This window comes from Chlorocebus sabaeus, chromosome 26 (genome assembly GCF_047675955.1).
Source record: "Chlorocebus sabaeus isolate Y175 chromosome 26, mChlSab1.0.hap1, whole genome shotgun sequence".
Lineage (NCBI taxonomy): Eukaryota > Metazoa > Chordata > Mammalia > Primates > Cercopithecidae > Chlorocebus > Chlorocebus sabaeus.
This window is the reverse complement of record NC_132929.1, coordinates 16,380,387-16,491,353: the sequence shown is the minus strand read 5'-3', so window position 1 is coordinate 16,491,353 and position 110,967 is coordinate 16,380,387. Positions and strand designations below refer to the sequence as shown.

Here is a 110,967-nt window from a genome sequence, read left to right as displayed (position 1 = left end):
CAAAAAGTTGTTTTTTTGGAAAAGATAAAACTGACAAACCTTTAGCCAGACTAAGAAAAAAAGAGAGAACCAAGTAAGTAAAATCAGAGATGAAAAAGGAGACATTACAACTGATATGGAAGCAATTCAAAGGATTGTTAGTGGCTTCTATGAACAACTATATGCCAATATATTGGAAAATCTGGAAGAAACAAGTACATTCCTAGGCACATACCACTTATCAAGATTGAACCATGAAGAAACTTAAAACCTGAACAAACCAATCACAAGTAATGAGATCAAAGCCATAATAAAAATTCTCCCAGCAAAGAAATGCCTGGGGCCCAATGGCTTCACTGCTGAGTTTTACCAAACATTTAAAGAAGAATTAATACCAACTATTCCAAAAAATAGAGCAGTAGGGAATACTTCCAAACTCATCCTACTGCTGGGCACGGTGACTCATGCCTATAATCCCAGCACTTTGGGAGGCTGAGGTGGGTGCGTCACCTGAGGTCAGGAGTTCAAGACCAGCCTGGCCAACATGGGGAAACCCCATCTCTAATAAAAATACAAAAATTAGCCAGGTGTGGTGGCACATGCCTGTAATCTCAGCTACTCAAGTCATCTACCCACCTCAGCTCCCCAAAGTGCTGGGATTATAGGCTAACCCCTGGTGTTTTGATAACACCTTTTCTCTAAGATCTAGAACAAGATAAGCATGCCCACTTTCAGCACTGTCATTCAACATAGTACTGGAAGTCCTAGCTATAGCAATCAGACAAAAGAAAGAAATAAAGGGAACCCAAAATTGAAAGAAGTCAAATTATTCTTTTTACAGATGATAGGCTTTTACATTTAGAAAAATCTAAAGACTCCACCAAAAAACTCAAATTCAGTAAAGATAAACAAATTCAGTAAAGTTGCAGGATTCAAAATCAACACACAAAAGCAGCAGCATTTCTTTCCTTTTTTTTGAGGCAGAGTCTTGCTCTGTTGCCCAAGCTGGAGTGCAGTGGCATGATCTCGGCTCACTGCAACCTCCACCTCCTGGGTTCAAGTGATTTTCCAGCCTCAGCCTCCCAAGTAGCTGGGATTACATGTATGCGCCACTACACCCAACTAATTTATTTATTTATTTATCTATCTATCTATTTATTTATTTATTTCTGAGACGGAGTCTCGCTCTGTCACCCGGGCTGGAGTGCAGTTGTGCAATCTTGGCTTACTGCAACCTCTGCCTCCTGGGTTCAAGTGATTCTGCTGCCTCAGCCTCCCGAGTAGCTGGGACTACAGGCGTGTGCCACCATGCCTGGCTAATTTTTTTGCATTTTTAGTAGAGACAGGGTTTCACCATGTTGGTCAGTCTGGTCTCGAACTCCTGACCTCGTGATCTGTCCGCCTCGGTCTCCCAAAGTGCTGGGATTACAGGCACGAGCCATTGTGCCCGGCCAAGCAGCAGCATTTCTATATGCCAACAGTGAACATCTGAAAAGGAAATCAAGAAAGTAATCCCATTTACCACAGCTATAATTAAAATAAAATACCTAGGAATAAACTTAACCAAAGAAGTGAAAACTCTCTGCAATGAAAACTATAAAACACTGATATGGCCGGGTGCGGTGGCTCATGCCTGTAATCCCAGGGAGGCCAATTTGGGAGGCCGAGGCGGGTGGATCCTGAGGTCAGGAGATTAAGACCATCCTGGCCAACATGTTGAAACCCCATCTCTACTAAAAATACAAAAATTAGCTGGATATGGTAGTGTGCACCTGTAGTCCCAGCTACTGGGGAAGCTGAGGCAGGGAAATTGCTTGAGGCCAGGAGGTGGAGATTGCAGTGAGCCAAGATCATGCCACTGCACTCCAGTCTGGGCGACAGAGCAAGAATCTGTCTCAAATAATAATAATAACAACAACAATAACAACCACCACCAGGCTGGGCATGGTGGCTCACGCCTGTAATCCCAGCACTTTGGGAAGCCAAGGCAGGTCGATCACAAGGTCAGGAGATCAACACTATCCTGGCTAACACAGTGAAACCCTGTCTCTACTAAAAATACAAACAATTAGCTGGGTGTGGTGGCACGTGCCTATAGTCCCAGCTACCTGGGAGGCTGAGGTAGAAGAATCACTTGAACTCGGGAGGTGGAGGTTGCAGTGAGCCGAGATTGTGCCACTGCACTCAATCCTGGGCAACAGAGCAAGACTCCATTTCAAAAATAATAATAATAATAACCAGAATATATAAGGAGCTGAAACAACTCAATAGACAAGAAATCCAATAATCCAATTAAAAATGGGCAAAAAATCTGAATAGGTATTTCTCAAAAGACATACAAATGGCAAACAAGTATATGAAAAAGTACTCAACATCATTGATTCTCAGAGAAATGCAAATCAAAACTGCAATGAGAATCATATCACCTCAGTTAAAACGGCTTTTATCTAAAAGACAGGGAATAATGAAGGCTGGCAAGGACCTGGAGAAAAGGGAACCCTTGTACAATGTTGGTGGGAATGGAAGTTTGTATAACTACTATGTACAACACTCCGGAGGTTCCTTAAAAAACTAAAAATAGACCGGGCGCAGTGGCTCACGCCTGTAATCCCAGCACTTTGGGAGGTCCAGTGAGGCGGATCACGAGGTCAGGAGATCGAGAACATCCTGGCCAACATGGTGAAACTCCATCTCTACTAAAAATACAAAAATTAGCTGGGCGTGGTGGTTTGCACCCTTAGTCCTAGCTACTCGGGAGGCTGAAGCAGAAGAATCTGCTTCATGGGATTCATGGGAGGCAGAGGGAACATGGGAGGCAGAGGTTGCAGTGAGCCGAGATCGCATTCCTGCACTCCAGCCTGGTGACAGACCAAGACTCCATCTCAAAAAAAAAAAAAAAGAAAAAAAATAAGCCGGGCGCAGTGGCTCATGCCTATAATCCCAGCACTTTAGGAGGCCGAGGAGGGCGGATTACAAGGTCAGGAGATGGAGACAACGGTGAAACCCCGTCTCTACTAAAAATACAAAAAATAAACTAGCCAAGCGTGGTGGCGGGCGCCTGTAGTCCCAGCTACTCGGGAGGCTGAGGCAGGAAAATGGCGTGAACCCAGGAGGCGGAGTTTGCAGTGAGCCGAGATTGCGCCACTGCACTCCAGCCTGGGCGACAGAGCGAGACTCCGTTTCCAAAAAAAAAAAAAACAACTAAAAATAGAGCTACCATATGATCGAGCAATTCCACTGCTAGGGGTATATCCAATAGAAAAAAAAATAAGTATATCAAAGAGATATCGGCACTTCCATGTTTATTGCAGCACTATTCACAATAGACAAGATTTGGAAGGAACCTAAGTGCCCATCAACAGACGAATGGATAAAGAAAATGTACCCACACACAGTGGAGTACTATTCGGCCAAAAGAAAGAATGAGATCCTGTCATTTGCAACAACATAGATGGAACTGGAGGTCATTACAGTAAATGAAATATGCCAGACACAGAAGGGCAAACTTTACATTTCTCACTTATTTGTGGGAGCTAAAAATTTAAATAATTGAGGCCCAGAGCAGTGGCTCATGCCTGTAATCCCAGTACTTTGGGAGGCTGAGGCAGGCAGATCACGAGGTCAAGAAATCAAGACCAACCTGACCAATATGGTGAAACCCCGTTTCCACTAAAAGTACAAAAATTTAGCTGGGCGTGGTGGCAGGCACCTGTAGTCTCAGCTACTTGGGAGGCTGAGACAGGAGAATCACTTGAACCTGGGAGGCGGAGGTTGCAGTGAGCCGAGATCACACCACTGCACTCCAGCGTGGCAACAGAGCAAGCCTCCATCTCAAAAAATAAAAAAATAATTAATTAATTAAATAAAATTTAAATAATTGAACTCATGGAGAAAGACAATACAATGATGGTTACCAGTGACTGGGAGGGTAATGGGGATAGAGGCGAGTGTGGATGGTGAATGAGCACAAAAATACAGTTAGATAGAATGAATAAAATCTAGTATATGATAACACAAGGTGATTAAAAATGTAAAAAAAAAATTGTATGTGATACTAAGTTTAGCATAAAAACAGGTTTTAGACAGAATCAGCTTATATGTCATGAAGTCTCTATACTTAGCCATGGACAACAATATTTTCCATCTTAGTCAATTTTCTGTTGCTTGTAACAGAGTACCTAAAACTCAGTCATTTATAAAGAAACAAAAATGTATTTCTTACAGTTCTGGAGGCTGAGAAGTCCAAGGTTGATGAAACACATCTGATGAGGGCCTTCTTGCTGATAGGGACTCTGATGGGGATGCCTGTTGGCAGAGGGCATCACAGGTTGAGGCGGTTGAGAGTGTTAGCTCAAGTCTCTTTCCCTGTTTTTTTTTTTTTCTTTTTTTTGTGGGGGACAGGATTTCACTCTCATCTAGACTGGAGTGCAGTGGCATGATCTTGGCTCACTGCAACCTCTGCCTCCTGGGCTCAAGTGATATTCCCACTTCAGCCTCCTAAGAAGCTGGGACCACAGGCATGCACCACCACACCCTTCTAATTTTTGTATTTTTTGTGCAGATGGGGTTTTGCCATGTTGCCCAAGCTAGTCTCAAACTCCTGAGCTCAAGCGACCCCCCAACTCGTTCCTCGGCCTCTCACAATGGTGGGATTACAGGTGTGAACTACCGTACCTGGCCCTCTCACCCTTTTTTTTTTTTTGAAACGGAGTCTTGCTCTTGTTGTTCAGGCTGGAGTGCAGTGGTGTGATCTCAGCTCACTGCAACCTCCAACTCCCGGGATCAAGCGATTCTTCTCCCTCAGCCTCCCAAATAGCTGGTACTGCGGGTGGGTGACACCACATGCAGCTAATTTTTGTATTTTTAGTAGAGACAGGGTTTCACCATGTTGTCCAGGCTGATCTTGAACTCCTGACCTCATGTGATCTGCCCACCTCAGCCTCCCAAAGTGCTGGGATTACAGGTGTGAGGCACTGCACCTGGCCAGCCTCTCTTCCTCTTCTAAAATAGCCACCAGTCCGACTCCCATAGTAACACATTAATCCATTCATGAGGGCACAGCCCTCAAGACTGAATCACCTCTTAACGGCCCCACATTTCAATACTGGCACATTGGGGATTAAGTCTTAAGCGTTTTGGAGGGGAAAAACATTCAAATCATAGCAGTTGCTTTCTCATAACATTGATTCCTGCAATAATGCTGTTCTGATAATGTGAATGTCAGTTGTGTTTACAATAAAGTATATGAATAAATGTGTTAAGGTTTCATTAATAACAATTAATAAAATGTGTTTATGTTACACTATATAAGAGCTGCTATGTAGAAGTCTCTTGTGTTTGGTTAGTGCAAGTCTGAATACCTTACAGAGCTCCAGTAAAGGTTTGACCCAGGAAAAGATTTTAGACAGAATCTGCTTATGCATTGTGAAATCTATGTATTTACCCATAGACAACTGTGGTGGCAAACCTGAGGGATCTCAGCTCACTGCAACCTCTGCCTCCCGAGTTCAAGAGATTCTCCTGCCTCAGCCTCCTGAGCAGGTGGGACAGAGGCATGCGCCACCATGCCCGGCTAATTTTTGTATTTTTAGTAGATGGGGTTTTACCATGTTGGTCAGGCTGGTCTCGAATACCTGACCTCGTGATCCGCCCACCTTGGCTTCCCAAAGTGCTGGGATTACAGGCGTGAGCCACTGCGCCCAGCCATATCCTGGGGATTAAAATCTCTTACATCATTATTATTATTATTATTATTATTTTTTTTTTTTTGAGACGGAGTCTCTCTGTCGCCCCAGGCTGGAGTGCAGTGGCCGGATCTCAGCTCACTGCAAGCTCCGCCTCCCGGGTTCACGCCATTCTCCTGCCTCAGCCTCCCAAGTAGCTGGGACTACAGGTGCCTGCCACCTCGCCCGGCTAGTTTTTTGTATTTTTTAGTAGAGACGGGGTTTCACCGTGTTAGCCACGATGGTCTCGATCTCCTGACCTCGTGATCCGCCCGTCTCGGCCTCCCAAAGTGCTGGGATTACAGGCTTGAGCCACCGCGCCCGGCCACATCATTATTTTTTTCCCTAAATATTTCTGGTGAAATATTTTTAAAGGAGTGAAATGTGTATTTTTGCCTCTTGGGATTTATTCTGTCATTCAGTCTAAAGACCTTCTTCAGCTAAGTGTAATTATTCTCAGCTATAGGTCCTACCAGGCTCAGTCTGATTTGTTATTTATGTTCCTTTTCTTTTCTTTTTTTCTGGAGACAGAGTCTCACTCTGTCACCCAAGCTGGAGTGCAGCGGTGCCATCTCAGCTCACGGCAACCTCCGCCCCCCAGGTTCAAGCAATTCTCCTGCCTCAGCCTCCCGAGTAGCTGAGACTACAGGCAAGCACCACCACACCCAGCTGATTTTTTGTATTTTTAGTAGAGATGGGGTTTCACCATGTTAGCCAGCATGATCTCAATCTCCTGACCTCATGATCCGCCCGCCTTTGCCTCCCAAAGTGCTGGGATTACAGGCGTAAGCCACCGCGCCCAGCCTTACTGTTCCTTTTCACAAACTGTAGAACTGAAGAAAATTTTAGGTCAGGTGTGGTGGCTCACGCCTCTAATCCCAGCACTTTAGGAGGCCAGTGTGGGTGGGTTACTTGAGCCCAAGAGTTTGAGACCATCTTGGGCAACATGTTGAAATCACATCTCCACAAAAATTAGCTGGGGGTGGTAGTGTGCATCTGTAGTCCCAGCTATTTGAAAAGCTGATGTGGTAGGATTGCCTGAGCCCAGGGAGGTCAAGGCTGCAGTAAGCCATGATCGTGATACTGCACTTCAGCATGAGTGACAGAGACCCTGTCTAGAAAAAAAAACAAAAAGAAAAAAATTTTAGAAGCAAACATATTAGTGCCAGGAATCAATCTCTTGCCCCACAAGTATTTTTTATTTGTGGAGCAATCACCTTCAAACTCTTGTTCTTCAAGTCTGATCTGGATCTTTGGGGCTGAGCTCTGTTATGAAGTCATGTTCTAAGAAACAGTATTAATCTCATTTTCTTATTGACCAAAAAAGACATACATATTTAAGACTGGGCACAATGACTCAGGCCTGTAATTCCAGCCCTTTCGGAGGTTGAGGCGAGAGGATCATTTGAGCTCAGGAGTTTGAGACCAGCCTGGGCAACATAGTGAGACTTGGTCTCTCTCTCAAACAAAAACAAAAACAACATAAATATTAAAAAACAAACAAACAAACAAACAGATTAGAAGAATGAGTGATAAAAAACATTACTTAGAATCAAATATATTGGGCCGGGCACAGTGGCTCACGCCTGTAATCCCAGCACTTTGGGATGCTGAGGCAGATGTATTACCTAAAAAAAATAAAAGTATCATCTTAAGTACTTGTTAAAAGAATGAAAATAGGCTGGGCAGTGGCTTATGTCTGTAATCCCAGCTCTCTGGGAGGCTGAGGTGGATGGATCAACTGAGGTCAGGAGTTCGAGACCAGCCTGGCCAACATGGTGAAACCATCTCTACCAAAAATACACAAATTAGGTGGGTGTGGTGGCGCACACCTGTAATCCTAGCTACTTGGGAGGCTGAGGAAAGAGAATCGCTTGAACCTGGGAGGTGAAGGTTTTGGTGAGCCGAGAGCAGCCACTGCACTCCAGCCTGGGTGACACAGCAAGACTTTGTCTCAAAAAAAAAAAGAATGAAAATGAGCTAGGTACTTACTATCATAAGAAGTTAGAAAAAGAATAGCAAACTGGGAGCAGTGACTGACACCTGTAATCCCAGCAATTTGGGAAGCTGAGATGGGAGGATCTCTTGAGTCCAGCAGTCCGAGACCAGCCTGGGAAACATAGTGAGACGACATCTCAAAAACAATATATATATATATATTTTTTAGATGGAGTTTCGCTCTTGTTGCCCAGGCTGGAGTGCAATGGTGCAATCTCAGCTCCCTGCAACCTGTCTCCCATGTTGAAGCGATTCTCCTGCCTCAGCCTCCCAAGTAGCTGGGATTACAGGCATGCACCACCACGACAGGCTAATTTTGTATTTTTACTAAAGACAGGGTTTCTCCATGTTGGTCAGGTTGGTCTCAAACTTTCGACCTCAGGTGATCTGCCCACCTCAGCCTCCCAAAGGGTTGGCATTACAGGCATGAGCCACTGTACCCACTTAGGTAAAAAATTTTACCCAAGAAAAAAATTTTTTTAGAGACAGGGTCTTGCTATGTTGTGCAGGCTGGATTTGAATTCCTGGCCTCAAGCAACCTGCTTGAACTTGGCCTCCCAAACTGCTGGTATTACAGGTGTGAGCCATTGCACTTGGCCTAATCTCAGTTTTGAATAGGTAGGTGTCTCCAGAAGAAGGTTTCTTTGGTATATCTTCAAAGGTCTACTGGATAAATGCTAAAATACTCTTTATAAAGAAATACTACTCACAAAAGATTTCAAGTAATACACTTATTTTAATAGTACAAAATGTAATCTGCTTTCCAATCAAAGAAAAACTTTCAAAAAATTTATGAAACCAGTCAATACCTTGAACAAAGAAAAACGCAAATAACTAAGTAAATATTACAATTATGTACTCCAAACCCCAAAAAACAGAGACCATCATTACAAGCCAAATCTTTTTTAGAGTTGGTTGTTGCAGGTTACTAAAATGCATAAAACAAAATCTCTACTTTTCAGACTTACAGAAAAGAAATAAAACAACTCCAATAAGAAAGCTAACTTAAGTTTCATGGGAAGCAGATCATATTGATGACTTTAAAATGTTTTTCAAGGAGTTTATGGAACAGAACATCTATATCTTGATTTTTATGGCAAATGAGATTTGTGTTGACTTTTGAAGTTTATGTGTCTTTTGACGTATCGCTCAGAAGTAAAAACCAATCAAGAGGGACAATAACATTCAGGGGACCCACAGGACTTTAACCTGATCTGAAAACATAAAGCAAAATTTTGAGACAAATTAGTTTAAAAATGCAAATGTATTTTGGTTTAGAATTAAACATTAAACAAAAATTATCACAATTAGGATGTGACTGAAGTTTGAGTAAATTTTTGTCTACTTCATACATCGTATTGGTCATTTAATAATGTGTATGACAAGGGTATGACATCAGAAAATACTTACAGCAAGTCTATTATTACTGCTAGAAATTGATAAAACTAGTGTTTTGGATGTGACATTGTTTGACGTGTCATTATTTAATAAAATAAAATAGAAAATTTTGCTGCAAAACATTCTTCAGAAAGACAGAAACTGCCTAGGCAAGTGAGTATCTATATATCTCAATGAAGTTCTATATACATCTCCTTACTACATCACAAGCACAAAAACATTAATATATTTACATGTATGTACTAGACAAAAATGAATTAACTTTCCCTAGAAAAACTATACTTATAAAGAAAACATTGCTGGGCGTGGTGGCTCACATCTGTAATCCCAGCACTTTGAGAGGCCGAGGCAGGCAGATCACAAGGTCAGGAGATTGAGACCATCCTGGCTAACACAGTGAAACCCCATCTCTACTAAAAATACAAAAAATTAGCCAGGCGTGGTGGCGGGCACCTATAGTCCCAGCTACTCAGGAGGCTGAGGCAGGAGAATGGCGTGAACCTGGGAGGCGGAGCTTGCAGTGAGCTGAGATCATGCCACTGCACTCCAACTTGGGCGACAGAGCAAGACTCCATCTCAAAAAAAAAAAAAAAAAAGAAAACATTAATAGACACCATAGAATAAAAAGCAAGGCCCTCAACAAAAAAAAAAGGCAACCATTTCAACAGCTGAATGCTATTGCTTTTTCTCTTTTTGTTTTTTTGAGACAGGGTCTTGCTCTGTTGCTTAGGCTGGAGTGCAGTGGCACGGTCTCGGCTCACTGCAACCTCTGCCTCCTAAGCTCAAGTGATCCTCCTGCCTTAAGCTCCTGAGTAGCTGGGACCACAGGCGCAAGCCACCATGCCTGGCTAATTATTTTTTGTAGAGGTGGGGTTTCGCATGTTTCCCAGGCTGGTCTTGAATTCCTGGACTCAGGCTATTCGCCCACTTTGGCCTCCCAAACTGCTGGTATTACAGGTGTGAGCCACCGCACCCAGTCCTACTTTCTCTTAATAGCATTTTAGTAATGGAGAAAAAGGATAAAAGTTTGTAGACAGATACATCTCTACTCCAGAAATATCTGCTAGGCAGAAGCCAGGCAACCTAAAAATCATAGCTCTATCTATTTATGGGAAAATGGCTCATGTTTTTGTCAGTGGTAACACTTCTTCTTATACTTAAAAGTTAATCCTTAGGGCTTGTACTAAAGCAGAAAGCACTAGTTTAGTTAGGGGACATTTTTCCTAAGTGTCCTATTACTTAAACCTTTGGTACAAAGATGAGTAAGTTGATAGTAGGCTATGAGGCCTACTATCCAGACTTCATCACCATCATTCTGCAGAGATCTAAAAAACATACAGATTAACTATAACATCATCAGAAGGAATTTTACTCAGCTTGTAATGACCTAAAAACAAAGGCTAAACAGCAATGGGACCCTGAAATAATATCAAGTACATTCTGCTTGGTTGTTCCAATGGTGGTCAAAGGGTCTAGTGGTAGAAATGGCAGTCCTGAAACAGATCTTGGTAAATTTGCTTGACCACATTCTTCAGGTAGTTGTTCTCCAGTGGCACTTTAGATAGAATGGCAGCAATATCATCTTGGCTGGAAAGAACAAAGGTTAATCAATTTTTTTTTTTTTTTTGCAACAGAGTCTTGCTCTGTTGCCCAGGCTGGAGTGCAGTGGAACAATCTCAGTTCACTGCAAGTTCCACCTCCTGGGTTCATGTCATTCTCCTGCCTCAGCCTCCCGATTAGCTGGGACTACAGGTGCCTGCCACTATGCCCGGCTAATTTCTGTATTTTTAGTAGAGACGGGGTTTCACTGTGTTAGCCAGGATGGTCTCCTGACCTTGTGATCCGCCCGCCTTGACCTCCCAAAGTGCTAGGATTACAGGCATGAGCCACCGCACCTGGCCAGGTTAATCAATTTTTAAAAAATCTTACACTTGTCACCAACTGAGTGGAATTTATGTTCTTGGTCTCTCAGTTTCCTAGGAAGCACAAATGAGCATTTCTGGAAATAACCAGATGTCCAGTTTGAAATGGGATTCCAAAACAGGGCCTAAGAACCAATTCTATATGTAATTGTGAAGTATCTTAACCTAGGTCATGAAAAATGTTAGTCTTGGTGTTTGCTGACAAATATAAGGTGAGCACATTTTATTTTATTTTTTTGGGAGGACGGAGTCTTGCTCTGTCGCCCAGGTTGGAGTGCAGTTAGTGGCACGATCTAGGCTCAAGGCAACTTCCATCTCCCGGGTGCAAGCAATTCTCCTGCCTCAGCCTCCCAAGTAGCTGGGATTACAGGCGCCTGCCACCACGCCTGGCTATTTTTTCTATTTTTAGTAGAGACAGGGTTTCACCATGTTGGCTAGGCTGGTCTCAAACTCCTGACCTTGTGATCTGCCCACCTCGGCCTCCCAAAGTGCTGGGATTACAGGTGTGAGTTACCACGCCTGGCCAAAAACAAAGGGTTTCATCATGTTGGCCAGGCTGGTCTCAAACTCCTGGCCTCAAGCGATCTGCCCAACTTGGCCACCCAAAGTACTGGGATTACAGGCATGAACCACCATGCCCGGCCTAGGTGAGCACATTTTTAACATCTGTTATCTTCCAATCTGTCAGCAGTGTATCTAAAAAGTCACAGAATACATCACAGTCTAGGAGGAATGAGACATTTTTAGGTCTGGTTCCACAGACTCTGTTTTGAGACAGCCTGGTTCTGTCACCCAGGCTGGAGGCCAGTGGCATGATCCTGGCTCATCGCAACCTCCGCCTCCCAGGCTCAAGCAATCCTCCCACCTCAGCCTCAAGATTAGCTGGGACTACTCACCACCACACCCAGCTAAATTACGTATATTTAGTAGAGGCGGGGATTCGCCATGTTGGCCAGGCTGGTCTCGAACTCTTGAGCTCAACTGATCCGCCCACCTTGGCCTCCCAAAGTGCTGGGCTTACAGACATGAGCCATCATGTCTGGCCCTAACTTTTTTTTTTTTGAGACGGGGTTTCGCTTTGTCTCCCAGGCTAGAGTGCAGTGGTGTGATGTTGGCTCACTGCAACCTCTGCCTCCCAGGTTCAAGCAATTCTCTGCTTCAGCCTCCCCAGTAGCTAGGATTAAAGGCACCCACCACCATGCCTGGCTAATTTTTTGTATTTTTAGTAGAAGTGGGGTTTCACCGCTTTGGCCAGGCTGATCTTGAACTCCTGACCTCGTGATCGACCCACCTCAGTCTCCCAAAGTGCTGGGATTACAGGTGTGAACAACCGTGCCCAGTCAACTCTGTTTTTAAGGTCATAAAAGTTGTTTACATATTATCTGTACTAAGCTAATGGTGAGTTTTTTCCTTCTTGATTCATGTTTTAGGTTGAAGTATTCAAAAAGTGAAGCAGGTACAAAAGAATAGACCAGTGGTCTCCAGCATCCACTGGAGATAGCAATGAAGGTCACTGACTTTAAGAAAAAATTCTTTGCCTGTAATCCTAGCACTTTGGAAGGCTGAGGTGGGCAGATCACTAGGTCAAGAGATCGAGACCACCCAGGCCAACATGGTGAAACCCCGTATCTACTAAAAATGCAAAAATTAGCTGGGTGGGTGTGGTGGTGTGTGCCTGTAAATCCGTTACTCGGGAGGCCGAGGCAGGAGAATCACTTGAACTCGGGAGGAGGAGGTTGCAGTGAGCCGAGATTGTGCCACTGCACTCCAGCCTGGTGACAGAGTGAGACTCCATCTCAAACACACACACACACATACACACAATCTTCAAAATGAACTCAAGAGAACTGACATTTAGCTCTCACTATGGTCCACTGATTTGCTGACCACTTTGAGGAATCCTTCAAATAAAATGAACATTAAAAAGTAGTCCAGAGTCTTACCCTGTTGGCCCTTTACTCACCTAGTGTTCCCAACATGATTCTGAATGGTGGAAGGTAATGGTACAGATGGATAATAGGCTGAGAGAGACAAAGTTATTTCAAACTTTGCAAATGCTGCAGAGCTAGAGAACAAAAGTCTCAATCTGTAAAAGACAAGATCCACAATTAAAAATGCAACACAATAACAGCATGAAACACAATTTTTTTTTTTTTGAGATGGAGTCTAGATCTGTCTCCCAGGCTGGAATGCAGTGCACCATTTTGGCACACTGCAACCTCCACCTCCCAGGTTCTATCGATTCTCCCAAGTATTTGGGATTACAGGCGCCTGTCACCACATCCAGCTAAGTTTTGTATTTTTAGTAGAGACAGGCTTTCGCCAATGTGGCCTCAAACTCCTGACCTCAAGTGATCCGCCTGCCTCACCTCCCAAAGTGTTGGGATTACAGGCGTGAGCCACTGTCCCAGCCCAATTTCATTCAATTTTTAACTGGCATGTCCAAGTTAGGTATACATTATTTCTTTTCCTTTTTTTCTCTTTTTTTGAAATGGAGTCTCACTCTGTTGCCCAGGCTGGAGTGCAGTGGCGTGATCTCGGCTCACTGCAACCTCCGCCTCCCAGGTTCAAGCGATTCTCCTGCCTCAGCCTCCTGATTAGCTGGGACTACACGTGTGCACCACCACACCCAGTTAATTTTTGTATTTTCAGTAGAGATGGGGTTTCACCTCGTTGGTCACATTGGTCTTAAATTTCTGACCTCAAGTGATCTACCTGTCTCACCTCCCAAAGTGTTGGGATTACAGGTGTGAGCCACCGTCCCAGCCCAATTTCATTTTCTTTTCACACTGGCATGTCCAACCAAGTTAGGTATATATTCTTTCTTTTCTTTCTTTTTTTTATTTTGAGACGGAGTCTCACTCTATCACCCAGGCTGGAGTGCAGTGGCGCGATCTCGGCTCACTGCAACCTCCACCCTCCGAGTTCAAGCGATTCTCCTGCCTCAGCCTTCCAAGTAGCCGGGATTACAGGTGCCTGCCACTGTGCCCAGCTCATTTTTTGTATTTTTAATAGAGACGGGGTTTCACCATCTTGCCCAGGCTGCTCTTGAACTCCTGACCTCGTGATCCACCCACCTTGGCCTCCCAAAGTGCTGGGATTACAGGCGTGAGGAGATGGAGCCTTTCTGTGCCCAGGTTGGAGTGCAGTGGCGAAATCTCAGCTCACTGCAAACTCCGCCTCCTGAGTTCAAGTGATTCTCCTGCCTCAGCCTCCTGAGTAGCTGGGACTACAGGCGCCCACCACCACGCCTGGCTAATTTTTGTATTTTTAGTAGAGACAGGGTTTTACCATATTGGCCAGGCTGGTCTTGAAGTCCTGACCTTGTGATTCGCCCACCTCAGCCTCCCAAAGTGCTGGGATTACAGGAGTGAGCCACTGTGTCAGTTGTTGACCAAGGTGACCAAGTACTTACTGTATATATACATATTCTTTTTTTTTTTTTGAGACGGAGTCTTGCTCTGTGCCCCAGGCTGGAGTGCAGTGGCGCGATCTCGGCTCACTGCAAGCTCCGCCTCCCGGGTTTACGCCATTCTCCTGCCTCAGCCTCCCGAGTAGCTGGGACTACAGGCGCCTGCCACCACGCCCGGCTAATTTTCTTGTATTTTTAGTAGAGACGGGGTTTCACTGTGTTAGCCAGGATGGTCTCGATCTCCTGACCTCGTGATCCGCCCGTCTCGGCCTCCCAAAGTGCTGGGATTACAGGCTTGAGCCACCGCGCCCGGCTACATATTCATTTAATAAATTGTTGACCAAGTACTTACTGTTGGGTTGAACTGGATTCCCCCAAATTCGTATGTTGAATTACAAACCCCTAATACCTCAGAAAGTGACCTTATTTGGAAACCTGGTCGCTACACAAATAGTATGTTAAGATGAAGTCCTTCTAGAGTAAGGTGGGCCCCTAATCCACTATGACCAGAGTCCTTATAAAAAGGGGAAATGTGGATGCAGACATGCACAATGAAAGAACACCACGTGAACATGAAGGGAGGTTATGCATTTACAAGCCAAGGAATGCCAAAGATTGCCAGCAAACTACCAGACATTGGGAGAAGGCATGGACAGATTCTAATAGCCCTCAGAAAGAACAACACCGCTTACACCTTAATCTCAGACTTCCAGCCTCCAGAACCTGTTGTTTAAGGTACCCAATTTGTAGCACTCTGTCATGGCAGTCCTTGGGAACTAATACACTTACTCAGTATTATTAACATCTATGTTCATTAGGTTATAATTTGGTCCCCATCTCTTTAAATACTCAATCTCCTCTCCGAGGAGTCTGCAATGGTGCACTACCAGTGAGAATTCTTCAAGCATCTAGAAAAAGTGGGAAAAAAAATCCAATGAAATTATGAAAACATTTCAATGCTTAGTGGCTCACTTATAACTAACTCAAAAAAGTTAAACAATTGAATACATTTATCATTTCAGGATCCACTATCATTTATGTAAAGTTTCAGTTCTGCTTTTTTTGGAAAGATATCACAAATTTTCCTTTAAATACTTCAATCAGGCTTTACCTTGGGTACCTGATGTTGGGTTCTACATGTCTTCTTCCAGGATTCCTTTTCCTCAATGTACTGGAAAATAAGCTTATGAACTAAAAGGGAGGAAGGAGGAGCTTGATCCTCTGGGGAAGGAAAAAAAAGCAAAAGCAGGTTAATATTTATGATACATGTATTTTATATAAGCAAAAAATACTATATTATATAAGCTAGAAATACTCTAAACACTACCAGGTACATAAGTATTGTGTTCCTTTTTTTTTCTGGAGTCTCCCTTCTCCCTCTGTCGCCCAGGTTGGAATGCAACGGCATGATCTTGGCTCACTGTAACCTCTGCCTTCCCGGTTCAAGCAATTCTCCTGCCTCAGCCTCCTGAGTAGCTGGGATGACAGGCATCTGCCACCATGCCCAGCTAACTTTTTTTTTTTTTTTTTTTTTGAGGCGAGTCTTGCTCTGTCGCCCAGGCTGGAGTGCAGTGGCACTATCTCGGCTCACTGCAAGCTCCGCCTCCTGGGTTCACGCCATTCTCCTGCCTCAGCCTCCCGAGTAGCTGGGACTACAGGCGCCCGCCACCACGCCCGGCTAGTTTTTTGCATTTTTAGTAGAGATGGGGTTTCACCGTGTTAGCCAGGATGGTCTCAATCTCCTGACCTCGTGATCTACCCATCTCGGCCTCCCAAAGTGCTGGGATTACAGGCTTGAGCCACCATGCCCGGCCGCCCGGCTAATTTTTGTATTTTTAGTAGAGACAGGGCTTCACCACGTTGGCCAGACCGGTCTTGAACTCCTGACCTCAGATAATCCACCCGCCTTGGCCTCCCAAAGTGCTGGGATTACAGGCATGAGCTACGGCACCCAGCAATCCTGGCTTTCTTTAATACCTAAGTGATCCTAGACACAACACTTAAGTTTTTTGATCTGTAGTTTCCTAATTTGTAAAATGGGGAACAAATTGCGTGGACTTCATAGTGTTAAGTAATACACGTGCCTGATACAGACTAAGTGCTCATAATAGTAATTTTTAAATTATGAAAATAGCTACTATTAATCATTGCTCAAGACCTAGTAATCATTTTTTTTGGTTTTTTTTTGAGACTGAGTCTTGCTCTGTCGCCCAGGCTGCAGTGCAGTGGAGCGATCTCGGCTCACTGCAAGCTCTGCCTCCTGGGTTCACACCATTCTCCTGCCTCAGCCTCCTGAGTAGCTGGGACTACAGGCGCTTGTCACCATGCCTGGCTAATTTTTTTTGTATTTTTAGTAGAGACGGGGTTTCACCGTGTTAGCCAGGGTGGTCTTGATTTCCTGACCTTGTAATCCACCTGCCTTGGCCTCTCAAAGTGCTGGGATTACAGGCATGAGCTGCCGTGCCCTGGCCTGTAATAATTTATTTATTTATTTATTTATTTATTTATTTTTTGAGACGGAGTCTCGCTCTGTCGCCCAGGCTGGAGTGCAGTGGCCAGATCTTGGCTCACTGGAAGCTCCGCCTCCCGGGTTTATGCCATTCTCCTCCTGCCTCAGCCTGCCGAGTAGCTGGGACTACAGGCGCCGGCCACCTCGCCTGGCTAGTTTTTTTGTATTTTTTAGTAGAGACGGGGTTTCACCATGTTAGCCAGGATGGTCTCAATCTCCTGACCTTGTGATCTGCCTGTCTCGGCCTCCCAAAGTGCTGGGATTACAGGCTTGAGCCACCGCACCCAGCCAATAATCTTTTTTAAATCATTTTTTTTTTTTTTTGAGACGGAGTCTTGCTCTGTCACCCAGGTTGGAGTGCAGTGGCACAATCTCAGCTCACTGCAACCTCCACCTCCCGGGTTCAAGCGATTCTGCCTCAGTCTCCTGAGTAGCTGGGATTACAGGCACCCGTCACCGTGCTCAACTAATTTTTGTATTTTTAGTAGAGATGGGGTTTCAACATATTGGCCAGGCTGGTCTCAAACTCCTGACCTTGTGATCTGCCTTCCTTGTCCTCCCAAAGTGCTGGGATTACAGGCGTGATCCACTGTGCCTGGCCAAAAAAAGATCATTTCTTTTAAAAGCTACCAAAAATTTGGAACATTACCCAAGCAGTTTTATGTCTAATACACATTTCTAAGAAAACATTATTAATGTTGTCATTGCTTATATTTAACGTAGTTTGTGAAAGAGTTCTCAAGGAGCAATTTATACCTGTAAAGCACCAACAAATATTTATTTATTTGTTTATTTATTTAGAGATGGAGTTTTGCTCTGTGGCCCAGGCTGGAATGCAGCGGTAGAATCTCGGCTAACTGCAACCTCCACCTCCTGGGTTCAAGCGATTCTCTCACCTGAGCCTCTTGAGTAGCTGGGACTATAGGCATGCACCACCACGCCTGGTTAATTTTTGTATTTTTAGTAGAGATAGGGTGTTTCACCATGTTGGCCAGGCTGGTCTCGAACTCCTGACCTCAGGTGATCTGCCTGCCTCAGCCTCCCAAAGTGATGGGATTACAGGTATGACCCACTGTGCCTGGCCAATTTTTTTTTTTAATTAAAAAATTTTTATTTTTATTTTTGTAGAAACAGGGTCTTGCTATGTTACCCAGGCTGGTCTCAAGGTCCTGAGCTCAAATGATCTGCCCACCTCGGCCTCCCAGAGTGCTGCAATTACAGGCATGAGCCACACTGCACCTGGCCCAACAAATTTTTATTTTTATTTATTTATTTATGATTTATTTATTTTGAGACGGAGTCTCGCTCTGTTGCCCCAGGCTGGAGAGCAGTGTCGGGATCTCAGCTCACTGCAAGCTCTGCCTGCTGGGTTCACGCCATTCTCCTGTCTCAGCCTCTCCAGTAGGTGGGACTACAGGCACCTGCCACCACACCTGGGTAATTTTTTTTGTATTTTTAGTAGGGATAGGGTTTCACCGTGTTCACCAGGATGGTCTTGATCTCCTGATCTCATGATCCGCCCACCTCGGCCTCCCAAAGTGCTGGGATTACAGGCATGAGCCACCGCGCCTGGCCTTATTTTTATTTTTATTTATCTTTGAGACAAGGTCTCACTCTGTCACCTGGCTGGAGTGCAGTGGCGTGATCTTGGCTCACTGCAACCTGCACCTCCCAGGTTCAAGTGATTCTTCTGCCTCAGCCTCCTGAGCAGCTGGGGCTACATGAGGGCGCCACCACACCTGGCTAGTTTTTGTATTTTTAGCAGAGATGGGGTTTCACCATGTTAGTCAGGCTGGTCTCAAACTCCTGACCCCTGGTGATCCACCCGCCTCAGCCTCCCAAAGTGCTGGGATTAAAGGCATGAGTCATAGTGCCCAGCCCCAACAAATTTTTAGAGGCTTAAATGTTTTCAACTTACCGTCTAACAGAGATTGAAAATTCACATCAACAATCTTCCTATAACGCTTGTCCAGGAAAGGGAGACCAACTAGAAAGAACCAGAATAATGATTTAAAAAAAATTTTTTAGACAGAGTCTCACTTTGTCTCCCAGGCTGGAGTGCAATGGCGTGGTCTTGGCTCACTGCAAGCTCCACCTCCCAGGTTCAAACAATTCTTCTGCCTCAGCCTCCCAAGTAGCTGGGACTACAGGCACGTGCCACCACACCTGGCTAATTTTTTGTATTTTTAGTAGAGATGGGGTTTCACCATGTTAGCCAGGATGGTCTCGATCTCCTGACCTCGTGATCCGCCCATCTTGGCCTCCCAAAGTGTTGGGATTAAAGGCATGAGCCACCATGCTCGGCCTTTTTTTGTTTTGTTTTAACTACCTGATTAGAAGTCACATAAAACTCAGTACTTTAGAATCCTACTCCTTCTGCGTAGCAGAGTTTTTTCCACAGGAAGTTGAAGGGTTATCCTTGAATCATTATTCTCTGTATCTAGTAAAGGCTCCCCTGAGACTGTTCAACTACACTGATTGGTACGTCTTTGAAGGACATTTAAAAGGTAGTACACAGCTATAGTTGTTAAGGCCTCCTCTTTTAACCCCTAACTTCTGTGCAAAGATAATTTTATTTTCAGCAATCATATAAGGAAAATGGCTATGATCTCCCTACAACTACTATCCTTGTATAAATACAGTAAAAACGAGTTATGCTTTTAGCATTGTTATAATACGTTTTAGGTAGCTGAGATAGCTGCTAGCTCCTCCAGACTCTAGGGTTATCTCTGTCTCCTAAATTGATTATTTTCTCTTTGTTGAATGCTGTTATATATTTTCTATGTGTTAGGTACTGTGGATACCATGAGAAAAACAGCATACTCAACCTGTGCCCTTAAGAAGCTTACAACTCAGGGAGATGCACAGATAACTGCACTAATAAACACAGCAAGAACTACAAACTATGATAAGCACTATTGAGGAAAACCACAGGAAGCAAGAACATACAACAGAAGGGCAAGAAACTGATCACTGAGAGCTGAGCTCTTACAATTATCAGTAGGAGTTCATTAGTGAAGTGGGGGAAAAGAGCGTTCGGGCATAGGAAACATCAGCATGAAGGTGTTGAGACAGGATAAATTCAGCTGAGCAGGAAAGACCATGATCATTTAAGGAAATAAAAGAAGTCCACTGTGGCCAGCGTGCAGAGGTAGGAAGGTAGTATGAGACAGGAAAAGGAGAAAAGTTCAATTCAGGCAATGAATTGAATTTTTCAATGAATTGAATGATCAAATACTTTGATCGTTAGCCTAAGAGTAATAGGTGCATAGTCAGATTTTCAATAATCACTGTAGCTTCAGGGAGAAGATCCATAAAGTCCAGTTGGAATAAAGTCCTTAAAGTCCTGTAGTCATCTAGGTTAGAGATGATTATTGACAGAACAGATGAAAAACAATGGATGAATATTAAGAAACTAAAACCAGTAGGTTGGGCGCTGTGGCTTATGCCTGTAATCCAGCATTTTGGGAGGCCAAGGTGGGCAAATCGCTTGAGGTCAGGAGTTGAGACCAGCCTGGACAACATGGTGAAACCCCATCTCCACAGAAAATAAAAAAATTAGCTGGGTGTGGCGGCACAAGCCTGTAATCCCAGCTACTTGGAAGGCTGAGGCAGGAGAATCACTTGAACCTGGGAGGCAGAGGTTGCAGTGAGCAGAGACTGCACTACTGCACTTCAGCCTGGGTGGCAGAGTGAGACTGTCTCAAAAACATAAATACATAAATAAAAATAAAAACAAAAACAGCATGTCGTACTGATGATTTGAATTATGTACAGCGAGGGAGACAGAGGTATACAGTGATTTCTAAGTTTTAATTTTGGACCTGGACAGAAGGTAATACTATTCATGGAGAAAAGAAACTTTCAAGGAGAATCAGGTTTAGAGGCCCAGAGATTGTGAAGATCCTAAGTTCCAATACGGCCATGTTTGCCCATGGTTGGCCATGTTGACACTGATTGGTTAAAGAGAAAAGACCTAAAAGAGACTGACAATTAGTAAACTCCAACAAAACAGCTGGGCCTCTGTCCAGTTACCATATAGTGATTTCCACCCTATACAGTGATTTCATCCTTTTAGATGATAAACCCACCTATACACACAGAACTTCCAATTAGCTTGTTAGGGCCTCACTCTTTTTTTTTGAGACAGAGTTTCGCTCTGTTGCCCATGCTGGAGTGCAGTGGCGCGATCTTGGCTCACTGCAAGCTCCACCTCCCGGGTTCAAGTGATTCTCCTGTCTCAGCTTCCCAAGTAGCTGTGATTACAGGTGCATGCCCAGCTAATTTTTTGTAGCTTTAGTAGAGACGGGGGTCTCACCATGTTAGCCAGGCTGGTTTCAAACTCCTGACCTCAGGTGATCACCCTGCCTCAGCCTCCCAAAGTGCTGGGATTATAGGTGTGCAGGGCCTCACTCTTAAGTAAAAAAAGAAAAAAAAAAAAAAAAAAAAAAAGAAGAAGAATCACCAGTCTTCTTTCTATCACGAAATATGGAGATGAAAAGAAATTCAGTAAATAGACATGAGTCTATTTTATCCATTATTTTGATAGCAAAATTTTTATTTATGATTGACTCTTCTAAGACTTTCAGCAGTGCTCTCATCATGTCAACAGTTATCAGTATATTAAAATAAAGATTTGAATCTTTAGTGAGTGTAGCTATTTACTTTTTTGTAAAGGAATTCTCTCACTTTGGCTCCTTACCAACTGACTCTTCAAAGGTGATGGTGAGTTGTACTGTGTCATAAACAAAGGTGAATACAGCTTGATCATCACTCCATTCAACAACATCCCACTCAGACAAGCTGAAGAGAGATAAACAAGATTTTTAAAAAGCATTTTTAAAATTAAGATAAAAGAGAACTTCTGATACCACCCAAACAGTACCAACAGCAGCTGATAATGTTTTTCCACTGGACTGGGAGACAATATTTCAATTCAAATATTGTGAATGTACAAACTTAAGCTTTTGAAATAACTAAGAACTCAATCTTGAGTTGTATATCGGAGAAACACCAAGTCTAGACAATGAAAAGTATAAAATATTGAGAAATTATAATTCCATAGTTCTTCTACTCTATTTTCAACTTACTGCTGAGTACACTGACTCTTTTTGAAACAGCACTGTATAGGTTAAGAACAGCAACACATTAAAATTACATCAATTGCTCCAGTCGCTTCAGACACCACAAGGTACAGAATAAAACACAAACAAATGACACCTGCATTTCCTTACCTCAACTGATCCAGCAGCTCTTCAGTTCTATTTCTTTGTTTTTGCATAAAGTCTATTTGAGCAAGGGTCTGCTCTTTTTGTACCTCCAGTTCTAAGAGATTTCTGCAAATAAAAGCAGGTATTCAGAGAGAGATAAGGCTTTTGTTAGAGAATTCAGACTCTATCAATATAAAAGGTTTATAATAAGAAGTCACATGCTACATGACTCCCCATTGAGGTAATAATGTTAGGTGTATGGCATCCATTTCTGCATTCTTAGTTTGTTTTTTTTTTTTTTAAATAAGCATTAATTTAAAAGTGCGTCTACCTGGGAAAGGCATAAATCATTGTTTTTCAAATTAGGATCCATGAAGATACCCTTGGGATTCACATGTTAAGATAATGTTTAGGCCGGGCGTGGTGGCTCAAGCCTGTAATCCCAGCGCTTTGGGAGGCCGAGACGGGCGGATCACGAGGTCAGGAGATCAAGACCATCCTGGCTAACCCGGTGAAACCCCGTCTCTAGTAAAAAATACAAAAAAATAGCCGGGCGAGGTGGCGAGCGTCTGTAGTCCCAGCTACTCGGGAGGCTGAGGCAGGAGAATGGCGTAAACCCGGGAGGCGGAGCTTGCAGTGAGCCGAGATCCGGCCACTGCACTCCAGCCTGGGCGACAGAGCGAGACTCCGTCTCAAAAAAAAAAAAAAAAAAAAAAAAAGATAATGTTTAAATATTACATTTATATTTTTGATAAAAAGCAAAAATATAAAAATATAAGCATAATGTAGATAAGATCTACTTTAAAACTGAGACTTGTCACAGTTTTGCTTTTTTTGGCCTGTATTTGGTTTTGTTTAGTTGTTATAGCTAAACAGAACATATCTTTGTTAATCATTTTGCTAGCATCAATTTAATTTCAGCCAAACACTATCACCTGTCAAATTAATGTTGTCAACTAGAGTTTTAGTGGTTTTGTCATTATTTCTATTTACTTTCTTTTAGACTTAGAGTTGAATGAGATTCATAGGCCTAAGAAATATATAGTTCATTTTATACTTGTTTATATTTATATTTATTAAATAAAAAGGATACTGGTAGTATTCAAGCTTGAGAAACACTGTGGTGGATAAATGCCCTGTAAACAGTAAGTGCTTTAAAACTACTGTTGACTAAGATGGACTCTAGGTTTCCATTCAAAGTGGCGAAGCCCTGAGTCAGCCTAAGTCAAGACTCATGTCCCCAATTTTGTCAGTCTCTGGAGGCAGGAAGTCATCCAGCCTTCTGTAGTTTAGCATTATATTTTCTAACACTTGGATTAAAGGCTGACCTTTGAAGCTCCTCTTCTTCAGTTTTCAGCTGTTCCAATTCTTTGGAAAAAGAAAAAAGAAAAAAAAAAAAAAGAACAAACATATTAGAATGTTGCCACAAAAATCATCTGTTTTATTGAAAATTCTACCTAACTTAATCTCACCTAAGTATACAAACAAACTCAGAACAGAAGGGCTTCTCCCACACCCATTTATCTCCTTAACTAATTCAATTACCTTTCTCTGCAGCTCTCATTTCAGAATCCCATTTGTCCACAGGATTGTCTTTCTCTTCATCCTCCAAATTCTTAGTTTCTAAAATAGACAATATGTGTTAGAATAACTCATTGAAAAATAAGTAAAAAAGAAAACAAAATAAGGAAGAAAAAAAGAATAATCCAGTCAAAAACAATTTATTAAACAACGAGAGATTGTTTCTTTGGTAGTAGAAAGTTTAGAAGTTCTAGTCTGATGGCTTATATATTTTTTTTCTGTGAAAGAGAAAGTAAGGTAGTCAACAAAGGGGTGAAGTTTAGACTATGGAATTCATGTACTCGCGGTCAATTCAGTGCAAAAAACATGTACTAGGCACTTACTCTGAACGAAACATAGTCCTAGGGACTCTGAAGGATATGGAGAAAAAGAAGAGCTGATTCTTACCTCCACCGAGCTTATAATTTAATCAGGAAGATAAACTATACAAAATAACTATAATACAAGTATTAAAATAAGAAGTACTAGCAAAAGAGCCGTGGGAGCTCAAGGAATATAGACTACTTTCTCTGGTGAAAACCAGGAGAATGTAGTATGTAGCAGCAAAGACAAAAGTAGAAATGATCAGGCTAGTGGCATGTGTCTGTAGTGTCCAAACACTCAGGAGGCTGAAGAGGGAGGATTCCTTGAGCCCAGGAGTTTGAAGCTGCAGTAAGACTCTGTCTCTCTCTCTCTCTTTTTTTTTTTTTTTTAAAAAAAGGCAGGTGTAGTGGTTCACGCCTGTAATCCTAGCACTTTAGGAGGCCGAGATGGGCAGATCACTTGCAGCCAGGAGTTTTGAGACCAGCCTGGCCAAGATGGTGAAACACCATCTCTACTAAAAATACAAAAATTACATGGGGGTGGTGGTGCATGCCCGTAATCCTAGCTACTTGGGAGGCTGAGGCACAGGAATTTCTTGAATCCAGGAGGCAGGTTACAGTGAGCGAAGATCATGCCACTGCACTCCAGCCTGGGTGACAGAGCGAGACTTTGTCTCAAAAAGTGGCCGAACTGCATAAAAATAGCAATGTTTGGTTGGAATTTAAGACGTGTATGGGAGTAGTAACAAATCATGTAAATCTGAATACAACTGTAGAGGATATGAAATGTCAAGCTCAGAAGTTTGGACCTTTTTTTTTTTTTTCCTTTAAGCCAACCACAGAGAAAGTTAAGTTTGGGTCGGGTGTTGTGGCTCACGCCTGTAATCTCGGCACTTTGGGAGGCCAAGGCGGGCGGGCTACCTGAGGTCGGGAGTTGGAGATCAGCCTGACTAACATGGAGAAACCCCATCTCTACTAAAAATGCAAAAAAACAACAACAAAAAAATTAGCCGGGCCTGGTGGTGCATGCCTGTAATCCCAGCTACTCAGGAGGCTTAGGCAGGAAAATCACTTGAAACCGGGAGGCAGAGGTTGCGGTGAGCTGAGATCACGCCATTGACTCCAGCCTGGGCAATGAGAGTGAGACTCCATCTCAAAAAAAAAAGAGGCCGGGCGCGGTGGCTCAAGCCTGTAATCCCAGCACTTTGGGAGGCTGAGACGGGTGGATCACTAGGTCAGGAGATAGAGACCATCCTGGCTAACACGGTGAAACCCCGTCTCTACTAAAAAATACAAAAAACTAGCCGGGCAAGGTGGCGGGCGCCTGTAGTCCCAGCTACTGGGGAGGCTGAGGCAGGAGAATGGCGTGAACCCAGGAGGTGGAGCTTGCAGTGAGCTGAGATCCAACCACTGCACTCCAGCCTGGGCGACAGAGCCAGACTCAATCTCAAAAAAAAAAAAAAAAAAAAAAAAAAGAAAGTTAAGTTTGGACTTTACTTTGTAATAAATGGAAAGACAGAAGTTTTTCAGAGGAGTAACATTAATGAAAACTATCTTTCATAATTATTAATCTGGCAGCAATGTGCAGTTTGGACTGGAAGGAGGCAGAATAATGGTAAGAATGTATAAAGGTTAGAGAGAAGACTGAAATAGCACATTTCAGAATTAAGATGAGCCTTAATGGGAAAGGGAAATAAACACATGAGATACTGAAGCTGCGGATGACAGGACTTGAAGACAATGAAAGTATTGAGCCTTTTACAATTTATAAGAATTGTGACTGCTATAAATAAATATGAGAAACATCATAAGAGAGAACAAGTTTTTGGATTTTATTTTGGAGCTGGGAGAATGTATTTAAATTTATTTATTTATTTAGTTCACTCTGTCGCACAGGCTGGAGTGCAGTGGTATGATCTTGCCTCACTGTAGCCTTGACCTCCTGGGCTCAAGAGATCTTCCTGCCTCAGCCTCCCAAGTAGCTAGGACTACAGGCATGTGCCACCACACTGAACTAAACTTTTGTTTTTTGTAGAGATAGTGTGACTGTATTCAGAGTTTAAGGTGTTTAAGGATATTTTTGCATACAGGTTCAGAAGGAAGCTAGAAATTAAGTCTGGAACTCAAGAGACAGAGGCTAAAGATGCCCTCACCTGAAATGATTACAAGCTACTTTAGGGCAAAATCTGTGTCTTAAATATTTTTATTTCCTTTCTGATACTAAGCACAGTATCTGGCATGCCGTACATGCTCAAAAAATGCTTGAGGAATTTAAATTTGGGAATCAGTCACATAATTATTAAGGCAGACGAAAGCACTGGGGAGAGAATATAGTAAAGAATAGGTGATAAAATATAAATCCCCACAAGGGATCAGTTAGAGAAAGAGAGGCCAACAGAGAAGCTGGATGGAGCAGCCAGGAGAAAACAACTGGGTCAAGGTAGTGCATTATCATAGAGATTAAGGGAGATGAACATTTCAGGAAGAAAAGAACAGTCATCAGTGTCAAATGCTGAAAGAGGTCAAAATGGCTAAGGACTGAGAAGAACAAAATTTGATGACTATGCAGAATTATGTGATCTTTGAGAAAGCAGTTTCAGGAGAGTAACTAAAAAGTTGGGATTATGAAAGGCCAAACTGAAAAGACAGACAGTTTTCAAACTGAGATAAATTCATCTATTAAAAAACACAAAATTACAATCTAGGTTATCTTGAGAAGCTCTTGATTGTATTATGGATGACTATAGTAAAGGAACTTTAATTTGCTCTAATTTACTTATTTATGTATTTGTTTTATTATTATTATTTTTGAGATGGAGTCTCACTCTGTCACCCAGGCTGGAGTGTAGTAGCGCAACCTTGGCTCACTGCAACCTCCGCATCCTGGGTTCAAGCGATTCTCCTGCCTCAGCCTCCTGAGTAGCTGGGACTACATGCGCCTGCTACCACGCCCAGCTAATTTTTAAATTTTTAGTAGAGATAGGGTTTCACCATGTTGGTCAGGCTAGTCTCAAACTCCTGACCTCAAGTGATCTGCCCGGCTCAGCCTCCCAAAGTGATGGGATTACAGGTGTGAGCCACTGTGTCCAGCCAATTTACTCTAATTTAATATCTCAAGTTGCTAAAAAAGGCTTCAATATTGTGGTATCAACATTCTCTACTGTAGGAGAGCATTTAGATACAATTAAATTTTTTTTTTGAAAAGTATTTAAAATACTTTACCTGTTTCCATCTCACTAAGGCAGTTATCGATCTTCTTAAGTATTTTATCCATCTCATCTATCTTTATTTGAAGTTTCTCCCTCTCGTTCTAAATACAAAAGATTATAGACTGTCAGGTTAAACCTCTAAAGAAAATATTATAAATGGTTCAGATTGCTCACATAATTGCTCTATCATGATCACAAACAGTCAAATCTTTTTTTTTTTTTTTTTTTTTTTTTGAGGCGGAGTCTCGCTCTGTTGCCCAGGCTGGAGCACGGTGGCTCCATCTTGGCTCACTGCAAGCTCCGCCTCCTGGGTTCACACCATTCTCCTGCCTCAGCCTCCCGAGTAGCTGGGACTACAGGCGCCCGCCACCACGCCCGGCTAATTTTTTGTATTTTCAGTAGAGATGAGGTTTCACCGTGCTAGCCAGGATGGTCTCGATCTCCCGACCTCGTGATCTGCCTGCCTTGGCCTCCCAATGTGCTGGGATTACGGGTGTGAGCCACCACGCCTAGGCCACAAACAGGTAAAACTTAAAATGAAGGTGAAAGCTTTAAGTTGGAACTTAAAAAATAAAAGATAATTTTATTAAAATAAGTTTTAGCCAAAAGAACTCCGGAAAATAAGTTTATTTTATAAATTTAATAAAATATTTTCTTAAAAGAAAATGAAATAATTTAAAAAGTATATTGACATAAAACTAATTTTGGTACTTTATTTTAGCATTTCTATAAGTGTTCCATGGAATACAATATATTAATATTTATTACTTAAAAACATTTCTATGATGAACTACACATGGGAAACAGTGGTCAAAAAGAATTATAGCATTTATGCTTAGACTTTAAAAAATTGTATTTCTCTGAAAGGGCATATTGCTTGCAACATTTCCCATACTTGCCAATGGAAAGTTTTTTAATGCAGAGCCTTTTAAAAAAGCTAATCATTTTGGGAAATGCTGCTTTAAACACATGTACATACATATACAGTTTAGTATGGACAAAGAAGAAGATAATACTATGGTATAGTCCTTAGCAATGGGAGACTAGAATCCTATATATTTCAGTACGTATGATGGATAATAGTATTTGAGATTAGACATAGGTCCACATTAGTAATTATATTCCAGTATTACTCAAGATGCCAGGATTTGCCACTTTTGACAAATTGAACCTTACCTCTTAATTGTAAGTTTTTGCCCAAATCTTATTCACATGTCTTCTAAGGAAGATTCTTCATATTCTATAACCACTATAAAGTAATTTTAATATCTCTTTCTATGATATTAACTGTCTCAAATTACCTGAGCTGACTGCACCAGCTTGCCATACAGAGCCACTTTTCCTTGGTGAGTGAAGACTTTAGTCATCTTGGTAAAACGTGATTTTATTTTGTTAAGGTAAATTCCAAAGGCCTTCAGCTGGAAGGGAAAGTTATAGAGTACATTGTACTAAAACAAATGAGTCAGAAGAGGTAAATGGATTTGCCTATCCTAAGGCACGACATTTGTCATTGGCAAATTTAATTCCATATAATTGTTGTCTAAGACCAGAAAAAATATTTCAGTTTTGAATCCTGCCTTTAATTCACTTATTCATATTATGAATTAGAAAATGACAGGCTCCTAGTTAAGGAAACTTTTTAATATATTAGGGCACATTTATAAAATGGGTCGCTTGCTATTTAATTAATTAAAGTAAATCTTCTCTTCGTCTAAATCTAAGTGAAAGGCAAATAGCAAGGAGGGAACTCTAAACTTCAACTATAGTTCATATATTAAATTGATCATCTCAGGTTTGAAATGATTACATATTAACAATTGTGTGTAATTAAATAAGACCTTGGTACCACATTACACCTAAAAAATAAGTTAAATAACTCATCACTGATGACCAAGTAACAGTTACTTATTTCACAATAAACATTGTTCAGAATATCTTTACTGATCCCCATTCAGAAAATGAGACAAAAGTACCTTGTCGTCAGAGCAGTGCCTCATTTTTTCCCACAGGTTCTTATTTATATCAGCCAACAGCTTATCTTGGTTCAATGCAGAAAGCTTTAATCTAAAATACAGAAAAGTTAATTAGCACAGGGTTCAGAAGCCAGCTTGAATGAAACAGCCCAGATCTACAGTCAGGCTTAATTTAATTCTTCCTAGTTTCTTTCTACATAATAAGAGGGGAATTCATTCAAGAAAAGCTTGATTATTCAATCTGATTATTCACTTGAATAACAGTTCAAGAATGTCATAAATCAAAAAAACTTCTGTCACTAACAGAATTCTCATCTCAACATACCAACTTGTTCCAATGTGAAGCATTTTGCTTATAAAGAATCCTAAGGTCTGTCAATGATCGCTGCTATAAAGTTGTAGCTACTGTTGTTATTATTATTATTATTATTTTTGAGATGAAGTCTCACCCTGTTGCCAGGCTGCCAGGCTGGAGTGCAGTGGCGCAATCTTGGCTCACTGCAGTCTCCGCCTTCTGGGTTCAAGCAATTATCTTGCTTCAGCCTTTGCCTCAGCCTCCCGGTTAGCTGGGAATACAAGTGCGCGCTACCACGCCCAGCTAATTTTTTTGTATATTATTTTAATAAAAGTTCCTGGCCAGGTGCGGTAGCTCACGTCTGTAATCCCAGGACTTTGGGAGGCCGAGGCGGGCAGATCACGGGGTCAGGAGATAGAGATCATCCTGGCTAATACGGTGAAAACCCGCCTCTACTAAAAATAAAAGATTAGCTGGGTGTGGTGGCAGGCGCCTGTAGTCCCAGCTACTCGGGAGGCCGAGGCAGGAGAATGGCATGAACCCAGGAGGTGGATTTCTCAGTGAGCCAAGATCGCGCCTGGGTGACAGAGTGAGGCTCTGTCTCAAATAAATAAATAAATAAATAAATAAATAAATAAATAAAAGTTTCCAATTCAGTTCAAAGTCATGTTTCACATTTTTAGAATAGCATTTATAAAAGCAGAAAAGCTATTATAGTCTCAATATATATTAGTATTTTGTTAATAAATGGAGAAAATAAATTTCTTTTTTTTTTTTTTTTTTTTGAGACGGAGTCTTGCTCTGTATCCCGGGCTGGACTGCAGTGGCCGGATCTCAGCTCACTGCAAGCTCCGCCTCCCGGGTTTACGCCATTCTCCTGCCTCAGCCTCCCGAGTAGCTGGGACTACAGGCGCCCGCCACCTCGCCCGGCTAGTTTTTTGTATTTTTAGTAGAGACGGGGTTTCACCGTTTTAGCCAGGATGGTCTCGATCTCCTGACCTCGTGATCCGCCCGTCTCGGCCTCCCAAAGTGCTGGGATTACAGGCTTGAGCCACCGCGCCCGGCCAAAAATAAATTTCTAACAGAGATAAAAGATCTCTTGTAGAGGATATATGCAGGCACACAGATGCAAAATCAAACAGTAAAGCACACCTAAACCGACTGCTCATTGAGTATAAGATCCTCTTTCATTCAAAATAAACATTCTCAGCTGGTGCGGTGGTTCATGCCTGTAATCCCAGCACTTTGGGAAGCTGAGGTGGGTGGATCACTTGAGGTCAGGAGTTCAAGACCAGCCTGGCCAACATGGCGAAACCCCGTCTCTACTAAAAATACAAAAATTAGCCCGGCCTGTTGGCGGGCACCTGTAATCCCAGCTACCTGGGAGGCTGAGGCAGGTGAATTGCTCGAATCCAGGATGAGGCAGTTGCAGTGAGCTGAGATGGCACCACTACACTCCAGCCTGGGCAACATCGCAAGACTCTTGTCTCAATTAAAACAAACAAAGAAACAAACAAACAAACAAACATTCTCAGGGAAATCCTGACCCAGCCAACTCTTTCCAACAACATGAAGATATAAAATTTGCCAGTTTTGTTCAGTGACGAACCCCAGTGCATCGTATAGTACCTGGCAGATATAGGTGCTCAATAAATATTTGTTAAATGAACAGAATCAGGCAAATCTGAAATATCTTACATTTCTGATTTTAAAACTATGTAATTCTTTTAAAAATTTTTTAATATTCTTTTTCTTCTACTTCTAAAACACAGAGAATTCTTAAAGATTATTTTATTTCTTTTCTGTTAGATTGGTTCAAATTTAGTCGGATAGTCCCAGATGAGTATGACATAAACATTATTCTGAGTTTTAAAGTCTGATTTACCTAAGGGAATCTAGATATATCTAATTTGTAAATCAGTCTGCAGTATTTATGTATACCATAGCAATGAGCTATCTTCTAAGTAAAACCATGTTCTTTCATATACGTAAACAAGCGTAAATGTGGTAAAATTATACACTCAAAGGCAATCTGATTTCAGGCACTATACACGGATTGAGTACCCCTTATCTGAAATGCTTGGGACAAGTATTTTGGATTTTGGACTATTTGGATATATGAGAAATCTTGCGGGTGAAACCCAAGCCTAAATGTAAAATTCATTTATGTTTCATATATACCTTGTACACATAGTTTGAAGGTAATTTTTTTTTTTTTTTTTTTTTTTTTTTGAGACGGAGTCTCGCTCTGTCGCCCAGGCTGGAGTGCAGTGGCGCAATCTCGGCTCACTGCAAGCTCCGCCTCCCGGGTTCGCGCCATTCTCCTGCCTCAGCCTCCCGAGTAACTGGGACTACAGGCGCCCGCCACCGCGCCCGGCTAATTTTTTCTATTTTTAGTAGAGACGGGGTTTCACCATGGTCTCGATCTCCTGACCTCGTGATCCGCCAGCCTCGGCCTCCCAAAGTGCTGGGATTACAGGCGTGAGCCACCGCGCCCGGCCTGAAGGTAATTTTATACAATATTTTATTTTATTTTTTTATTTTTTGTTTTATTTATTTATTTATTTATTTATTTATTTATTTATTTATTTATTTATTTATTTTGAGACGGAGTCTTGCTCTGTTGCCCAGGCTGGAGTGCAGTGGCCAGATCTCGGCTCACTGCAAGCTCCGCCTCCCGGGTTCATGCCATTCTCCTGCCTCAGCCTCCCGAGTAGCTGGGACTACAGGCACCCGCCACCTCGCCCGGCTAGTTTTTTGTAATATTTAGTAGAGACGGGGTTTCACCGTGTTAGCCAGGATGGTCTCGATCTCCTGACCTCGTGATCCACCCGTCTCCGCCTCCCAAAGTGCTGGGATTACAGGCTTGAGCCACCGCGCCCGGCCTTATTTTTTTTTTTTTGAGACGGAGTCTGACTCTGTCGCCCAGGCTGGAGTGTAGTGGCCGGATCTCAGCTCACTGCAAGCTCCGCCTCCCGGGTTCACGCCATTCTCCTGCCTCAGCCTCCCGAGTAGCTGGGACTACAGGCACCCGCCACCTCGCCCAGCTAGTTTTTTTGTATTTTTTTAAGTAGAGATGGGGTTTCACCGTGTTAGCCAGGATGGTCTCGATCTCCTGACCTCGTGATCCGCCCGTCTCGGCCTCCCAAAGTGCTGGGATTACAGGCTTGAGCCACCGCGCCCGGCCTATACAATATTTTAAACAATTTTGTGCATGAAACAAAGTTTGTGTAAAGTCCTTAAGTATTTATGTGTGGAATATTCCATTTGCATCATGTTGGTGGCTAAAACGTTTTGGATTTTGGAGCATTTCAGATTTCCAATTTCCATATTAGGGTTACTCAACTTCCATAAATCTCGAAAGGGTATTTTCTTTTGAAGATGTTCTCTAGCAATCAACTTATGATATCATGATCTAATAATTACTGTTCTTATTAAGGACCTACTTTTTCCTAAGAACTGTATGAAAACAATTTATATACGCCATTTCTATTGTTCATATCTATGGGCTGAGTAGGTTTTATTAACCCCACTTGATGGATTTGGAAATGAAGGTTAAATGACTTACCCAAGGCTACACAGTTAGTGTTGAAGCCAAGATTGAGCTTCAATCTGACCACAAGGCCAAAGCTCTTTCTCCCACATCACACTGCCAATTAATGCCATCAACTTACCCCATGCCAGTGTTATTCTAATCAAAACGTTACCACACAAACTATTCACTGATCCCTCCCCTCCCCTCAAAAAAACACACATAAAAATTAAAGCTTTCATACTCTTCAATCTTTTGGCGACGAGCCTCACAATCTTCTCTATAAATCTGTATCTTGGGTCGGTAAACATATTGACTTAACATCAGGTCTTCTGGAGTAGGTGGTGTGTTTATAGTAAACTGGAAAAAAAAAATTCAGTCCCTGAGAACTGGTATCTTGCAGACAAAACCATATATAAGAATTAACTCAAATTTCAGAGTGCCTATTTTAAAACGTTCTATAAAGAAAAATTTGAATACTCCATCAAGTTCATAATGCCAGTAAGCAAAAAACTGGAATCTGAATTCAAGTCTCTGACTTCTAAGTCCCTTTCCCCATAGATGTTTACTGGAATTGTGTTTTTTCTTACTCACATGGGAACGACAGTAGTTTGAATATGACTATGTGTTAAGAAAATAAATATTACCTAAAAATTCAAACTTATCAGGAACGCTTTTTAATTTTTTTTTTTTTTTAAAGCCAGTTTCCTAGTAACTATTCCTATTCTCTAGCCATAATCCTTACTCTATTCCAGGCTGAACTCAAACTTTTCTGGCATATCCTCCAATTATAAAATAAGGCAGGGAAAATTTGGTTATTTAAAAATGTTTTCATAGCACTAATCCAATGGCTTTGATGTCCTTGATGCAGTATTGAAAAAATCAAGTCAGGGCCGGGTTTGGTGGATCACACCTGTAATCCCAGCACTTTGGGAGGTGGCAGGCAGTTCACTTTAGGTCAGGAGTTTGAGACCAGCCTGGCCAAATGGTGAAACCCTGTCTCTTCTAAAAATACAAAAATTAGCTGGGCGTGGTGGCACACACCTATAGTCCCAGATACTCTGGAAGCTGAAGCAGGAGAACTGCTTGAGCCCGGGAGGTGCAGGTTGCAGTGAGCCAAGATTCCACCACTGCACTCCAGCCTGGGCAACAGAGCAAGATTCCATCTAAAAAAAAAAAAAAAAAAAGAAAAGAAAGGAAAGAAAGAAAAGATAAAAATCAAGTCAGCTCCTTATTTACAAAAATCAAACAAAACCCCACAAATGAACCGCCAACTCCAAGGCTCAAGCGCTCTTCCTGCCTCATCCTCTCCAGTAGCTAGGAGTACAGGTGTGTCGCCATGCCTGGCTAATTTTAAAATTTTTTGTAGAGATGGGGTCTTGCTACGTTGCCCAGCAATTCGTTGTTTCGAATTCCTGGCCTCAAGTGATTCTCCTGCCTCGACCTCCCAAAGCACTAGGATTACAGATGTTAGCCACTGTCTTCAGCTATGACTAGACTTTTTTTTTTTTTTTGAGATGGGGTCTGGCTGTCACCTAGGCTGCAGTGTAATGGTGTGATCACGGCTCACTGCAGCCTCAGCCTCCCGGGATCAAGTAATTCCCCAACCTCAGTCTGCCAAGAAGCTAGGACTACAGGTGCATGCCAGCCACCACGCTTGGCTAATTAAAACAAAATTTTTTTCCTTTTTTTTTTTTTGAGATTAAGTTTTGCTCTTGTTGCTCAGGCTAGAGTGCAGTGGAGTGATTTCAGATCATTGTAACCTCCACCTCGTGGCTTCAAGCGATTCTCCTGCCTCAGCCTCCACAGTAGCTGGGATTACAGGTGTGTGCCACCATACCTGGCTACTTTTGTATTTTTAGTAGATATGGGGTTTCACCATGTTGGCCAGGCTGGTCTCGAACCCCTGGCCTCAGGTGATCTGCTCACCTCGGCTTCCCAAAGTGCTGGGATTACAGACATGAGCCATCGTGCCCGGCCAAATTTTTTTTTTTTAGGTATGGGGTTTTGCTGCGTTGCCCAGGATGGTCTCAAACTCCTAGACTCAAGTGATCCTCTTGCTCTGGTCTCCCAAAGTGCTGGGATTACGAGCATGAGCCACTGCACCCAGCCAAAAAAAAAAAAAAAAAAAGATTTTTAAGGCTAGACTTAAACATAAAAATCAAAACTATATGTACTGGTTAAAAAAGAAATGGAAGGCTGGGCACAGTGGCTCATGCCTTTAATCCCAGCACTTTAGGAGGCCAGGGTAGGCGGATCACCCGAGTTTGGGAGATCATAACCAGTCTGACTAACAATAGAGAAACCCTGTCTCTACTAAAAATACAAAATGAGCCGGGTGTGGTGGCGCATCCTGTAATCCCACCTACTCGGGAAGCTGAGGCAGGAGAAGCGCTTGAACCCGGGAGGTGGAGGTTGCAGTGAACCAAGATAGCGCCATTGCACTCCAGCCTGGGCAACAAGAGCAAAACTCTGTCTCAAAAAAAAAAAAAAAAAAGAAAAAGAAAAAAAAAAAAAAAGAAATGGCAGACGGGCATGGTGGCTCACACCTGTAATCCCAACACTTTGGGAGGCCAAGGCAGGCAGATTGCCTGAGCTCAGGAGTTCGAGACCAGCCTGGGCAACACAGTGAAACCCTGTCTCTACTAAAAATACAAAAAAAGTAGCCAGGCATGGCAGCATGCACCTGTAGTCCCAGCTACTCGGGAGACTGAGGCAGGAGAATTGCCTGAACCTTGAACCCAGGAGGCAGAAGTTACAGTGAGCCAAGATCACGCCACTGCACTCCAGCCTGGGTGACAGAGTGAGACTCCATCTCCAAAAAGAAAAGAAGAGAAGAGGGAAGAGGGAAAAGGAAATACATACTGAAATGTATTCAGTATGTAGGGAAATGTATTCAGTATGTAGGGAATACATACTGAAATACTTATAGATTGATTGATGATGCTTGGGATTTGCATCACAATAACAGGGGGGCAGGGGAAATGGAGGGTTAGGTAGAGAGAAAACAAGAATTGATAATTTTGAGACAAGGTCTCACTCTGTTGCTCAGGCTGGAATGCAGTGGCGCGATCTCAGCTCACCGTAGCCTCCATCTCCCTGGTTCAAGTGATTCTCCCACTTCAGCCTTGCAAGTAGCTGGGACTACAGGCATGCATCACCACTTTGAGCTAATTTTAGAATTTTTTTGGTAGAGGGGGGTTTCACCATGTTGGCCAGGCTGGTCTCGAACTCCTGACCTCAAGTGATCCTCCTGCCTACGCCTCCCAAAGTACTGGGATTACAGGTATAACCCATAGCACCAAGACAAGAGGTGATAATTTCTGAAGTTGGGTGACAGACACACAGGGGGTTAATAAAACTATTCTCTATTTTCTGATATGTTTGAAATTTCCTATAATACTAAAATTTTTTTAAAAAGGAGGTTTCATCATAAACTTTCGTAACACATAAAGTGAAGCACAAGACCACGTTTCCAGAGATCTGCCAGGAACTCACGCCTGTAATCCCAGCACTTTGGCACTTTGGGAGGCCGAGGTGGGCAGATCACCTGAGGTCAGGAGTTCGAGACCAGCCTGGCCAACATGGCGAAATCCCATGTCTACTAAAAATAGAAAAATTAGCCAGGCATGGTGGTGGGCACCTGTAACCCCAGCTATTGGGGAGGCTGAGGCAGGAAGAATCACTTGAACCCGGGAAGTGGAGGTTGAAGTGAGCCGAGATCACGCCACTGCACTCCAGCCTGGGTGACAGAGTGAGACTCCAACTCAAAAAAAAAAAAAAAAAACCAAAAAAACACAACAGTTCCTCAACCTTATAGGAGATGTGAGTTATAGTGCTTTGACCTGAGTCACTACATGACCATGCAGGGGGTCATGGGCCTCTACAATAGCATCTTCTGCTCATGCTGCCAACTGAGTTCCTGCCACAGTACATATACATGGGAGCTGTGTACATGTCTATGAGGGCTGGTACACATCTCTCCCCCTGCCTCAAGAATACATTCCCCAGGTGGGTGCAGTGGCTCACGCCTATAATCTCAGCACTTTGGGAGGCCAAGGTGGGCAGATCATCTGAGGTTGGGAGTTTGAGACCAGCCTGATCAATATGTGGAAACCCCACCTCTACTAAATATACAAAATTAGCCAGGCGGTAGTACATGCCTGTAATCCTAGCTACTTGCAAGGCTGAGGCAGGAGAATCGCTTGAACCCAGGAAGCGGAGGTTGCAGTGAGCCGAGATCGTGCCACCGCACTCCAGCCTGGTCAAGAAGAGCGAAATTTCATCTCAAAAAAAAAAAAAAATTCCCAAATTCCTCTACCCTAAAAAAGCCACAGTCATTCAAATCCTGAAACAGATTCCCATAGCCATGAACCTCATTTTCCATGTTCCATATATAATCCATCTCTTTGGCCTTTTCCTATTTTGGGATTTTCAACTTCTTTCCTGAAGTACCCTGAACTCTCTTCCCATTTTGATAGACTTGTTCCCAGATGTATTTTCCTATCATTGCCCCTCCTGACTTCAGCAAGACCTGGGAGGAAAGGGGAAGATTCATAACATCAATTTCTCAAGGATCAATTCGTAAAGCATCCTCTCCCTCCTTCACCCTGCCAGCATCCTGTCTGTTCCTATCCTTCCCCTCTGCTCTCCTCTGTTTGGTCTTGGTCCCCTGATACTCTTTCTACTTTTCTTATAAAGGGAAAGTAGGCCGGGCGCGGTGGCTCAAGCCTGTAATCCCAGCACTTTGGGAGGCCGAAACGGGTGGATCACGAGGTCAGGAGACGGAGACCATCCTGGCCAACACGGTGAAACCCCGTCTCTACTAAAAATACAAAAAATTAGCCGGGCGTGGTGGCGGCGCCTGTAGTCCCAGTTACTCAGGAGGCTGAGGCAGGAGAATGGCGTGAACCTGGGAGGCGGAGATTGCAGTGAGCTGAAATCTGGCCACTGCACTCCAGCCCAGGCGACAGAGCCAGACTCCGTCTCAAAAAAAAATAAATAAATAAAATAAAGGGAAAGTAAAAAGAGTATTAGCCCCTGGATGCACACTTAAGCTCCTTTCTCCTCCCTATCTACAGCTGAGGCAAGAGGATTCTACTGGCAAGGGGTAGCTACCATGGCAATGAGGCTAAAGCCCAAAAGGGGTGTGCCCATCTTCCCAATTTCTATTCTTGATTTACCTTTCCCATTCAAATATATAATTTTCCAGGAATTGATTTGTTTCTAAACAGCTTTATGGAGATATAATTCATGTACAATGCAATCCATCCATTTAAGTATACAATTAAATGAATTTTAAAGTATATTCAAGTGCCAGGCGCGGTGGCTCATGCCTGTAATCCCAGCACTTTGGGAGGCCAAGGTGGGCAGATCACGAGGTCAAGAGTTCGAGACCAGCCTGGCCAAAAGGGTGAAACCCTGTCTTTCCTAAGAACACAAAAATTGGCCAGGTGTGGTGGCATGTGCCTGTAATCCCAGGTACTTGGGAGGCTGAGGCAGGAGAATCTCCTGAACCTGGAAGGCGGAGGTTGCAGTGAGCCGAGATCGTGCCACTGCACTTCAGCCTGGGCAACAAGAGTGAAACTCGGTCTCAAAAACAAACAAATAAACAACAACAATAACAAAAACCTAAGATACAAACACACACATTAGCCTAGGCCTACACAGGGTCAAGATCATTAATATCATTGTCTTCAACCTCCACTTCTTGTTCTACTGGAAGGTCTGGAGGAACAGTAACACCCATGGAGCTATCATCTCCTATGATAACAATGCCTTCTTTTGGAATAACTCCTGCAGGACTTGCCTGAGGCTGTTTTACAGTTAATTTGTTTTATTTATAAGTTGGAGCACACTCTAAAATAACAATAAGGGCCAGGCATGGTGTCTTGCACCTGCAATCCCAGCACTTTGAGGGGCAAGATAGGATTGCAAGATAGGAGGCCAGGAATTTGAGACCAGCCTGGTCGACATAGCGAGACCGCATCCCTACAAAATATTAAAAAATTAGCCAGCTGTGGTGGCTTGTGCATATAATCCTAGCTACTTGGGAGGCTGAGGCAAGAGAATCACTTGAACACCAGAGTTTCAGGCTGCAGTGAGACAAGGTCACTATACTCTGGCCTGGGTGACAAAGTGAGATTCTGGTTCAAAAAAATAAAGTAACGTAACAATAAAGAGTACAGTATAGTAAATACATAAAACAGCAACCTAATGGTTTGTTATCTTTATCAAGTACTATGTTACTGTACATAATTATAGGTACTGCCCTTTAATAGGAATGGCAGCGCAGGTTTGTTTACATGAGCATCACCACAAACATGTGAGTAATGTGTTGTGCTACAACATTACAATGTCACTAGACAATGGGAATTTTCCAGCTCCATTATATATATATATTTTTTTGAGACAGAGTTTTGCTCTGTTGCCCAGGCTGGAGTGCAGTGGCGTGACCTTGGCTTACTGCAGCCTCCACCTCCTGGGTTCGAGTGATTCAGTAGCTGGGACTCCAGGCATGTGCCATTATGCCTGGCTAACTTTTGTAGAGACAGGGTTTTGCCATGTTGGCCAGGCTGGTCTCAAACTCCTGGCCTCAAATGATCCACCTGCCTTGGCCTCCCAAATTGCTGGGATTATAGGTGTGAGTCACCATGCCTGGCCTCCATAAAAATCTTTTGGGACCACCTGTGTATATGTCGTCCACTATTGACCAAAATGTCCCTATGCAGCACATGACTGTTATTTGGAAAAATATCTTTTCAGATCCTTTGATCATTTTTAAATTGGGTTGTATTTTATTTATTTATTTAAATAGAGACAGGGTCTCACTATGTTTTATTTATTTATTTAAATAGAGATGGGGTCTCACTATGTTGCCCAGGCTGGTCTCAAACTCCTGAGCTCAAGCAGTCCTCTAGTCTAGGCCACTCAAAGTGCTAAGATTACAGGCATGAGCTACCAAGCCAGGCCTAAATTGGATTGTATTTTTATTATTGAGTTGTAAGAGTTCTTTATCTATTTTTGATAAAGCTTCTTATCAGATGTATGATTTCAACTGTTTTCTTGCATTCTGTCATTCTGTGGGTTGCCTTTTCACTTTCATTTTTTTTTTGTTTTTTTTTGTTTTGAGACAGGGTCCAGCTCTATCTTCAAGGTTGGAGTGCAGTGGTACAATCTTGGCTCCTTCCAAGTTTTGCCTCGTGGGCTCAAGTCATCCTCCCACTTCAGCCTCCCGAGTAGCTGGGACTATAGGCACGTGCAACCAGGCCTGGCTAATTATTTTATTTTGTACAGGATTTTACCTGTTGCCCAGTCTGGTCTCAAACTCCTAGGGTCAAGCAATCCTCCCACCTCAGCCTCCCAAAGTGTTGGGATTACAGATGTGAGCCATGGCGCCCAGCAAAAAATTATTTTGATCCCTTTTAATCTATGAGTATGTATTCTTTCTTAATCTTCTGTATTTCGGCTTTCTCTTTTTTCATTCATTCATTTAATTAAAAGATGTGGGAGGGGTCTCGCTATGTTGCCCAGGCTGATCATGAACTCTTGGTTTTAAGTGATCTCCCCTCCTCAGCCTCCCACGTAGCCAGAATTACAGGAACCAGCCACTGTGCGCAGCTGCTTGTTTCTTCTTAATTAGACTCCTCAGGAGTTTTCTAATTTTATCATCTTTTCAAAGTATAGCTTTTGGATTTATTCTTTTGTTGTTGTTGAGATGGGGTCTTGTTCTGTTGACCAGGCTGGAGGGCAGTGGTGCAATCATGGCTCACTGCAGCCTTGAACCCTGGGCTCAAGAGATCCTCCCATGACAGCCTCCTGAGTAGTTGGGACCACAGGCACAGGCCACTACACTTGGCCAATTTTAAAATTTTCTGTAGACACAGGGTCTCTCTATTTTCCCGAGGCTGGTCTCAAATTCCTGAGCTCAAGCATTCTTCTCGCCTTGGTCTCTCAAAGTGCTGAAATTATAGGTGTGAGCCACCACGCCTGGCCTGGATTTATCCTTTCCACCAATTTTTGTTTTCCATTTCATTAGCTCCACTTTTTACCTATATTAATTCTATCTTTCTATTTTTTTTGTGGATATTATGAGTATTAAAAATATCCTGGCTGGCCGGGCACGGTGGCTCAAGCCTGTAATCCCAGCACTTTGGGAGGCCGAGACAGGCGGATCACGAGGTCAGGAGATCGAGACCATCCTGGCGAACACGGTGAAATCCCGTCTCTACTAAAAAAGTACAAAAAAACTACCCGGGCGAGGTGGCAGGCGCCTGTAGTCCCAGCTACTCAGGAGGCTGAAGCAGGAGAATGGCGTAAACCCGGGAGGTGGAGCTTGCAGTGAGCTGAGATTCGGCCACTGCACTCCAGCCTGGGTGACAGAGTGAGACTCCGTCTCAAAAAAAAAAAAAAAAGTAAACAGAAAAAAATATCCTGGCTGGGCATGGTGGCTCATGCCTGTAATTATAGCACTTTAGGAGGCCAAGGTGGGTAGACTGCTTAAGCCCAGGAGATCAAGAACAGCCTGGGCAACACTGCAAGATCTCGTCTCTAAAAGTAAATAAATAAATAAAAATTTCTTTAGTTTTAGACTCCATGACAACAAAGATATCTAAGGCTTTTAATTCCTGCTAAGTATAGCTTTTGCTATATGTCCCACAGATCAGCCATTAAATATTCTCCTTTACTAAGAAATAGTTTCAACTTATTTGATCTAGGAATTATCTAGAAGTGTTTCCTGTTTTTTTACCCAACTATGTTGTCTACAACAGCAGTTCCCAATCTTTTTGGCACCAGGGACCAGTTTCATGGAAGACAATTTCTCCAAGGACCAGGAAGAGGGGATAGCCTCAGGATGATTCAAGCACACTACATTTATTCTGAACTTTCTTTTTTTTTTGTGAGACAGGATCCGGCTCTGTTGCCTAAGCTGGAGCGCAGTGGTGCAATACTGGCTCAATGCAACCTCTACTTCCTGGGCTCAAGCCATCCTCCCACCTCAACCTCCCGAGTAGCTGGGACTACAGGTGTGTGCCACCATGCTAATTTTTGTATTGTTTTAGAGACGGGTTTAGCCATGTTGGTCAGACTGGTCTTGAACTCCTAAGCTCGGGTGATCTGTCTGGCTGGGCCTCCCAAAGTGCTGGGATTACAGGTGTGAGCCACCATGCCTAGTCTAAACTTTATTTCTATTTTTACTACATTATAATATATAATGAAATAATTATATAACTCATCGTAATATAGAATCTGTGGGAGCCCTAAGATTATTTTCTTGCAACTAGACGGTCCCATCTGGGAGTGATAGGAGGCACTGACAGATAATCATGCATTAGATTCTCATAAGGGGTGCGCAACCTAGATCCTTCATGTGTGCAGTTCACAATAGGGTTCGCACTTCTATGAGAATCTAATGCCACTGCTGATCTGAAAGGAGGCAGAGCTCAGTTGGTAATGCAAGCAATGGGAAGTGGCTGTAAATACAGATGAAGCTTTGTTCGCTCCACCACCATTCACCTCCTGCTGTATGGCCCAGTTCCTAACCCCAGGGGTTAGGGACACTTTGTCTACAAGATACTGTGTTTCTTAACTTCTAAGAATCTCAGAATGTTTTGGTCCTTTTTTTTTTTTTTTTGAGACGGAGCCTCGCTCTGTTGCCCGGGCTGGAGTGCAGTGACCAGATCTCAGCTCACTGCAAGCTCCGCCTCCTGGGTTTACGCCATTCTCCTGCCTCAGCCTCCCCAGTAGCTGGGACTACAGGCGCCCGCCACTTCGCCCGGCTAGTTTTTTGTATTTTTTAGTAGAGAGGGGGTTTCACCGTGTTAGCCAGGATGGTCTCGATCTCCTGACCTCGTGATCAGAAGATTTGGGAGGCCCGTCTCGGCCTCCCAAAGTGCTGGGATTACAGGCTTGAGCCACCGCACCCAGCTGGTTCTTTTATTAGTTCTAAATTGTATTGGATCAAGATTAGATGATGTAGTCTCTATAAAACCTCCATTTAAAAAAATTTATTAATGTTTTCTTTGTGGCCAAGAGTATAACTAACTTTTGGAAATGTTTGATAGACTTAAGAGAAAAAATATTCCTATGTAAGGAATATAAGTTTTTCTATTAATCTTTTAAATTGAGTTTGTTGATTGTATTATTCAAATATTTATGATTTTTATCCAGTTTACGTAATTTTGATTTTGAAAACTATTCATTAAAAACCTCTGCTACCCTTAGATTTTTATAATGGAGGAAAAAGCACATTTAGTTTTGTAATCAGGAAAATGTATCAAAAAAAGAGATGGCAAGGAATGAAGGGAAAATTCAAATTTTATCTTATCAAAATCCATGATAAAAAAAATTCATGTGAAAATTTTTGTTTTTGTTTATGCTAATAACAAATCTCTCTACTATAAGAAAACTCTTGGCCGGGCATGGTGGCTCACACTTGTAATCCCAGCACTTTGGGAGGCTGAGGCGGGCGGATCACGAGGTCAGGAGTTCAAGACCAGGCTGGCCAATACAATGAAACCCTGTCTCTACAAAAATACAAAAATTAGCTGGGCGTGGTGGCACGTGCCTGTAGTCTCAGCTACTCAGGAGGCTGAGGCAAGAGAATCACTTGAACCCAGGAGGCCGAGGTTGCAGTGAGCCGAGATCATGCTGCTGCACTCCAGCCTGGGCAACAGAGCGAGACTCCCTATAGGAAAATTTGCTCTCTTCCATTCTTTTTGTGCTTTTAAATAAATGTTTGCTTTGATGCAGTTTAGTAAAAAGTGCAACATATTTTAACTGAGATAACCAATTTGCCAAAAACTGTACTTACATTGCCTGGGAGATTGCTCTGTCGGGGTTTCTGTATCAAGATGTGGACCTGGAGAAGTATAAAGAACTCCCTTATTGTTATTCTCCCATCTTGGAGCTTCTGAGAAAAGAAAAAAAAAAGTTCACACGACCATTCGATGTGATCTCACTTTGATATAACCACCTCATTTGTTTCTAAAAGCTTAAAGTATATTGTATACATTTATGGAAATATTATCCAGATATCTGCAGGCTATACATGAGCAGATTTTATCTAAGATTATTTCTTGGCTCGGCGCGGTGGCTGAAGCCTGTAATCCCAGCACTTGGGAGGCCGAGACGGGTGGATCACGAGGTCAGGAGATCGAGACCATCCTGGCTAACACAGTGAAACCGCGTCTCTACTAAAAAATACAAAAAACTAGCCGGGCAAGGTGGCGGGCGCCTGTAGTCCCAGCTACTGGGGAGGCTGAGGCAGGAGAATGGTGTGAACCCGGGAGGCGGAGCTTGCAGTGAGCTGAGATCCGGCCACTGCACTCCAGTCTGGGTGGCAGAGCGAGACTCCGTCTCAAAAAAAAAAAAAAAAAAAAAGGATTATTTCTTAAGGTTATTGAAAAACAATAGAGTTTTAAAAATCCCAAAACCCAAAACATACATCTTTTTTCCTCTTTTTTTGAGACAAGGTCTCTGTCACCCAGCCTGGGGTACAGTTGTGTGATCATGGCTCACTGCAGCCTTGAACTCCTGGGCTCAAGTGATTCTCTTGCCTCAGGCTCCCATGTTGCTGGGATTATAGGCATGCACCACCATGCCCAGCCAAAACAAATTACCTTTTAATCGTGACTTCTACTTCATTTAATTAATTGCTATGTTGGATCTTTAACTAAGAAAAGTAGTCTTCTGTATATTTGAAATATTTCGTAATTAAAACAAAATTTAAAACCAAGACTATTACATGTATTAGAAATGAGATGTTTAAACCTCTTTTCTTTATAAATTAAAAAAAAGAAAAATAATTTTAACATACCTCCCTCAAGCTCTCTTCACAAATAGTATCTCTGAGAAACTGTGATTCCATTTGACTACTGCGGTAAGCTAGAAGTAAAGCAAATTCTGGTGATGAACAAGTCAAAACTGAACTGTAAACTTAACTGTGGTTATCATTCAGATTGTTTCTGATCCTGAAGCCACCTACTGGGATCTTTCTGGGAAGACAGTCATGTAGCACAGCAAAGTATATTATAGCTTTAAGGCTCCAGGGTTTCTCCACTAATTATAAGCCCATGAAGGAAATCACTCTATTTCTCTGTAGTATGTCACTTCTCAGTGCATTACAATAACTAAGAATTAAAAATAAACTAAATATTATTTTACTGATCAACTTTTTATAATCCCAGAAAGGCATATATAACATTCAAATATTTTCTGAACTGAAAACTACTTATTATTAGTCAAGTAAGCAGAAGGCTGCTATTATTTAGCCTTCATGAAGCTCTTACTGCTGAAGTCCAGACAGGTCCCATCAGCCTTGACTGAATCCAGAGAGCTGCTGCAACTAGATGGGGTCCTGCTCAGGTTTTTTGTCAATACGCTGTTAGCACTTTTATCTATATCCTCTTCAGTATGGTGATCAAAAATCTGAAATTGTCAATTAAGGAATATCATCAAAATAAAACATACACTGTACACTTATGATGAACACTAACATAAATACTACTTCTAACATACAATATATCTATAATTCATATGAAATATCTTAGTAAAGAATTAGAACAAGTAACAAGCATCTTAAGCCTAATTAGAGTTAAAAGTAATTTTATTGAATATAGTTCTATGGATTATACTGTGTACGCAAACTATTTCTCATTATGTATCTAAGTTAAAACCAGATCCCGTAAGCTACCAAATGTTCACCTATCCAATTATTCAACTACTAGCCACCAATAGCAGGGCAACCACACTGCAGAAAACCAGACTAGAATATTGGCTGAATGTGGTGGCCCTGGCTAGAGGCCAGACAATAAACTTATTTCCAGGCTTTTCTACTTTCCTTTCCAGCTGATCAAGACTTCTTTAGCTAAAGAAGTTATGTGGTCCTGCTTTTACTATTTTAACCATTTGACTTCACAGCTTTAAATGCCACCTTCTTATATGCTTTTTGAAAACAACTTTTTTTTTTTTTTTTTGAGGAAGAGTCTCACTCTGTCACCCAGGCTGGAGTGCACTGGCACGATCTTGGCTCACTGCAAGCTCCACCTCCTGGGATCACACCATTCTCCTGCCTCAGCCTCCCGAGTAGCTGGGACTACAGGCGCCCGCCACCACATCTGGCTAATTTTTTGTATTTTTAGTAGAGACAGGTTTTCATCATGTTAGCCAGGATGGTCTCGATCTCCTGACCTTGTGATCCACCTGCCTTGGCCACCCAAAGTGCTGGGATTACAGGCATGAGCTACCGTACCCGGCTGAAAACAATATATTATCTAAATGCTATTAAGGGGGCTGGGCACAGTGGCTCACGCCTGTAACCCCAGCATTTTTGGAGGCTAAGGAGGGCAGATTACTTGAGGTCAGGAGTTTAAGACCAGCCTGGCCAACATTGTGAAACCCCATCTCTACTGAAAACACACAAATTAGCCGGGTGTGGTGGCACATGCCTGTAATCCCAGCTACTGAGGAGGCTGAGGGAGGAGAATCACTTGAACCTGGGAGGCAGAGTTTGCGGTGAGCTAAAATCACACCACTGCACTCCAGCCTGGGCAACAGAGCAAGACTCGATCTCAAAACACAACAAAAACAATAATAAATAAATAAACGCCATTATGGGCTGCGGTGGCTCATGCCTGTAATCCCTGCACTCTGGGAGGTCGAGGTAGGTAGGTCACTTGCGGCCAGGAGTTTGAGACCAGCCTGGCCAACGTGGTGAAACTTTATCTCTACTAAAAACACAAAAATTAGCAGGGTGTTGTTGGGAGGCTGAGACATGAGAATCACTTGAACCAGGGAGATGGAGGATGCAGTGGGCTGAGGTCACTCCACTGCACTCCAGCCCGGGCAACAGAGCAAGGCCTTGTCTCAAAAATAAATAAATGAATAAATGCTATTATGTAAGCTCCATGAGAGCAGATTTTTGTCTGCATTCCCAGCACATAAAACAGTGCCTGGCTGGGCGCGGTGGCTCACGCCTGTAATCCCAGCACTTTGGGAGGCCGAGGTAGGTGGATCACTTGCAGTCAGGAGTTTGAGACCAGCCTGATCAACATGGTGAAACCCCATCTCTACTAAAAGTACAAAATTAGCTAGGCGTGTTGGTGCACGCCTGTAATCCCAGCTACTTGGGAGGCTGAGGCAGGAGAATCGCTTCGACCCGGGAGGCCAAGGTTGCAGTGAGCCGAGATCATGCCACCGCACTCCAGCCTGGGTGTGACAGAGCGAGACTCCATCTCAAAAAAAAAAAAAAAAAAGAAAAAAAAAACAACAGTGCCTAAGACATAGCAGATTATATATTTATTGAAAATAGAATGCAGTCCGGGCACGGTGGCTCACTCCTGTAATATCAGGACTTTGGCAGGCCAAGGTGGGTGGATCACCTGAGGTCAGGAGTTCAAGACCAGACTGGCCAACATGGCGAAATCCTGTCTCTACTGAAAATACAAAAAATAGCCAGGCATGATGGTGGGCGCCTGTAATCCCAGCTATTCAGGAGGCTGAGGCAGGAAAATCCTTGAACCCAGAAGGCAGAAGTTGTAGCAAGCCAAGACTACACTATTGCACTCCAGCCTGGGTGACAAAAGCAAAAGTCCATCTCAAAAAAAGAAAATAGAATGTTAACTTTCATAAAAGCTACTGTTAAATTTTACATTGCTACTTTCTCATAATTTCATGACTAGCCATTGCATGACATTATCTTACAGAGCCACTGAAATCACCTCCTATGCTTATCTTTTTAACAGAATTGAAGCTTTGTTTTCTATGAAACTCTGATACTTCCTAATCTTTATTTCTCCGCCTACAAAATTTGGTCTAAGTGACAGATTTTGTTCTCCCCAAGTTATCCAAATAGTACTTGACTTAAAAAAACGTGTCTTCTTTCAATTCATACAAAATGACCTAGGCATTCTCCTACTCACTAAAGAAATAGACTCTCTAAGTCTGGGTGCAATGGTTCACACTTGTAATCCCAGCACTTTGGGAGGCTGAGGCAGGCAGATCACTTGAGATGAGGAGTTCGAGATCAGCCTGGCCAACATGAGGAAACCCCATCTTTACTAAAAATACAAAAAAAAAAAAAAGAAATTAGCCGGATGTGGTGCCAGGCGCTTGCAATCCCAGCTACTCGGAAGGCTGAGGCAGGAGAATCACTTGAACCCAGAAAGTGGAGGCTGCAGTGAGCAGAGATCGCACCACTGCACTCCAGCCTGGGCAACAGAGCAAGACTCCGTCTCAAAAATAAAATAAAAATTAAAATAAAAATTAAATTAAAAAATAAGGAAAATGGACTCTCAACTTCTACATATCCTTATCAGCCAAGAAAATTCAGTCAAGCTTTACTTCATGCAGCTGGCAAAATAGAAAGGCTTTTTACTCCCCAAATATAACTCCACTGAAGATGACTTTTCAAGCTATATATACCCTCCCTAGAGATTCTTATATAAAGCCAAATTGACAAATCACTAGAGGTGACAATATTTACCTTTTGAAATTATACAATCATAACTCTGGCTACTTTTTGAACAATTTTCCATTTAATTTTTTTGTGACTATTTGTCACTTTAAATTGCTTTGAAGTTGCCGGGCGCGATGGCTCAAGCCTGTAATCCCAGCACTTTGGGAGGCCGAGACGGGCAGATCACGAGGTCAGGAGATCGAGACCATCCTGGCTAACATGGTGAAACCCCGTCTCTACTAAAAAATACAAAAAACTAGCCGGGCGTGGTGGCGGCGCCTGTAGTCCCAGCTACTCGGGAGGCTGAGGCAGGAGAATGGCAGGAAACCGGGAGGCGGAGCTTGCAGTGAGCTGAGATCCGGCCACTCACTCCAGCCCCGGCGACAGAGTCACACTCCGTCTCAAAAAAAAAAAAAAAAAAAAAAAAATTGCTTTGAAGTCTAGCTGTTAGTCAATTAATTCCTGAAGGTTCTACATAATACTTCTCCAGCCCTATAAGTGGAAATAATCATTTTCTGCTTGCCCGAGACTAAGATTAAAATTCGAGAATACCCACAATTTAAAAAAACAAAACAAAACCCAAAACTCAAGAACATTCCTTGGTTCAAGACAGAGCTCACCTCCTGATCTTGTGTAGTATCACTAAAGTTAATCTCATTTTTTCTGATTTTTTTCTCCTTATGAATATCTTCTTCTTCTTGTACCCACATTCTTTTTTGGCTATTGCAAGTTTTTTCCATTTTATTTTCATATGGTGAAATATCTTTTTGGGATGTCTCAATCAAAGCCTTTTCCTCAGTTTCAATGTTGATAGAGTCTGAAGAATTGATCTCATCAGGATATATAGGAAGATTTTCCTCATTTATATATTGAGAAGGACTTAGGTTCACTTTAGCTGCAACAGATCCAATGCCTGAATCTTTGCTGGAGACTGGCTGAATTTCTAAATGATTTAAATCAGTTGTGTCTGCTGGAATCTGTTCCAGGTCATCAATACCAGTGACACTACAGTTTCTCTTGTTTGGCAATCTAGGCAAAAAGATTCCCAAAGAACATCTCCTTACTTTATCTTTAAAAACTGTCTTTGATGGTAGACAGGTGGTTTCAGCTCCATTATGAGACTTTTTATTTTCTTCATCTCTACTATCTTTAGCATTGCTGGAGATGTTAATATTACGTATTTCTGTAGCTTGCACTATACTCGTATCATTGTGTGCCTTATTTCCTAATTCAAGTAATTGCTTTGGAAGGGGTGGTATATGAACAGTTTGAAAAGCTAAGAACTCTTCAGTTTTTCCATTCAAATTATTCAGATTTGGTTTGATACTATGAAAACATGGAACATTAGATGTAATTACAGGATCTGGTGCTTCTTCAGCATTGACATGAGTTTGTATGACTTGCTTAGTTAAGTCTGAGTTACTGTGGAAATCCAGAGCTGTATTATAGTTAGTTCTTTGAATATTTTCCTTCAGTTTTTTTTTACAGGCTGCAGCAAACCACTTCTCATTATTGAACATTTTGGGCTTTTCACATATGGGTGCAGAGGAATTTCCTATATTTAAACTCTTATTTTCAGCTTTAGACAGTATCACTTCATCTTTATTGATACTACTCTGTCCTTTTTTAGGTAATGGAGGTTGGTCAGTTGAGAAATGAGGCTGAGAAACAACACGAATATCATCAACAAAGACTTTCATTTGATCCGTTTGAAGCTTAAAAGATATTCGCTTTGAATTAAGTTTAGTCATCTCCCCCAGATCTTGACTATATACTAAAGTTTGATTAGCCAATAGATTTCGTGGCTCCTTAATCAGATCTTGATCTTTGTGCAGTGTTATGACACAGTCTAACTGTCCTTTGGTACTGGTTTGAATAACTTCTTCCTTCTCTAACAAAGGACAAGGAGCAGAGAGATGCTGTCCCTCAGATTCCAAGTAATATTCACTGGCAAAATCATTTGCATAAGCACGATCATTTTGCACTGGGCAATTATTGGCTTTTTCCTCATCTTTATCACATAAGGGCATGGCACTACCCTCCAAAATATCAGTACAGGAAATAACATTTGGTAAACAGGAATAATTATCACTGGATCCACAAATAGCAGTTGCATGACTACTTGTAAAGCCCACATTTCTTCTATCTCTATTATTTAACCGACAGCTTTCAATTTGGGCTTTTTCCAATGTACAGGCCTGTTCTACAACTTTCCCTATGACCTTTTCATCCATAGCAGCATTATGGAATTTGACGATTTCATTAGTAGTTTTATTAGTAGAAGCAAAGAGTTGTTGCTTTTGCTCAGTGTGAACAATTTTGTTTCCTACAGCCAATGCTTGTTTTTCAGCGATTTCTTGAACACAGCTATTATCCTTAGGAAAGGAAACACCCAAGTTTTTTCCTTTTGCTATTCCAAATTTAGGGTTCTCTTCAAGTATTTTCTCTGCGGCTTGACAATCAATGAAAACAGTATCAGAATTGGTGACTTCCAGATCATTGTAATTATCTGTGAATAACACAGTTTTGTCCAAGGGCCTAACAGCTATTTCATTTGACGGGACAGTTTTACATTCTAAGGCAGTTGTGTGACTCCTAGTGACCTCCATGTCATCCTGCCCACATGAATACAAAATAGTTTTAGAAGTCCCTGCAAAAGGCACCAAATGGAAGTCCTCTTTATTCTCCAGGGCACTTTTGTTACCTATTGCCACCATACAACTCTGGGTAATATCCATATCATTTTTATCATTCTCTGAAAATACAATGGTCTTGTCATTTTTTTGCTTAAGGCTTTTTCTTCTCTGACTTTTGCCTGATAGAGGTTCATTGAGAAATCCAGAATTTTGTACAGCTTTGATCTTTTTCCAAGTGGCTGATTTAGACAATTCCATGTTATCAGCTACCTCTACAGGGCCCCTATTATTAGACCATTCCTCCAGAGGTGTTAGCTGGCTGTCATTTGCTACTAGACGGTCACTTTCACCATTTTCTGGAAAGAAAACACTCTCCTCAGTAGGAGTACCTATCACTTTTGGTGTTCCTAGGCTTTTCCTTTGGGATACTTCAAAGTTAAGTCGGTCTGTTCTTTCCTTTTCTTGGTAATCAATGAAAACAGTATGGGACTTTGTCATTTCTAGTTCATCATGATTATCTACAAACACTACAGTTTTGTCCATAGGCCTAGTAGTTATTTCATCTGGTGAGACAGTTTTACATTCTAAGGCAGTTGTGTGACTTCTAGTGATCTCCATGTCATCCTGCCCACATGTATATAAAATAGTTTCAGAAGTTCCTGCCAATGGCACCAAATGACAATCATGTTTCTCTAATAAAGGTCTATGGTTTATTTCTACTGTATAACTCTTAGTGATATCCATATCATTCTTAACATCTTCTGAAAATATAATAGTCTTATCAATTTTTGGTCCGCCAACACTTTTCCTTCCCCAAATTCTGACATTTTGCTTTTCCTTTGGAAATTTAGGTTTCTGTATACTTTCGTCCTCTAACACATCCATAATACAGTTAGATTTAAGTACTCCACTTTTTTCTGTGGGACTTTTACCACATTTTTCAACTTTCACAGCTATCTGCCTGCTCGTTGTTGTTAGCTGGCTAGTAGTGTGTTCTAAATTAGTTTTACCAAGTTCTTGTAGTTCAGAAGGACCAAATCCAATGACAACGGTGTGGCTCTTTGTTAGATCCATATTTTGCTCTTCCTCTGAACATATAATCATCTTGTCATGGCAACAGTCAGGTGTGGGATTGCTTAAACTTTTCCTCAGTGGCCCAGCCAGTTTAGAATTGTGGCCTAGTACAGATTTCACTGTATGACTACTTATAGTAGTATCATGATTTTTCATAGAGGATTGTCCTGATGAAAATAATGGCTTTGTGGTAGAAAACAAAGATTGTTCACATGAAACTGTATTTCTATTAGCTACTTGTTTATCAAGAACTCCACCACAGTAGACTACATTATGGCTTGTTGCTATCTCCTGATTACAATCAGCTGACTGAGGAGAATCTTTATCAAGGTAGGGCAAAACCTTCAAAACCCGATCTTTGTCTTTGTTCCAGGTATCGGTTAAGCTGTTTTTGATTATCATGTCTGGCCGTTGAAATGGTTCATTATGACTTTTGGTCATTTCTTCACATTCATCTGAAGAGCTTTTGTTGTGAGAGTGAGATTCACTGGTATTCTCCGGTGCTAGATTATAAGTTGCAAGAGGAACTTGACTTCCTAAGTTACTTGTGTGACTTTCAGTCAAATCCATATCTTCACCTGCTAAGAGTTCAGTCTTTCTATCAGTCAATGAAATAGATAAAGGATTTGACAGGCTCTGCTGTATTCTTTCCTTAGATATATGAGGAAGTGAGTTACAATTTACATTCATTTTCCCATCTTCTGATGTGGTCATATGATTTTGGAGCATCATTTCTTTTTCAGGTGTTGGTACAGCTGCTATTTGCACATTTGATTGATCTTGTTTAAAAATCTGATTATCTATTGCAACTGTATGACTCTTGGTAATGTCCATGTTCTCCTCTCCGGAATAAATAGTTTTCTCTGTGAGACAAGACATAGCATCTGGATTGCAATACATTTTAGAATAATTACTGTCATGCTTTAGCAAATTTTTCTCCTCTCTCATATTTGACAGACATTTGGTCATTTCCATGGCATCATTACAACTAGAATAGAAAACTGTCTTACAACCTTGAATACATGGATTAGAACATACAGATTCTGGGGTCATGGCTAATATTCTGGCATCTTGATTACAAGTCTGTGAGACTATGTGAGTTTCTGCCCCCATAATATGACTTCTGGTAATATGTATTTTGTCTGCAGGGTTTATGGAAGGGTCTTGAAAAGCAGTATTTTGCTTACTCTTAAAATTTATTTTACTTCCTGAAGCTTTAGTTCCATAACCTGTTGTTACATCCATGGCATTCTGAGTTTGATTTTCTATTTCAGAAAAATTATTTGTTGCAGGTAAAATCTGTATAGTGTGGTTAAATGTCAAGTCCATAAAGTCAGTGCCATAAATTGTAATATCATTACCTTTAGATTCCCGTGAGTTGGTCTCACTGGATGTGGGAATCAATGTCTGAATATTGGCTGTATGACACTGGGTGAAATTCATCCCATCATCTTTTTCTCTAAAGATTCTAGTAACATTACTGTTATTCTCATCTTTATTAAGAGATATATGCATTTGATGTATAGAAGAGGCACTATCTGATTCATTGGAATAAACAGGTATCTCAAAATTTTCTTTATCAGGCCCATTAGGAAAGGCATTACATTTTCCTGTTTTCAATCTCTTTATGAAATCATTGAAATTTATTTTATTTTCTGAAGAAGTGCTTTGATCCATGGAAAAATTTACTTCTTTTTTCATTCTTGAGTCCTCAGTGTGAAGCTTTAAATTAGCTAGAAATGATGTGGTATCTATCTTGGTGGACTTTTCACTTTTGGGATTATCTAAAAGGCCTTTGGTAATCATTACAGTATGACTTGATGTCAGGTCCATCTGGTTTTCATCTGAAAAGATGACTGTCTGGTCATTTGCATGTTTCCTTTCATGGTTATGTTCTATAATTGAAAACTATAATGAAAGCAAAATATAAGAGATCAGAACAAAAGCAAACTTTTAAAAAGGCATTTTACAACATGTACTATATAAAAAATCCTCAGTGACAGTTTCATAACACATTGGTTTGTTTGAATCAATGGTGTAGTATGTTGCATATAATTTGTCATTAAAAATTATTCTTGGGAGGCCAAGGCAGGCGGATCACGAGGTCAGGAGATCGAGACCATCCTGGCTAACACGGTGAAACCCTGTCTCTACTAAAAAATACAAAAAACAAAATTAGCCAGGTGTGGTGGCGTGCGCCTGTAATCCCAGCTACTCGGGAGGCTGAGACAGGAGAATGGTGTGAATCCGGGAGGCGGAGCTTGCAGTGAGCTGAGATTGTGCCACGGCACTCCAGCCTGAGCAACAGAGTGAGACTACGTCTCAAAAAAAAAAAATTATTCCAGGTTGGGCACAGTGGCTCACACCTGGAATTCAAGCACTTTGGAAGGCTGAGGCAGGAAGACTGCCTGAAGCCAGGAGTAACAAAGTAAGATCCTGTCTCTACAAAAAAATTTAAAAATCAGGCACAGTGGTGCATGCCTGTAGTCCCAGTTACTAGGAAGGCTGATGTGGGAGGACTGCTTGAGTCCAGGAGTTTGAGCTGTCATGAGCTAGGATCACATCACTGCACTCCAACTTCGGCAACAAAGTAAGACCCAATCTATTAGGAAAAGAAAAAAAAAATTCTAAAGTCTGTGAGTAATTTACTTTTTAGCGTTATGGGACAAATTAAAAATTCAAGTTTAATTATACACCCACTAGAATGACTAAAAAATTAAAAACACTGACAGCACCAAATGTAAACATGACAAAAATTTAATTACTATATTGAATAGGTCATTTTTTTTTTTTGAGACAAGAGTCTCGCGCTGTCGCCCAGGCTGGAGTGGAGTGCAGTGGCCGGATCTCAGCTCACTGCAATCTCCGCCTCCCGGGTTTGCGCCATTCTCCTGCCTCAGCCTCCTGAGTCGCAGGGACTACAGGCGCCCGCCACTTCGCCCGGCTATTTTTTGTATTTTTTAGTAGAGACGGGGTTTCACTGTGTTAGCCAGGATGGTCTCGATCTCCTGACCTCGTGATCCGCCCGTCTCGGCCTCCCAAAGTGCTGGGATTACAGGTTTGAGCCACTGCGCCCGGCGGTCATTTTTATCCTAAATTTTAAAAGTCTAGGAAAGGCATAAGTCCATGATGGCTAATCTATGTTACATTCTAGACTGGGCTTGGTGGCTCACACTTATAATCCCAACACTTTGGGAAGCCGAGGCAGAAGGATCCCTTGAGCCCAGGAGTTCAAGATGAGCCTGGGCAACATAGTGAGATCTTGTCTCTACAAAAAAATGAACAAAATTAGCTAGGTATGGTGGCATGCACCTGTAGTCCCAGCCACTCAGGAGGCTGAGGTGGGAGGACTGCTTGAGCCCAGAAGGTTGAGGCTGCAGTGAGCCAAGATTGTGCCACCTTCTTGCAGGAGATAGCTTAAATATATATATATATATATATTTAATAATATAATAATATATAATAATATAATAATATATATATATATTTATTACACTCTGTGCTACAACATTTTTTTTTTTTTTTTGTGAGGACACAGATTAACTCCTTGCTACTGAAAGTATGGCCTACGGACTTGTGTACTAGTATCACTCAAGAAATAGTTAGAAATAAAGACTCATATGCTCTTTAAACTTTGAGAGGTACTGGTATACTGTATCTCCCATTATTTAAACTGGCAGTGACTTAACTACCCTTAAGTTAATTGGAAAGCTAGGAAGCCTTTCCAGTTTATGCTGATTAATTTTATTAAGTCATCCCTAAATTATGCCATTATCACTGAACTGTGTTTTCTGTTTTAACAATCAGAAGATATTAAAATATGAAGGTATTTGCATGAACTCTTACCTCCTTCTGTTGCATCTGGGTATGAATGGGAGCAGAAAGCAATGTGTTCATCCCTATTTAGAAAAAAGAAAAAACTGTAGTCAGAAAATATATCACCGAGCCTGACTTTCCTTTTCTTAGGTTCTTCATCAGTTACAAGTATTTACTAGAATTTACCAGTAACTAAGGCCTTAAAAACTGATGTATTAAATTTTTTTTAAGTTTTAAAAAATTGATATATAACAGTGGAACATATTTTTGTGTTACGTGATATTTTGATATCTGTATACATTGTGTAATGATCAAACCAGGGTAATTGGAATATCCACCACCTCAAACATTTATCTGTTGTGTTGGGAACATATTAAATTTCATAAGACTTTTAATTGTCCTATGTTAGTGACAGAGAGATCAATAATATATCCTCTGTGTGGCTGAAATATTTTTATAATGTGGTGGTGATTTTAAAGATGGAAAGTCTGGACTACTACTTAGTATTATTATTATTATTCACTTCTCTGTTTTTATTTCCTGGATAGTAGAAGTCCCATGAAGAAGAACATCAAGTGATGAGTCTGAAAGGTTAGGGTAGGATTCTGAAGGGTCTTTTATTCTATGTTAAGGAATCTAGACGTTCCCATGATAAGACATTTGTGTTTTATAAAAATAATCCCATTATAAAATATAATGCATTTTAGAAAAATAGTAAAAACTAATAAGGAGAAGTAGATTCAAGAGAAGATAAACCAATAAGGAAGTTACTGTAACAGTTCAGATTAACGTAAGAGGTCATGTTAGGCCAAAAGAGCAACAAACATGGAAATAAAGGATTAGACTCAAGACTTATTTTAGAACTACACATTATACTTTGTAAATAAGGAAGCGATTCAAAAGGCTGTATTAAAACAGGAAATACATTTAAAAACACTTACATTTAAAGTTTAAAGGCAAATCTTTAGAACATATTAAATAATTTATGGCAACTTTGAGTACAAATAATGAAATAATTATAAGCTTTTTTTTCTTTTTTTTTACTAAAAGCCTTATTTATATGTCAGGCTTCCATTCATTTTTTCAACAAATGTTGATTCAGACCCTATTACATGAAAAAAACAAAACAAACAAAAACACACCTCAACTGTCTACTAAGGTATAAAGAAGAACAAGACAAAATTTCTGGACTCCCAGAGATGGTAGTTCAGGCTATTCTGAGCACACTGCCTATGGGGTAGCCCCGCTCCTCAAGGAGGAGTATCCCTCACCCCCCACAAACAGTTTTGGCCTCTTTAATAAGACAGTCAGAAAAATACTTAAAATACAATGTGATAAATTATAAAATATACTGAGAAATAAAAGAGGTGTTATGGGAGCGCAGAACATGTGACTAACTCCTTAGTTTTGCCAGAGAGGGTTCCATTTAAGCCAGTGCTACTTGAAGTACAGTGCCAGACTGTGAACTGCTTGTTACCAATTCATAATGAGATAAAGAGCTGGTGGCAAACATAAATCATGTAATAATAATTGCTAGAAAAAAAGTGTAAGCTAAACTAAACAGTGGCTTAATGCCACAGTTAATGCTCATTATGGTGCAAGTTCCTTTTCTGTCATGGACTGAGCAGTTAGTTTGTGGAATGGACACTTTGAACAGCACTGAAGTTAAGCTAAGTGAAGTGAAAAATGAGAAGACTGACAGGCAAACTGGAGTAGAAAGATTACTTAAGATAGACAAAATAGCATTAATAAATGCATATAGGGGCTGAGCGCGCAGGCTCACACCTGTAATCCAAGCACCCTGGAAGCCGAGGCAGGTGGATCATCTGAAGTCAGGAGTTTGAGACCAGCCTGGCCAACATGGTAAAAACCTGTCTCTACTAAAAATACAAAAATTATCTGGGCCTGGTGGCATGCGCCTCTAATCCCAGCTACTTGGGAGGCTGAGGCAGGCTTGTTGCAGTGAGCCAAGATCGCACCACCTCACTCCAGCCTGGGTGACAGAGTGAGACTCCATTTCAAAAAAATAAAATGAAACACAATGAAATATAAATGCATATAGGCAGAAAAAGAGTTCATATAGTGAATTGCAAATAATTCATCACGGGCTAGAGCACAGGATACCTATAAAGGGCAGGAGATAAATCTGGAGAAGAAGACAGGCCAAGTGATAAAGGACATTCTAACTCACTGCTAAGGAGTATGGGCTTTATTCTCTAAGCAAAACAGTGTCATTGAACCATTTTAAGCTGGGAGGTAACATAATTAAATTTAGAAACATGGAGAATAGATTGGAAGGATAAGAAATGAAATACAATAGCCCAAGAAAAAATAATAGCAACTTGAGTTAAAGCAGGGGCAGAAGGAATACAGAATAGGTAATAGATTTTCAAGACATTTAGGAGACAAAATACAAAGTAGGCCAAATGGACATTAGACATAAATGAAGAGTTCAAAATGACTTATTGATTACTGACTTAAGTGAATAACTGAATGAGCGGGAGTCCAAGACAGAGAAAACAGGAGAAACAGCAGGTTTGAAAGAAATAATAGTGAGTCGGCCAGGTGCAGTGGCTCACACCTATAATCCCAGCACTTTGGGAGGCTGAGGCGGCTGGATCACCTGAGGTGAGGAGTTTGAGACCAGCCTGGCCAACATGGAGAAACCCTGTCTCTACTAAAAATACAAAAAAAAAAAATTTGCTGGGTGTAATGGTGGGCGCCTGTAATCCCAGCTACTCAGGAGGCTGAGGCAGGAGAATTGCTTGAACCCGGGAGGTGGAGGCTGCAGTGAGCTGAGATCGTGCCACTGCACCCCAGCCTGGACAATAAGAATGAAACTTCATCTCAAAAAAAAAAAAAGAAAGAAGTAATAGTGAGTCTGTGAAATTTTAAACTGAAGACACTGTGTAAACAACAAAGCCCTGGGCCGGGTGCAGTGGCTCATGCCTGTAATCCCAGCACTTTGGGAGGCTGAGGCGGGTGGATCACGAGGTCAGCAGTTCGAGACCAGCCTGACCAACACGGTGAAACCCCGTCTCTAATAAAAATACAAAAAAATTAGCTGGGCATGGTGGTGGATGCCTGTAATCCCAGCAACTTGGGAGGCTGAGGCAGGAGAATTGCTTGAAATCAGAAGGCGGAGGTTGCAGCGAGCTGAGATTGCGCCATTGCACTCTAGCCTGGGCAATAATAGCAAAACTCTGTCTCAAAAAAAAAAAAACAAAAAAACAAAGCTCTGTTTGGAGCCGCTGCTAGAGTGCAGTGGCATGATCTCGGCTCCCTGCAATCTCCACCTCCTGGGTTCAAGCGATTCCCCTGCCTCAGCCTCCTGAGTAGCTGGGACTACAAGACGCGCACCACTATAGTCAACTACTTTTTTGTATTTTAGTAGAGACTGGATTTCACCATGTTGGCCAGCATGGTCGCGATCTCCTGACCTCCTGATCAGCCTCCCTCAGCCTTCCAAAATGCTGGGATTACAGGCGTGAGCCACCGTGCCCGGCCTCTGTTTGCTTTTTTTTCATGGTTCATGGTTTCTTGTACATATTACTGATCAAGGAACCTAGATGAATAGACTATCTTACTGTAAGAAAAGTATTCTAGTCATACTCACCAGTAATTTCACAGTAATTATCTTCTAATTTCTTATTCCTAAAAATTAAAAAGTATTTTTATAATCTATACCCCAAACAATTACCAACAATCTTTCAATAACAGCTTAAAGAGTAGGGAAGATGAAAGACTGTCATAGAATGACTAGCAGAAAATTATAAAGACTTTTTTTTAAAAAGACTCACCTAATGCAGAAAATTATAAAGACATCTTTTTAAAAAAGACTCATCTAATACTGACTGAAGCAATCACAAGGCAATTAAAGGATACTTTTCAGATTGGTCTTAATGGTTTGCTAATTTCAAGAATATTATCAGCCAGTCGTGGTGGCTCACATCTGTAATCTCAACACTTTGGGAGGTTGAGGTGGGAGGATCACGTGAGACCTGGAGTCCAGGGCTGCAGTGAACTATAATCATGCCATTGCACTCCAGCCTGGGTGACAAAGTGAGACCTCATCTCAAAAAAATAAACTAGAAAAATATGCTTAATATATACTGCTTATTTTTTCAAAAAAAGACCTATAAAGCAATTTATTTTCTAAAATTTGAGCCTTAAAAGTACATAAAAGAAACCACTCAAGTATCCATCAATAGGGAGTTCACTAAATGTTGGTGCAGCCATACAAGAGACTGTAACAGACTGAGGTAAATCTTTATGTAATAACATAGAAAGTGTCACAAGACATATTACTAGGCAATCCCATTTTTGTCTTCTTTAAAAAAATAAAAGCTAAACATGCACTTAGACATACAAAAAGAATTTCTGCAAGTACACCAAAAATTGTCAACAGTGGTTATCTGTGAGGAGTGAGTCACCTGAAGAAGACAGAATAGGCTGGGTGTGGTGGCTCACGCCTGTAAGCCCATCACTTTGGGAGGCCAAGGCGGGCAGATCACCCGAGGTCAGGAGTTTAAGACTAGCCAGGCCAACATGGTGAAACACCGCCTCTACTAAAAATACAAAATTAGGCCGGGTGCGGTGGCTCAAGCCTAAAATCCCAGCATTTTGGGAAGCCAAGGAAGGCAGATAAACTGAGGTCAGGAGTTCGAGACCAGCCTGGCCAACATGGTGAAACTCCATCTCTACTAAAATTACAAAAATTAGCTGTGCGTGGTGTTGTGCGCCTGTAGTCCCAGGTACTCGGGAGGCTGAGGCAGGAGAATAGCTTGAACCTGGGAGGTGGAAGTTGCAGTGAGCCGAGATTAGGCCACTGCACGCACTTTGGGAGGCTGAGGCAGGCAGATCATGAGGTCAGGAGATGGAGACCATCCTGGCTAACATGGTGAAACCCCATCTCTACTAAAAAATACAAAAAACTAGCCGGGAGAGGTGGCGGGCACCTATAGTCTCAGCTACTCAGGAGGCTGAGGCAGGAGAATGGCGTAAACCTGGGAGGTGGAGCTTGCAGTGAGCTGAGATCCAGCCACTGCACCCCAGCCTGGGTGACAGAGCGAGACTCCGTCTCAAAAAAAAAAAAAAAAAAAAAAAGAATGTAATAGGTAATACTTTCATATGGTTTTAAATTAAACTACAAAACCAACACGTAACCTATAACAAGGTTCTCTTCTCTGTGGCAATCAATCTTACTAGTTTCTTTCAGAGATATTATGCACATATATGCATAAATCACTACATATACATACATTATAGATATGTACACACACGAGACGATACACACACACACGCTTTTCTTCCTCCCTGTTTTACACAAGTGGTAATGCATCATGTACTTTGTTTTTGCTTTTTATCTTAAGTAATATAGCTTAGAGATTTCCCTATTTAGCATACAATTTTTTTTTCCGGTTGCACAGTAGTCAATTAATACGGAAAATGTACCATTTATTTAACCAGTCCCTTATTGATGGACCTTCAGGACCTTTCACAACATTTACTATTATAGTAAACGCTGCAGCGAATAACCTTATTTATTCATCATTTCAAACATTTACAAGTATATTGGTGAGATAATTTCCAGACATAAAACTGAAGTCAAAGGGCATGTGCATTTAAAATTCTGAATGATATTACCAAATTGCCTTCTACAAATTATACTACCACTAGCAATGAGTGACTTTTTACCTATTTCCTTAACTGACTGGATAAAAATATCTCTTTTTTAGGCCAGACATGGTGGCTCACGCCTGTAATCCCAGCACTTTGGGAGGCCAAAGTGGGCAGATCACAAGCTCAAGAGATCAAGATAATTCTGGTCAACATGGTGAAACCCCGTCTCTACTAAAAATAGAACAAAATTACCCAGGCGCGATGGCAGGCGCCTGTAGTCCCAGCTATTCGGGAGGCTCAAGCAAGAGAATCACTCGAACCCAGGAGGCAGAGGTTGCAGAGAGCCGAGATCGTACCACTGCACTCCAGCCTGGTGACAGAGCAAGACTCTGTCTAAACAACAAACAAACAAACAACAACGACAAAAAAAAACAAACAAAAAAAAAACAAAAAACCTCTTTTTTGGAGACAGAGTCTCGCTCTGCGGCCCAGGTTAAAGAGCAGGCACATGATCTCAGCTCACTGCAACCTCTGCCTCCCGGATTCAAGCAATTCTCATGCATCGGCCTCCTGATTAGCTGGGATTACAGGGACAGTGCCACCATACCTGGCTAATTTTTTGTATGTTTTTGTTTTTGTTTTTTTTTTGAGACGGAGTCTCACTCTGTCGCCTAGGCTGGAGTGCAGTGGCATGATCTCGGCTCACTGCAACCTCTACCTCCCAGATAGAAGTTATTCTCCTACCTCAACCTCCTGAGTAGCTGGGACTACAGGTGCCCACCACACCCAGCTAATTTGGGTATTCTTAGTAGAGATAGGTTTCACCATATTGGCCAGGATGGTCTCGATCTCCTGACCTGTGATCTACCTGCCTCAGTCTACCAAAGTGCTGGGATGACAGGCGTAAGCCACCACGCCCGGCCAATTTTTTCTGTTTTTTTAGTAGAGATGGGGTTTCATGATATTGGCCAGGCTGGTCTCGAACTCCTGACCTCAGGTGATCCACCAGCCTCGGCCTCCCAAAGCGCTGGGATTACAGGCGTGAGACACCACGCCTGGCCAAAAATATATCAATATACTCAAATTTGTACTTCTCTTATGATGAATAAAGATAGCCATCTTTTCATTTGTTAAAGAGCTACTGGTATTTGCTTTTCTATGTAATAATATTATAAGAAAGACTTAATAAAAAAACTAAAGACTTGCTATCTATTGTTTTATATTAGTTGATAAATACAACGGTTTATATATTATAATGTTTCATCACTATTAAAACTATAAACTGTACAATGGTCATATTAATCAGATATAGCAGTATACTAAATTCTGCAAAGAACTTGTTTTCTGAATTAATCCTAAGTATTCCACAAAAAGAATACAAAAATAAGAAACAAAATATTCATTTATAACTTTTTAAATATAATTTGAAAATTACTTACTGTATCAAAAGAAGATTTTCTCCTGCTTCTGTTTCTAAAAATAAAATTAAAATTAAATTTGTCCAAGGATACACTGATAAAGCATTAGGAAAAATTGCTTAAGGTCGGCCGGGCATGGTGGCTCATGCCTATAATCCCAGAACTTTGAGGGGCCAAGACAGGCGGATCACAAGGTCAGGAGTTTGAGATCAGCCTGACCAACATGGTGAAACCCTGTCTCTACTAAAAATACAAAAATTAGCCAGGCGTGGTGGCATGCACATGTAATCCCAGCTACTCAGGAGGCTGAGGCAGGAGAATTACTTGAACCTGGGAGGTGGAGGTTGCAGTGAGCCGAGATCGCACCACTGCACTCTAGCCTGGGTGACAGGGCAAGACTCCGTCTCAAAAAAAATAAATAAAATAAAATTTAAAAAAAATTACTTAAGGACATTAACAACATTTTAAAAAATTATTAACTGCTGGGCGCAGTGGCTCACGCCCATAATCCTAGCACTTTGAGAGGTCAAGGCAGGCAGATCACTTGAGGCCAGGGATTCAAGACCAGCCTGGCCAATATGGTGAAACCCGGTCTCTACTAAAAATACAAAAATTAGCTGTGTGTGGTGGTGCATGCCTGTAATCCCAGCTACCCGGGAGGCTGAGGCAGAAGAATCACTTAAACCTGGGAGGCAGAGGTAGCAGTGAGCTGAGATAGCACCATTGCACTCCAGCCTGGGGTACAAGAGTGAAAAATCCGTATCAAAATAAATAAATAAATAAATTTACTTACTATCCACGCTACTGTCTACCCCCAAGACTCAAGGAATACTTTTTTTGTTTTTGAGACATGGTCTTGCTCTGTTGCCCAGGCTGGAGTACAGTGGTGCAATCACCGCAGTCTCAATCTCCTGGGCTCAAGTGATCCTCTCACCTCAGCCTCCCGAGTAGCTGGGGCTACAGGAATGCACCCCCACACCTGGCTAATTTTTTATTTTTTGTAGAGACACAATCTCACTATGTTGTCCAGGTTGGTGTTGAACTCCTGGGCTCAAGCGATCCTCCCACATCAGCCTGCCAAAGTGCTGGGATCACAGGTGTGAGCCACTATGCATGGCCTATCATATATTTTTTAAGCAATAAGATAGACAATAAGTTATATTAGTTGTCTGGTTAGAGAGCTACAGTAAAATTTTTAAAAAAGCAGATTTAGCAGGAATTACAGTAACATACTTACCTGCCATTTCTGACTTTCTCTCTATTTTCATATGAGACTCTGTCTGGAATACCCTAGAAGAGAAAATAAAGATTATTAAAAACCTGCAATTTGTAATCAGTATCCTTTGGTGTTAATTTATAGTCTGTGTTGAGATAGGCAAAAATAATACTTTGATTTTAGCTTCCTCTTTGCTATGCCATATACTCCTAGTATTTCAAATGCCAAAATTAGTTTACCACAATAAAATCTACTATAGTTTTGTTTTTATTTTTGTTTTTAAATAGGATCTCGCTTTGTTGCCCAGTCTAGATTGGAGTGGTGCGATCACAACTCGCTGTAGCCTCAACCTCCCAGATTAAAGTGATCATCCCACTTTAGCCTCCCGAGTAGCCTCACCAACAAGCCTAATATTTTTTATTTTTAGTAGAGACAAGTCTATTATAGTTAATTAATTAATTTATTTTTAACTAAGATTCTGAGCCATTTGTTACTGCAGAGGGTATAGTCTTTAAATGAGCTCTGACTTAGTAATTATTTATCCCTCTCAATAACCTAAAATATTCATTTAATTCAACAAGTATTTATTAAACACTCACTATATACCTGGTATTTTACTACGGCCTGGGATACAAACACGTGATCCTTGACTCAAGGAGCTTCCACTATAAATAGAGCTAGAACAGTGATTACAAACATTATTTCACTGGCTTTTGTTATTAACAATTCAGCTATGGTAGCATGGACTCCATAGGAAGAGATCCCTTTTCACTGGGATGGTTAAGAATAAGCTTCAGGGAGCATTTTGACATCTGCCTTGAATCTGACCAGTTCATTCTAATTTTGCTAATATTAAGTATCACTCACTATATAGAAGCTATTCTTTTTTCTTTTTGAGACAGGGTCTCATTCTGTTCCCCAGGCTGAAGTGCAACAACACTATCATGGCTCACTGCAGCCTGGGACTCCTGAGCTGAAGCAATCCTCCAGACTGGCCTCCTGAGTATCTGGGACTACAGGTGCATAGTATCATGCCTGGCTTTTTTTTTTTTTTTTTTTTTTTTTTGTAGAGATGGGATCTTGCTAAGTTGCTTGGGCTAGTCTTGAACTACTGGCCTCAAGCAATCCTCTGGCTTCAACCTCCCAAAGTGCTGGGATTACAGGCATGAGCCACCACATCTGGCCGCTAGTACAATGTCAAGTAACAGGTGGATATCATTGTTTTGTTCCTGACTTTAGAGGGAATGCTTTCATTGTTTCTCTTTTAAACATAATACTGAATAACCTTTTAAATAATAACTAATGTTTCATCAAAACAGATTATTCAAGTCAGTACCAATACATTTGGTTTGATACACAGAATACTGGTACCTATAATATTTTAGTTATTTCTGCTTTCAACTTACTTTATAGTATCTGCAAAGCTGACTCGACGAGAGTTTTTCTTATTTCTCAAAGCATTGGATTCCTAAGGGCAGAGAATATATGGTATAATTCTTAATAAAATCACTGTGAATTACATTTCCAGAGTACTATAGACAGAGATCAAGTCTTTTTTTTTTTTTTTTTTTTTTTTGAGATGGAGTTTTGCTCTTGCTACCCAGACTGGAGTGCAACAGTGCGATCTCGGCTCACCGCAGCCTCTGACACCTGGGTTCAAGCGATTCTCCCACCTCAGCCTCCCGAGTAGCTGGGATAACAGGCATGTGTCAGCAAGCCCGACTAATTCTGTATTTTTAGTAGACACGGGGTTTCTCCATGTTGATCAGGCTGGTCCCGAACTCCCGAACTCAGGTGATCTGCCTGCCTCGGCCTCCCAAAGTGCTAGGATTACAGGCATGAGCCACCGCGCCGGGCCAAGTTTTTTTTTTTTTAAGACAGTTTTGTTGTCGCCCAGGCTGGAGTGCAGTAACTCGATCTCAGCTCACTGCAACCTCTGCCTCCCAGGTTCAAGCGATTCTCACGTCTCAACCTCTAATTTTTTGTATTTTTAGTAGAGATGGGGTTTCACCATGTTGACCAGGCTGGTCTCAAACTCCTGACCTCAAGTGATCCTCCCACCTCAGCTTCCCAAAGTACTAGAATTACAGGCATGAGCCACTGCACCTGGCCAGAGATCACGTCTTATTCTGAATTACCTCTTCAAATGTTGTAGTATGTGTCAGAATTTCCTTCTTTTTTTCAAGGCTGAATGATATTTCACTGCACGTATATATTACCACATTTTGTTTATCCATTCATCCATCAATGGACACTTAAGTTGCTTCCACCTTCTGGCTACTGTGAATCATGCCATTATGAACATGGGTGTACAAATATCTCTTTGAAACTCTCCTTTCAATTCTTTTGGATATATATCCAGAAGCGGAATTGTTCAATCATATGGTAATTCTATTTTCAATTTGTTGAGGAATTGCCATACTGTTTTCCACAGCAGCTGTACCATTTTATATCCCCACCAACAGAGCACAAGGGTTCCAATTTCTCTGTATCCTCATCAACACTTGTTATTGTCTTTTATTTTAACCATCCTAATGGGTGTGAGGTGATATCTCATTTAGGTTTTGATTTGTATTTCCCTAATGGTCAATGATGTTGAGCATCTCTTCATTAGAATACAGTATTTTTACTTTCCTTCCCCACCCTCCTTAACAAGAGCAAACATTTCTACTCACATAAATACCATACACAAAAACCAAAAGACATTAAAGATGAGCTTGTTGTTAAGTAAAAACATAAAATAATAATAACCAAAAGACAGAAACAAAATCCACAGAGAATTTTACTGGGTTAATTCTGAATACCTGACCATAAGTCTTATTATAATAAAGAATCAGAAATGGTAACCCCTCTGCGTCAAAGCAGTGATGTGATTAAGGTCCTAGAAGATGCTACAGGTAGCCTTGAGCTTAATATGACAATTATAATACTGACATGGTAAACACTGGGACTAACAGAGACTAATATATTTCTTACTGAAAAAAAAGAAAACTGATATTTTCGTAGTTCATAAGTGTGACTGGGTTTTCACACGCATGTGAGATGTGCTTTCTTCAAACTTTGTTACATGTTGGCACATTATACATCTGACATCAAAAAAGAAAGGCACAGCACGATGGCTCATGCCTATCATACCCACACTTTGGGAGGCCCAGGCAGGAGGACCACTTGAGCCCAGAAGTTCAAAACCAGCCCAGTCAACATAGCAAGAACCTTGTCTGTACTAAAAAAAAAAAAAAAAAAAGAAAATGTTAAGGGCCGGGTACAGTGGCTCACGCCTGTAATCCCAGCACTTTGGAAGATCAAGGTGGGTAGATTGCTTGAGCCCAGGAGTTCAAGACCAATGTAGGCAACATGGCGAAACCCCTTCTCTACAAAAAATAAAAAATTAGCCAGGCATAGTGGCATGTTCCTGTGGTCCTAGTTATTCAGGAGGCTAAGGTGGGAGGATCTCTTGAGCCCAGGAGGAGGAGGTTGCAGTGACCCATGATCGCACCATTGTACTCCAGTCTGGGCAACAGAGTGAGACTCTGTCTCTAAATAAATAAATAAATAGCCAGGTATGGTGGCATGTGCCGTAGTACCAGCTACTCAGGAGGCTGAGGCAGGAAGACTGATTGAACCCAGGAATGCAGGGCTACAGAGAGTTATGATTGTGCCACTGCACTCCAACCTGGGTAAGTGCGGGAGATGCCATTTCTAGAAAAAAGAAGAAAAAAGAAAAATCATGAATGCCAGTATATTCAAGTGTTTGGAAAGCCATGGATGCTTACACATTCCCTCTTCATATAGCTAATAAAGTTCTTGACTTAAAACTATAACTGAAAATAGTCATCTATAAAGTATTTGCACAAGAGACTTACCTGAACTGTTTCATTCCCACCTCTGAGGTCCTGAAGAGGACTCCTTGGGGGTTTCAAAATCTGTGGTAACAATTAGAATTATTCCAAAAAAAATTTGGCATATCTATTAAGAATCAGTTTATTTCAAGTTATATCATAGGTAGAAAGCTAAAATTTTCATTACAAACTCTGAAACTCCTCAAATTCATTCTGCTCAATGCTACACCGTGTGGCAGATTTAAATATCTGACATCTATTCCCTTCTACCTGCCCATCCTCTCCAATTATTTTACCCACTCTCATCCCACGTGGTCTGAGTGAACGTCACACCAACTCTAGGGTAAAACACATAGCTCTGTCTAGAACAATGTGATATTCTCTTGTCAATGATGATTTGTTCAGGAATGAGGACTTGACCCATATCAGGATAATCGAGCTAAAATGATTCAATTCTGAGTCTTTTCTGTTTTCAGGAAAAAGACACTATTCTTTACGTAGGACTTGAGCCTGGAAGTAAAAGAGCTAGATGTACCACAGTAATTACAGGGAAAGAATCTATCTGCTGGAGATTACCCAGAGGAAGCACTAAGAGTAGAAAAAGAAAAAGGAGGCTGGGCGCAGTGGTTCACGCCTGCAATCCCAGCACTTTGGGAGGCCAAAGATGGGGTGGATCACGAGGTCAGGAGATCAAGACCATTCTGGCTAACATGATGAAACCCCATCTCTACTAAAAATACAAAAGATTAACCGGGCATGGTGGCAGGTGCCTGTAGTCCCACCTATTCGAGAGGCTGAGGCAGAGGAATGGTGTGAACCTGGGAGGAGGAGCTTGCAGTGAGCCGAGATCGCACCACTGTACTCCAGCCTGGGTGACAGAGCGAGATTCCATCTCAAGAAAAAAAAAAGGAAAAAGGAAATCCTAGTACTGGTGTCATGGTTACAATCTCTGGTCAGTAAGCTGTGCCTAAAGCCATCCCTTCTTTGGATTTTTTAGTATCATAACCCAATATATTTTGTGCTTAAAGCAGTTTGGGCTGGGCATAGTGGCTCAGCAGTTTGGGAGGCTGAGGCAGGAGGATCACTTGAGGTCAGGAGTTTGAGACCAGCCTGGGCAACATGGCAAAACCTCATCTCTTCTAAAAAATAAAAAAATCAGCCACGCATGGTGGTACACGCTTGTAATTCCAGCTACTCAGGTGGCTGAAACATGACAATCTCTTGAACCCAGGAGGCAGAGGTTACAGTGAGCCGAGATCATACCACTGCACTCCAGTCTGGGCAACACAGTGAGACTCTGTCTCAAAAAACAAAAACAGTTTGGGTAGGTCTTTTTTTTTTTTTTTTTTTTTTTTTGAGATGGAGTCTCGCTCTATCACCCAGGCTGGAGTGCAGTGGCCGGATCTCAGCTCAATGCAAGCTCCGCCTCCCGGGTTCACGCCATTCTCCTGCCTCAGCCTCCCGAGTAGCTGGGATTACAGGCGCCCGCCACCTCGCCCGGCTAGTTTTTTGCATTTTTTAGTAGAGACGGGGTTTCACCGTGTTAGCCAGGATGGTCTCGATCTCCTGACCTCGTGATCCGCCCGTCTCGGCCTCCCAAAGTGCTGGGATTACAGGCTTGAGCCACCGCGCCCGGCCTGGGTAGGTCTTTTGTCTCTTGCAACAGCTTTGTACCACAGGTTAAACATATCTTTTAAATAGCTTTATTGAAATATAACTTACATAGCATAAAATTCGTAAAATTACTACAAAATTCATAAAGTATGAATTTTGGTATATTTATAGAATTGCATAACCACGTTAAATATCTGAGTCTTTACCTAGAGAGCAACAGGAAGCCAGTGAGGGTAGGATGGTGAAGCCACAGTCAAAACTACTGTGATACATAGTTATCATTAAATAAAAGCTGACAATTATTAATTCAAGAAAGTCTTTCTTACTGAAGAATGCCGTCTTCTAACAGGTCTCTCTATATTGTAACTGAAAAAGGAAAAAAAAATTATAAACACATTGATAAAAAACTGAATTCCCAAAAGGGATCATCACAGCACTCCTTACATGCTTTCAAACTGGTCATCACTTTCACTTAGCACTCTGACAAGCAAAATTTATATACAAGACTTTAAATTCAGTTAGGAATTCAGTGTTTTAAAATACATACTGTGTACTACGAGACTATCTCTTGAATAATAATCAGTACAACATAATCTACCATATTTACAGAGGTATAATAATATGATAAAGGGCTATAAGTCAAGAGACGCTACTTTTGGTTTTACTACTATATGACTTTTAGAGCAGGTTTTGGAAATTCAAATGCCTCTGAGGCTAAATAGATAATTTTTTAGGAGTAAGAAAAATAGGTAGTGTTGAAATGTAATGATGACCTAGAGAATTCCTCTCTCACCTAAAGGTCAGTCATTCCTCTGCTGTGCTTAGTTGTTGCCAAACAAGAATAGCAGCCCAGTGTTGCCACACTTGATTTTTCAAGAGAAGCTGAAAACCCAATTGTACAAAATTTTGAGATCTTGAAGTTTTGGCATCTAATTCAAAAACTAAAAAACATGTGTAGGCCAAAGCCAGCCACGGTGGCCCATGTCTGTAGTTCCAGCTATTCAGGAGACTGTGGCAGGAGAATCACTTGAGCCCAGGAGTCCAAATCTAGCCTGGGCAACGAAGCAAGACACAGTCTCTTAAAAAGAAACAATCAAAAAACATTATGTATAAACCAAAAACTTATGACTGAAGGCTGCAAACAAGCCATCAGATTGTGATGGCAATTTTAGACAAATCATTTTATCTTCCTGGTTCTCAATTTTCTCATCCTTAAATTGAAGAGATGGGAGATAGTATCTAAAGTCCCTCTCAGATTTGACTCAAGATGATGATGATGATGATGATGATGATGATATTTGAGACAGGGTCTTGAGGTAGGAGGCAGAACTTGACTCCAGAGGTGGGGCTTGGATACAGGACCAAATTGAGGACTAGCTAAAACAGGTCTGGGACAAAAGCACTTCCCCATAAGACACTCCCATCAGGGTGCCTTGTCAGTTTACCATTGCCACGGCAAAAACCCAGCAGTTACTTGACCTTTCCATGGCAATGACCAGACAAGCTGGAAGTTACTACTCTCACTCTAAAAATGTCTGCATAAAACACCCCTTAATTTGCATATAATTAAAAATGGGTATAAATATCAGTGCAGAACTGCCTCTGAGCTGCTACTGTGGGCATAGTGCCTATAGAGTAGCCCTGCTCTGCAAGGAGCTATACCAGTGTTGCTGCTTTACACTAAGCCACTTCAATAAAAGTGCTGTTTAACACCGCTGGCTAGCCCATGAATTTTTTTTTTTTGTTTTTTTTGAGACGGAGTCTAGCTCTGTCGCCCAGGCTGGAGTGCAGTGACCGGATCTCAGCTCACTGCAAGCTCCACCTCCCGGGTTTACGCCATTCTCCTGCCTCAGCCTCCCGCGCAGCTGGGATTACAGGCGCCCGCCACCTCGCCCAGCTAGTTTTTTATGTATTTTTTAGTAGAGACGGGGTTTCACCGTGTTAACCAGGATGGTCTCGATCTCCTGACCTTGTGATCCGCCCGTCTCGGCCTCCCAAAGTGCTGGGATTACAGGCTTGAGCCACCACGCCCGGCCGAATTCTTTTCTGAGCAAAGCCAAGCATCCTCCCTGGCTGGTAAAGCCAAGAGCCCTCCATTTAAAAAATTTTATTTTTTGTAGAGATGGGGGCAGGGGTGTCTTATTATGTTGCCCAGGTTGGTCTCAAATTACTGGGCTTAAGATATCCTCCCGCCTAAGCCTCTCAAAGTGCTGGGACTACAGGTGTGAGCCACCATGCACAGAGTAGATGAGTTTATACAAAGATATGGCAATGGCAAGGAAAACTATGAGTCTGTAACATCTACTTCTTTTTGGATGAGTTCATGTACTTTGCAGGGACATGAATGAAGCTGGAAAACAACATTCTCAGCAAACTATCACAAGGACAGAAAACCAGACACCGCATGTTCTCACTCATAGGTGGGAATTGAACAATGAGATCACTTGGCCACAGAGCGGGGAACATCACATGCTGGGGCCTGTCCAGGGCTGGGGGCTGGGGGAGGGATAGCATTAGGAGACATTCCTAATGTAAATGATGAGTTGATGGGTGCAGCAAACCAACATGGCACATGTATACATATGTAACAAACCTGCACATTGTGTACATGTACCCTAGAACTTAAAAAAAAAAAAAAAAATCTACTTTTTATTGGAACACAATGGAAAAAGATCTCAGAAGTTATGGATAGGTCCTACTAATTAGAAAAATATCTTTCTCTGATAGAATATAACATTTTTAGCTGCATTAAATGAACTTACTTTTCTTCATTAGCCTCTGAAGATGCCCCATCCATTTTTGAAGAAAACTTTTCTGTAACAAATATACAATATTAGAAAAGGTGAGGAAAAAGGAAAAGCAACTGCAATCTAAGAAGAGATTAAGAGTACAGTTGGTGACTTCAGGGTTACTTTCTGAGGGAAGACCAAAGATGGGAAGGAAAGGCTGGGCACGGTGGTTTATGCCTGTAATCCAGCACTTTGGGAGGCCGAGGCGGGTGAATCACCTGAGGTCGTGAGTTTGAGACCAGCCTGACCAATGTGGAGAAACCCCATCTTCACTAAAATACAAAATTAGCCAGGCGTGGTGGCGCATGCCTGTAATCCCAGCTATTCGGGAGGCTGAGGTAAGAGAATCGCTTGAATCCAGGAGACAGAGGTTGTGGTGAGCCGAGATCGCTCCATTGTACTTCAGCCTGGGCAACAAGAGCAAAACTCCATCTCAAAAAAAAAAAAAAGGAAAAACACCACTATACTTAGGAAGATATAAAACATGACTCATTTTAAGGAGTTTAAACCACTATTATAATTAACATTCTTGGAAAATTCTCATACTCAAGATAAAATCAGTGACTAACTTTGATCAGGATGATAGGGACTTTACTGGTTCAAATAAAAATTTGGCCTAGCTTATAAGAGTTTGCAGATTATTTAATAATCTACTCCCAAAATGGACATCAATTAGATAAATGGTCCCCAACCTTTTCCAAATCAGGGATCAGTTTTGTGGAAGACTATTTTTCCACAGACCAGGAGGGTGTGATGGGGGATGGTTTCGGGATGCAACTGTTCCACCTCTGATCATCAGGCATTAGACTCTCATAAGGAGCCCGCAACCTAGATCCCTCCTGTGCGCAGTTCACAGTAGGGTTTGTGCTCCTGTGAGAATCGAATGCCGCTGCTGATCCAACAGAAGGAGGAGCTCAGGCGCTAATGCTCACCTGCTGACCTCCCGCTGTGCCACCCAGGCAGTAGACCTATACCGTTCCATGGCCCAGGGGGTTGGGGACACCTGAATTAGATATCTAAATACAGTGAATTTGCATCATATGTATATTTATCTGAGGAAAAGTCAACTATAAGTACTCAGCAAAAAAAATTAACACATGAAAATAACATTAGCATAGCTGATAATGCTTTAAATTTCACTCAGTGAGTATTTGCCCTGGAAAGAATATGAACTAAGTGGCATAATGTGAGGTTTCCTCAACTGGTCTCAGTTGCTGCCTCCCTATAACTATATTTGATTTTCACTTTATGTATTAACTTTAGAACTTCATTCTTGGGTAAGAAAAAAATGCCACTGCAGATTTCAAAAAAGAATAGCTGGAGATTTTGACTCAACCATATTAGCATTTCTGCCACAACACTAAATTAATACAATACACACAAACAGGATCAATGTTCTTGCTTTTAGCAATAAGTAAACAGGTACCTGAAAGATGTCTGATGTGCTTCAATCCACCTGCCTCTGTTTCCCAAAGTGCTGGGATTATAAGCAAAAGCCACTGTGCCCAGCTATTTTTCTAGTTTTAGCCATTAAACTGTGTCTTCGCACCATGGGAGATAAAAATTTAACTCCCTTTCCTGCAACCACCTCCGAGAAACACATACACACACAGCAAGGAAAGATTACATGTCATTCTCAAAAGTATAAAAATCCCAAATAGCCGGGTGCGGTGGCTCACGCCTGTAATACCAACACTTTGGGAGGCCAAAGCGGGTGGATCACCTCAGGTCAGGAGTTTGAGACCAGCCTGGCCAACACGGTGAAACCCGTCTCTACTAAAAATATAAAAACTAGTCAGACGTTGTGGTGGGTGCCTGTAATCCCAGCTGCTAAGGAGGCTGAGGCAGGAGAACTGCTTGAACCCAGGGGATGGAGGTTACAGTGAGCCAACGTGGGGCCACTGCACTCCAACCTGGGCAACAAAGTGAGACTCCGTCTTAAAAAAAAAAAAAAAAATCCCAAATAAATATCAGCAAAAAGAATCCAGCAATTTGTAAAAAGGATAATAGGATAATATATCACGGTCATGTTGGTTTCTTTGCAGAAATGCAAAATTGGTTGGGCACATATGGGGTAATGTGCCTGTAGTCCCAGCTACTTGGGAGGCTGAGGCAGGAGGATCTCTGGAGCCCTGGAGTTCCAGGCTGTAGTGCACTATGACTGCAACGGTGAATAGCTACTGTACTCCAGCATGAGCAACATAGTGAGACCCCGTCTCTTAAAAAACAAACAAACAAACAAGCAAAAAGGAATGCACAGTTTAATATCAGAAAAATCAACCTTGCAATTTACCATACTAACAGATTAAAAGGCAAAAATGATATAATCATCTCAACACATGAAGAAAAATGTTTAGGGCTGGGCACAATGGCTCACACCTGTAATCCTAGCACTTTGGGCAGCTGAGGCAGGCTGATCACTAGAGCTCAGGAGTTCAAAAGGGGCCTGGACAACACGGCAAAACCACAAGTCTACAAAAAATACAAAACAGGCCGGGCGCGGTGGCTCAAGCCTGTAATCCCAGCACTTTGGGAGGCCGAGACGGGCGGATCACGAGGTCAGGAGATCAAGACCATCCTGGCTAACCCTGTGAAACCCCGTCTCTACTAAAAAATACAAAAATCTAGCCGGGCGAGGTGGCGGGCGCCTGTAGTCCCAGCTACTCGGGAGGCTGAGGCAGGAGAATGGCGTGAACCCGGGAGGCGGAGCTTGCAGTGAGCTGAGATCCGGCCACTGCACTCCAGCCTGGGCGACAGAGCGAAACTCCGCCTCAAAAAAAAAAAAAAAAAAATACAAAACAGCCGGGCATGGTGGCTCGCACATGTAGTCCCAGTTACTCTGGAGGCTGAGGTGGGAGGATCGCTTGAGCCTGGGAGGCGGAGACTGCAGTGAGCAGAGATCAAACCACTGCACTCCAGGCTGGGCAACAGAGAAAGACTCTGTCTCGGGGGGTGGGGGGTGGGGGGATGTTTAATGAATTTTTTTTTTTTGAGACGGAGTCTTGCTCTGTCACCCAGGCTGGAGTGCAGTGGCATGATTTCAGCTCACTGCAACCTCTGCCTCCCAGGTTCACACCATTCTCCTGCCTTAGCCTCCCGAGTAGCTGGGACTACAGGCACCTGCCACCAGGCCCGGCTAATTTTTTTGTGTTTTTAGTAGAGACGGGGTTTCACTGTGTTAGCCATGATGGTCTTGATCTCCTGACCTCATGATCCGCCTGCCTCAGCCTCCCAAGAATAATTTTTAATGACAAATTATATGCAACATACAGATAAAAATATTAACTACTATCAACTCAAGATCACCTAAATATCTTTGTTGTTTAAAATAGTCATTAAGCATAATTCCTGTCCAACCTGTAGACCAACTGGTTGGCAATTAACTGATGAAATTCAAGCTTAATAAAGTCCCCCTTTTAAAATATTCTATAACTGTTAGGTTCCACTTTCAACACAAATAGAAGACTCCACACTCACAAGTTAAGCTTCATTTATAAAACACTGTTATGGCCAAACTCTTGATCACTGACACATTAAGTTATTGGTTCCAGGAGCTGGGTGTGGTGGCTCAAGCCTGTAATCTCAGCACTTTGGGAGGCCGAGGTGAGAGGATCACTTGAGGCCAGGAGTTCAAGACCAGCCTGGGCAACATGGTGAAACCTCTGTCTCTACTAAAAATACAAAAAAATTAGCTGGGCATGGCAGCGTGCTCCTGTAATCCCAGGTACTTGGGAGGCTGAGGCAGGAGAATCCCCTGAACCCAGGAGGTAGAGATTGTAGTGGGCCAAGATGGTTCCACTACACTCCAGCCTGGGAAACAGAGTGAGTGAGACTCCGTCTCAAAAAGAAAAAGAAAAAAAAAAAAGTTACTGATTCCAAACTGTGTACCTGGCACCCAAGTGTGCTGCAACATACTCACAATGGTGTCCTGGGATATTTAAAAACTTTGAGAGATGCACAGCAGTTCTGAACATCTGTCAGGTACTGTGTGAACTACTAGCTCAAAACAGTACCATATGCATTACATTAGTTTTAATAACTTATCACTGTAAAGATAAACTGTTCGCAGTTGCTGTGATAAAAAGCAAGTACTTTTTTTTTTTGGGATGGAGTTTTACTCTTGCTGCCCAGGCTGGAGTACAATGGCACAATCTCAGCTCACTGCAGCCTCCGCCTCCCTGCAACCTCTGCCTCCCAGGTTCAAGTGATTCTCCTACCTCAGCCTCCCGAGTAGCTGGGATGACAGGCATGCGCCACCACGCCTGGCTAATTTTGTATTTTTAGTAGAGACGAGGTTTCTCCATGTTGGTCAGGCTGGTCTCAAACTCCCGACCTCAGGTGATCTGCCCTGCCCCCTCGGCCTCCCAAAGTGCTGGGATTACAGGTGTGAGCCACCCCGCCCAGCCCAAAAGCAAGTATTTTTTATTAAGGTAGTATACAGGACATGAGGGTGTCAGGGTATAAACTGATTCCAAAGTTTCAGAAGTTGTACAGTGTCCAACAGGCACACATATCCAATCAGTAAGTGTGATTATTTAATAATAAAATTTTGGCCAGGCACAGTGGCTCACGCCTGTAATCCTAGCACTTTGGGAGGCCGAGGTGGGCAGATCATGAGGTCGGGAGTTCAAGACCAGCCTGGCCAACGTGGTGAAACCCCCGTCTCTACTAAAAATATAAAAATTGGCTGGGCGTGGTGGTGGGCGCCTATAATCGAAGTTACTCAGGAAGCTGAGGCAGGAGAATCATTTGAACCCAGGAGGCGGAGGTTGCAATGAGCCAAGATAGAACCACTGCACTCCAGCCTGGGTGACAGAGCGAGACAAAAAATAAATAAATTAATTAAAATAAAATATTAAAAAAATCATCTTTTCCTTCAATTTCTGTATTTTTTTAAATTGGCTACTAAGTTTGGGACATATATACTTAATGTTTGGACCCAACCACTGTACTCAGTAAATAGACTGTTAGGTATTTCTTTTGATCTAAGGGTGCCATGCATCAAGAAAATTTAGGAACCACTCGTCTAAATAATCCATAGGTCTTCAAATAGCGACTGAGCCCCATTAGCCTTTGAGCTAAGAGTGTTTTTTCACATTTTTATTGGATTGTAGAAAACAAGGCAAGCAATAACAACTAAACAAAGAATATGTGACAAAGACCATGTAGCCTGCAAAGCCTGAAATATTTACTATCTGGCTCTTTGCCCACTCCTACATTTATATAACCGATATCTAGAGTTAGTATTTTCCGGGATTGTAGGAGGGTAAGAGTGAAATGACAGAGACTCCAGACCTGCGCTGTCCAATACAGTAGTTATTTACATTTAAATTAATTAAAATAAAATAAAATTTAATAATCAGTTCTTTGGTCACAATAATGACATTTCAAGTGCTCCATAGTCCCATGTCGCTAATGGGTACTATGTTGGAGTGCAGATACAAAACATTATCATTTTCACAGGAAGCCCTATTGGACCGCACTGTTTGACTGTTAATATCTGGAGTCAGTATCTTTTACAGTCTATTATTTAACATCGAATACATCATTAATACCACCATTCCAAACATTTTATTCAATTTACACGTATTTATCATCTTGTAAAGATTTCCAGCCATTCACAAAGTCAAGAATTATACTGCTTTGACCCTAACCTTTAATTACCAAAATTTTACCATATATTAACTCCCATCTCTGTAAATCATCTCTCCAACGAACATCCACCTCAAATGCGGTCTTCTCCACAAATCCATCACCAAAAACATCAAATAAGCTCTCCCTTTTCTGTGCTCCCACTCCACTTTAGAATGTCGTATAATCTTTTACATTCTGTCTTGTATTCTAGTTATTTGGGTATATTAGTTTACTTCCCTTTCTGGATTGTAAACCCCTCTAGATTTGGGACTCTGAATCATCTGTCCCCAGCCCTATCACAAGATAACGAACCCAATAAATACCTACGGGATTAGACGGAAGTGAAAACGTCAATTTTAATATCTAGACTGGAATAAGCTTCTGCTTTGGTCTTCATCCACATCCTGTCTCTGTTAATGCCTATTAAACCTATCTGAAATTCCAATCGGCAATATTTTTTTCCCCCTCAAACTTGAGTATTTAAATAAACATCAAGAACGGGGGCTTAAATCCTGAGGAATAATGAACGGAGAAGGATTTTTAAAAACTAATTTGCGGAGTACTAATATTGGCTTTATTTGTTAATGCTGTATCTGCAGGAAACGAAAAATCTGTTACGTGCCGCCAGCACTCCGAGCAGACACCTTAAACCACGAAGAGCTAAGAATTTTAAAATCACTCATTGCTGTCACTTCATTTAGAGCCAAGAAAAGCTTAAGTGAGAAATACAAACAGCCTAGATAGAGGTCCCTAGGGAAGAGCAGCAGGGGTGCAAGAAGAGTCCGCGAGCCCTGACAGAAGACCGCAGGGCGAGGCAGAAGGGGACGCCAAGGGAGCGACCGACAAGCAGCCCGAGCCGGGTGGCCGGAGGGGCCCAGGTGCGGGCGGAAAAGTATTAGGGAAGCGGGAGGCGCCATCACCTACAGGCCGAGGAGACGAAAAAAGAGCACAGTGTGCCCGGCCCGGGGCAGAGGCGTCTACTCGGCCCGGCGCTAACGGAGGCCGCCAGGCTGAGGGATTGTTCCCCACCTCCCGCCGCGGGAACTTCAGGGCGCCCAGACAAAACCCGAAGCCTTCCCTGGAGCCCAGAAGGAAAGGGTCATTCTCTTTACCTGCCGTGGCCCACCTGCTCGACAAATTTTGCGCAGGTTTGGGGTCCACACGCTCCTCAGAGCGGAAACTCAGCGCCGCCTCTAGCCGTCACCACACAACGCCCGGCTCGCCTCAGCGAAGTATTCAAATCTAACCGCCTAGGTGCTGCGCACGCGCAAAGCGGCTCTACGCGTCGGCTCCGCCCCTTAGGCGCCACACCAACCCTGTTTCTAAGACTCCTTTAAGGAAACTACTTTCCTAGCCTCCGTGCCAATTTTATTTCCTTCAAGTTTATCTCATTTTCGACCGAATTTCCTCTGCCCCTGCCCACTGCAGACCTCCCCAACAAACATGGGAGCGGCCATCTTCTTTCGATTGCTTGCTAAGGAAATGATTGGATTTTGGCTTCCGTACAAAATGGCGGCTTCCATAACATTGCGTCACATCCCCTTGATATTACTCCCTATAGCAATCAGGAAACTGTCTGCTTCGGGGACGAGGTGGCCGAGTGGTTAAGGCGATGGACTGCTAATCCATTGTGCTCTGCACGCGTGGGTTCGAATCCCATCCTCGTCGGGGTAATAGCAAACGTTTTTGTTTATAACCGAAGTAAATTTGCAGAGCGGAATAAAATTTTTTTTTTTTTTTGAGACGGGGTCTTGCTCTGTCGCCCAGGCTGGAGTGCAGTGGCGCGCCTTGGCTCACTGCAAGCTCCACCTCCCGAGTATATGCCATTCTCCTACCTCAACCTCCCAAGTGGCTGGGACTACAGGCGCCGCCACCAAGCCCGGCTAATTTTTTGTATTTTGGGTAGAGACGGGGCTTTTACCGTATTAGCCAGGATGGTCTCGATCTCCTGACCTCGTGATCCGCCTGCCTTGGCCTCCCAAAGTGCTGGGATTACAGGTGTGAGCCACTGCGCCCGGCTGAGCGGAATAAATTTTTTTAATAACCAAAGTAAATTTGCAGAGCGGAAAAAGTTGAATACTCATTATTTATTACTCAATTAATCCGGCACCATCAATCTCAGGTATGAAATAGTTGAAATACAGTATTTGGAACGTTCCGACATCACAGATAAAGAAAAGGGAGGGAAAGAGACTTTCCAGGAATCAGAAAACGCGCTGAATTTAATTTATTTTTATATGAAGTTAACAACAGTGTATAGAATTCCACAATTATTACCATCCCATATGTTCCAATGCTGCTGTGTTCCAACTTTAACATAGCCCCTAACTGAGGAGTTTCAATTATTGTACACTCTTACTCGGGTTTTTAACACCTGTCCGGATTATGAAATACCAGGTTTCACTTCAAAAGCTACCACGAGACACTTTATTTATCCGGTATTTATTATCTACAGGCACATCACTATAACCCTTGATCATGACAGATATTTTTATCACTCCATTTTACAGATGAGGAGACTGAAAGATTAGCTTGCCCGAGGTTATCAGCTTCTAAATTGTAGAAAGGAGAGTGTAACCCAAATCTACTGGACGCTGGCTTAATCACCCTCCTAATCTGTGCTGTAGATTAATAATCAGTATTTATCAATCCTATACTGTGCTATAGATTAATAATCAGTATTTATCAATCTTTTGAAGCCATGGTTTACAGATTCTCTCCTCCACAAGGCTGTCTGCGTTGCACCATGCTCCACAACCCAGCACCTGGCAGGTGCTTCAGCAAGGTTTGGGCACTGAGTATGGAAAGCAGTGGCCCCATTCTCTGCTGGCTCCAGTGGCTCCTTCCTGTTAAAGATCCAAATCCGTTGGGAATGTTGATACCTCCTTGGGCTCAGGACATTGAGTCAACCTTCCTTAGCCTTGCTCTCCAATGCATTCTCCACCCTGCTGCTAGGAAGGGTTTCTGCTGGGTTCCATGCATTTCCAAGGGGTCCATGGATAGAATTCAGTGGATTATTTGGTTCAGAATAAAGATTTCATCCTTATTTCCATACTCCCTAATTGAAAGCACATTCTTCAGTAACGGTAAGCAGCTCACTACAGTAATGTTAACCTTATCCATTATTTTGTCACTAATAGAAATCACAGATATTTTTATACCAGATTACTGTTATTGCTTTACGCTCATTGCTACTTCAAAATTACGGTAATTTTTAGACGTGCTATTAGATCTTGTAATGTTACGCATTCATAAAGAAGTGCATGCATTAAGCCGGGCGCGGCGGCACACGCCTGTAATCCCAGCACTTTGGGAGGCTGAGGCGGGTGGATCATTTGAGGTCAGGAGTTCAAGACCAGCCTGGCCAACACGGTGAAACCCTGTCTCTACTAAAAATACAAAAGTTACCCAGGCGTGGTGGCATGTGCCTGTAGTCCCAGGTACCTGGGAGGCCGAGGCAGGAGAATTGCTTGAACCCAGGAGGTGGTGGTTGTAGTGAGCCGAAATCGTGCCACTGCATTCCAGCCTGGGCAACAGAGCAAGACTCCATCAAAGAAAAAAAAAAAGTGCATGCATTATTATATTATTACATCACAAATTTTGAGAATATTTTGGCAACTATTCCAACACAATTGGTTGCCTTTGTATTCCAACATATTTAATTTTATGCACTTAAAAACAACATTCTGGCCAGGCATGGTGGCTCATGCCTGAATCTCAGCACTTTGGAAGGTCAAGGCAGGAGCAGCCCATGAGTCCGGGAGTTCAAAGACAGTCTGGGCAACATAGTGAGACCCCTGTCTCTACAAAAAAGTTTAAAAATTTAATCAAAATTTTAAAAAAAAATTCTGAGATGAGATCCTTAGACTTCCCCAGACTGCCAAAGGGTCTATGTCACCAAAAAAAAGGTTAAGAGCCCCTGAGAGATACCTTTCTAAATCTCCCTGGAGACACTGATCTTACCTTTCCTTCAGTAGGATTTTTTTCTCTTTCCATAACACGTTTGTAGATACTGTCCCTGCTCCTCTCACGGCAACACACCCCTGACCCCACCCTCTTCTTTCCCATCATGTCACTTCCTGGCTGGCTGCCGCTCCTCCTTTGGATCTCAGCTTAGAGGTCACCCCCATCAACAAGCCCTGCAACCTGCAGCTCCCTCTTCCATTTCAACTAGCCCCTGTGCTCTCTCTTGCTTCTGGACCTTTGTAACCCTCCTAGACCCTTCTGTAGCCTGCTAGGCTTTTCCCAGCACATGCCAGGAAAGTGCCGGGAATGCATTTGAAAATAGATTTTTACTTACATTGCCCATTAGTGCTGCAACTTCTCTAGAGACGCCAGGGCTGCATCATTTTCTGAGGTTTGCTAGCTTCTTGCAGTGATGACTATAGGCTGTGCAGAGTATGGGTAGATTTTCTTTCTTTTTCTTTTTTTTTTTTTTTTTTTGAGACAGGGTCTCGCTCTGTCGCCCAAGCTGGAGTGCAGTAGCACTATCTCCACTCACTGCAACCTCCACCTCCCAGGTTCAAGCAGGTCTGCCTCAGCCTTCCCAGTAACTGGGATTACAGGGGTGTGCCACCACGCTGTTAATTTTTGTATTTTTAGGAGACGCGGGATTTCATTGTAGAAGGAACTCATGAATTTTACAAGTATAATCAAAGACAACCAAAATTTTTTACTTTTTCCTTCAAAAGCTAAGTGTAGTGTAGCCACCTTCCCCGCCACTCCCCGCGGCCACTCTAAGTTGGAGAAGAATACTAACTGCTTGTTTTTCCTTCCGTGCTCAGCGAGCCTTATCTGTACTTGCTAGTTTCACATTCCTTGAGGCTCAGCGAGTTCCTGCTTCACCTCCCTAGGGCAGCTGCAAAGTTACAAGGTTGATACAAGGTTGATTTCTCAGGGATGTGGAACATGTAACATAGATAAAAGTAAAAGACTGATCAACTCTCTTTGTTCTCGCTTCTGTAAGTCCGCTTCCTGCATCACGTTGCTCCCAGCCACTGACTGCTTAAAAGGTGGCTGCTTTCTTTGTCCCGGACTTTCCTGGACGCTAGTCCTACTGACCCAGGTGATCACGTTTTAATAAAGACATTTCCTCAACTCACTCTGTTCGGTCTCTCCCATCTTTTGATTGTCCCACAGCATCACCATGTTGACCATGCTGGATGGGACGTCGTGCTGCACGGGCTGGGAAGATTATTTTTTCAAAGGAAAATCTTCAGCTGTAGAAGTTGTGAAAATGAAATGTACTGGCAGAATATAGAGAAAAAAAAATTATGAGTTGAAAACTCACTTTTTTAGGCTGAGTACAGTGGCTCACACCTGTAATTCCAGCACTCTGGAAGGCTGAGGTGGGATGATTGCTTGGGTCCCGGCGTTCGAGACTAGCCCAAGCAACACAGGGAGAATCTGTCTCTATTTAAACAAACAAACAAACAAAAACACAGAAAGAAAGGGAAAAGAGAAAAAAGAGGCTGGTGTGGTGGCTAGCGCCTGTAGTCCTACAGAGGCTGAGGTGGGAGGATGGCTTGAGCCTCGGAGGTTGAGGCTGCGGTGAGGCGTGATCGGTCCACTGCACTCCAGCCTGGGCGACAGAGCGAGACTCCGTCTCAAAAAAAAAAAAGTCAAGGTAAAGAAGTATTTGAATTAGAGGAAAGAGAAACTTGTAAGAAGCTGACAGGAAAGCCGGGCGCGGTGGCTCACGCCCGTAATCCCAGCACTTTGGGAGGCCGAGGTGGGTGGATCACGAGGTCAGGAAATCGAGACCATCCTGGCTAACAGGGTGAAACCCCATCTCTACTAAAAATAAAAAAAATTAGCCGGGCATGGTGGCTGGCGCTTGTGGTCCAGCTACTCGGGAGGCTGAGGCAGGAGAATGGCATGAATCCGGGAGGCGGAGCTTGCAGTGAGCCGAGATCGCGCCCCTGCACTCCAGCCTGGGCCACAGAGCGAGACTCTGTCTCAGGGGGAAAAAAAAAAAAAAGCAGCAGCAGCTGACAGGAAAAGAGTTAGAGGCGCCATCTACTGGAACAGCTGAGCTACCGCAAGACTCGGACAAGATGCTCTTATCTACAGGGATGGATGCTCTGTCTACAGAGATCTCTTAACTCTCCAAATTCTTCAACAAACCACAGCTCAAAGAAACCATTCTCTACCAACACCGATGTTCTTCCTTGCAAATACTATCCTCAACTACTGCAGGGGACTTCAACCTCTGGAAGACCGCAAGAAAGGACTGTTGCATAAATATATTACCAAGGTATTTCAGCTCTTTTACTATTGGGGTGTCAGGTAATGGGTCTTCATTATCTGGGGCCAGCTTTAAGAGGACCAGTTCCCTCTTTTGAAAATGAGGTTCTCTGGGAATCAATGGCCAAGGTTTATTTTTATTTTTATTTTTTTTGAGATGGAGTCTCGCTCTGTTGCCCAGGGTGGAGCACAGTGGCGCCATCTCGGCTCACTGCAAGCTCCGCCTCCCGGATTCACGTCATTCTCCTGCCTCAGCCTCCCGAGCAGCTGGGACTACAGGCGCCCGCCACCACGCCCGGCTAGTTTTTTGTATTTTTTTAGTAGAGATGGGGTTTCACCATGTTAGCCAGGATGGTCTCGATCTCCTGACCTCGTGATCCGCCCGTCTCGGCCTCCCAAAGTGCTGGGATTACAGGCTTGACCCACCGCGCCTGGCCAACCAATGTTTATTATGAAATAATAAACTGGTCCACAGCCCAGACAGGCTATATGTGTCAGCAGCTGCCCTTATATGACATAGCTCTGAAGGAAGAATTGAAATCAATGCTTTGTTTTTGTTTGGTTGGTTTGGCTTTTTTTTTTTTTTTTTGACACATTTAAAGTTTATTTCTTAACTCTTGCAAGAAAAACCCAGACCTCAGGCTCCAAGACTTACAAAGACTGGTTTTGAGAGGCAAGCAATGACAGAAGTGAAGTCAATTTGTTCCTTACCATCAGGTTCTCTCACTGGAGAACCATCTCTGGGAACACAGTGATGACAGGGTCTGGAAAGGCTCCATAGTGAATCCGTGCATTCTACTTTGAGTCTGCAACACCGACCCAAAACGTTTTTCTTTGCTGAAATCATTCCCTGAGATGCATGCTATCGTGTGAAAATACTACAACAGCTTCTAGGAACGTCTACTGAACTGAAAACTAAACATTTTCATATTGAAGATCAGTAGAGCAAAACGGAAATCAAGTTTTAGAAACATTGTTTAGGAAAGCCAAGATGAATGAGTAAATGCCAAAGACTCGGGGAAATAGGGAATAACACTTGATGGTATATCTCAAGCTGAGGTGGTGATGGATAGTTAGCCAGTTGTTTATTCTGATTTTTTTTTTTTGAGACGGAGTCACTCCGTCACTCAGGCCATAGTGCAGTGGCGCAACCTCAGCTCACTGCAACCTCTGTCACCCAGGTTCAAGCAATTCTGTTGTCTCAGTTTCCCGAGTACGTGGGATTACAGATGCACGCCACACCACGCCCAGCTAATTTTTGTATTTTTAGTAGAGATGGAGTTTCATCATGTTGGCCAGGCTGGTCTCAAACTCCCGACCTCAGGTGATCTGCCCCCTCAGCCTCCCAAAGTGCTGGAATTACAGGTGTGAGCCACCCTGCCTGGCTTAGAATTCTGATTTTTAAATTATTGAATAACACAGAAACTTGACATCTGAAAAAATGTTTTGTTTTGTTTTGTTTTGTTTTTTGAGACGGAGTCTCACTCTGTCGCCCAGGCTGGAGTGCAGTGGCACGATTTCAGCTCACTGTAAGCTCCGCCTCTCGGGTTCACGCCATTCTCCTGCCTCAGCCTCCCGCTACGCCCGGCTGATTTTTTCTATTTCTCAGTAGAGACGGGGTTTCACTGTGTTAGCCAGGATGCTGTTGATCTCCTGACCTCGTGATCCGCCCGCCTCGGCCTCCCAAAGTGCTGGGATTACAGGCGTGGGCTACTGCACCCAGCCAAAATGTTTTGTTTTGATTTTTTAGTTTTAAAAAAACTGAAATAGTTCCTTAATATCGGTCTCTGGGAACTCACTGAAAGGATCACTTCCTATCAACTCTCCTTTCAATGACTGTCAGTAGTCATTTTTTATATAACCTAGTAAGTATCAGAGGTGGCCTTTATTTCAGCCCAAGATGCAAAGCGTTAAAATTCTTTTTTGAGGCCAGGTGCCATGGCTTATGCCTGTAATCCCAGCATGGTGACAGGCCAAGTGGAAGGACTACTTGAGGCCAAGAGGTCCAGACCAGCCTGATAATACAGTGAGACCCTGTCTCTACACAAAATAAAATTAAAATTAAGAAAATTAGCCAGGTGGCCGAGCGTGGTGACTCACGCCTGTAATCCCAGCACTTTGAGAGGCCGAGGCGGGCAGATCACCTAAGGTCAGGAGTTTGAGACCAGCCTGGCCAATGTGGCAAAAACCCGTCTCTACTAAAAATACAAAAATTAGCTGGGCGTGGTGGCATGCACCTGTAATCCCAGCTACCCAAGAGGCTGAGGCAGGAGAATCACTTAAACCCAGGAGATGGATGTTGCAGTGAGCCAAGATTGTGCCACTGCACTCCAGCCTGGGAGACAGAGTGAGACTCCATCTCAAAAAAAAAAAAATTAGCTAGGCATGGGTGTGCATACCTGTGGGCCCAGCTACTCGGGAGGCTGAGGCAGGAGGATCATTTCAACCCAGGAGTTACAGGCTGCAGTGAGCCATGATTATGCTACTGCACTCTAGCCTGGGGGACAGGCTGTCTCAAAAAAACCCAAAAAATTTTGCTTAAAAAACAAAAATGTATTGTCTCCCAGTTCTGGAGGCTAAAGTCTGAGATCAAGGTGTCAGCAGGATTGGTTCCATAGGAGGGGTGTGAGGGAGAATCTCTTTCATATCGCTCATCTAGCTTCTGTAGTTTACTGGCAGTTTCTGGCGTATCTTGGCTTATAAAATTACTAATCCGTGTGATTTTGCTTCAATTGTGACTCTGGAAGATTTGGCATTTAGATCAGATATAAAGCTTTCCTTTTAAAATTCCTGAACTACTTTAACTTCAACATTTGGAATGTTGGAAAGAAAAAAGAACCAGAGGCCGGGCGCGGTGGCTCAAGCCTGTAATCCCAGCACTTTGGGAGGCCGAGATGGGCGGATCACGAGGTCAGGAGATCGAGACCATCCTGGCTAACACGGTGAAACCCCGTCTCTACTAAAAAGTACAAAAAACTAGCCGGGCGAGGTGGCGGGCGCCTGTAGTCCCAGCTACTCGGGAGGCTGAGGCAGGAGAATGGCGTAAACCCGGGAGGAGGAGCTTGCGGTGAGCAGAGATCCGGCCACTGCACTCCAGCCTGGGTGACAGAGCCAGACTCCGTCTCAAAAAAAAAAAAAAGAAAAAAAAAAAGAAAAATGAACCAGAATAATTGCATCACTTATTATTTACTTTAATTACGGAAACATTTTCAGGAACCTTTTGTCTAGGTGCCTTGGTAATGAAGAGATAGAAGACACAAGTTCTTGGGCTCTCTGTGTTGGAAAGCATGCTGGGTCTAGAATTCCAAAGCCATAAACTGCTTTTAGATCCCTCGGTTCTTTTATGATGGAGGAGTCATATTTGAATCTGCTAAGGCAAATAAAAGCAGTTAGTCATTTTTGCAAGTTATTATTATTATTATTATTATTATTACTGAGATGGAGTCTTGCTCTGTCGCCCAGGCTGGAGTGAAGTGGCGCAATCTCAGCTCACTGCAAGCTCCACCTCCCGTTCATGCCATTCTCCTGCCTCAGCCTCCCGAGTAGCTGGGACTACAGGCGCCCACCACCATGCCCGGCTAATTTTTTTTTTGTATTTTTAGTAGAGATAGGGTTTCACCGTGTCAGCCAGGATGGTCTCGATCTCCTGACCTCATGATCTGCCTGCCTCGCCTCCCAAAGTGCTGGGATTACAGGCATGAGCCACCGCGCCCACCCCATTTTTGCAAATTATTAATTATTGCTTATCATTTAGTTTCCATAATACTAGGTGTATGGTGTTATCTTTCCATCACTGGTGAAAATGACCCATGGTCTAGGCACTTTGGAGTAGCACCCACCAGCTGTGTGAAGGTCAAATGGATCTTAAAGAGTTGTGCAGTGAGACTGAAAGAGGAGAGTCACTATTTCAGAGATAACCAAAGGTTAAAAAAAGAGGTGAGATATTTTAATACTTGTTTGAAAGTTTCATCTTGATAGTATTACACAATGATACAATATGTACATATGTAATGTAATATGCCTGCACAGTTTAAAAATAACAATAATAAGGCCGGGTGCAGTGGCTCACACATATAATCCCAGCACTTTCGGAGGCCAAGGTCAGGGAGGATCGCTCGAGGCCAGTAGTTCCAGACCAGCCTAGGTAACACAGTGAGACCCTGTCTCTACAAAAAATTAAAAATCAGCCAGGTGTGGTGGTATGCACCTACATTCTCAGCTACTCAAGAAGCTCAAATAGGTGAAGCACTTGAGCCCAAGAGTTCCAGACCAGCCTGGGAAACATGGCAAAACCCTGTCTCTACCAAAAATGTAAAAATTAGCTGGGCGTGGTGGTGTATGCCTGTGGTCCCAGCTACTCAGGAGGCTGAAGTGGGAGGATCACTTGAACCTGGGAGGTCAAGACTACAGTGAGCCATGATCATGCCACTGCACTCCAGCCTGGGCAACAGAGCAGGACCTTGTCTCTGAAAAAAAAAAAAGAAAGAAAGAAAAAAAAAAAGCAAGCAAGCAAAAAAAAAAAAAGCAATGCTGTATATACACAACCCAGCTTGAAAGATGGAACATTACGAGCCCCTTTGTTTCTTTTTTTAAAAATTATTATTATTATTTTTTCTACCCTCTTGGCAGGTGGCAGATTACTAGCACCTTTGATGCTTCCTGTATGTCCCTTCCTGGAGGCATCCTCCCACCAAAAAGATAACTACTTTGGCCGGGCACAGTGGCTCACACCTGTAATCTCAGCACTTTGGAAGGCCGAGGTGGGCAGATCACGAGGTCAGGAGTTTGAGACCAGCCTCGCCAACATGGTGAAACCCTGTCTCTACTTAAAAAAAAAAAAAAAAAAAATAGTGGCGGGCGCCTATAATCCCAGCTACTTGAGAGGCTGAGGCAGGAGAATCGCTTGAACCCGGGAGGCAGAGGTTGCAGTGAGCCAAGATCCCGCCACTGCACTCCAGCCAGGGCGACAGAGACTCTGTCTCAAAAAAAAAAAAAAAAAGAAAAAAAAAGATAACTACTTTTTGTTTGTTTGTTTTGTTTGTTTGTTTGAGATGGGTCTCGCTGTGTCTCCACGACTGGAGTGCAGTGGTGCCATCTCAGCTCACTGCAACCTCCACCTCCCGGGTTCATGAGATTCTCCTGCCTCAGCCTCCTGCGTAGCTGGGATTGCAGGCGTGTGTCACCACGCCTGGCTAATTTTTTGTATTTTTAGTAGAGACGGGGTTTCACCGTGTTAGCCAAGATGGTCTCAATCTCCTGACCTCATGATCTGCCCGCCTTGGCCTCCCAAAGCGCTGGGATTCCAGGCCTGAGCCACCATGTCCGGCAAAGATAACTATTTTTCTGAATTTCATGTTAATCATCCTCTTGTTTTTCTTACCAAATATACATATTTATACATATTTGTAGTCTTAAATATGTTTTGTCTGTTTTTGAATTTTATATAATGTATTCATTTTATATAATGTATTCATCTGTGACTGTCACTGGACACTGTTTTATCCGTACAATTCATTCATTTTCACTGCTGATGAGTTTACGATTGTCTGAGCATACAATTAGGTATCCATTCTCTTATTGATGGATATTTTTGTTATCTCCCATTTTTTGCTGCAAGAACACTGCTGTGACTGTTTTTATATGTCTCTTGGGGGGCACATGTACAGTGTTTCTGTAGGTAGATAGCTAGAAGTAGAGTCACTGGTTATGTGCGTGTTCAACTTTAGTAGGCAATTCTTAACTGTTTTCACCTAGTTAATGGCTGACAAAAATGTTGCAGTTTTGAAAACGTGGACAAGCTTCAAATGAAAAGAAAAGGGTGACAGAGGACTTGGAGGGGAAGAAAACAATAATCATAATCATAGACAATATTGTTCACCATGTACAAGACAAGTGTTCTAAGCAGAATGAGTGCCTTTGGTGATGATACCTCGTCAGGACCATAGTAAACTTATCCAACTAAAAACTGGTCACATTCCATGGCTGCTCTGCTTCTATCTTTGGTTTTCAATAATCGTATGCTCTAGAATGTGTGAGTCTTGAGGATCATCATCCAAACCTTGAAAAGGCTTTGAGGCCGGGCGCGGTGGCTCAAGCCTGTAATCCCAGCACTTTGGGAGGCCGAGACGGGCGGATCACGAGGTCACAAGATCGAGACCATCCTGGCTAACACGGTGAAACCCCGTCTCTACTAAAAAATACAAAAAACTAGCCGGGCGAGGTGGCGGGCGCCTGTAGTCCCAGCTGCTCGGGAGGCTGAGGCAGGAAAATGGCGTAAAACCCCGCAGGCGGAGCTTGCAGTGAGCTGAGATCCGGCCACTGCACTCCAGCCTGGGCGACAGAGCGAGACTCTGTCTCAGAAAAAAAAAAAAAAAAAAAAGGCTTTGAAATGAGTCCATTTTCTCTCAAATCTTTGGAAGCAAGATTGACTCAAGCAAGTCTAGGTCGTCCATGAAAAGATACAGACATTCAGGAAAACCCATGGTTCCAACCCCTGGCTGGAACTAATGCCAACCTTGAAAAATGCAGCTGCTGGACCAGCTGCATTTTCAGTTGCTGCATTCAGCTGCCTCAGCCTCTCACATGGCTGGAGAGAATGAAAATTGGTATAATCTTTTTGGAGGGCAGTTTCCTATTACCTATTTATATTTAAAGCCATTGACCCCATAATTACACTAAAAAAAAACTGTCCTGTAGAAACTATGCTACAAGTGTGGAAGGGTATAAGGATGTTTACTATAGTTTGAGAATAGTGAAAAACTGCAAATACCTAAAATTCCAGCAACAGGAGATAGATTGCAGTACAATGGAACACAATGCAGCTATTAAAAAAAAAAAAAAAAAATCAAGTCCGGGTACGGTGGCTCACGCCTGTTATCCCAGCACTTTGGGAGACTAAGGTGGGCGGATCACAAGGTCAGGAGTTTGAGACCAGCCTGGCCAATATGTTGAAACCCCATCTGTACTAAAAATATTTTAAAAAATTAGCAGGGCGTGGCGGTGCACACCTGTAGTCCCAGCTACTCGGGAGGCTGAGGCAGAATTGTTTGAACCCGGGAGGCGGAAGTTACAGTGAGCCAAGATTGCACCACTGCACTCCAGCCTGGGTGACAGAGATAATTCCAGCACTTTGGGAGGCCGAGACGGGCGGATCATGAGGTCAGGAGATCGAGACCATCCTGGCTAACACAGTGAAACCCCGTCTCTACTAAAAAATACAAAAAACTAGCCAGGCGAGGTGGCGGGCGCCTGTAGTCCCAGCTGCTCGGGAGGCTGAGGCAGGAGAATGGCGTAAACCCGGGAGGCGGAGCTTGCAGTGAGCTGAGATCCGGCCACTGCCCTCCAGCCTGGGCGACAGAGCGAGACTCCGTCTCAAAAAAAAAAAAAATCAAGTTGCAGAACAATTTGTATGCCATGATCTCATTTTTATTAAAGGAAATACATATAGATTTGTGTATCTATGAGTAGAAAACAGGCAGGAGAACCCTTACTAATTTTTATCATTATTTTTCCCCCTCCTCGTTACCACTAGAGGGTCTTGACTGCAAGTTGTCCAGGTTCTTGGCGTTTTGAACAAAGAGTTGGACAAAATGCACAGCAAAGCAAGGAAAGAATGAAGCAGCGAAAGGAACGAAATGAAGGCAGGGATTTATTGAAAATGAAAGTACACTCCACAGTGTGGGAGTGGGCCAAGCAGTGGCTCAAGGGCCCCCAACACAGAATCTTCTCGGGTCCAAATAGCCCCTAGAGGTTTCCTGTTGGCCACGTGGTGTTCACCTCATGGTTGCAGAAGGCAACCAATCAGAGGCTAAAGTGAAGTTACAAAGTTGCACTTCTATGCAAACGAAGACTCGGCCAGCAATCAGTTCGATTGGTTGCAGACAGCAACCAATCAGAGGCTGAAGTGATGTTACAAAGGTCACACTCCCATGCAAACATCTGATCAGTTGCTAAAAAAAAAAAAAAAAGCAACGGATCAGAGGTACTTTCAATTTCCCATCTGCCAGGCAGAGAAGTTGGGGGTTTGCAAAGGGAGTAACCTCTGGTCCTTTTGTTACTTAGGAGTGGAAAGTTAGGGCTTTCCTATCAATTTAGTTCTAGAAGTCAGTGTGAAATGGCCTTAGGTTCACTGCCTCCAGACCCTATTCTCCTGCCTCACCCCCACCCCTTTGAGACCCCTTAGTTATTAATAGTGGTTACCTTCAGAGTAGGGGTAAGGGAAGGGGGCTAAAATAAAAGTTTAAAAAGATACCTTTTTTTTTTTTTTTGGAGAGCCAGAGTCTTGCTCTCTTGCCCAGGCTGGAGTGCAGTGGCGCGATCTCGGCTCACTGCAACCTCTGCCTCCCGGATTCAAGCAATTCTGCCTCAGCCTCCTGAGTAGCTGGAACAACAGGCACACACTGCCACGCCCAGCTAATTTATTTTGTATGTTAGTAGAGACGGAGTTTCACCATGTTGCCCAAGCTAGTCTGGAACTCCTGAGCTCAGGCAATCCGCCCACCTCGGCCTCCCAAAGTGCTAGGATTCCAGGCATGAGCCACCACGCCCGGCCAAAAGGATACCATTTTATAAGGACAAAAAACACATTGAAGAACAGCCAGCTGTTAACCATAGCAAAGGCCAACTAGATTCAACCTGAGCTCCTTACAGGCAGTACCTTTGTCACAGGTTTTGTATTAACATTCTAGTGAGAGGTTAAGCCAGCTGGACTTCCTGGGTCAGTGGGGACTTGGAGAACTTTTCTGTCTAGCTAGATTGTAAACACACCAATCTGTGCTCTATAAAAATGCACCAATCAGTGCTCTGTGTCTAGCTAAAGGATTGTAAATGCACCAATCAGTACTCTATAAAAACGCACCGGATCAGGTCTCTGTGCCTAGCTAAAGGATTGTATATGCACCAATCAGCACTCTGTAAAATGGACCAATCAGCACTCTGTAAAATAGACCAATCAGCAAGACATGGGCAGGGACAAATAAGGGAATAAAAGCTGGCCACCCCCCAGCCCCTCCAAAATCCAGCAGCGGCAATCCGCTGGGGTCCGCTTCCACGCTGTGGAAGCTGTGTTCTTTGGCTCTTCACAGTAAGTCTTGCTGCTGCTCACTCTTTGGGTCCGTGCCACCTTTAAAAGCTATAACACTCACCCAGAAGGTCTGTGGAAGCTGTGTTCTTTCGTTCTTCACAATAAGTCTTGTTGCTGCTCACTCTTTGGGTCCGTGCCACCTTTAAGAGCTGTAACACTCACCCAGAAGGTCTGTGGCTTCATTCTTGAAGTCAGGGAGACCAAGAACCCACTGGAAGGAACCAACTCCGGACGGACGCACTAGCCCCAAGCACAGCATTTAATTAACACAGAGAGACCAATTACTTGATTAGTATGTGCAAGATAGAAGAACACACACACACACACACACACACACACACAGCCTGTTTTTTAGGCGTCTGCAGACTAGTGGAGTAATTGTAGTTAGGAGCTCTTATTTTGTGTAGAGATCCTTTGAAGCAATGCTACCCAGTAGAACTTTGCTAGGTGATGGAAGTATTCTACATCTGTGCTGTCCAATATGGTGGCCACTAGACCAAGTGGATTTGAACACTGGGAATGGAGCAAATGCAGCAGAAAAACTACATTTTGTTTCATTTTTATGTTTATTTATTTAGACACAGAGTCTCGCTCTATCCCCAGCCTGGAGTGCAGTGGCGTGATCTCGGCTCACTGCAACCCTGCCTCCCAGATTCAAGCAATTCTCTGCCTCAGCCTCCCAAAGTACTGGGATTACAGGAGTAAGCCACTGCGCCCAGTTTATTTTTATTTTTGTTTTTTTGAGACAGAGTCTTGCTCCGTAGCCCAGGCTGGAGTGCAGTGGCGCGATCTCAGCTCACTGCAACCTCTGCCTCCCGGGTTCCAGCGATTCTCCTGCCTCAGCTTCCCAAGTAGTTGGGATTACAGGCACCTGCCACCACGCCTGGCTAATTTTTTTGTATTTTTAGTAGAGACAGGGTTTCACCATGTTGCCTATGCTGGTTTCGAACTCCTGAGGTCAGGCATTCCGCCTGCCTCAGTCTCCCAAAGTGCTGCGATTACAGGCATGAGCCACCATGCCCAGCCTGCATTTAATTTTATGAGATAGTTTCACTCTGTTGCCCAGACTGGAGTGCAGTGGCACGATCTTAGCTCACTGCAACCTCCATCTCTCAGCTTTAAGCGGTTCTCCTGCCTCAGCCTCCCGAGTAACTGGGATTACAGGCACAGGCAACCACGCCTGGCTAATTTTTGTATTTTTAGTAGAGATGGGGTTTTACCATATTGGCCAGGCTGGTCTCGAACTCCTGGACTCAAGTGATCCACCTGCCTCGGCTTCCCATGCATTTTAAATTTTATTTAATTTTAATTAAATAGCCATATGTGGCTAGCATTGGACAATGTAGCCTTAAAAGATCTGTTGAGGTATTAATATATAGACTCTCCTCAGAAAAGTATACACATATACAAAATTTTCCATAAAATTTCAAGAGATCCAGGGATCCTCTCAAGCCCATCCAGGTGTCTCTAGCTCAAGAACCTCTGAAATAATGAGAATAGGATAAACAGCACTAGAGAGGGTAAAATTCAGAACTGAAGAAGTGAGATGGAAAATGGACAGATGTTAATGCTCCCATTCAGAACCCTGGGATCCTGGAAGGAACCACACTAGGTGTGCCTCCCTCCTCCTCCTGTCACACAGAACATTTACCACATTGTTTACTGTTTACTTTCCCACATTGTGCTGGACATTCCGACTGTATACTTCATAAGAGTGGAGACCATATCTGTCTTACTCACCATTATACACCCAGAGCCTAGTGTGAATCCAGCACATAGTTGGCTCTCAAATATCTGCCATATGAATTCATTTTATTGGATACCTGATTCTTCCCGGTCCTAGGAGCCCACAGCTCCTGAGTTATGGAGGTTCTCAGTGATAAGAGGAGTTGGTTGGCTCATGGAATGGAGATAGGGTTTTCCTGAAGCTGAGCAAATACTCAGATCCATGAGAATCCCGTATTACTGGGTTTGTTTCTATGCCTTGTGATATGAGAGCCACTCAAGGGCTTCAATAGGCCGGGTGCAGTGGCCCACATCTGTAATCCCAACACTTTGGGAGGATCACCTAAGGTCGGGAGTTTGAGACCAGCCTGATCAACATGGTGAAACCCTGTCTCTACTAAAAATACAAAAATCAGCTGGGCGTGGTGATGTGCGCCTGTAGTCCCAGCTACTCAGGAGACTGAGGCAGGAGAATTGCTTGAACCTGGGAGGCGGAGGTTGCGGTGAGCTGAGATTTTGCCACTGCACTTCAGCCTGGTGACAGAGCGAGACTCTGTCTCAAATTAAAAAAAAAAAAAAAAAAAAAGGCCGGGCGTGGTGGCTCAAGCCTGTAATCCCAGCACTTTGGGAGGCCGAGACGGGCGGATCACGAGGTCAGGAGATCGAGACCATCCTGGCTAACACAGTGAAACCCCGTCTCTACTAAAAAATACAAAAAACTAGCCGGGCGAGGTGGCGGGCGCCTGTAGTCCCAGCTACTCGGGAGGCTGAGGCAGGAGAATGGCGTAAACCCGGGAGGCGGAGTTTGCAGTGAGCCGAGATCCGGCCACTGCACTCCAGCGCGGGCGACAGACCAAGACTCCGTCTCAAAAAACAAACAAACAAAAAAAGGCTTTGATAGTAAGTGATACGGAGCCATACACTAGAGCCCCAGGGTTAAACACTCCCTTGAGTGTCTCCTCCTCTGTCTTTTTGAGCAATAGAATATGACTACCTTCTCTCAAATTGCCCCACTATCTGGAATTCTCTTATATCTCTAGTAGGCAAATTCTAACTCACTGTTAAATGCCTTTCTCTGGGAAATCTATGCTAGTACTTCCAGACAGAATTATATCGTATTTCCACTGATTCCCTTTGTACTTGCACATTTCATCATGTGTGTTCTAACAGGGCAGGAGCCATCCATTCATCTCTGTATCCCAGCAATAAATAATGTTTGGCATATACTAGGGTGGTTAACGACCAATATGAACCACTAAAAGAATATAAACACAATTGCTTTCTCCACCTACACTACTTCTGCTCCACATGTTCTGGTCAAAGGCAATGGATTCGGTATTAATAAGCCTTTGTTATTCACCCTGAAGTTACCTGAAAAAAATCCATGGTTCTCTTTATGAGTACTGCAACAAAATGGGAAATACATGACAGGTGTACAACAGAAGGAACAGGAAAGAAAAGGTTTCTGCCTGAGCAGAAGTCAAAGGGCTGTCTAGGCAGAAATGTAGGGCAAGAAACAAGCAGAAATGCAGGGCACGGGCCGGGCGTGGTGGCTCACACCTGTAATCCCAGCAATTTGGGAGGCCAAGGTGGGTGGATCAGCTGAGGTCAGGAGTTCAAGACCAGCCTGGCCAACATGGTGAAACCCCATCTCTACTAAAAAATATAAAAATTAGCTGGATGCGGTGGTGGGCACCTGTAATCCCAGCTACTCGGGAGACTGAGGCAGAAGAATTGCTTGAACCCAGGAGACGGAGGTTGTAGTGAGCCGACACAGTGCCACTGCACTCCAGGCTAGGCGACGGAGCGAGACTCTGTCTCAAAAAAATTTAAAAAATAGTAAAAAAAGAAATGCAGGGCAATAACATCCTCAATATGGTAAAGGGCATTTATGAAAAGCCCACAGGTAACATCACACACAATGGTGAAAGACTGAAAACTATCTGCCTAAGATCAGGAGCAAGACAAGGAGACCCACTTTCCCTATGCTATTTCTATTCAACATTGTAGTGGAAGTTCTATCCATAGCAATTAGACAAGAAGAAGAAACAAAAGGCATCCAAATTGGGAAGGAAGAAGTAACATTATCTCTATTTGCAGATGACATGGATTATATATGTATAAAAAATATATAATATACAGTATAATTTGTATATTATATAATATATATCCCTAAATAATCCACAAAAAAAGCTAATAAACAAATTCAGCAAAATTGCAGAGTACAAAATCAACATACATAAATCAGTCTTTTTTTTTTTTTTTTTTTTTTTTAGAGACAGTTTCTCACTCTGTCACCCAGGCTGGAGTGCAGTGGCACCATCTTGACTCACTGCAACCTCTGCCTCTTGAGTTCAAGTGATTCTCCTGCCTCAGCCTCCTGAGTAGCTGGGACTACAGGCACACGCCACCACACCCGGCTAATTTTTGTAGTTTTAGTAAAGATGAAATTTCGCCATGTTGGCCAGACTGGTCTCAAACTCCTGACCTCAGGTGATCCACCCCCTCACTGGCCTCCCAAAGTGCTGGGATTACAGGCATGAGCCACTGCCCCCAGCCAAAAATAGGTCATATTTCTATACAGTATCAATGAATAAATAATTAAACATGAAATTAAGAAAACAATTCTGGCCGGGAATGGTGGCTCATGCCTGTAATCCCAGCACTTTGGGAGGCCAATGTGGGTGGATCACTTGAGGTCCAGAGTTCAAGACCAGCCTGACCAACGTGGTGAAATCCCATCTCTACTAAAAATACAAAAATTAGCCGCGCGTGATGGTGTGCGCCTGTAGTCCCAGTTACTGGGGAGGCTGAGGAAGAACTGCTTGAGCCCAGGAGGTGGAGGTTGCAGTGAGCCGAGACTGTGCCACCACACTCCAGCCTGGCGACAGAATGAGATTCTGTCACAAAAAAAAAAAAAAGCCGGGCGCGGTGGCTCACGCCTATAATCCCAGCACTTTGGGGAGGCCGAGGTGGGCGGATCACGAGGTCATTGAGACCATCCTGGCTAACACGGTGAAACTCCATCTCTACTAAAAATACAAAAAAATGGCCGGGCGCGGTGGCTCACGCTTGTAATCCCAGCACTTTGGGAGGCCGAGGCGGGCGGATCACAACGTCAGGAGATCGAGACCACGGTGAAACCCCGCCTCTACTAAAAATACAAAAAAATTAGCCGGGCGCGGTGGCGGGCGCCTGTAGTCCCAGCTACCCAGGAGGCTGAGGCAGGAGAATGGCGGGAACCCGGGAGGCGGAGCTTGCAGTGAGCCGAGATCACGCCACCGCACTCCAGCCTGGGCGGCAGAGTGAGACTCCGTCTCAAAAAAAAAAAAAAAAAAAAAGAAAAAGAAAAAAAAAATACAAAAAAATGGGCCTGGCGTGGTGGCAGGCACCTGTAGTCCCAGCTACCCAGGAGGCTGAGGCAGGAGAATGGCGTGAACCCGGGAGGCGGAGCTTGCAGTGAGCTGAGATCGTGCCTCTGCACTCCAGCCTGGGCGACAGAGTAAGACTCCGTCTCAAAATAAATAAATAAATTTTAAAAATAATAATAAATAACTAAAACCAAAAAACAGACAAATGGGACTGTATTAAACTTTAAAACTTCTGTGTATCAAAGAATACAATCAAGAAAGTGAAAAGACAACCTATGGAATAAGAGAAAATATGTGCTAAGCATATATCTGATAATGAGTTAATATCCAGAATACATAAAGGGCTCCTACAGCTCAACAACAAAAAAATAAAATACGATTGGCCCTCCATGTCCATAGGTTCTGCATCTGTGGATTCAACCAATCCTAGATTGAAAATATTTGGGAAAAAAAATGTATGGTTTCATCCGTATGGAACATGTACAGACTTTTTCCCCTTGTTATTATTCCCTAAACAGCACAGTATAACAGCTATTTATATAGCATTTACTTTGTATTAGGTATAGTAAGTAAACTAGAGATGATTTAAAGTATATGAGAGGACATTTATATGCAAATAATATGTCATTTTATATGACACTTGAGCATCTATGAATTTTGGTATCTTGGGGCGAAGGTGGAGGTATCCTAGAACCAGTTATCCATGGATACTGAAAGACAATTGTAACTCAATCAAAAAATGAGCAAAGAACTTGGGTAGACATTTCTCCAAAGATGATATAAAAATTGCCAACAAGCATATGAAAAGATGTTCTCAGTAATCATCAGAGAAACGTACCTCAAAATCACAATGAGATATAATCTCACACCCATTATGATGGCCACTATCAAAAAATGAAAAAAATGACAAGTGTTGGTGAAGATGTGAAGAAATCGGACCCTTATGCACTGTCAGTAGGATTGTAAAATGCTGCAAACACTATGAAAAACAGTATGGAGGCTCCTCCAAAAATGTAAATTAGTATTACCATATACCCAACTATTCCTCTTCTGGAATTTCCTCCCATTCTGTAGGCTGTCTTTTCACTTTTTCAATAGTGTCTTTTGATTTGCAAAAGTTCTAATTTTGATAAAGTGCAATTTATTTTTTATTTCACTGATTATTCTTTTGGTTTTGTATCTAAGAACCCATTGCCAAATCCAAGGTCTTGAAGATTTATCCCAGTATTTTCTTCTAAGACTTATGTAGTTTTAGTTCTCTTTAGGTCTTGATCTGCTTTCTGTTGTTTCATTTCTGTTTGTTTTAGAGATGTGTTCTCACTCTGTTACCCAAGCTAGAATGCAGTGGCACCATTATAGCTCATTGCAGCTTCAAATACCTGGGCTCAACTAATCCTCTTGCCTCAGTCTTCTAAGTACCTAGGGCTACACCACTGCAGGCAGCTAATTTATTTATTTATTGTAGAGATAAGGTCTTGCTATGTTGCTCAGGGTCTTCTCAAACTTCTGGCCTAAAGGGATCCTCCTGCCTTGGCCTCCCAGAGTGTTGGGATTATAGGTGTAAGTCACTGTCCTTGGCCTATTTTCAGTTATTTTTGTATATGTGAGCTGGGGGTCTAACTTTATTCTTTTTTATGTGAATACTCAGTTTTCCCAGCATGAACTGTTTAAGAAAAAAGAAATTTGTTTAAGACTATTCTCTCTCGGGCCAGGTGCAATGGCTCACGCCTGTAATCCCAGCACTTTGGGAGGCCAAGGTGGGCGGATCACGAGGTCAGAAGTTCGAGACCAGCCTGATCAACATGGTGAAACTCTGTCTCTACTAAAAATACAAAAATTAGCCAGGCATGGTGGCACGTGCCTGTAATCCCAGCTACTCGGGAAGCTGAGGCAGAATTGCTTGAACCTGGGAGGCTGAGGTTGCAGTAAGCGGAGATCACGCCACTGCACTGTAGCTTGGGTGACAGAGCGAGACTGTCTCAAAAAAAAAAAAAAAAAGACTATTCTCTCCCCACTGAACAGTCTTAGCGCTTTTGTCAAAAACCAGTTGCTGGGCGTGGTGGCTCACGCCTGTAATCCCAGCACTTTGGGAGGCCGAGGCAGGTGGATCACGAGGTCAGGAGATAGAGACCATCCTGCCTAACATGGTGAAACCCCCTCTCTACTAAAAATACAAAAAAATTAGCCAGGCATGGTGGCGGGTGCCTGTAGTCCCAGCTACTTGGAGGCTGAGGCAGGAGAATGGCGTGAACCTGGGAGGCGGAGCTTGCAGTGAGCCAAGATCGCGCCACTGCACTCCAGCCTGGGCGACTGAGCGAGACTCTGTCTCCAAAAAAACAGAACAAAACAAAACAAAACAATAAAAAAAAACCCACCAATTGACCTTAAATGGATGGGTTTATTTCTTGACTCTTGATTTTATTCCATCACTCTATGTCTATTCTTATACTAATGCCACAGTTTTGATTTGCATTCCCTGATAACTAATAATGTTGAGCTTTTTTTTTTTTCATATGCTAGCTGGTCATTTGTATATCTTCTTTGAAAAAATGTCTATTCAAATCCTTTGCCCATTTTTAAGTTGGGCTGTTAGTCTTTTTGCTAAGACTCTCACATCCAGAATATATAAAGAACACCTACACTCAACAACAAAAAGACTAACAACCCAGAATGAGATGCCACCTCACTCCTACCAGGATGAATATAATCAAAACAAAACAAATGTTGGTACAGATGTAGACAAATTGAAACCCCTGTGCATGCTGGTGGCAATGTAAAATGGTTCAGCTGCTGTGGAGAAGTTTAGTGGATTCTCAAAGAATTACCATACGACCCAGCAATTCCACTGTGAGGTATATACGCAAAAGAACTGAAAACATATTCAATGTTCACAGCAGCACTATTCACAATAACGAAAAGGTGGAAACAACCCAAATGTCCATCAATTGATGAACAGATAGACAAAATATGGTATATCCATACAACAGATGATTCTGCCATAAAAAAAAGAATGAGGTACTGATATATGCTACAAGTTGAAAAAACCTTGAAAACATTATGCCAAGGGAAACAGAGACACAGAAGGTCACATGTTGTATCATTCCATTTATATAAAACGTCCAGAATAAATAGGCAAATCCATACAGAAAGTAGATTAGTGGTTGCCAGAGGCTGGTGGAAGGCGAGTGGAAAGTGACCACTTACTTAATGGGTACAGGTTTCCTTTTGGGAAATATATGAGGTTACGGTTGTACAACACTGTGAATGTACTAAATGTGACTATGCTGTACATCTTAAATTGGTCAATTTTTTTTTTTTTTTTTTTTTTTAAGACCCTGTCCAGGGTCTGGAGTGCAGCAGCACAATCACAGTTCACTTTTTTTTTTTTTTTTTTTTTTTGAGACGGAGTCTCTCTGTCGCCCAGGCTGGAGTGCAGTGGCACGATCTGGGTTCACTGCAAGCTCCGCCTCCCGGGTTCACGCCATTCTCCTGCCTCAGCCTCCTGAGTAGCTGGGACTACAGGCATCTGCCACCACGACCAGTTAATTTTTTTTGTATTTTTAGTAGACGGGGTTTCACCGTGGTCTCGATCTCCTGACCTTGGCCTCCCAAAGTGCTGGGATTACAGGCGTGAGCCACCGTGCCTGGCCCACAGTTCACTTTAACCTTGAACTCCTGGACTCCAATGATCCTTTCACTTCTACCTCCCAAAGTACTAGGATTATAGCCATGAGCCACTGTGCCTGGCCAGTTAAAGTGGTTAATTTTATGTTATGTGAATTTTACATCAATAATAAAAAAACAGGAAGAAAACCAGACACAAAATATGTTAGAAAAAGGGATATATTTACAAACCAAAAAATCTCCAAATTCCCACTGTAAGGAGGTAGCAAGTATGAGCATGTCTCTTTAGAAGCCCGACCTCACTCCTATAGAAACCCCAAGTACCAGCCCACGGGGTCAGCCCTTGCCCTATAGCCCATCCTTGTCACAACCCAAGAAGCAATCCCTCCATTGGCCACACCCCTCAGTCTTTTTGCCAGTCATCCTGTGCCCAGGCAGGCATTGGTGAAAAGTACTCAAAGCCTGGCCCTTTATAACGTAGGGCATGTAGGAACATCACAAGGTCTTTGGGCAAGGGATCCTGTCGAACCAGCCGGCACTCTGCACAGAGTGAGTCTGCCTCTTGATTCATGACATCTGTTTCAACTGCCTTCTCTGGTGCCAAGGCTATTGTGTCCAACTTCTGAGGGGCTGCCTCAGCTACTTCCTCCATCTTCTGGGCAGCTGCAGCCAACTCTTCCAGGCTGTCCTTGCCCAACTCTGAGGAGGGGGCCGTAGAGTCTGTGAGTCCTGAGGACAGGTCACCCTCACAGAGATCTAGCACATCCAGGCTCTGTTTGGCCTGGTGCTCTGCTACCAGGTCCCGTAGCAATTCCTCATCTGTCTTGGGAATGCGGCCGCCCCGGCCTCGGGAGGGACCCCAGGCAACTGAGTTGTAGATGGGGTCGTTGAGAATGGGATGGCCCAAGAACTGAAGGTGGACTCGAATCTGGTGTGTGCGGCCTGTGAGTGGCCGGCACCGTACCACACTGGACTGGCCATTGTAGCTTAGCCTCTGGAACACTGTCTCACAGGGCTTGCCCCGGGTATCTACACGGCACACCCCTACTTTGTAAGACACCACTAAGATGGGTTCTTTACAGGTCACTTCCTCAGTGGGGAACTCCCCTTCCACCCGGCACACGTACTCCTTCTCCAGCTACATAGGAGGGAAGAGGGAGAAAGTCAGTACAAAGCCTAAATTCATGGAGTCCAAACCCTTTGTGGAGTGATAAGGACCAGTCTCAGAAGATTCAAACTCCAATTCTACCATTTGCCAGTTTTGTGATCTTGGGTACATTACTTAACCTCTAAATCTTACTAACTCATCTAGAAAATGTGATATTAGAAAAGCATTTACCGGCTGGGTGTGGTGGCTCACACCTGTAATCCCAGCACTTTGGGAGGCTGAGGCGGGTGGATCACCTGAGGTCAAAAGTTGGAGACCAGCCTGACCAACAGAGAGAAACCCTGTCTCTACTAAAAAATACAAAATTAACCAGGCGTGGTGGCGCATGCCTGTAATCCCAGCTACCTGGGAGGCTGAGGCAGGAGAATCGCTTGAACCTGGGAGGCAGAGGTTGCAGTGAGCCGGGATCGCACCATTGCATTCCAGACTGGGCAACAAGAGTGAAACTCCATCTCAAAAAAAAAAAAGAAAGAAAAGAAAAGAAAACCATCTACCTCATTGGGCTGTGATAAGCAGTCAGTAAGTTAGGCTCTAATGTGCTTGATACTAAGCCTGGAATAGTGTATGCACTCAGTAAATGTATTATGATTCAGATTCAGAATTACAAGTCTTAGGACAACAATCATTACCATTAAACTCTTCTACCCAAGCCTTTTCTAACTACATCTAGAATATTTTCACCAAGCAGGCTCTCCCATAATCTTAAAAGCCTTGCTCAGCATTTTCTTATGTTAATTTATTTCTTTGAGACAGAGTCTTGCTCTATAGCTCAGGCTGGAGAGCAGTGACACGATCATGGCTCACTGCAGCCACAACCTCCCATGGCCAAGCCATCCTCCTACCTCAGCCTCCCAAGTTGCTGGGACCACAGGCATGCACCACCATGCCAGGCTAAGTTTTTTTTTTTTTTTTTTTTTGCAGAGACAGGGTCTCCCTATTTTGCCCAGGCTGGTCTCAACCTCCTGGGCTCAAGCTATCCTCCTGCCTCAGCCTCCCAAAATGCTGGGATCACAGGTGTGAGCCACCGTGCCTGGCCTTGTCAGCATTTTAAAGCTTCAAAATAGCAAACTACTAAGAGAGGCAGTGTATGCCATCTCTAAAGATTTTTTGGAAACGTATGAGATACCCTGCGTTTGGCACTTTAGGTGTTAACCTGCCTTAAGGTAGGAATGATTGCCAGATAAATATGAAGGACCACTTTAGAACTCTGTGATGCCCTTTTGACACAGAGCATTCGTGAGCCCAAGAAATGGCCTATGGAGACAAAAGCCTGACTCACCTGCCGGTCCCGAACCTGCTCGTGAATTCTCTCAGAGACTGCAGCTGTCTTGGCAAACATAAGCACCCCTGAGGTAAGGCGGTCAAGCCGATGCAAGGGGTGTAACTCCTTCAGTTGGTGCTCCTTGCCTAGGATGAAGATAACTGTGTTGTGTCGGAAGCGGCCACAGGGGTGAACGGGAATGGAGGAAGGCTTGTCTACAACCACTAAATCTTCGTTCTCAGCTAGCAGGCGAATGGGCTCTGCTGTGACTGGTGGCTCATGCCTGTGCACTGTGTTCCGCAAGAAATCATTGTCCTGTCAAAGACATAGGTAATAAGTCAGCCCAGGGACCACAGCCTGTAATCAGTCAATTTCATACTCAGCTTCCCCTGTTCCTCACTGACATGGAAAAATGGTGAAAGCATATCTTGGGCAGAAAAGCAGTGCGCAGAGTGTGATCTCATTTTGTAAAAATATAGACAGACAGGCAGATAGCTGGCATTGAAAAAGTACTGGAAGGACATACACAAAAATGTTAACTGTGTTATCTCTGGGTGGTGAGATTATGAATGTTTTTTGGTTTTGCTAATTGTTATTTTCTCTACAATAAAGGTATTTTAAAAGTAAAATTTTTTAGCCGGGCGCAGTGGCTCATGCCTATAATCCCAGCACTTTGGGAGGCTGAGGTGGGTGGATCACAAGGTCAAGAGATCAAGACCATCCTGGCCAACACGGTGAAACCCCATCTCTACTAAAAACACAAAAACTAGCCGGGCATGGTGGCGGGCGCCTGTAATCCCAGCTACTTGGGAGGCTGAGGCAGGAGAATCACTTGAACCTGGGAGGCGGAGGTTGTAGTGAGCTGAGATCGCGCCACTGCACTCCATCCTAGGTGACAGAGCAAGACTCTGTCTCAAAAAAAAATAAAATAATAATAATAAAGGTAAAAATTTTTTAATGGAGGAATAAACCTCCATAAATCATCACTGCTCACGATCTTGAACAAACAAAACTAAGGTTTAAGTCCAGGGATACGGGCTGTAGACCAGGATTTGCCACAGGCTTGCGACATGCTTTTGGGCAAGTCATTTATCCTCTCTGGGTCTTCGTTTCGTGTGGAATGTGAGGGTTAGACCAGATCTGTGCTTTTATAAATTGGGATAGGAGAGGGAATTCATCAATTTATGATATATTGACCCAAATCGCTTGATCAATGGAACAAGTTACTCCAAAACCATCCATTCCCCAAATGCTGTAATCGCCTTTTTCCACTCACAACCATGGTAAACCAGTGTTACTGACAGGTAAACAGTGTTACTTCTGACAGGGGTGTCTGGTACCTCATACCTGTGATGGAATTTTAAAGGAGTCAAAGCACTGGGCTAAACAATTCTAGTCTCTATCCCTGACATCTCACAATTCTATTAACATATCAGGCTCTATGTTAAATAGTTTAAGTAGTAGTTACAGGAACACAGGCTTTGGTAGTATCACTGTTTGTGGCCTTACCCCTGTGAGTTTCCTTAGTTTCCTCAGAGGTAAAATGGAGTAGCAATACCTACTTCACAAGGTTGTCATTAGAATTAGACGTTAGTGGACATACAATGTTTAACTTTGTGCCCGGCACACAGTAAAGAGACATAAATGATAGCCCCTATTATTACTATTTGCACGGAGATCTACAACGCAGGGTAAAGTGATGAGTGCCCTTGCCACAAGACGGTGTTTAAAGGAATTATGAGAATTCCAACTTCTGTCCCTTGGAAACAAGGAAGCTGCCTTGAGGAAGAGGATAAACAGGCTGGCTCCTGAAGCACAGAGCCACTGTCCACTTGTGGAGGTGGGAAACGGGGGCTAAGAGAGTGTTCCAATTGAAAGTGAGAACGCTTTAGAATTGCCATGATTTTTTTTTTTTTTTTTTTTTTTTTTTTTTTTTTTTTTTTTGAGACGGAGTCTCGATCTGTTGCCTAGGCTGGAGCACAGTGGCACGGTCTCGGCTCACTGCAAGCTCCGCCTCCCGGATTCACGCCATTCTCCTGCCTCAGCCTCCCAAGTAGCTGGGACTACAGGCGCCCGCCACCATGCCCGGCTAATTTTTTTGTATTTTTAGTAGAGAGGGGGTTTCACTATGTTAGGCAGGATGGTCTCGATCTCCTGATCTCGTGATCCACCCGCCTCGGCCCCCCCACAGTGCTGGGATTACGGGCGTGCGCCACCGCGCGCGGTCAAGAATTGACGTGATTTTAATCAACTACCTATGCCTCACTAGCCTAAAAAACATAACAACAGAAAACAACAACAACAACAACAAAAAACCCTGCCCCTTTTCCTCTCCCGCTTCTGGCCAGCCCCATCAGGACTCCACCTTGAGCACGATGTTGAGGTCCTGCACCGGCTTCTCGTTGAGGTGCAGGCGGCCCGCCTGGACCGCGGCCTCGTAGTAGGCCAGGGGCTGAGCTCGGAACTCGGTGCTGAAGACGTGCAGCAAGCTGTGGCCCACCCAGCGACCTTTGCAGTAGGTCTGGAAGTCAAAGTAATAGGGCCGCACCTTACGCAGGCCGCCCTCGAAGTAATAACTGGTTTCTTTAAAGTGCTCATCTCCGAAGCTCACCCCTGTCCGCCGCTTCTTCGGGGGCGGCACGACACGCTCCCCGGTTGCGCCCCGTCGCTTCTTACGCTTGCCCGGGCCCGGGACTGCAGCCGAGGGATACTCCCCGCCTACTGGGGCCGGCTCCACTTCCCGGCCAGCCGGCTTCGGGGACCCCGGGGACGGCTCAACCCTCGCGTCGCCACCAGCGTCACCGTTTTGCTGATGCGGAGCCCTCAGCCCGCCCGCTGTCCCAACCTGGGTAGACAGTGTTTCTGCCATTGGGCCCTTAAAGCCACTCCAAGTCCTGGCAAAGCTAGGGCGCCGAAGGTCGCAGCGCCAATGTCCGAGAACCCCGAGCCATCCGCGGCCGCCCAGCCACATAACCACGCGGCCCCCACTCCACTCCCAGAGTCGCAATCTGAGGACGTCACTCGGCCCCAGCGAATCAGGGAGGCCCAGTCCCGAGGCGGGGTCTGCGGTGAGTGAGCGAATTGAGTTGAGGTACTCGAGTTAAATTAGGTGAATTGAGTGAGCGTAGAGTTGAGAGATTGTAAATGTCTCAACAAAAGTGACCTTACTCAGACGTCTTCCTATTAGGGAGATACGACGTTATTTATAAAGGAAACCCTTGGAATTGCTCCGTATAAGGCCACGGCAGGAGAAGGTCGTGTAGATTCCGAGTAATTCCTTGGGTCTGGAGAAACTCTTGAAAGGAGCTTTATTTAAGACAAAACAAAAACTAACAACCAGAATAAAGATTGCTAAGCTCTGCGAATATACTAAAACCCACTGTATTGTATATTTTTAAAGGGTCAATATTATAGTATGTGACATATCTCATTAAGATTGTTATGTATGTATTTAAAACACACACGAGCCCACCCCAGAAGCAATGTGTTCACACCTGTTTCCCCCTAACAGCATGAGAAGGATTAGGGATCCCCATTCGCCTCCCATATGCTTCCATCCTGAGATTAAAACTGCAAATAGATCAGAAGATATATTGCGAGGGTTCTTAAGTGCAAAATAAACCAACTCTGGTTAACTTAATCAGAGAGGGAATTATGGAAATAATATTAGTGCCTCATAGAATTCACAAGATAACTGGAGAATAGGCTCAGAAAAAGGGCCAAATCAAAGGAAACCAAGCCTTTTGAGAGCCTGGCTTCAGGCATGTCAGGGAAGAAACCCATTTGGGCTGCAATAGACACAAAACACTATGTTGTGCCAAAGGACCCTTTTTCCTGCAACCCTGCCACCCCTTGGAGACCCCTAAATCTCCCTGTGTCTCTGTGTCCCTCTCCCAGGGTTCAGAGTCCTGCAGGGGAGGACTTCCATCAGCCAAACCTCACTGGTCTAAGCCCTCACTTCCAGGGTGCCTGGAGATGGAAGAATTTAACCCTCTTTTTTTTTTTTTTTTTTTTTTTTTTGAGACGGAGTCTTGCTCTGTTGCCCAGGCTGGAGTGCAGTGGCACCTTCTCGGCTCATTGCAATCTCAGCCTTCCGGGTTCAAGCTATTCTTCTGCCTCAGCCTCCCGAGTGGCTGGGACTACAGGCGCCCGCCACCACACTCGGCTAATTTTTATATTATTAGTGCTGGGATTATAGGCATGAGCCACCGCGCCCGGCCAAGAATCTAACCCTCTTTGATATCCAGAGTGGGATTCTTCCAAATAAGGAGGCATTTCAATGTTAGTTTGCCAAAAAATAAAAACAAAAACAAACAAACAAAAAGGACACAGTGTAATTCTTGTCCTAGGCATTTGTATTCTGGAGAGGAGAAAGGGAAATCTTTTTTAGCTAAATTCCTTCTTCAAATCATCAGTCTCACTAAACTAACTGAGGGACTGCAGCTGTATTCACAGCTGCAGAACTCCATATGCTGAAAAGTCTGATTCCTGACTACCTCCAGAAATAAGAGGTAGAATTTTCCATTGATTGTGGGGTATGTTAGAGCAAAACTACTTCACAGGAGGGACATCATCTCTCTAATGTGTCATCTCATTAAGATATTTACAGTGAGAGCAGAACCTTATCCAAAAGAAAGTATGTATTCTTAGCTAGCCTCTTTGTTCCATAGGATTGGAGTGGGAGAATTAAATCAGTTAATTCAAGTAAAATACTTGAACTAGTGCCTGGCAAAACTGTGGAGACAGAAAACAGCAGAATCTTGTTCCTCCTCCCCTTCTGACCTACTAAATGAGAATCTGCACTTTAACATGATCCCCAGGTGATTTTTCTGCATATTAAAGCTTGAGAAGCACTAGAATAGACCATGTAGACATTTGTCATATTCTATAAACATCCAACATCTTCTGAAAACCTTTGTTTTGGGTGGGGAATTTCTCACATTACATTACTGCCCCCAAGAGGTAGAAGCCAGAGCCTTCTCACACTCTCTGACAGCTTGGACATAGGCATTTGACCTGGGCTCTATCTCTTAGAGGCTTTGGTTCAGAGGCACACAATCCTGGAAGCAGGCCCAATGTCAAATCCATGTCTAACAAGGTAGCATTGGAGGCATCTAATCTGGGAGGCCAACAGTAGGGGAGGTTCTCGTGTCAAGTGCCTAATCAACAAATAATGCCAGCTATATATGTTCAGTGACCATGAGGGTGTTCCCTGAGCAGTCTCTCAGTGAGGTTTAGATACTGTTCCTGGCTGTATAGAGCTAAAGCCTGACTCTCCACCCACCTTGAGGTTCTGTGAACTACTTAATATTCTTCAATCCTGTGGTATACAATAGGGTCACCATTAGCCATGTGCTGTACAATAGCCGCATGTGGCTAATTAAATTTAAATTAGTTAAAATTTTAAAAAGTTTTGAGACAAGATCTCACTCCCATCACCCAGCTGGAGTGCAGTGGCATGATCTTGGCTCACTGCAGCCTCGACTTCCCAAACTGAAGTGATCCTTCCACTTCAGCCTCCCTAGTAGCTGAGACGACAGACATGTGCCACCATGACCGGCTAATTTTTTGTATTTTTAGTAGAGACGAGGTTTTGCCACATTGCCTAGGGTGGCCTCAAACTGGGCTCAAACAATCCATCTACCTTGGCCTCCCAAAGTGTTAGGATTACAGGCTAGGCGTGGTGGTGCAACCTCCGCCTCCTGGGTTCAAGTAATTCTCCCCTGCCTCAGCCTCCTGAGTAGCTGGGATTATAGGCATGTGCCACCACGCCCAGTTAATTTTTGTATTTTTAGTAGAGACAGGGTTTCACCATATTGGCCAGGCTGGTCTCGAACTCCTGACCTTAGGTGATCCACACCCCCCTCAGCCTCCCTAAATTCTGAGATTACAGACGTGAGCCACTGAGCCTGGCCAGAAACTGAATTTTAAATTTGATTTTAACTGGGCGCAGTGGCTCACATCTGTAATCCTAACACTGTGTTGTTTTTGTTGTTGTTGTTTTCTTTTTCTTTTTCTTTTTGAGACGGAGTCTTGCTCTGTCACCCAGGCTGGAGTGAAAACTATTTCCTCAGCCAAGTTACTTCTGCTGATGGTTGGCTGATGTCTTTCATCACTTATTTCTTGGCAGAGAGTAACTGGTGTTGACCCTGGAAGTTGGGGATGGGGAGGGGTTGTATCTCAATGAACAAGCTGGTATCCATCCCCTGAAGGATACCAAAGGTCGTCTCCTTTAACAACAACAACAAAGCATTCTGACACACACTTCTCATGACCACTGTCTCCTTTATGTACTCTGGCCACACTTCCATCATATACTGTATGTATAACCT

The 110,967-nt window shown here is 43.0% G+C and overlaps 2 protein-coding genes, 1 non-coding gene and 1 pseudogene across 8 annotated transcripts; 2 read left to right on the top strand and 2 right to left on the bottom strand.

The window, feature by feature from the left end:
- Positions 1 to 8,416: 8,416 nt before the first annotated feature.
- KNL1 (kinetochore scaffold 1) lies at positions 8,417 to 79,622 on the bottom strand. Of its 4 annotated transcripts, none has more exons than XM_038009837.2 (26): positions 79,271 to 79,622; positions 72,498 to 72,549; positions 70,062 to 70,101; positions 68,146 to 68,205; positions 65,689 to 65,750; positions 64,304 to 64,356; positions 63,088 to 63,121; positions 59,643 to 59,680; positions 56,057 to 56,109; positions 49,121 to 54,118; positions 45,334 to 45,472; positions 44,862 to 44,929; positions 43,857 to 43,955; positions 33,288 to 33,403; positions 29,217 to 29,307; positions 28,545 to 28,661; positions 27,257 to 27,344; positions 23,697 to 23,774; positions 23,480 to 23,519; positions 22,176 to 22,277; positions 21,644 to 21,744; positions 18,860 to 18,928; positions 15,544 to 15,653; positions 15,222 to 15,340; positions 12,984 to 13,106; positions 8,417 to 10,685 (listed from the first exon to the last, which is right to left on the bottom strand). In XM_038009837.2, exons 2-26 carry the CDS (start codon positions 72,530 to 72,532, stop codon positions 10,571 to 10,573), a joined length of 6,948 nt encoding a protein of 2,315 aa, XP_037865765.2. In that variant the 5' UTR covers positions 72,533 to 72,549; positions 79,271 to 79,622; the 3' UTR covers positions 8,417 to 10,570. The 4 variants fall into 4 exon arrangements, with proteins under 4 accessions (XP_037865765.2, XP_037865766.2, XP_037865767.2 ...); XM_038009838.2 differs by having other exon boundaries at positions 79,285 to 79,592; XM_038009839.2 differs by lacking the exons at positions 70,062 to 70,101; positions 72,498 to 72,549; positions 79,271 to 79,622 and adding an exon at positions 69,942 to 70,046.
- On the top strand, positions 67,277 to 67,374 carry LOC119628234 (small nucleolar RNA U13; annotated as a pseudogene).
- A 122-nt stretch (positions 79,623 to 79,744) lies between the features above and the next one.
- TRNAS-GCU (transfer RNA serine (anticodon GCU)) lies at positions 79,745 to 79,826 on the top strand. The gene has a single exon. It is a non-coding gene; the product is annotated as a tRNA-Ser (tRNA).
- A 22,581-nt stretch (positions 79,827 to 102,407) lies between these two features.
- Positions 102,408 to 107,628, bottom strand: RPUSD2 (RNA pseudouridine synthase domain containing 2). Of its 3 annotated transcripts, none has more exons than XM_008017013.3 (3): positions 107,001 to 107,628; positions 104,654 to 104,950; positions 102,408 to 103,344 (listed from the first exon to the last, which is right to left on the bottom strand). In XM_008017013.3, the coding sequence occupies exons 1-3, from the start codon at positions 107,604 to 107,606 to the stop codon at positions 102,610 to 102,612; spliced, it is 1,638 nt and encodes a 545-aa protein (XP_008015204.3). In that variant the 5' UTR covers positions 107,607 to 107,628; the 3' UTR covers positions 102,408 to 102,609. The 3 variants fall into 3 exon arrangements, with proteins under 3 accessions (XP_008015204.3, XP_008015205.3, XP_008015206.3); XM_008017014.3 differs by having other exon boundaries at positions 107,184 to 107,628; XM_008017015.3 differs by having other exon boundaries at positions 107,247 to 107,628.
- Positions 107,629 to 110,967: the final 3,339 nt, after the last annotated feature.

Bases quoted from the DNA above. Each gene is read 5' to 3' on its own strand.
- RPUSD2 (XM_008017013.3), bottom strand. From the start codon at position 107,606: ATGTGGCTGGGCGGCCGCGGATGGCTCGGGGTTCTCGGACATTGGCGC. The intron at 104,951-107,000 runs GTGGAGTCCTGA...TGTCTTTGACAG, and splicing joins ACCTCAACATCGTGCTCAAG to GACAATGATTTCTTGCGGAA. The intron at 103,345-104,653 runs GTGAGTCAGGCT...CCTCCTATGTAG, and splicing joins AGCAGGTTCGGGACCGGCAG to CTGGAGAAGGAGTACGTGTG.
- KNL1 (XM_038009837.2), bottom strand. From the start codon at position 72,532: ATGGATGGGGCATCTTCAGAGGCTAATGAAGAAAA. The intron at 15,341-15,543 runs GTAAAGCCTGAT...CACTTTTTCTAG, and splicing joins CCCAACATCAGGTACCCAAG to ATGCTTGAAGAATTCTCACT. The intron at 10,686-12,983 runs GTGAGTAAAGGG...TGTTCTTTCCAG, and splicing joins AATCATGTTGGGAACACTAG to CCAAGATGATATTGCTGCCA.